Source organism: Nuphar pumila, chromosome 5, assembly GCF_984573655.1.
Source record: "Nuphar pumila chromosome 5, dmNupPumi1.hap1.1, whole genome shotgun sequence".
Lineage (NCBI taxonomy): Eukaryota > Viridiplantae > Streptophyta > Magnoliopsida > Nymphaeales > Nymphaeaceae > Nuphar > Nuphar pumila.
The window spans coordinates 42,123,733-42,267,911 of NC_143253.1; the positions used below are offsets into that span (position 1 = coordinate 42,123,733).

General features: G+C 36.3%; 1 protein-coding gene across 1 annotated transcript; it reads left to right on the top strand.

Annotated features, from left to right (window-relative positions):
* The first annotated feature begins 17,285 nt into the window (after positions 1-17,285).
* Positions 17,286-65,283, top strand: LOC149837450 (uncharacterized). The gene is made up of 3 exons (XM_090008040.1): positions 17,286-17,394; positions 63,497-64,919; positions 65,018-65,283. The coding sequence occupies exons 1-3, from the start codon at positions 17,286-17,288 to the stop codon at positions 65,160-65,162; spliced, it is 1,677 nt and encodes a 558-aa protein (XP_089864166.1). The 3' UTR covers positions 65,163-65,283.
* Positions 65,284-144,179: the final 78,896 nt, after the last annotated feature.

Genomic DNA, 144,179 nt, shown 5'->3' on the forward strand with positions numbered 1-144,179 from the left:
TGATCATTGAGATATTGTTACACAACTAGACTCGTAAGGGCTACAATATGTTGTCCACCTGAGAGAGGTAATGTGCTCGTGATGGTTATAGATGCCGAGAGCAGAGTGAAGCATGCATATGAATAAGACTTAAGGTCGCAAAACCCCGTAGTTTTTTACCATGTTAGGAGAATATTGAGTGGGGTCAGGTACATATGTCCTCAGTGCGGGAGGCACTGGCTCGCCCGAATGGCATGCGAATATCCGACAAGTAATGGTTAGACTGACAGACCCCTTTAAGACTATTGCTCACTATGACATATGGTGATGGTACAGCCGCAAGTGACATGTATTTGATTTTGAATCTGATAGAGTTCAAGGGGGGCTTCTGTCACTTAGAAGGTTTGGAGGTCGTGGTTATCTTTAAATATCTAAGGATTGAACCCAACTACTATAGTAGAGGATACATCCGAACCAGCCTGGTAGAGTTATCCCAGTATGAGTCATACCGCCCTACCATGGATAGGGTCAACAAGTCTCTGAGGTATATAAAATACATAGAATAATTAACCCCCAGAATATCGCGTTGATGCCTAAACAAAACTTCTTTCGTGTACCAGGGGGTTAACCACTAATATTGAAATAATGCATTAGCTCTATGTTCAACGATGTATGAATGTATGAGTGAATGTATATTATTTTGTCAAGTCTTGCATAACCTTGAGAAATGTGTCATGATCGGTATACTACTAGACCGATAGGGCAAAAATCCGTGTTGTATTCGCATGACTAAGATAAGCTTGAGGAGCTCGCGCTTGAATTTGTGGGATACGAATGTGCTAAGTCATGGTGACTTGAATTTGACATCCTAAATGAGGCCTTGAAGAGGTCTACGCTAAGTCATAGAGACTTGATCGAGATGTTCAAATCACAACTCTGAAGAGGCTCATGCCAAGTCGTGGAGACTTGAGCAAAAAGTTCAGCTCGTATCCTTGTGGAGGCTCTCGCGATATACGCTAAGTCATGAAGACTTGAGCATCGTTGTTGCGAACTGTGACCCTGAGTGGTCTATGTGTTTCCATATACTTGATGTGCATGTGTTGATAAATGTTTGTTTACCAGGCCAACAGTGGTTTTGACCCTGTTTAATGAGGATTTTAGGTGTCGAATTTGCAATGCAATATGCAGAGCAAGGTGGCATCGAGTTTCAGGGTTTCTTTATACAATATTGTACTGCCTCATTTATTAAAACTAAATATTATTTTTCCAAGCAGTGATGTTTGTAATAAACAAGTGGTTTTGATAAATGGAACATCTTGGTGGTCAATGAGTGCTTGACCACATACCTGTGACTTGCCTAGAGTTTTCTAAAACTGACGACTTATTATCGTGTATTTCTGCTGCTAAAACTTTTTCTAAGTTCTGCTGCAAAGAAAAAATATAAATTCATGAAAATTTTAACTTAGCTTTATTTTGGAAATCCGAGACGTTACAGAAATGATATCAGAGCCTATGTTTGAGAAACCTGGTTTGAGATCCGTCATGTTCGCGGTATCGCACTGTACGTATAATTCTATATTTTAAGACTATTAGTGACGATTGATGGGTCTATCTAAGGTTGTTTACGTCGATATGACAATGGAAGAAAGACCTGTAAAAATCGTAGACCGTCAAAAACAAGTGCTAAGGACCAAGATCATTCCACTTGTTAAAGTTAGATGACAACATCATGGAATTGATGATTACACTTGACAACCCTAGTCCAATATGCAGGATAAGTATCCTGAGCTATTCACTTAGTACTCTTAACAAAATTTCATAGACAAAATTCTTTTAAGGAGGTAATGATGTAATACCCATAATTTTTTAGCAAATTTCTGAATAAATTTATTAAACATTTCCATATAAAAATAAAATATGAACCCGAAATACAAATCAAATTGATTTCTATAAACCAGTTATATTAGGATATTCGTATCTTCGTGAATATATACTCAAATAGTAAGGGCATCATAACTTCCTCTCTAAAAAAAATCAGAAGATTTATACAAGCCAATTTTCTTAGTTACGTCAATACGAAGAGAATAGTGTACTCAAAATTTTTTGAAAAAAATTTGCCAAAAACCTAAAATTTTTGTGGGACCCACAAAAATGTTAGTGGGACCCATGATAATATTCTTCAAAAAATATCTTGTCGGACGCACAAAATATTCTATGAAATATTCTACGTGGGCCCCACATCAAAGGAACCTCTTAGATTTTTTTTAAAGCCAAGGGCAAAAAAAGGAAATCCCTTTCTAGAAAGTGCTAGAGAGGAGGTGGGTTTGGGCTATAAATAGCCCTCCCTTCTCCCACTCTTCTCATATTTTTGACCCTTTCTCTCTCTCTTGCTTTTCTTCTCTCTCTAAAACCTCTCCTACCTAGCCTACTTGATCTGAGCCTGCCTGACCTGGTCTGAGCCTACCTGACCTGGTTTGAACCTACCTAACCTGGTCCAAACCTAGTTGACTTAGCTTGAACCTAGTTGGGTTTAGTCAAAGTCAAAGTCCCTCTTGGTCCTAAACCTAGGTTTGTTTTACTTGACCCAAACATATCCTACTTGGGCTAAGTCTGAACCTGCCTAATCTAGTTGAGTTGGATAGAACCCAGTTTGGTTCAAACAACTTGGGTTTAGTAGCTTGACCTGCTCTACCTCGTTTTCAACTAGATCAAACTCATCTGACCTAGTTCAGCCTTTCGAAAGGAGGTTTGAACCTAGTTTAAAGCAGCAAGAGCATATCAGAGCCATTTTTCACCGATCAAAGGGTAAGTTTGATTCGTCGATCAGTATCTCTCAAGTATTTGTTTGGTTTGTGTTGTGCTATATACGGTATACGTTATAAAGTAGTATTGGACCCTAGTCCTTGGTTTATGTCCTTTAGGACACTTCTATGTTTACACGTATGCCTTGCGACTATCGTTGGATATTTTATGATAAAAGCTTCTACTTAAGGCAGTATATATGTATTTAAGATTACTGTCACGTCAAACGATGCCAAGGCTACTGAGTTCTGTAATTTAAATTATGCATTTAAGATTGCCATCACGTTGAACGATGCCAAGGCTCTTGCTTTCTATAATTTAAATTATGCTTTTAAGATTGTCATCGTGTCGAACGATGCCAAGACTCCTGCTTTCTATAATTTAAATTATGCATTTAAGATTGTCATTGCGTAGAACGATGCCAAGACTCCTGCTTTCTGCAAATATTTATGTATTTGCTTTCTGCAAGTTATTTAGTTTAGTTTCCTCCATCGAATATTAAATATGCACTCATTTACATTGCCGCATTATAAAGCACAGGCTCCTGCTTATATTACATATAGTGTGCATCAATGATCGTTCAAATGTAGATCAACTCCAAATCGCTAATGTGATTTCATTGTCGTTCATCGATCTAGACTCTGCTTAACGAATGAAGCCCCTATTGGAAAAGCTTTGCTTTTGCACAAAACCACTTTTTTTTATAAAAACCTAAGTCACTTGCGCATAGTGTGGCTATGACCCAAGGTTCCAACAAACCTCGATGGATGCGAAGTATGCACAATGGTGCACATCCATCCTTAAATTAAGCGTAGCGATTTTTTCATCAAATAGGGAAAATACTTTTGGAATTTATGAAAAGATGCTCATCGAGCTTAAAAGAAATTCATGTTTCCTCCGTCAAAGAGAAAAAATGTTACTGAAATTTTTAAAGGAGCTCAACCAACTTAGAAAGAGCGTAGCATGTTACTCTGTCATACAGAGGAGGTGCTGCTTAATTTCTATCAAGTACATTCTACAACGTAGAAAGAGTCATCACACTTCTGTTGTCAAAGCAGAAGAAGTGATGTTGAAATGGTTGGCAAAAGAATTGCCTAAAATGGTTGAATGGCACGATGATGCCCTGTTGTCGGGACGCTGCCATAATGGCTCGTTCCCATTTTCGCCTCTAAGGGCAATTTACTCATCAAGGCCAAAGAACTAGAGTAATTGTTACGTCTTGACTAGGCCAGGTGCTTGTTGTGGTAATATACACTGAGCAGTTGATCCGTTGAGATCGTGTCATATACATGCTCATTGAGATACTGTTACACAACTAGACTCGTAAGGGTCAGAGTGCTGAATTGCATTGTCCACCCAAAAGAGATGAGGTACTCATGATGGCCACAGATGCCGAGAGCAGAGTCAAGTATGCATATGATTAAGACTTAAGATCGCAGAACCCCATAATTTTTTATCGTGTTAGGAGAATACTAAATAGGGTCTGGTATATATGTCTTTGGTGTGAGAGGCACTGGCTTGCCCGAATGACATGTGAATATTCGACAAGTAATGGTTAGACTGACAAACCCCTTCAGACCTATTGCTCACTGTAGCATACGGTGATGATACAGCCGCGAGCAACATGTATTTAATTTTGAACCTGATAGAGTTCAATGGGGCCTCCTGTCACTTAGGAGGTTTGGAGGGCGTGGTTATCCTTAAATATCTAAGGATTGAATTCAACTACTATAGTAGAGGATGCATCCGAACCGGCCTGATAGGGTTACCTCAGTATGAGTTCTACCGCCCTACCATGAATAGGGTCAACAGGCCTCTGAGGTATATAAAATATATAAAATAATCAACCCCTAGAACATCGCATTGATGCATAAATAAAACTTCTTCCGTGTACTAGGGGGTGAACCGCTAATATCGAAATAATGCATTACCTCTAGCTTCAGCAATGTATAAATGTATGAGTGAATGAACGTTGTTCTGTCAATTCCTGCATAACCTTGAGAATTGTGCCATGATCGGTATACTATTGGACCGATAAGGCAAAGACCCGTGTTGTATTCACACGACTAAGATAAGCTCAAGGAGCTCGTGCTTAGATTTATGGGATACGGATGTGCCAAGTCATGGTGACTTGAGTTTGACATCCCAAATGAGGCTTTGAAGAGGTCTACGCTAAGTCATAGAGACTTGTGCGAGATGTTCAAATCACAGCCCTGAAGAAGCTCACACCAAGTCATAGAGACTTGAGTGAAATTTTTAGCTCGTAGCCCTGTGGAGGCTCTCACAATATACTTTAAGTCATGAATGTTTGAGCGTCGTTGTTATGAACTGTGACCCTAAGTGATGTATGTGTTTCCATATACTTGATATGCATCTGTTGATGAATGCTTGCGTACTAGACCAGCAGTGGTTCTGACCCCGTTTAATGGGGATTTCAGGTGTTGAACTTGCGATGTGATATACAAAGCAAGGTGGCATCAAGTTTCAGGGTTTCTCCAGACAATGTTGTATTGCTTCATTTATTAAAACTAAATATTGCTTTTCCAAACAGTGATGTTTGTAATAAATAAGTGGTTTTGATAAAATGAAACATCTTGGTGGTCAATGAGTGCTTGACCACATACCTGTGTCTTGCCCAGAGTTTTCTAAAACTGATAACTCATTATCGTCTATTTCTGCTGCTAAAACATTTTCTAAGTTCCGCTGCAAAGAAGAAAAAAAGAAATTCATGAAAATTTCAACTTAGCTTTGTTTTGAAAATCTGGGGTGTTACAAAGATTGTTGATCCCAGCTGCACGCACGCTTCCCCAATAAAGAAGAAGATGTTGCCGACGACGAGAAGGGTTAGAAGCAAAAAGAAAAAGAAGAAGGAGAAGAGGGAGAGGAAGAAATCGACAAAGAGAGAGAGCAAGGAAGAGAGAGAGAGAGAGAGGAGATAGAGAAGGAGAAAAGGGGGCATGAATTCCAACAAGGGAAAAATGTCCCCTCTTGCTGAAAATATACTATTTATAATGAGATAATTAGGTTAAAAACAAACTTTTCAAAAAGAGTACAAAGATTTTCAATAATTTTTAAAAAGGGGCTCTTATTAAAAATATGTTTCTCTAAAAATCAAAATTTCCTAAACTAATTAAAATTAGCTAATTACAACCTAATCTAACTAAACTATAATTAAGAAAATTCTAAAATGAATGAAAACATTAAAAACGTAGGAGTGGATCAGAAAATGCAGTGTTTTCTCAAAAAAAAAAATTAAAACAAAACCTCAAAAACAATGATAAAGATGGGTTTTTAATGCAATTTTGACATGGATCATGCATAAATATAGATGAATAAAGTGTAAGATATTATGCATGATCAAATACCCCCATGGTTTATCTTTTGCTAGTCCTCGAGCAAACTGAAGCAAAAAGAAATATTAAACTAATCAAAACAAAATTTTAACTCACTTTCGTAGGAATCGAGCTTGCATTTAGCACATGCAACAAGCTCTTTCAACCCTTGGGTTACCCCAGTGGATGAGTAAGATCTCATGAGGGTTTGCAGTGATGCTACCTATAAACATCTCTATCATGTATGCATAAAAATCTAACTTCAATAAGCATTAGGCAATTGAGGAGTTTGTTTTCAAAAATATTTTGTGCTATTACATTATCAAAACATAATTAGTCTTTTATAGGCCACCACAAAATAAAATATTTTCTTTCACTTTTCTAAATATCCTAATCATTTATGCTTTATTCTTAGAAAATCAAATATATACATGTCATTATTTACTTATCCTTACTCATATATTTTTTGCATAGGTTTTCTCAATATTTTCTTCTAAGCAGTGAACTTTTTCTTTTACGGTATTTTTTTTCTTGATTTTCAAAAAATTTATACTTTTTATTTCTTTCTTTTGTTGAGCGCTATTTCAAATCTCTAATTTTCGTGACTTGTGTAATGAGCTTTGGGTCAGTGACTCCCAAGCTAGATGACCTTAGGGCACCAAATATAGAGTACCCCTCAGACTTAATTGCTCAAGTCACTAGACCTTCATTTTTCATAGTTTTACGTATAGTCCGCTTCTCTATTGATGTCAAATTTTGTGAAACGATTTTAGAAATGATATTTTTATGTAAAAACAATGTGAAAGCCAGACACCAAAAATAAAAACTGGCTCGCACGAGTGGTGGAGTCCAGGTCGATCTAAGGGAATGAGGGATACTTTGTATTCAAATACACAACTAATCTAAGCTTTATTGCCAAAAATAGAAAAGTATGAGAAAATAAACTACATATCTATTACATCAATATTACCATGCGCAGAGGGTTTAAAATGGTTTTATTACAAACCCCAAAATTAAATAGAAATTAAGACTCCTAATCTAAAAGAAAAGAAAACATCTTTAGTGCTTGCATCTTCTTGTCCCATCTCAAGGCATGCTACCATGTATCACTCACTTGCCTCCACTCCACGCTTTCCTGCAAAACACAAAACAACGCACAACAACGAAGATGAATAGCACTACACAAGAATATACTAAAATGATTTGTGAAACAAAAGATGACAACTAACTACTAAAAAAAATTACTAACAAGAACTCGCAAAATAATAAAAACAATGCGCTAAATGAAGCTAAATGCAAAATGAAAAATAAAGAAAAGAATGCGGAATGGAACTATGCAAAATAAAGCTTTGAATGCAAATGCAAAAAAGAAAATGCTTATGCAATTACGTAAAAAGGAATTTCAGCAGCAAAAGAAACGGAAACATAATGCAACACAGGAAGGGAAAAATGCACAAGTGAGAAAATGCAGTAGGGAATAAATGAAAAACGCAGAATGAATAAAATGAAATGCAAATAGAATGAAAATACGTTGTAGGAATGAAAATACGAACAAAATTGTGAATTGAAATGCAAATGAGAAGTAGGAAATTATAGAAAATAAAAGAACAAATGCGATGAATGAGAATGCAAAGCAGTAGAGAGAAACACCCGAATTGAAATGAAGAAATGAGATTGAAACAAACGATTTGCAGAAATGAAAACAACAATGAGATGCGAATGAAACAGGAATAAAAACTCAACGATGAACATGAAAAACACATATGACATTATAGAACTAAAAACATGAACTAAAATAAAATGAACAATATAAATTGCACAAACATGATGACATGCGCAGGGAATGCAAGTGAATGCAGGGTGCTGATGATGGAAGGTGATCTACGATGCAGAGTGCAGATGAATAGGGAAACAACAAGAATAAAATGCGATGCAGGATGTGCAGAGTGAAATGTGATGCATTACAGGGATGATGACGCAGGTGAGATGCAAATTGAAATGCACAAATGAGAAATGTGGTGAACCGATAAACAAGAAATGCACAATCATGAATAGGATTGAAATGCACAGATGCGATGAAGAATTGAAAGCGAAATGCAGATGATGATGAAACAAAAACGATGCAGATGTACGGATGAAGTAAAAGGAATGCAATGAGATGAACAAAAATGAAATGCTAAAATGCACAAGTGCAATGAAAATGCAGATCAAAATTGCCTAATTGAAATGAAAATGAGATGCAATAAAATGAAAGAAACGCAGGGGAACAAATGTAGAGATGATCAGATTAGATGAAACATATGCAAAGCATGAAATGCAAATTGCATAATAAGTTAAAAACATAAAAATGCAGCAACAAAAATGCAGATTGAAGAGAAAGGGAAGGAGGGAAGCTTATCGCGATTTGGATTAGGTTGAGAAGAGAATGGCTGCTCCTTTGCCATCGTCGATCCCGTTGAGAGAGTCCACCGGTGAAAGAGAGATTGAGAGAAAGAGGAGGGGGAAAGAAAGGGCAAGAAGAACCGGTGGAGAGAGGGGTTGGGAAGAAGAAGGGAAGAGCTTGGTAATGGAGGACAACCCCCTTCTTCCTCTACGTGAGAATTTAAAGAGAGGAGGCTTAGCATTAAGTTTTTAACTAACTCCTACAAGTTCTAATAATTTCTAAAAAGGGGTTCTTAGCTAAAATGTTTTCCTAAAAACTCAAAATTCTACATTATTCAACCTAAACTACTTAAAATCTAACTACTAAAAGGAATACAAGTGACTAACTCTAAAAAAAAATATTAAATCACAAAATAAAACTTGCAATTCATGATTTTCTGATATTTTCCTTTTTCGCGTGGTTTCTCGAAACTAACAATAAATGTGGGATTTTAATGCAATTTCTTACTGGATCATGCATGGATTAAATGATTTAAATGCTAAAATAAATACATAATGAAATACCCCAATGCTTATCATTTGCTAGTCCTCGAGCAAACTGAAGCAAAAATGCAAGAATCAAAACTACTCAAACTAACTCACTTTCATAGGAATCACGGTTGCATTTAGCATATGCAACAAGCCCATTCAACCCCTGAGTTGCCCCAGTGCACGAGTCAGGTCTCGTGAGGGTTTACAGTGATGCTACCCACAAACATCTCTGTCATGTATGCATAAGAGTACTCATTTTTACAAGCAGTAGGTAGTTACAGACTCTGTTTTCACAAATATTTCCTGTTATTACATAATCAAAACATAATTAGAGTCTTTTATATACCACTACAGAATAAAAAGATTTTTTTTACTTTTCTAGATATCATAATTATTTATGTTTTATTCTCAAAAAATTAAATAAATGTATGTTATTATTTACTTATTCTCACTCATATGTTTTCTGCATAGGTTTTCTCAATCATACTTCTAAGCAGTGAACTTTTTCCTTTTTATGCTCTTCTATTTTTCTTGATTTTCAACTTTTCACACTTTTTTTGCACACTATTTTATTTTATGGCTTGTGTATGGTCTGTTTTTATGCCCTGTACAATGCCAATATCTTTAAGCTTTCTATAAGATCTGTGTAATGAGCTTTCTTCCTCGAACAATATAGGCTAATGATATTGATTAGGACACAAAAGTGACTTCCTTCATTCACCTTTTCGACATAAGACTCAAACACTTTAACTTGTGTCTGCTCCCAGCTACTAGGGATCACGAAGATTTTTACTTTCCTTTTTTATATGAAACTCAAACGCTTCAACTTGCATTTGAGCCCAACTACTAAGGATTGTGAAATATATCCAAACAACCTAACACATGCTCTTTTACACTTTTGAGCCCATTTTTGCAATTTTATTCATTTGCTTAGTTTTTCAAAAATAACACTATGCATATTTATATTTGTGATTCAAAATAAGCTCTAACATGCATCTATCATCATTTCTTTGAAATCCACATAAACAACCACAATTTCTAGATCCATGTCAGAAAAAAAATCGTGGGGCTTAAAAACCCTCTAAAAACATTAGATTTTGAATAACATTCATATGAGTTCAAACTCTTTCTTTAAATACCTAGTTTTCATGAAAGATGTGTAGACATGTGCAAGTACATAGACAAAAATATCAGAGTATGCAAACTACATTCTTCCCCATACTTGAATGACATTGTCCTAGTGGCACTCCCCTATGCTTATATGAAACTAAGTGAATGTGCATGAGACGTAATAAATGAGAAAAAAGAGTAGAAACAACCTGACATGAGATATAAATGCACGTCCTATGACTGCACTGAATGTAATGCACACATGACATGACATGAAACTCATGAACGAAAATAAAAACACAACCTAAGAAAATCTACAAATCCTAAAGGCAAATCTAATAATATACAACATATGGGCGGCCTCCCATAAAGTGTTAAGTTTCACGTCCCCAGCCAGACGGATCTCTAGAAAATCCTTCATCGTCCATGAGATCAATGGACATGAAGTCATGCTCAATCGGGCTATCTGAGAAAAAGAGTATCATTTGTGACACTGTGCACTGTGTTTTCGCCCAGTCTACCCCTAAAAGTGGTATCATGACTCTCGACACTGGATGGTAAGAGGTTAGTCTCCTTGTGAAAACTACGGTCAAAAGGACAGTCAAGAACTGATCGACTATCACTGTATGCAACATCAAGCAAGGGATGGTTGTGATCCTGCTTGACTAGGTCAAGCATCTTGTGCATGCACGCCTCTTGCTTGCTATAAGCAATCAGTTGCCCTAAGGCCTGGGAAACTGGGGCTCGAAAAATATATGATGAAAACTCAAGTTGTGGACCCTGCCCATTCTCCTGGGGCCTAGTGGAGGAGATCGACTGGTTAGTAGGTATAACAATGGGCTCATCAGTCGATTCTTGAATAGGGTGATATGCTTTCCCACTCTGAAGAGATATAACAAATCGGACCTGCTCATGGTGAGAATCTGAGGGATGCAGGCCAAATGGCATAGGATTATTTCCCTTTGGGTTGACAACAGGCTGACTAGGTAGGCTCTCCTCGTTGCGCCTGCTCAAGGCCTCAGCCAACTGTCTCATTTGAGTCTCTAGCTTGGCTATCAACTACGTATGAGAACAAAGAGTGACCTTAATGTCAGAAAAGGCCTCTAACATCTTTTTCTAAAACGATTTGCTCGATGTGGGCTCCTGAGGAGAAGGCAGACTAAATTGGGGGTAGACCTATGAAAATATGGGATACGAGTAACCTTGTGAAAAGTTACTTTGTCTATGTTGTGTATGGAAGGGCTGATGGGGTGGGTCAAAATTGAGGTGGTTTTGTCATCCTAGGTTATATGTAGGTGCAAAAGGATTGTCCATGGGTCTAGGTCGATCTCAGGGAACGGGGGATACTTCGTATTCAAACACAACTAATCTAAGCTTTATTGCCAAAAATAGAAAAGTACGAGAAAATAAACTACTTAGCAGAGGGTTTAAAAAAGTTTTATTACAAACCCCAAAATTAAATGGAAATTAAGACTCTTAATCTAAAAGAAAAGAAAACATCTTCAGTGCTTGCATCTTCTTGTACCGTCTCGAGGCGTGCTACCATGTATCGCTCACTTGCATCCACTCCACGCTTCCCTGCAAAATACAAAACAATGCACAATAGCAAAGATGAATAGCACTACACAAGATTATACTAAAATGCACTAAAACGATTTGTGAAACAAAAGATGAGAACAAACTATTAACAAGAACTCTCGCAAAATAATAAAAACATTGCGCTAAATAAAGCTAAATGCAAAACAAAAAATGAAAAAAAGTATGCATAATGAAACTATGCAAAATGAAGCTTTGAATGCAAATGCGAAAAAGAAAATGCTTATGCAATTACGTAAAGGGGAATTTCAGAAGCAAAAGAAATGGAAACACAATGCAACACAGGAAGGGAAAAATGCACAAGTGAGAAAATACAACAGGGAATAAATGAAAAACACAGAATGAATAAAATGAAATGCGAACAGAATGAAAATACGTTACAAGAATGAAAATGTAGACAAAATTGTGAATTGAAATGCAAATGAGAAGTACAAAATTGCAGAAAATAAAAGAACAAATGCGATGAATGAGAATGCAGAGCAACAAAGAGAAACACCCGAACTGAAATAAAGAAATGAAATGAGATTGAAACAAATGATTTGCAAAAATGAAAACAACGATGAGATGCGAATGAAACGGGAAGAAAAACTCAACGATGAACAAGAAAAACACATGAGATTATAGAACTAAAAACATGAACTAAAATAAATTGCACAAATAGAATGACATGCGCAGGGAATGCAAGTGAATGCAGGGTGTTGATGCTGGAAGGTGATCTACGATGCAGATGATGCAGAGTGCAGATGAACAAAGAAACAACAAGAATGAAATGTGATGTAGGATGTGCAGAGTGAAATGTGATGCGTTACAGGGATGCTGGTGCAGGTGAGATGCAAATTGAAATGCACAAATGAGAAATGTGGTGAACCGATGAACAAGAAATGCACAGTCATAAACATGATTGAAATGCATAGATGCGATGAAGAATTGAAAATGAAATGCAGATGATGATGATGAAACGAAAATGATGTATATGTACGGATGAAGTAAAAGGAATGGAATGAGATGAACAAAAATGAAATGCTAAAATGCACAAGTGCAATGAAAATGCAGATCAAAATTGCCTAATTGAAATGAAAATGAGATGCAATAAAATGAAAGAAACGCAGGGGAACAAATGTAGAGATGATCAGATTAGATGAAACATATGCAAAGCATGAAATGCAAATTGCATAATAAGTTAAAAACATAAAAATGCAGCAACAAAAATGCAGATTGAAGAGAAAGGGAAGAAGAAGGAGGGAAGCTTATCGCGATTTGGATTAGGTTGAGAAGAGAATGACTGCTCCTTTGTCGTCGTCGATCCCGTTGAGAGAGTCCACCGGTGAAAGAGAGGTTGAGAGAAAGAGGAGGGGGAAAGAAAGGGCAAGAAGAACCGGTGGAGAGAGGGGTTGGGAAGAAGAAGGGAAGAGCTTGGTAATGGAGGACAACCCCCTTCTTCCTCTACGTGAGAATTTAAAGAGAGGAGGCTTAGCATTAGGTTTTTAACTAACTCCTACAAGTTCTAATAATTTCTAAAAAGGGGTTCTTAGCTAAAATGTTTTCCTAAAAACTCAAAATTCTACATTATTCAACCTAAACTACTTAAAATCTAACTACTAAAAGGAATACAAGTGACTAACTCTAAAAAAAATATTAAATCACAAAATAAAACTTATAATTCATGCTTTTTCCAATATTTTCCTTTTTCGCATGGTTTCTCGAAACTAATGATAAACGTGGGATTTTAATGTAATTTCTTATTGGATCATGCATGAATTAAATGGTTTAAATGCTAAAATAAATGCATGATTATCTATCATGTGCAATGTCAACATCTATTAGGCTCTCTATGAAGTCCATGTAACCGGCTTTTGGGTCAGTGACTCCCGAGACAAGTGACTTTAGGGCACCAGGTGTAAACACCCCTCAGGCTCTACTTGTTCGAATAAAATAGGCCATATATATTAACTTAGACAAATAAGTGATTTCCTTCATTATCCTTTTCAACATGAAAGTCAAACACTTCAACTTGTGTCTGAGCCCAACTACTGAGAATTTGTTATCCTTGTGTTGGTGTAATGGGGCTAGGGTTCACTATGCACACATTAAAAGGGTTAAATTACACTATTGTGGTTGTAGGCTATCAATGATAGCGTCTGAAAGGGCTGAAGTACACTACCATAGGTTAGATTACACAAACTGAAAATCTATAGTGAGATCCAAAAATATTACATTTAAGGAATTTATGGCTTTCATGTTACGTGAAACCAAATATGTGGCTTTGAGCCTCCAGTATTTATTATCCAAATAACTAAGAAATATGAATAGATGTTGATGAGGATGTAAAATTGATGTTATTTAGTGGTGATATTTACTTGAAAATATGCAAAGTTAATGAAGGAGCAGTTAAACAAGTAGTAGTTGATCAATGGGTTGATATGAATTACGTGAAAAATGTGCATTTATCTCAGGCACCATCTATCGATCTAAGTCTTTTGCCGATTATCCAACTGCCCCAAACAGTAGACGATATTTATATTGTACATGATCAACAGATCAATGCAAAGGATATGAAACCACGTAAAAAAGTGTCAGTGATCTTCATTATAATAATTTGAATAACATGCAGCTTTCTCGATCACATGACAATGCTAGGTACAAGTTATAATTTTGATATAATTTATGGTTGAGATGTAGGTGTGATGATAAATGTGATATTTTGATGGTTAATCTTAAATATTGGAAATGCATGAATGATGCATGTATGAAAGCAAATGAAATGATAGATACAATGAATTTTAATATAGTTGATACAACCAAAAAGTCAATTAGTAATAGCAGCTATCATGTTGTCAGCGTAGAATCAGATGATATCGATGATAATGAGTATATCATGTTGATAGAAGACAATGAAGACATTAATGACATTGGACAAATAAGGGCAGGTGAAAGTGATACACCAATGGCATTGAACAATGTGAACCCTTGGTTCTCGTTCAATGGGTTCTCATACAATGAAGAGTACAATGAAGAGTAATTAAAAATCATTGAAGCATAGACATCTGATTTGTATAAGCAATTACGTAATGAAAGGCTTAAATATTGTGAACAATTATAATGGCTATCAACACACTTAAATGATGGAGACCTTGCTTTGGGGAAAAGGTTTAATGATCTCCAACATTGTCATGAGTTTTTAAAAGATCATGTGATCAGAAATAACTATAAAGTAAATATCTTATAAAGCTGCAATAACAAAGTCATTTCGTATGCACGAGGATGAACGCTCATATGATTTTTTATTGTCCCTGAAAGATCCATTGTACAAAGGTACGCAGAGTAGGTTTCTTTTAAGTGAAGAAGTATGATAGCAAGTATATATATGGTAGATCACTAGGCAACATTGTAGTGAAGAAAGTGTCTTCCAAGTGGATTTCAAGTGTTATTCATAAATGCATACACGATAACCCGAAGATAACTCCAAGAAAAATCATAAATGACATCAATCAAGAGGAAGTTGTAGAGGTTACTTACAAACAAGCATGGCGTGGACGCGAACATACTAAGGTTGTATTATATGATTCATTCAAACAACCCTTCAAAATGCTTCTCGCCTATTTGGATCTGGTGAATGTTAATCGAGGATCACTAGGGTATATTAAGACTGATCGAAAAGATCGATTTAAGCACATGTTCTTATCTTTTCGGCCAAGCATCGATGAGTTTTTGAAGGATACCCTCTAGTTCTTATGGTAGATGACACATTCCTAAAAAGAAGATATGCAGGTATATTATTGTATGTCCATAGTATTGAGTATTGATCCTTGTGGTGAGATGTTTTTTATAGCATTTGCAGTCATTGATAAGGAGTCCAAAAATTCATGAGCATGATTTTTAGAGGTATTAAAGTATGAATTCATACACTTCGATGAGTTTAGAGAGAGAGGAATATTGACAGTTATCTCAGATAGGCATCCAGGTTTAAAGTTTATTGTCTCGCACACGTAGCCTACATGTCATGTTGGATTTTGCATGAAGCATTTGACATAGATCTTTTCAAAGAAATTTTGCTCACCACTCAGTGCACTTTGGTAGAGTGCAGCTCGAGCAACCATGAAAAAATAATGCAATTGTTATCTTGACAAAGTTAAGAAATAAAGTGCATCATACAATTATATTGTCATAGACGTGGATCTGAAACATTGGGCTAACTGTCACTTTCAAGCAAAAAGATATGGTTGCTTAACATCTAATAAAGCGGAGAGTTTCAATTCATGGATTCTCGACATACGTGACAAGTTCTTAATTTCACTTATTGAAAAGCTTTGTTTCATGCTGATGAAGTTTTTTGAGAAAAGAAAGATTACGGAGGCCAATATATGACAGATGTTATGGTGTCAAAGGTCAAAGAAAAGCTAGAGGAACTGAACAAAAAAACATAACAAATATGTGTACAAGTAGTGCATTACCTCCAACAATAGTACGAAGCCCTCGACCGATCTCACAGTTACAGTGTTGATCTTTAGAAACATTTGTTCTCTTGTGAAGAATGATAGGTTAGCGAAATTCCTTGCAAACATGCGATCGCATGCATTTTTATGAAAGCAACCTACCAAAGGATTACTACAATAAGTGATTCAAAGTTGAATCGTATCACGCTTCATATAATCAATATACATTCTTTTGATGACGAATAATGATCCACAAATCGCTCCACCCACTCTTATAGTTGTTTATCCACCAAAAGTGGTTCGCAAAGCAAGGCGACCTAAGGTTAATAGATGAAGAACAAAACAAAGGGATGTTGTGTCATACAAGTGCAGTGCATGTGGTAAGGTTGTCTACAACAAGCAGATGAATCATCGCAACACCGCCACTCCAGATATAATGATCAAGAGTTTCTGGTTAGGTTGATCTCTCGTCATCGAAGGAGGAAAGGCTCTTTATCTTGAAGAATGTACCCATCTTCTCAAATTCAGATCTGATTTTTTGAACCCACATTTAAAACAATTTTCTGAAGATCCTATAAAAAAAGTGAGTATGGTGGTGGGAACCACCAAAACTCGAAAAAAATATAAGGCAAACAAAATACGATAAGTTAGACAATCCAAAACATAATCAAACAAATTAAATAACTTAAATAAATATTAAAACAAGAATCAAATCTTACCTTGAACTTAGGTAGCCCTTTCTATGGTTGACGAGCATGGAAAAGCGTAAATAATACTTTGGCTAGGCACAAGCTCCAAAAGATAGGTGAGATAGAGATCATGGTCCTAGGTTGGGATAGCTGACTAGGCTAGGTGGGTCGACTAAGCTAGGTTAGGTTATATCAGAATTCTGACAAAGTAATAAGGCTCAAGGACTTAAAGACCAGATGCTGAAATAGGGAGGGGTGAATCCCTATTTAAAGGTTTTTGATGTGGATCTCGATATATTTCCTGCGTATCTGGAATCCATTTAGATGAACAGTTGGTAGGAAGATAGAATTTGAATGGAGGGACGAGATCAAATCTGGATTTTATTGTATCAGATGAAAAATCTCATAAAGAAAAGATGAGGGGGGCAAAGATGGCCTTCCATTCTGGTTTAGGCAGGCTGAAAAGGCAAATCCCGCTCAAGAGGCACGCTGAAAAAGTGCAACGAAGCAGTTCAAGGGAGATCCCTCGTGTGAAACAAGGTACTAAGCTTAGTATATAGTCTAGCATCTTGGCCAGACCTCTTTGCCTATACAGACAGGTGCAATAGGGAGTCCCTCGTATTAAGTTGTGTACGCGTCTTTAGCATCTTTTGTCAAAGATCTCTTTTCGAAAATGCTTTGTTAGAGACAGTCTTTTTCTCTCTTTAAGCACCAGTATATCTACTTTCTTATGTTATCGATCGAGCTTCCCACGCTCAATAACAAAGAGGGGCATCTGTAGACACCCAATTTTTTACCGAGATATTTTTTTCATAAAAAACTATCTTACTATCTTTAATCTAATTTTAGCCCTCCAAATTTATCTTTTTAGATTTTTCACCAATATAAAAGTTCTAGAAAACATTCTTAGCTTTGCAACGCAATAAAAATCACTTTAATCTGACATCAGAGCGAACAGTTATGGCTGAAATACCATTCACTCTCCCTAACAATAATCTGAGTTATCATCAGCCCTTCAAGTATTGTCATCAAAGCTCAAGAATTATCGTCAACAGTTCCCAATTGTCACCACCGACCTTGAGTTGTCGTCAAAAAAAGCTTCTCTTTCTTAAAGGTGATGTCATCTGCCCCCAACAATAACTTGAGTTGTCATCAGTACCCATTTAGTTGTCACCATTGTCCGCTCAGCCTGACATTGTCGTTAGCACCTACCGCTAATGACAACCCAAGTTGTCGTCAACATTGAGTTATTGTTAATTCTAAGAAAGTGATTCAAAGAGCCCCAAGTTTCGAAGAGCAAGGAACAATCAATCGTATATGAGGTATATACAATATCTTGAATCATGTGTATATTTGATATTAATCGTATACAATTTTGGTTAATGAGAAAGGAAAAGCTATAGAAGAAAACACCCCAAAGCCAAAAGAGTGAGTTTATCAAAGAAATTCTCTTGGCAAGTGGCGTGAGTGTTAGTTTTGCATATAAATTTGTTTTTTTTTTGTTACGTTTGCACGTAATTTTGTTTGTTCTTTTGTTACCACATTGGATTTACTATATGGCATTTAGCAAGATTTGTATAAAGACTCCAAGTGATCAAGTGGCTCACAACGAGGACAGGGAAAGAGACTTGTCAAAGACCCTTTATCTTACCATATATTTCTGTGAGTTACAAAAACTATATTTATATTGTTTTACTACAAATTAATAAAAAACTAACTGATAAATTTTGTTTGTTCACAGCAAATTATCGCAACTAAAGGGCATCAAATTATCGCAACTAAAGGGCAGCGAAGTGGGACAACTGACTGCTTAGAGAGCAGCTACTTGCCGTATCATTTCCTTGATGCTAACAAGGTAGATTTTTACATAACTTTGCATGCTTATAAATAAATTTTTATATGCACGACGTTACACTAGATTTATGGTGCAGTTCTTAATTCTTTTCAAATGGAGCAACGAGCACTAGGTTATTTAGAAAATGAACATGAAGAAAAAGGACTTCAAGTTGTAGAATTTCAAGCCATATTTAGCAAATAAACTCAAAAAAAATAGTATGATAATATAACTTACTCAATAATATATTTTTCTATGTATGTTATATCCTTTTTTTATGTGTTTGTTATCTCATTTTTTTATATGTATGGTATCACTCTTTCGTGCATGCGTTGCAAGTTCATTTTTTAAACGCAATTTGGGTTTGACTATTATAAAGATTGGACGACGCAGATGATGAAGGGTATTTCTCAATAAGAAAACGAGTTATTACTTTGCATTTATTTGTTAACTCATTTTGTATATGTACATGTTTTTTGCTTATTTTATCATTTTACAAGTATGACCAGTATATTTGTCATACAATATATGTAATACTCGAGCAAAAACTAGAGATTAAACTTCATGCAGGTATGTGTTTAGACGTCAGTTCACTATTTTAAGATATTTATAATTAGTTGTTTGCTAATAAAAGGTTATTTCAAGCAACATGTCACGGATATAAAAAATTGTATGATCAAGTTCTACAAATACATATGAAAGAAAGAGCTTTCAAGGGTGCGAAAGACAATGAAAAAGCAAATACATCAATTAGAGAGGTGTCGAAAGAGTCTATCGAGCTAGCTGAGTTGTGAACAATTATGCACATTTGTAATATATTAACTTAAACTTACATTTGTAGTTGAATGGATCAAGTTAATCTTTGACTATAACTTTGTAATGAAGCCCATTTATTGAATGTAACTTTGTAATTGTTAACCTTAAGTTATCTAATTTCGTGCAAACCAACTGCATTTAATTCTAAGTTAATTATATTGACTTGTCTATACATGAAAAACAATTTTGCGAAACTCTCTAATTTTTGCCAATTAATAGAATTTTCAAAAATATATTTTAAGAGATTTCATAACATATATGTGAATAGACAAAAAAATACCCTAGATTATGTGAAAATAAGAAGGTTGGGAACCACAATGGGTTTATATATGATTCAAAAAATTTATAAAAAATAAAAAATATCGCATATTTGTCAAAAAATTGCAAATATTTAAGTAAGATATTTACAACATCTGAAGATTCGCAAATAACTTCATGCAAGAGCATGCAAAATATGTGAAAACACAAGCCATTTGTGAAATTAGTGGTAAGTGTTTCACACATATATTTATGTGATTTCAAGATACATGCAAAACAATTTGTTATTTGTGAATTTTTTTCGAAAATAACTTCATGTGCACAAATATATTTGTGAAAAATATTATGCAAAAGAGTATGATATTTACGACTTTAGTGGTTTTAATTTCACCAAAATTTTGCAAATAAATTTATGCAGGTTCGTGAGGTCTAAATTCACATAAAATACCTACGATTCTGGACTTAAGTGGGTGTTGTAGATAGCCGAGTGATACAATTTTATCACAAAAAGGCCTAAATTAGCAATTGTGAAGGGTAAAAGTGTCCAAACAATGTGAATATTTGTGATTTTGGACATCCAGAGAATATAAAAAATTATAGGATTTTTAAGTAATCGCATCAAATTACCCATACAATCATTTTCCGATTTTCCTATTCCATGTTAAACAGTCGAGAGGTCTGAAACAGGCAATTTTTGTGAAGCACATGCCAAAAAGTCCTGAATAATAATATGAATGTAATCAGGTCTGGAGGACCTCCCTTTGGGAAGTCTCTCATTGCTCTGTGCACACAAACCACCAAGTGGATAACAGCCTCCATCTGTCATTCCTACAGGGTGCAAATGATCCCAGCAGAAGCGCCCTTGTAGAACTCTCAGGGTGCAAATCTATAGCAATATCAGGCCAAGCTCTTCTGAAAAGGGCTTAACAAATGGACAGTGCCACATTAAGCTAGCTGTGGTTTCTTCCTGAGAATGTCAAAGATAGCAGCAGCTCAATTTTTGGACTCCTTTCATCCTTAAATAATCCTTGGTGTTGTTTTTCTCCAAAGCCACCAGCCACGTAAACAATTTGGATCTAGGCAAGGAACCAAAAGTATATGCTATGCTCTGAATGGCTCCACATGGTTCAAGCAAAGATCAATAAAACGATAAAGTGGAGAAATTTCCAGAACCATCATATGCAAACAACCAGTCTTCTTAAGTTTGAAATCCTTCAAACTATTCAGCACGCAGCCACTCCTCGATCTCCATTGTCAAGGTTTCTTCTGAACTCAACATACCACCCAGCAGTCCTTAACCATCAACTGGCTGTTCTGGACAAGGAAAAGTCCCAACCGCCTTTTTTGTACCGACCATTTATTTTGCCAGATAGTACCCTATCTCCCCTTCCAATCTTTAGTATCAGTCTATCAAAAAAATCTAAGAACACTAATACCAGTCATTCCATAGAGCAGAGCTCGATTTCTACTTACTGAATGGAGACTAATTTTGCAGTTCAGAATTCAGCCCATAGTTTGCTCCAAGCAGACTCTACATAATAGGGCATTATTGTGCAGACCAAACCTTCTAATGCCTAAACCACCAAAATCTTGTGGTAGGTCGCTTGCTGACATCTTAACCATATTCCGCCCATTCCATAGAAAATCCCACATCAACTTGGTCAATTTCTTTTCCTGCTTCCTTGGCAGTTTGAAAATCGCCATCAAATATCATGGTATGGACACAATTACATACCTGACCAGCATGATTCTTCACATTAAAGAAAGGTGTCCAGTGGTCCATGTCTGAATTTTCTTGGTAACCTTTTCTTATATTTCTTTCCATATTCCTTCTTTTTAGACTTTTTTGCGTTTTTCGCTGAGCGACATACCTAGATATTTTGTTAATAACTCTCATTGTTTGCACCGAAAAAGATCTGTCACTTGCTGGACATCAGGTTCTGCATTGAAGACAAAGACCACATTTCTCCTCATTCATTATCATAACTGAAAGTTTTGCACAGGACTCAAGGATTAGCACTGTCCTGAATGCCTAGGGATAGTAACCACACTGAAAACTAGTACGTGAATTGCAAATTATAGTAGAGTTAATGACTCCATTCTTGACACCAGAATCCAGAACTGAATCCTTCATAAGCTGCTTTGTGCATAAAGCAGCCAAACCCTTGCTATAGCTATATTGAATAACAATGGTAAAAGAGGACACCCTTGGCAGAGATCTCGAGATTTTTGAAAGGTTCCTCCTCTTTCCCATTTATCTTGACTGAAATAGAAGCATTTGTAATGTGGTGTCTGAACCAAGAGACTCACATCTTGCTGAAGTCCATACTCGTCGCAACATCAAACATGAAGCTCTAGTGGAGAGTGTAAAACGCTTTCATTAAATCAACCTTTTAGATGGAATGCTGACCACTTGGATGGAATAATGGAGTGGATTGTTCCATTTGCCATCATTCCAGATTTTGTACCTTCCTCCTTTGATGAATGCACATTGACTAGGGGAAATTAAATCTTGAAAAGTGGGCCTGAGTCTGTGCAAGGACTTTCACCAAACTCCCCAGCAAGGAGAGGGAAATATCATTTGCCTTCTAAAGTTTTGAGAACTAAAATATAGATGATCTGTTAAGCACCCTTGGCATGGATGCATTACTATGGAACTCAACTACTCAACAAAGGATAGAAGACCATCTTTATAAATCTGCTAGGGCCACTTAAGAAAGTCAATGGTAAACCCGTCCAGCCCCAGGGCTTAACCTTTAGCTAAAACCCAACCTGCACCTCTTAGCTCTTCCTCACTCAACACTTCCTCCAGTGACTGCACCTGATTATTGCCAATTTTCTTCATTATCACATTGCCTATGGTTCATCCACCACCATCAAATGGACTGAATAGCTGGATGAAATATTTTGATACTGCAATCGTCCTCACCATTAACCATTTGCTTATTATCCTCATGAATTGAATACTAGTAATTTTCCTCCCTGCAATCGTCCTCACCATTAATCATTTGCTTATTATCCTCATGAATTGAATACTAGTAATTTTCCTCCCGTGGAAGTAAACTAGTCAAAGAAACGCATATTCTAGTCCCCAATTTTAAGCTAAGATATTCTGCATCTTTGTTTCCATCTTAATTCCTCCCTTATGTGCCATTCATTTTCTTCTCTTTCAGCTTACTCATTTCCTCCAAGATAATTTGGTATAATGTTCCTCAGTACAGTTGTCTTCATTACAGCCTTGAAAGCTCATAACCCATGTGCCAATGTCTTTAAATTTGTCCATACCATCACATATTCACCATTTGACCATATGTTACGTAGTGAGCAACAATTTGCACCACAATTGATAGCCTAGCCGTCTCCCTTTGATCTCAACAGAGCACCATTGTGTCACCCAATTATGAAAACTTATTGTTATTAACCACCCAGATTCACAATTAAAAAGTCTCCATTGGGAAGGATGCCTTCCCGGCTCCAGCAAGCCAGTGTTTTGATCTTAGTTCTAAGAGAGATACAACTCAAGAGATCGTAGAATGCCTCCAAAGAAATCTTGGGAAACAATCGCTCTACCCAGTTTATGTAAGCACAGTCTTCTCTTTTGTTTAACCAAGAAAATTGTCCACCTTCCATTGGAAGATCTACCAACTTATTAACATTGAAGTTTCTAAATCTTCAAATACACGTGATGATCCTACTTGGAGTAATTGTGTCATCCAGATACAAAATGGCATTGAAATCCCTTGCCAAACATCGAGGATGGTCGATGCTTCCCTGCAGCTCAAACACCACCTCAAGAAAAGCTTATTTATATCACTTGAACCAACAATTAGGATGAAGGGATTGTCGTTAAATCCATTTGAAAATTGTAGACAAAATTCTTCCATGTTGGTGGACACTCCATTCCACATTTCCACTTATTCAACAACATGACCAAAATGCATCCAACTATACCTTTTGAGGGCATTAAAACATAGTCACAATTTCTATATATAGTTGAAATCCCCCAAGGTTTGACATTCCAATATGCATTCATGAATGATCCAAAATTGTCCTTAAGCCTCTTAGCGACCTAGCCACCCATCACCAGTAATATGCTTCACATCCAGGCCATGTACTGCTCTCACATGTTTATTCTTCTTCCCTAGGTAATATTTTAGCAACTTTGATTTCGCCTTGCAAGCCTCATAAATTGAATTGAATGAATTACAGCCCAATCTTATACCTAGGAGGTTCAACCCATCGATGACATGGCAAACCATGGGTTCCTCCTCATCAACCATCAAATTTGTGCCACAAGTGAGACTTCTCCACCATCCTATAACCTACTTGATTTGGCTATTATTACCTGCCTGCCTTGTTAACTTGTTGGGCCACACTCTTAATCACTTTTTTAACAAAGAATGGAATGATTCTCATCACAATCGGATGGGCCTCCACAATCTTGTGTCCTACTTCTTACCGCCTCTCTCGTGCAACCACCAGCCTCATTAGCTCACTAGGGACAAACTCTTCATCTCCCCCTCACTAAGGATGGTTGATTGCTTGACAGAGTCACAACTCCCATTTTGCAAGGCCGATGTCCTATGTTAAAACTGAAAAGAAGTCATCATTCACGATTGGGTTTGGACATCGGATCCAGACCCAACTCGAGTTTATTTAGTCACATGTTCATTAATGGTTCATTGTAAGTTAGCTTGTTGTGTAATGGGTATTTTCGTACCCTAATATTTGTACCAGCCTATACTTAACGATAAGCCAAATACCGCAGACCCTAATTGAGGTTTTTTGCAGCCACCAGTGTCTCTCTCTCTCTATTCCATGCTTCTTCTTGTGATTGAATGATAGAACACCATTTTCTAACATGATATCAGAGCATCATATCCAATCCTGAAGATCGTATCCTTCTCATGAGCCTCAAGTTTGTTTTCTTCTAAAGGTATCTCTCTATCGGGTCTCTATTCTTCCATTTTCTTTATTCCTTTTGAATCTATTCAAGCCAACGTGTCTTCTTCTTTCTAAAATCCGAATCTTGGATTTGTTCACGTCGACTTTTCCTCTCTCTTTATCTTTCTTGTTCCTTTTTTCATATTGTTGGACGTGATCTCACCCAACAACAATTTTAATAATCATGCAAGATCAAATTTGATCTTTTGCATGATTTCATAAGTTGATATCACATCAATCTTGTTCTTTCGCTGTTTTCAGATTAACGTCAAATCAGATTCAGATCTGAATAAAATATCAGATATGTTTTTTGATTAATTGATATTATCTCTAAATTATTTTCTTTTCTTCTCTTCTCCTTTGTATTTTCGAAAAGAAAAACACGTTACTTTCAAATAACGTGTCTCTTATTGGTTGACCTTCATTCAGAGCAGTTTACTGCATAGTCTAGTTTTTTGTCTCGGGTCTGCAGATTGTAAAAAAAAAAAAAGGCAACCGAGTTCTCTAAAATTAAAATATCTATTCTGGATTTTATTTGTTGAATCTAAAGTGAACCTTCTAGTCTTTTACTCTTTCTTGTTTTTAGTTTTCTCTTGTTTCTTATTCTATCTTGTTTTCGCCTTCAATCGACTATGGATTCATTTCTCTCTTCTCAATATGGTCTTTCTTCCAACTTTCTTAGTCAACTTGTATATGAGAAACTGAACAATTCTAATTTCCTAACCTGAAAGTGACAAATCATTCCATTCATAAGAAGTCAGGATCTTTCTGGACATTCCAGAGTTCATATTACACGAAGGAAAGAATGGGGAGGGTGACACTTCTATTACTTTTATTAGAAATCCAGAGTACATATCCTGGATGAAGCAAGATCAGGCTTTGGTTGCCTACATCACTTTCACTCTCTCACAGGAGGTGCTTGTGGCAATCCCAGATGATTGCTCAGCCATGCAGTTATGGCACCGACTTGTTCAGACGTATTCTGAAGTTTCACAGGCCAGAGTTCTATTTTTAAAAAAAGAGTTTCAAACGCTGAGAAAGGATTCCATGACTATCATGGAGTACTTAAACAAAATAAAGACTATCACAGATCAGTTGACCATCGTGAGTTATGTGGTCAGTGACAAAGATATGGTACAACAAACTTTGAGCAGGCTGTGACCCGATTATCATATGATGGTTACTTCCTTATTGTGTTTGCCAGACTTACCTACGTTTGAAGATCTTCGTGCTAAACTCTTATAAAATGAGATGACTTTGAAGGGATTCTCTGAAGATACTCACACTTACATTGGAGCACAAGACGTTCTTGTCACAGGAGTTACTTATGGTCGAGGACATGGCAAGTATGAATCTCGAAAAATGGGACGTCAAGAGAGGCATGAACAAGGAGCTCGTGGAATATTGCCTACACCCAATATTCCTCCTAATTTGCAGAGGCAAAGAACAATACTCGCTTTCTACAACAACAACAACAACTACGCCTTCATCCCAAAACAATTGGGGTCGGCGATATGAATAAAAAAAGAAAATCATTTTGGGTCTTCCACACGAATCCTTCTCCTCCAATCATTTCTATCCAATGTCATGTCCTCAGTGAGGTTCAAAGCATTCATATCCTTTTCTATCATCTCCATCCAAGTCTTCTTAGGCCTACCCCGACCTCTTTTAACTAATATATTTTCCCATTTCTCCATCCTTCTAACTGGAGCATCATTAGGCCTTCACCGAATATGTCCAAACCACCGTAAACGATTCTCACTCATCTTATTTTCAATGGATGTAACGCCCACCTTCTTACATATCTCCTCGTTTCGAATCCTATCTTTTATTGTATTTTCACACATCCATCTAAGCATACGCATCTCAGCTACACTCATTTTTTGAATATGATGTCTCTTGGCAGCCCAACATTATGTACCATATAGTAAAGCGGGTCTAATTATCGTCCTATAAAACTTTCCCTTCAACTGCAATGACATTCTACGATCGCACAATACTCCAGTTGCACTTTTTCATTTCATTCACCCAACCTTTATCCTATGATTTACATCTTCAGCAATTTCTCCATACTTTTGAATGATAGATCTCAAATATTTGAAACAGTCATCCACCGGTATTTCTTACTCACCAAGCTTCACTACACTCCCATCACTACTTCGTTGCTTACTAAACCGACATTCCATATATTATGTCTTACTGTTACTCAACTTAAAACCTCTTGCTTCCAATGTCTGTCTCCATAATTCTAACTTAGCATTAACCCCAGCTCTAGACTCATCAATCAAAACAATATCATCAGCAAACAACATACACCACGACACATTTTCTTGAATTGATCTCGTAAGCTCATCCATCACTATATCAAATAGGAAAGAGTTTAATGCAGATCCTTGATGTAACCCAACCGTTATAGGAAAATTGGTTGTCACCCTCCACAAGTGCGGACATTGGTTACTACTCCTTCGTACATATCTTAAATTATACTAATGTACTTGAGAGAAACACCTTTCTTCATCATTGTCCACCAGAGAACATCCCTAGGAACTCTATCGTATGCCTTCTCCAAATTAATAAAAACAATATGCAAATTTTTGTTCCTCTCTCTATATCTAAGAAGATGTATAGCTTTCATAGTTGATCTTCCAGGCATAAAACCAAATTGATTCTCCGGTATTATGACAATCTTCCTCAACCTATACTCAATCACCCTCTCCCAAAGTTTCATAGTATGACTCATGAGTTTTATACCACGATAGTTTGTGCAATCTTGTATATCACCCTTATTCTTATATAGAGGCACCAAAGTACTCTTCCTCCACTCGATAGTATATCACACACTTAGTTTCTATGCAACAAAAAGGAGCACAACAAAGCTAATTGTTGGTTTAATCCTCAAAATGAAAGAAAGCAAACAGAGACAAGAAAGGGAACAAATAAATTGAATAATAGTACAAAAATCAAAGAGTTGTTATTATCTGTCTTGGCTGAATTGAACCTGAAACAGAATGATCAAAGCACTTGGTATGTTGATTTTGGAGCAGCTACTCATGTTATTGGTGATGCTGGTAAGCTCCTAAATCTTGTTCCTTATGTTGGTAGAAATAGTATAGTCACTGGAGATGGGTCTCATCACCATATTTCTCACATTGAAAACTCTGTCATCCCTATGTCCAACTCTTCTCTTGCTCTTTCAAATGTCATTCATATTCCTAATATCAAGAAAAATATTGTTTATGTCTCTAAGCTCGTAGATGACATTAATGTTTCAGTTGAGTTTACTCATTTTTATGTTCATATCAAGGACCTTCACACGAGGGAAACATTCACTGAAGGAAAATGACAAGAGAATATGTATGTGTTCCAAGAGAATCTTTTCACTCGTGTTCAGCCTATTGATTCCATCTTAAAGCTCACATCATCATCTTCTTCAGTTCCTCTTGAGAGTGTTTTTAGTCTTTCTGAATGTATTGAGCTGAATCCTTGGCATGGTCGTTGGGGTCATTGTAGTAGTCGTTTTATTGAAAAGCTTGTTTCAAACAGTCTTATTCCCAAGTCAAGTTTAAGTGTCAATAATAAAAAATGTTCTAGTTGTCTTCAGTGTAAGAGTCATGTTCTTCCATTTCATTCTATTAATAAAACAGCTTCAAGACCGTTTGAAATTATTTATTTTGATGTTTAGGGTCCGACTCCAGTTCCTTCCATGTCTGGAATCAGATATTATCTCATTTTTGTTGATAGTTATTCTCGGTATACATGGATCTTCTTTATGAAATGTAAATCTGAAACCTTCAAGTTATTTCAGAATTTACATTCTTTTGTTCAAAATCAATTCTCTGATAATATCCTTTGTTTTCAATGTGATTTTCTTTAGACAAATGGAATAAGTAGGCATGTGTCTTGCCCTCATACACCTCAACAGAATAGGATTGTTGAACGAAAGCATCGTCATATTGTCGAGAGTGCAATGAGCATGATGCATGATAGTAACCTTCCAGTTGCCTTCTGGGCAGAGACTTTTCATTCATTGGTTCATATCATAAACCGATTGCCCATGAATATCTTGGAAAACAAATCACCCTATTTTTCTTTGCACGGTGTTCATCCAAATTATCATGATTTGCGTGTATTCGGGTGTGTATGTTATGTTCATGTTGACAGTTCAATGCGGCACAAGTTTCAGGATAAGGCCTTGAAGTGTAGATTTATGGGTTACGTGGATGATTATAAAGTGTACAGATGCTACGATCCCGTGAGTAAGCGTATCAAAATATCCAAGAATGTTGTATTTGATGAATTAAATTTTGACCACAATGCTAACACTTCGCCTGAAATTAAAGTTTATCACCCCTGGTTGAACTCTGATCTCTTTTCTAGTTTTGATGATGTTTGTCCTTCATAATGTAATCAAAGAGATGAGGGGAACATGTCAGATGTTGCACAAAAGATTCAGGAAAGTGTAATTTCAGAACCACTTCGGGCTCCTGAAAGATATAAAGGCAATGTTTACTCTCGACGTAAGAAAAAGACCCTCTCCAACTCTGATCAAGAGATGAATTCTTCTTTTGTTTCTGTTTCATCCTCTTATCCCAGAAGATCTACTCGCCCTCGACATCCTATTGATAGGTGGGTTAGTTATGAGAATTTCATGATGGATTTTCAACTCTTTTTAACCCCTTTAGGTAAGGAAGATCAACCCACAACATTTTATCAAGCAGCAAATTCTAAAAGATGAATTGAAGCTATAAATGAAGAAATTAAAGCTCTTCATGAATGTGGCACTTGAGATATTGTTCCCAGACCACACGATCGAAATGTGGTTGGGTCAAAGTGGGTGTATAAAATAAAGTATAAGTCGGATGGTATTATTGAGCGATATAAGGCTAGATTGGTTGTCAAGGGCTTCACACAGGAGCAAGGACAAGACTATGATGAGACCTTTAGTCCGGTTGTAAAAATGGGCACTATCTGAATCATACTATCATTGGCTATTGAGCATCAGTTAGACTATCAGTCAACTAGATGTAAAAAATGTATTTTTACATGAAACTCTGAAGGAGGAAGTGTACATGGCGCAGCCCACTGGGTACACAGAAGGGAACTCCAAAGAATATGTGTGGAAGTTAAAGAGAGCTATATATGGTTTGAAGCAGGCATCTCAATCTTGGTTTGACAGTTTTTCTCTTGAAGTAGAAAAATATGGCTTTAGTCAGTCTCCTCTTGATCATTCTCTTTTTATATTCAAATGCAAAGATATTGTTACCCTGTTATTGATATATGTAGATGACATTATCATTACAGGTAACTCTAATGAACATATTGAGCAGGTCAAAGAACTCCTGAACCACAGGTTCAAGACGAAGGATCTTGATAAACTGCGATATTTTCTTGGAGTTGAAGTTGATAGGACTACTGAAAGCATGACACTTACCCAACATAAGTATACCATTGATGTTCTTAGCAAGGCAGGTATGAAAGATTGCAAGCCTCTAAACACACCCAGTGCACTTCATCAGAAACTCAATTCTGAAGATGTAGATTTGTATGAGAACCCTACAAGATATCGTAGGATGCTAAGGATGCTTTAATATCTTACCTTCACTCGCCCTGATATTGTCTATTCAGTCAATCAGGTATCTCAGTTCATGCATGAACTGCATATTGGGCATATAGAAGTTGTTAAACGCATTCTTTGATATTTGAAGAGAACTATTGGGGATGGACTTCTGTACAAAAAGAGTATAAATGGACATCACATGCATGAACTTCTTGCTTACACAGATGCAGACTGGGCAAAAGATCCAGATGAGCGCAAGTCAGTCTCAAGATATTGTGTTTTCATTGGCCTAAATCTTGTCTCTTGGAGCAGTAGAAAACAAAGGGTCGCTACAAGGTCGAGCACAGAAGTTGAATATAGATCAATGGCAGTTGTTACAGCAAAAATAACATGAATTAGACACCTGTTAACAGAAGTAAGAGAATCGATATCTAGATGTATTCTCTAAGGTGACAATCAAAGTGCCATCAATATGCCATTTAATCCTATCTACCACAATCGTGCCAAGCATATTGAAATTGATCAACAATTTGTAAGACAGAAGGTCGAAGAGAAGGAAATTGAACCCGAATTCATTCAGACTGCTGATTAAGTTGTTGACTTGTTTACAAAAGGGCTTATCAAGGATAGATTTTGGATGTTAAAAGGCAAGTTGTTCATGGTTTAAAACCATGTACAACTTGAGGGAGGATAAAAAGAAGTCGTCATTCACGATTGGGTTTGGACCTCGAATCCAAACCCAACTCGAGTTTATTTAGTCTGATGTTCATTAATGGTCCATTGTAATTTAGCTTGTTGTGTAATGGGTATTTTCATACCCTAATATTTGTACCAGCCTATACTTAATGATAAGCCAAATACGACAGACCCTAATTGAGGTTTTCTGCCGCCACCAACGTCTCTCTCTCTATTCCATGCTTCTTCTTGTGATTGAATGATAGAACACCATTTTCTAACAAAAACCCTCAAACAACTCTCCATTGCATGTAAAGCCAAATGAAATAGGGGCAATTAACAAATATTGGACGAAGAAGACTATAGTTGACATCCCCTCAAGATGTCTAGATCCCTACTTGCCAAAGAAAAGAAACCCAAGATCCACAAATCTGTTGACCAAGGTTGGAACCAACCTAAGAGTTCAGATCCAAGAATTTGACCGAAAACCATAGTTAATGTGAATTTAAATGACTCTCATGGTCTATTAGTACTCACAGCTGATAGTTGCCATTTGTAGGCCTCACTGCATCTACAACCCACACCACTCTAGGAGAGGGAACCATTAGAATGCTTGCTATATCTATTGTTTTAGTTTTGTGTTAATCATGTATTGGCTTGTATTCTTTATTTCCTTTTGTACTATTTTGTAACATGAGTGGTATTTGTGTATTTTCTGCCCCACTTGTACTAAGTGGTGGCATCCCTGCAATTTTTATAACCCATACCAACATATAAAAAAAAGACTGCACGACCCACATTGGGAAACGTGCCTTCATCCTTAACAACCTCCACCTTCTTCATATTTTGTAGATGAAATCCTTAGGTGGCAGCAAAGCAATTGTATGGTCAAAGAGATTGACCTCTTTCTTGCCTCTTTCAAATCCATCTTTCATTTCTTTTCTCTCTTCTTTGTCTCAAAACTTATTCATGCATTATCTTCATTTCTCGGTTTCAAAATACCTTCTTGAGAAACAAGTTTGCCTTCTTTTCTCGTCAGCTTTCAATGTCTTCCTATTGTAATATACTTTTCTTTCGAACCACATTCTAAACTTGTTTCTTGGACTAAAAGTTTTTCTCTCTCAAAAATCTCTCCGATATTTTCTTTTTGGTCTTTATATCCCGACATTTCCTTTGATTCCAACTTTTACTAAGCATTGGCATGCTAATTTGCCCGGTATTGTCCTGTATTGCGTTGTACGATACGGTACAATTCGTATCGTTACCTTTGGGTTTTGTGATACGAGTGTGTATCATACCCGTATTGGGTGTATCGTACGATATACCCTTGTATCGTGTTGATTTCAGTGCACTTTAAAAAGGCTAAAAGGTACTTTTTCATTTTGGGTTTTATATAAAATGCCTTCATATCATCGTTTGAGAGGAAAAAATTTAGATACTAATGTGAAAGAAATGAAGGCATATTCTGATAAGACGAGGCAGTCATGAAGAGAAACTGAGTGTACCATTATGACAGATGGTGGATAGACAGAAAGTCAAGGACCTAGATAAATTTTCTTGTCAATGACCTAAATGAATTATGTTTTTGAAGTCAATTGATATGTTTGATACGCCCAAGACAGCACATGTATTGCTCAGAGTTTTTGATCAGGTTGTTAAAGAGGTTCAACATCAAAATATTGTTTAATTTATTACTGATAATACAGCAAATTATAGAACAATAAATAAAGAATTGGCAAAAAAAATTGAGTCATTCTTTTGGACCCTCTGTGGTGCCCATTGCATAGACCTCATTCTTGAGAACATCGATAGCATGGATTGTAATGAATCAATGGTACACGAATATAACGTCAACAAAGGGCTACACAAGTGCAAAAAACGTGGTCTCTAATGGACTAATTACAATCTAATAAAAGAGATAAGAAATATGAACTACAAAATAGCACGAAGGCACAAAAAATCTTTAAGAATAAAAAAAAATTTATAAACTTCTCATAAAATGTTTCTAAGAGCATTGCCTTACAAGAGTAGAGTGAGGCTCTATTTATAGAGCCTCACTTGCAGTGTGGGAGGCAGTCCAACGGTCATATTTATGACCGTTGGGGGGTAGTCCAACGACTAGTTGGACGGCCTCCCAACAGTCATATTATGATTAATACAAAAAAAAAGTAAAAATAAAGATAAAAATGTACATTTCACTCCCTAATGGACTGCACTAAATACATGTTTATAAAAAGACTAAAATACCCTTGATAGGTATACATATTTATATAGTATTTTAACACTCCCCCTCAAACTTACGGTGAAATCACTGAAAGTTGGTTAAGAAGATACAAAAATCTGGGTAGAGGAAGAGCTTTGGTTAAGAAGTCCGCAATCTAAAACTCAGACTGAATATATGGCAAAGTAATTGTTCCCTTCAAATATTCTTCGCGAACATAGTGACAATTCATCTCAATATGTTTCATTCGCTCATGAAATGTGTGATTGCTGGCTATATATGGCATTTCTGTTATCGCAGCACAGTTTTGAAGGTCCTGAGACATCAGCACCCATATCAAAAAACAGTGCTTTCATCCACATGACCTCGGTAGTTGTTGTAGTCCCCTGTACTCAATTTTTGTGTAAGATAAAGACACTTTCTATTGTTTTTTGCATCGCCAAGAGACAAAGAAATCACCTACAAACACATAAAAACCTGTAATTGAGTGACGGTTATTGGGATTTTCTCCCTAGTCAGAATCAGTATAAACAATAAGATTTAAAGAGGATGAAGAGGATAAGAATAGCCCTTTAGATATAGTATCGAACTATTTTTAATATTGCACTCAAGTGAACCAATGTGGGCGCATGTTGAAATTGACTTGCAGTGTGTACGGCATGCATTATATCTGATCTTGTAATGGACAGGTACATTAATGATCCAATAAATTGTCTATAAGGAGTTGGATCATCTAATAACACTTCATCTTCCGCTCCCATTTTTGCATTTATCATTTCAAGAGTATAGGCATATTTTGTATCAGTGGTTTCCGAATGCGCAATAATATGAGCTGCAAACTTGATTTGAGACAAAATGTACCCTCTTGGCGAATAGGCTAGTTAAATTCCTAAAAAATATTTTAAAAAAACAAGGTCAGTCATATCAAAAGATTTTTTAAGCATAATTTTAATATCCTCAATTTCCTTCTGATCATTCCTAGTGATGATCATATCAGATCTAACAAAAAGAGCATTGTCAGTGTAACACGATTTAAATTCAAGTTTCAATGTAATACCACTAAATTGATCGTGTCATGCTTTAGGGCTTGTTTAAGCCCATATAAAGTTTTTTAAAGACGAAGAACCATGTCATTTTCAATAGTCAAACCAGGGAGAGGATCCATGTATACTTCTTTATTAAGGTTTCCATTTAAGAATGTATTATTAACATCTAATTGATATATAGGCTATTTTTTAATGGATGCTACTGCAACTAGAGCCCTAACTATGGTCATACAAGCCACCGGGACAAATGTTTTTTCATAATCTACTCCATATTCCTGAGAGTATCATTTTGCAACTAACCTTGCTTTATATCTTTCCAGGGACCCATCACTTTTTCTTTTGATTTTAAAAACCCATTTGCACCCTATTGTCTTTTTTCCTATAAGAAGATGTTGAATTGTCCAAGTATGAGCCTTGTGTAACGCATCTAATTCTATTTTCATGAATTCAACCCATTCTTTTATGTTTTTAACTTCGTTGTAGTTAAATGGTTCGTAATATGAATGAATGGCTAGAAGACAAGCCCTATAGTTTGGAGAAAATGATTCATAAGAGACAAACCTATTTGGAGGCCTATGTATTCGTTCTGATCTTCTAACACTAGTTTTTTCAACATTTGTTAGTTGATTATATCTTTCAAGGGCACATGGATGCTCCCAATTATCTCGTTTAGAATATTGTACGAGATTTTGATATGGTTCCCTTTCTTCACTTGAGTCATTAATAGACTCAAAATTTTCAATATCATTATCAACAATTTCGTTATTTGACTTAGGTAGCAAATCAAATAAAAAGGCATACTCGGATTATTCTTTAGTTTTTTTCAAAATCAAATCCATTATCATTTTTTAGAAAAGTAACATTTCTAGAAACATAAAGCTTATCATTTGTTTGATCATAATATCGATATCCTTTTTTATTTTTGGCATGTCCAAGAAAGACACATTTTATAGCCTTAATAGAGAGTTTGTTATATTTTTCAAGAAGCACAAAGCATTTACAACCAAATACCCTTAGCATTTTCAAGTCAGGAGAAATTTTAAAAAGTTTTTCAATACGAGATTTGTTTTTCAATGTTTGAGAAGGCATTCTATTTATTAGATATACTGCGGTTAGGGAGGCTTCGGCCCAAAATTGTTTTGAAATTTCTTTTGAAATAAGTAGAGTTCTAGTGGTTTCAATAATGTGATGATGTTTTCTTTCGGAAATGCCATTTTGTTGAGGGGTCCTAGGACAAGATTTTTGATGAACAATTCTATGATTTTTTAGATATAGTTGAAATTCATTTGAAAGAAACTCTCCCTTAGAGTCGGAGCGGAAGACTTTAATATTTGTTTTAATTTGATTTTTAACAAGATTATGAAAGTTTTTAAAACATAAAAAAAAACTTCGGATTTGAGTTTTAGAAAGTAAATCCAAGTATATCGACTAAAATCATCTATTAATGTAACATAATATGAATAACCACATTTTGACATAACAAGAGCGGAACCCCATACATCCGAATACACTAATTCAAAAATTTTCATTTAACACCAAGGTTCTAGATCCAAAAAGTGTCATTTGCATTTTTCCAAGTATATAATCTTCACATACAAAATCTTTATCTTTACATACAAAAGAGCAGTGTCAGTGTAACACAATTTAAATTCAAGTTTCAACATAGTACCACTAAATCAATCATGTCATGCTTTAGGGGCTTGTTTAAGCCCATATAAAGTTTTTTAAAGACGAAGAACCATGTCATTTTCAATAGTCAAACTAGGGAAAGGATCCATGTATACTTTATTTAGGTTTTCATTTAAGAATGCATTCTTAACATCTAACTGACATATAGGCTATTTTCTAATGGCTACTATAGCAACTAGAGCCCTAACTATGGTCATACAAGCCACTGAGGCGAATGTTTTCCCATAATCTACTCCATATTATTGAGAGTATCCTTTTGCAACTAACCTTGCTTTATATCTTCCAAGGGACCCATTACTTTTTGTTTTGATTTTAAAAATCCATCTACACCCTATTGTCTTCTTTCTTATGAGAAGATGTTGAATTGTCCAAGTATGAGCCTTGTGTACAACAACAACAACAACAACTACGCCTTCATCCCAAAACAATTGGGGTCAGCGATATGAACCAAAAAAGAAATTCATTTTGGGTCTTCCACATGAATCCTTTTCCTCCAATCATTTCTATCCAACGCCATGTCCTCGGTGAGGTTCAAAGCATTCATATCCTTTCCTATCATCTCCATCCAAGTCTTCCTAGGCCTACCCCGACCTCTTTTAACTAATATATTTTCCCATTTCTCCAACCTTCTAACTGGAGCATCATTAGGCCTTCGCCGAATATGTCCAAACCACCGTAAACGATTCTCTCGCATCTTATTTTCAATGGGTGCAACACCTACCTTCTTACGTATCTCTTCGTTCCGAATCTTATCTTTTATTGTATTTCCACACATCCATCTAAGCATCCGCATCTCAGCTACACTCATTTTTTGAATATGATGTCTCTTGGCAGCCCAACATTCCGTACCATATAGTAAAGCGGGTCTAATAGTCGTCCTATAAAACTTTCCCTTCAACCGCAATGGCATTCTACGATCGCACAGCACTCCAGTAGCACTTTTCCATTTCATCCACCCAACCTTTATCCTATGATTTACATCTCCATCAATTTCTCCATACTTTTGAATGATGGATCCCAAATATTTGAAATAATCATTCACCGGTATATCTTGCTCACCAAGTTTCACTACACTCCCATCACTACTTCGTTGCTTACTAAACCGACATTCCATATATTCAGTCTTACTCTTACTCAACTTAAAACCTATAGCTTCCAATGTCTGTCTCCATAATTCTAACTTAGCATTAACCCCAGCTTTAGACTCATCAATCAAAACAATATCATCAGCAAACAACATACACCACGGTACATTTTCTTGAATTGATCTCGTAAGCTCATCCATCACTATCGCAAATAGGAAAGGGCTTAAAGCAGATCCTTGATGTAACCCAACCGTTATTGGAAAATTGGTTGTCACCCCTCCACAAGTGCGGACATTGGTTACTACTCCTTCATACATATCTTTAATTATACTAATGTACTTGAGAGAAACACCTTTCTTCATCATTGTCCACCAGAGAACGTCCCTAGGTACTCTATCGTATGCCTTCTCTAAATCAATAAAAACCATATGCAAATCTTTGTTCCTCTCTCTATATCTTTCAATAAGTTGTCTAAGAAGATGTATAGCTTCCATAGTTGATCTTCCAGGCATAAAACCAAATTGATTCTCCGATATCATGACAACCTTCCTCAACCTAGACTCAATCACCCTCTCCCAAAGTTTCATAGTATGACTCATGAGTTTTATACCACGATAGTTTGTGCAATCTTGTATATCACCCTTATTCTTATATAAAGGCACCAAAGTACTCTTCCTCCACTCATTAGGCATCTTATTTGTTCGGCAAATCAAGTTAAAAAGATTTGTCAACCATTCTAAACCTTTCTCTCCCAAGCATTTCCAAGCCTCGATAGGTATATCATCTGGGCCAACTGCCCTTCTTGATTTCATTTTCTTCAAAGCCTCTGCAATTTCTTTCTTTTGAATCTTGCGCATGAAGTCACGATTTATCTCATGAAAAGGAATGGAGAAGTCTCCAAGATCTTGAGCATGACTATCATTAAATAGCTTATCAAAATAATCTTTCCATCTCTCCTTAATCTCCTCATCTTTGACTAAAACCCTTTGCGTTTCATCTTTGATACATCTAACCATACCCAAATCCTTCGATTTCCTATCTCTCATCTTTGCAAGCCTATAAATATCCTTCTCGCCTTCTTTGGTATCCAACTTGTCATAAACCTCCTTATATACCTTAGCCCTCGCGTTTCGAACAACTTTTTTAGCTTCCTTCTTTGCTATCATATACTTCTCCAAATTCTCATTATCACGACTCTTACTTAGATTTCTATAACACTCTCTTTTAACCTTAATAGCTAATTTGACATCATCGTTCCACCATGATGTATCCTTACCTAGTGGTGCACCGCCTTTAGACTCACCCAATACCTCCTTAGCTACTTTTCTCATACCACCCGCTATCTTATTCCACATTGATTCTGAATCCTCCTCGAGACACCAATCAACTTCCTTAACTACCTGCTCTACAAACATTCCTTGTTTAGCTCCTTTCAGTGCCCACCACTTAATTCTAGGATCTATCCTATGTCTATCCCTTTTGCGGCATTGTCTAATTCTAAGATCTAAAATTAAGACTCTATGTTGTGTAGCTACACTTTCTCCCGGTATAACCTTACAATCGATGCAACAACCCCTATCTCTCTTTCTAAGTAGGAAAAAATCTATCTGACTCGTATTAACCCCACTTTTAAATGTTACTAGGTGAGACTCCCTCTTCCTAAACCAAGTGTTTGCTAAGATCATATCATAGGACAAACAAAAATCTAAAATCCTTTCTCCACTTTCATTTCTTTTTCCTATACCATAGCCTCCATGGATATTCTCAAATCCATCCCTACTAATGTCTACATGTCCATTAAGGTCACCGCCGATGAAAAGCTTTTCTCCATAAGTATGAGCCTTGTGTAACGCATCTAATTCTATTTTCATGGCTTCAACCCATTCTTTTATGTTTTTAACTTCGTTTTAGTTAAATGGTTCGTGATATGAATGAATGGCTACAAGACAAACCCTATAGTTTAGAGAAAATGATTCATAAGAGACAAACCTATTTGGAGGCCTATGTATTTGTTTCAATCTTCTAACACTAGTTTCTTCAACATTTGTTAGTTGATTATATCTTTAAGGACACAAGGATGCTCCTCATTATCTCGTCTAGAGTATTGTATGAGATTATGATATGATTCCCTTTCTTCACTTGAGTCATTAATAGTCTCGAAATTTTCAATATTGTTATCAACAATTTCATTATTTGATTCTTAGTTTTTTCAAAATCAAATCCATTATCATTTTTCAGAAAAGTAACATTTCTAGAAACATAAAACTTATCATTTGTTTGATCATAACATCGATATCCTTTTTTATTTTCGACATATCCAAGAAAGACACATTTTATAGCTTTAGGAGAGAGTTTGTTATATTTTTCAAGAAGCACAAAGTATTTACAACCAAATACCCTTAGCCTTTTCAAGTCAGGAGGAATTTTAAAAAGTTTTTCAATACGAGATTTGTTTTTCAATGTTTGAGAAGGCATTCTATTTATTATATATACTTCGGTTAGGGCAGCTTCGGCCCAAAATTGTTTTGGAATTTCTTTTGAAATAAGTAGGGTTCTAGTGATTTCAGTAACGTGATAATGTTTTCTTTCGAAAATGTCATTTTGTTGAGGGGTCCTAGGACAAGATTTTTGATGAACAATTCTATGATTTTTTAGAAATAGTTGAAATTCATTTAAAAGAAACTCTCCCTCAGAGTCGGAAGGAAAGACTTTAATATTTGCTTTAAATTGATTTTTAACAAGATTATGAAAAACTTTAAAACATGAAAAAACTTCGGATTTGAGTTTTAGAAAGTAAATCTAAGTATATCGGCTAAAATCATCTATGAATGTAATATAATACGAATAACCACATTTTGACATACCAGGAGTGGGATCTCATACATCCGAATGCACTAATTCAAAATTTTCATTTAACACCAAGGTTCTAAATCCAAAAGGTGTCATTTGCATTTTTTCAAGTATACAATCTTTACATACAAAATCTTTATCTTTACAAAAAAATTTCAAAAATAGAAAATGAGATAATTTGAATATACTTGGGTGTCGTAATCTTTTATGCCAAAGGTTTAAACTAATGTCTTTGACATGATTATAAAATGAGTTTTTTGGTAAACATAGAAAATCCATATAGTAAATATCTCATCTTCTATGGCCTTGCCCAATCAGCTTCCCTGACCGAAGATCCTACACCCAACAAGCCTTAGATGAGAAAAATACATCTGTAGTCAGAAATTTGAGAGACTGAAAAAAGATTCAAATCCAATTTGAGAATAACCCTCACTTTTTGAACAAAGATTTTTTGAGATATTGTTGAGGTTTCCTATGCTTTTAACTTTAATGAGGTACCGTCGGCAGTTGACACGTATGAAAAAAAATGATTTAGTGCAATTGGATAAAAGAAACTCATTATGAGTTATGTGGAAAGAGACACCTGAATCTAAAATCCAAGAAGATTTACCTGGAGGAGAAGAGGAGGAGATGGCGGCCCCAGATGTAAAAGGAGTGGCTTTAAGAATTTGTAAGATGGTCTCTGCTATTTAAGCAATGTTCAATTCATTGAAGTTGCTTCCTTTCTTTGATTCTTGAGGTTCTTCATTTAAGGCAACCACTTTTTAAAATTTAGGACAATTCGGCCTTATATGCCCTAGTTCCTTAAAATGATGACATGATTTTACCTCTATCTATATCCTCTTCCATTATGTCCTTCCCCATTGAATTTCCTCTCAAAGTGAGGTGGTTTATATGTTTTCACAAAATTTCAGGGTCTTGTCATGGCAAGGACCTCATCATTAGATTTGTGCATTCCAAGTCTTGTTTCCTCTTGGCAAATTTGAGCAAGAACCTCACTTATAGGAGTTGTGGTCTTGTGAAATGAAAAGAACTTAACTTACTCAAATTCCAATCGGAGGCCATAAAGGAAAGAAAAAAGATTTTCTATTTTAATTTGAGATCTTCTCATTTCAATAGCCGAACCTTCTCATTTTGGTTCCAACATGGCTAGTTCATCCCAAATAAGAAATAAAATACCGTAAAAGTTTCTTACACTTTTATCTCCTTGTTTTGCATTACGTGCATTGTCATGAAGATAATATAGCCTAGCCATGTCTTTTTGAATAAGAAAGCTCCATGCATCACATGCCTTCTTGTGGTGGCGATTTTAAATTCCATGATATTCATAAACTATGAGAGTATTTGCGTATTGCTCGCTTCCCAATCTTCCATTTTGTTTTGATATTCTTGCAAAGTTTTTTCCTTTTCTTCTTCGGAAAAAGCTTTGACTTGATATCCTTCTCTTGTCAATTTGAGTTGTGGTTCATTAGTGGTACCACTAACAAAACCTGTATTTTTTACCTTTGATGTGATTCTCTATTGTCATCGCCCACATCAAATATTTTTTTTTATTGAGCTTGTAGGAGATTACGGTGGCGGAATCTCTTTCTCTCATAATGATTACAAGAATTTTTTAGTAGAGGAGTTGGAAGAGGACCAAGGATTGGAGAGCACTCCCACGAGTGGAATAATCACGAGATTCACCTTCTTCAAGAGCCAAGCTTTTATACCATGTAATGAATCAATTGTGCTAGAATATAATGCCAGCAAAGGGCTACACAAGTGCAAAAACCTTGGTCTCTAATGAACCGATTACAATCTCATAAAAGAGATAAGAAATATGAATTGCAAAATATCACAAAGGCAAAAAAGCCTTTAAGAATAAAAGAAACTTTATAAACTTCACATAAAATGCTTCTAAGAACATTGCCTTACAAGAGTAGAGTGAGGCTTTATTTATAGAGCCTCACTTGAAGTGTGGGAGGCATTCGACTGCATTCCAACGGTCATATTTATGACCATTGGGGGGCAGTCCAACGATGATTAATACAAAAAAAGGTAAAAATAAAGATAAAAAAATAAATTTCAGTCCCTAATGGACTGGACTAAATACATGTTTATAAAAAGACTAAAACACCCTTGACAGGTATATATATATATATTTACACAGTATTTTAACATGTGATGCAACTTTTCTTGAAAGTATTTTTAAGAGGGATTTTTCATTAAAAATTGTTTGTGTAAACCGTGCATCAAATCTTAAATTACCGGTTCACACTAGTGGTAAAGTTCAGGTCGAATACAGGAAACGTGTTTAAAACTTTCGTATTCCACGTAATAACAAGCTTTATTGCCTTTAAATTAAATCTAATGAAATCATTCCACCCTATTATAAAAAGTTGAGCAAAAATTAGAAGTTATTATAACCCCAAATAAATTGAATTGGCCAGTGGCCCTAAAAAATAAAAATAAAGAAAACAAAAATTGGCAGGGCTTTTGCTCGCATTCTAGCTTCCTTCATTCACATGGGCATGGCCCTCGATATCGCGCTTTCATCAACGAGCGTGAACCCACCTGCAAAACATAAGAACACAAAACACACGAACCAACTAGATTTTCTAATCTAGCTAATGTTAGTGCAGGAACTAAAAATTAAATCTAAAAAACCCAAAAAAAATATCTTTGTATATTTAATTCTGAAGACACAAGAAATCTAGACTAAACAGTACAATAACTCCATAATCTAATATCAAACTGACACAAAAAAAAATAAAGCAGTTAAAGCTCTTGAATTTGTGCCCACCTTTTAAATCAGATCAACTAACAAAAAAAATATAACTGGGCTAGTAGATGGTTCAGCCGAGTAGATTGCTGGTTGTTCTAGTTAAAATCATGCAACTAGTCACTGATTCGGCTGGCTGGGCTCGTAGACAAAAAGGAAACACAGATCGGGATCTGGGCACACCGACGGCACGCTAGGCTGGTAGATAGCCAACTAACGGCTGATCAGGTCTGTTGGTAGGCCTGTTGGCAGATTTGGTTGGCAGCCCTCCTAACAGATCTGGTTGCTGATATGGCTTGGTTAGTAGCTGATCAGATCGGTCTGACTCGACCGCAAAACTGACAGGTTTGCTGGTCGAGTTAGATCAAGTATTCGGCTGGCTGTCAGCAAGTTAGATCAGGGCTGAATGGGCAGCTGAATTGATGACCGATTAGAACTGGTCAGATTTGATCCAAAGATCAGATCGACCGGTCAGGGAAAAATAGTAGCCTGATCCTTTTTTTGTGTTTTCAATTTAATCAAAATAAAAAGAACTAACCTAATCTGGGCAAATGAATTAATAAGATACTTTTATTATGCATCAAACTAACAAAAAGAATTAATGCATGCAGCAAAAAAACAGTACGTAAAGAGAAGAGGGAGAAGAGACGTACTTGGGGACGCCTCCAATGGAGTAGGAAGAACAGAGCGGTCTCTCACAATGTACGCACGTCACACTACCCTCCGACGAGAGAGGAAGAAGAGGCCGGCGAAGACAAGGGGAAGAAAGGAAGAATAAGAGGGAAAAAGGAAAGAGAAGAGAGGAGAGAGAGAGAGAGAGAGAGAGAGAGAGAACCTCCTGGGAGAGAGAGAAAAGAGATTAGAGGGGAGGGGGCTTGAATTCCAAGAGGGAGAAGACGCCCCCCCCCCTCCTCTTATAATCTCTATTATTTATAGACTTTTAATTAGGTTTTGGAAGGATTTCAAAAAAATTCTAAAACACTTTTCAAGTTTTCAATGAATTCAAAAAGCCTCCATTTTCAAAACTATTTTCTAAAAAACTTGTTAATAAAAACTTAATTTTCCTAAAACACTCAAATGGGTTCAACTTATTCATTTTTTTTTCTCTTTTTGAAATTAAAAAATGCCCCGTAGGATCATGCCAAATATCGATTAAGCAAGGATTATTAATACTCATTTCACATGTAATCATGCATATAGAATGTATATATTATGCATAAAATTATGCATGATCAACATGGATGAAATAAAGCAAACAGTTGAATGTTACTAAGAAATTACTAATTTTATTGACAATCATGATGGGTTTTGAGCCTAATGAGAAAGTACACTACTGGTGTTGAGTTGATTTGTAATGCAGTTACTAGATTTGCTACAAATTTTTTTACCAGTGTAAAGTCTAGTAAAGAATAGAGTTGCACTAAAAAAATGTTTTCATTAAATAAGTGAAATGCATATCCCCATGCACAAAAAAGAAAGCCTAGATAAATTGTAAATATTGTATTCAAAAGTAAATTCTAGGATTCATACACGAAGCAGTTGAGAATAACTATACCTTTGGTGAAGGTACTTCAATTGGTTGACAGTGAAGACAAATCAGCTATAGGTTATTTCGTATGTCACAAGGACTCGCCAAATAGATCGCCGCACTCACGTCGACGCGATGCAAGGCAAGCGCAGGTGTTGCACCCGGTGTGGTCAATAAACCCTAGGTACGGTCAACCTGCACCCAGGGTATCTTTTTCCAAAATGGACTCGATCACGAGTCGGGTTCGAGCTCAACCCGAGCCTGGACCGACCTTGCTTAAACCCGACTCGTGTTGGGTACCGAGTCTGACACAGCCCAGCTTGTTAGCTTGTAAGGGCTCCTCACAACGAACCAAACTGAGCTTGGGCTCAGTCCGGGCTCAGCAGGCACATTGAGAGAAAAAGAGAGAGAGACTTTCCCTCGTAAGGAAATGAGTTCCTCTAAAGATGTTCACTAAATCACTAAAAGTGAACACTCAAAAGAGTTCCACCAAAATACCAAAATGAACACACAAAGAACCACAAATGGGTTCACTCAGAAACACCCACTAAAGGGGACAAAAACAAGAAATAAAAATAATAATTTTATTGATATCAACCCACGAAAGAAGCTTACAGTTGAGAAGGGGTTTCACCCCTACTTATACACAACGAAGGGTCAATATATAAAAAATTAAAAAAAACACAATAAGAAACATGTATACAATATGAAATCAATCAATAATAAGCAATATTCAAATAATATGTCGTTGAACATCGTAAAACAATTATATTACATAACCTTAACTCGCTCAAACAAATTAAGAATAAATTAACAATTGAATAAACAAACCATACAACTAACAATGTGAATGAACATTAAACAAAAAAATAAAATCATGTATACAAAAAAATTAACAACAATAGACAAATAATGTCTTCTTCTTAACAATAAACATAATACAAGCAATAGACAAATAATATATCTCCTTATTCTTCTCAACAATAAACATAATACAAGCAATAGACAAATAACATGTCTCATCTTTCTTCTTCTTCTTCTTCTTCTTCTCGAAGAAGAAAACAAATGATATGCTTTAAAAAAAAACTACAAAAAAAAAAGCCTAAGCTTTAAAAAAAGCTTATGCGGTGACAGCCTAGGCGACAATATAGGGCCCCACCGCCAAGACCTAGTCGCCCAAGCGGTGGGGATGTGCCTAGACCGCCTAGGCACCACCTTTATCAACTAAGGTTGGGACAGGTCCCAACGACTCTATTGGAATCGTTGGGCTCTCTCTCCAATGGCTATCTAGCTAAAAAACAACAAAAAAGAAAAAGATAAAAAGTAAAAAAAACTAACCTAGTTAAACACTAACCTAGTTACCATTTACTAGATAGGTATTAATCCTAGTTTCTATTTACATATATATATATATATATATATATACATACATATGTATGTATACGTACATACATTTACATTTTTAACACTCCCCCTCAAACTTTCAGTAGAATAATTGAAAGTTTATCTAAGAGAAAGTAGAATCTAAGAGAAGCGAGAGGTTTGGTAAAGAAGTCCACCAATTAATATTCTGCAGTAATGTAAAAAAGATCAATAGTTTCATGTAGGTATTTCTCTCGTACATAGTGACAGTCTATCTCAATGTGTTTGGTTCGTTCATGGAAGGTCTGGTTGTTGGCAATGTAGGGAAACTCTTGTTATCACAGCACAGTCGTAATGTTTATGTACTCTAAATGCCTATGTTAGCCAACAATCTCCTTAGCCAGACCACCTCCATAGTGGTTGTAGCAATGGCTTGATATTATGCTTCAATTGAAGAAAGAGAAACTTCATGTTGCTTCTTACACCTCCATGAAATCAACGAATTACCTAATAATACACAAAAACCAGTGGTTGAGTGTCAATTATTTGGATCACCTCCTCAATCAACAACAGTATAAGCAATTAAATCTAAGGACGAAGAAGCAAACAAGAGAAGTCCTTTAACGATAGAAGTTTTGATATATCTATTAATACGCAAAATTACTCCAAGACAGTGATGAGAGCATGCTAAAATTGGCTTGTTATGTGAACTACATGTGCAATTTCAAGTCTCGTAATGAAGAGATATGAAAGTTTTCAGATAAGTTGTTTCTATGGTGTTAGATTTTCAAGTGGTTTTCCATCATCAATCTTCATTTTAGCATTGACAACTTCAGAAATGTCAACCTTCTTATCATCTGAGAAACCAGACCTGACAACAATATCTAAAGCAAATTTAGATTGAGTCAGCAGATAACTTCTAGAAGAATAAGCAACTTTTATACCAAGAAAATATTTCAAAAACCCCAAATCAATCATTTCAAAATGTGTTTTGAGAATCTTTTTAATGTGTTCAACTCCCTGTTTATCACTTCTTATGATTATCATGTCATCCACGTAAAGGAGAAGAATAATGATACTTTCATCAGAAATCTTAACAAACAAAGTTGTGACAGTCAAACAAGATTGAAATTCAACATCAAGCATAACTTACTAAACTTGTCAAACCAAGCCTTTGGTGCTTGTTTAAGGTCATACAAGGTCATATCTAAACGAAGAGCCTTTTCTTTAGAAATAATTATATCAAGTAATGTTTTCATATAGACTTCTTCAACTAAGTTTACGTTAAGAAATGCATTCTTAACATTCATTTGATGTATAGGTCATTTCTTCACAGAGGCAAGAGCTACTAAGGTCCTAACACTGACCATTCTAGCAACTAGTGCAAAGATTTCCTCATAATCTATTTCATAGTCGTGAGAGTATCACTTGGCAACTAATCTGGCATTGTACCTTTTCATAGTTTCATTGCTCTTGGTTTTAATCGTATAAATCCATCGAAACCCTATAGGTTTCTTTCATGAAGAATATCTTGGACAGTCCAAGTATTTGCCTTTTGTAGGGCATCTAATTTTACTTTCATTACTTCTACCCATTCATGATATTCTTTTGCTTCAGCATAGTTGAAAGGTTCTATATAGGAATGTATCAACGTAATGTAGGCTTGATACTTAGGTGAAAAGGACTTATAAGACAAATTTTCCAAGGGCTTTTCATATCCTAGATGATCTTCTAATTTATATTTCTACATGTTTATTATTGGTATATTTTTCAAGAGCACATGGATGTTGATCCTTATGAAATAGTTCTTCACTCATATCATGAGGTTCTTCTTCATCAATATCACAATCACCAATCTTCGGAATTAGAACCAACAAAAAATAATACTCAATTATTTCTTTAGTTTTCTCAATTTCAAAAAAAAACTTTTTTTTTCTAAAAAAGTCATTTCTTGAAACATATAACCATTTATTTTTAATGTTAAAACATCTATAGCCTTTTTTATTATTTGCATACCCTAAAAAAAGATAAGAAATAGCACGGAGAGAGAGTTTATTATTTTTATTGATAAAAACAAAACATTTACACCCAAAGACTCTTAATCTAGAATAATATGGGACTTGTTTGAAAAAAAAATCAATAGAAGATACATTTTTCAAAGAAGAGGATGGTGTTATGTTAATAAGATAACCCACAGTTAATGTGGCTTCAGACGAAAATTCTTTAGGTAATTGGTTTGTAATAAACAAAGTTCTTGTTGTTTCTATAATATGCTTATGTTTTCTTTCAACTAAACAATTTTGTTGAGGGGTATAAGGACAAGATTTTTTATGTGTGATAACATTTAAGTTTAGGTAGTCTTTAAATTCTTTTAATAAAAACTCTCTCTCGAATCAGTGTAAAAGATGAAAATATCATTCTTGAATTGGTTTTTGACCAAATTGTGAAATATTTGAAAATGTCAGAAAACTTCTACTTGTGTTTAAGGAAATTAGTCTAAACGTGTCTCGTGAAATCATACACAAAATTTACCTAATACACAAAACCACCCTTAGATATAACAGGTGTTGAGCCCTGTATGTTCGAATGTATTAACTAAGTGGTCGGGAAGAAACAAAAGTTCTTTCTTGAAATGGCAATCTCTTCATTTTGCCAAGAATACAATTTTTGCATGTAAAATTTTCATAATTACAAAAAAAAATCTTTGGAAGAAACTGAATCTTGGATATACTATGGTGGCCAAGGTTCTTATGCCACAAATCCAAATTTAATTTCTGAAAATTGCAACAAAATATATTCTTGGGTATTTCTGAAAAATCCATATAGTACAAGCCTCCTTCTCTATGGCCTTCACCAATCAGCTTTTCTGACTGACGATCATGTACTCGACAACCATGAGAGAAGAAGAAAACATTATACGCATGCTCAGATAATTGAGAAACAGATAAAAGATTCAAATTTAATTTAAGAATATATCTAAATTTTGGAATAAAAAATCTTTTTGAGTTTTAAAAAATGTTTTCAAAATTTTTTATTCCTTTTATCTCAAGAGATGTTCCAACAACAATAAATACATTTAATAAACTTGAGTTGTGACATTTGGATAACATATTAACATTTATTGACATATGAAAAGAAGCACCTAAGTCAAGAAGCTAAAGAGATTTATCGGAATCGGAGAAAGAAATCATAGCTCCAATTGATGAGGACATTCCTTTGAGTAGAGGTTGAAGAGCCTCCACTAATTGTGTCAAGGACAAGATTCCAATGGATGGATCTTGTGTGATTTTTATATCACTTGACTCTTGTGGAGATCCAACAGAAGCAATGTTCTTCTCATAAGGTTTCTTCAATTTAGGACAATATGCTTTCACATGTCCCGGTTCACAACTATAGTAGCAAATAACTTTCTTTTTCTCATACTCATTATCTTGTTTTCCATAATGCTCATCGTTTAGCCTCCCATAGAGTTATGGCTTGTAGGTACAAACATAGTTTTTAGATCTAGATATGAATAGAACTGAGTCATCATCACTTTTAGAGGTTCACTTTTTAAGCCTATTTTCTTCCATACTCAATTCTTTTCTAGTGTCTTCTATTGAGAGAACTTTCCCTCGATAAAGAAAAGCAGATTTAGTGGATTCAGAATCTTATCTCAAACCATTGATAAATTGGTAAAAATATTTCATGTTTATTTGATTTTGGCGAAGTTCAATATTCTCAGAACAATGCCACTTAGGTTCAAGAAGAGCCAACTCTTCTCATAATTCGGACAACACATGTGCAATATTTTTAAGAGAATACATTCTCTTAAGGTAATCTCATGCATTGTTTGCATGTTCAAATTTTGCAAGAGTAGAACACTTTTTAATGTCTACACTACTAATTAGCCGATACACAATCTTGGCATGCCTCGTTCTCTATTCCTTCCACTTCTTCTCGTAAGTGGTCATTGCCTTATTTTCTCACCCTCCGTAAGAGGCACCTCTTTCTTACCTTCTACTTTGGTGAGTATTAGCTTGGGTTTCGGATCGGTCCCATCTACTAGTCCCCACAACCCCTTTTCCCCATAAGAAGTGCTTCATAATTGAAGCTCATGTTACATAGTTTGAACCATTGAGCTTAATGGGTTTTATGGTGACATTTTCAATGTCATAGATTTTTACCAAAGTATAAACAAAAAAAATAGAGTAGAGAAAGAGGAAAGGAAAGAACAAGAGTAGAGATGAAAGTTACGAGCACTCCACCACCAAGCAATTGCCACCAATCATGAGCACTTTGAGTGGGGATTGCAAAAGAGCCTCAATACTTTCAAATTTGGAGTGGCATGCTTCCCAATGTACCAAAACCAATTTCAACTTGATCACAAAACTCTGATACCATGTAAGGAAATGAGTTCCTTAGAAGATGTTCACTAAATCACCAAAAGTGGACACTCAAAAGAGTTCTACCAAAATACCAAAACGAACCCACAAAGAGCCACAAATGGATTCACTCACAAACACCCACTAAAGGAGACAAGAACAAGAAATAAAAATAATAATTTTATTGATCTCAACCCATGAAAGAAGCTTACAATTGAGAGGGGGTTTCACCCCTATTTATACACAAAGAAGGGTCTCCAAGAGAGACGGTGGGAGAGGTCCCAATGGCTCCAATGAAGACGTGGCTCTCTCTCCAATGTTTCTCTAGCTAAAAGACAACCAAAAAGAAAAGGAAAAAAAAGATCAAAAGTAAAAAAAAAACTAACATAGTTACTATTTACTAGTTAGGTACTAATCCTAGTTTATATATATATATATATATGTCGTATACACATTTACATTTTTAACACCCCTCTCTGTCCCCTCCATTAGAAAGAACGAGAAAGAGAGAGGGGAAGAACAAGAGAGAGAGAGAGTCTTCCCCTCTCTCCCCTCAATCGGGAAGAATAAGAGAGGGGAAGAGAGAAAAATAGTCTTCCCCTCTCTCCCCTCAATCGTGAAGAACGAGAAAGAGAGAGAGAAAGAAAGGGGAAAGGGCTCATGGCTCGAGAAGGGGCAGGTCGGGCCCACCGAGCCTTTATATATACCAAGTTTTTTTAAAGTGCTACGTCATCGCACCCATACCCGCATCTGCACCCGCACCTATGTAACATAGGTTATCTCTATGAGGCCATCGATAAGGCAAAAGAGGTCATTAGACATAATTTAAAAGAAAAGAAAAAATTATACATACCTATATAAAACATCATTGATCATTGATCATATGTGGACTAGGTTGTAAGAAGATGGAATCCTCAAGCAAACTTTAAATGCTTCTTCACGAATAAGCTCTCTCAAGAACCATAAAGGTTTATACACAAAGCAAACACTTAAGAACCACTAGGGTTCACACACAAAATACTCAAAAGAGAGATTCCAAATGAAAAACCGAAGAATATATTTCATTCAAGTGGGACAAAACCCACACAAAAAGTATTAGAATACAATGGGACAACACCCCATATTTATACATGAAATGAGATGGCAAGGGAGAGTAGAGTCGTTGGAGTGTCCAACTACTCTCTATAGCTTTTGCTTTTTGACTTAGTCAAAAAGCAAAAGGTCTATGCTATGTCCAAAACTGAAAAATAAACTAAAAGTAAAAAAACTAACTAACCTATGTTATTGTAACTAAACTGAAAAAAAAGATTACATATTATGGGATATTTATATATGAGATTCTCTATGAGATTACAGCTTTTAACACTCTCCCTCAAACTTATGGTTGAACAATCGAAAGTTTGTCCATGAAAAAGTGAAACCGAGGAGAAGCGAGTCGTTTGGTAAAGAAATCTGCCAGTTGAAATTCTGAGGAGACATACAAAAGATCAATGGTGCCTTATAGGAATTTCTCACGTACATAGTGGCAGCCCATTTCGATATGATTGGTTCGTTCGTAAAATGTCTGATTGCTGGCAATGTAAATAGAATTTTTGTTGTCACAATATAGTCGTGACGCACTTGTACTTGCAACACTCATATCATGAAGTAGTCGTCTCAACCAAACCACTTTCATGATGGTGGTAGTCATGGCTCTGTACTCGGCTTCAGTAGACGAAAGAGATACCTTATGTTGCTTCTTACACCTCCATGAGATCAATGACTCTCTAAGGAACACACAGTTCAGTAGTTGAGTATCGATCATTTGGATCTCCTCCCCAGTCTGTATCAGTATAAGCAGTTAATTCTAGTGTGGAAGAAGCCGACAAAAACAATCATCTAAAAATGAAAGTTTTAATATATCTAATATTGCATAACACAACTCCCAACTCCCATATGAACAGAAGTGAGAGCATACTAGAATTGACTTGTTGTGTGAACAGCATGTGCACTGTCAGGTCTTGTGATCAGAGAGGTAAGACAACGCCCCCAACAAGTTGTCTATAAGGTGTTGGGTTCTCAAGAGGTTTTCCATTGTCAATTGTCAATTGTCAATTTTCATTTTGATGTTCTCAACTTCAGGAGTATCAACAAGTTTGTCATCTGTGATTATTGACCTGTCAATAATATCAAGAGCAAATTTATATTGAGTTAGTAAATAACCTCTAGGAGAATAAGCTAATTCAATACCAAGAAAAAATTTAAAAAAAACTAAATCACTCATTTCAAAGTTGTTTTGAGAAATTTTTTGATATTGTCAACTCCTTGTTTATCACTTCCTATGATGATCATGTCGTCCACATAGAGAAGAAGAATGATGATCCCTGCATTAGATTTCTTAATAAACAAAGTTGTGTCAGTAAGACAAAATTGAAAGCCAAAATCAAGCATAACCTTACCGAATTTATCATACCAAGCCTTTGGGACTTGCTTAAGACCATATAATGCTTTATGTAACCGAAGAGCTATTCTTGAGGAACTTCAATGCCAGGAGGTGGTTTCATATAAACCTCTTCAGCTATACTTCCATTGAGAAATGCATTATTGACATCCATTTGAAAGATATGTCATTTCTTTATGGAGGCAAGGGCTATTAGAGTTCTTACGGTGGTCATTCTAGCGACTGGTGCAAAGGTCTTCGTAGTCTATTCCATATTCTTGTGAATAGCCTTTGTCGACTAGTCGAGCTTTAAAACGTTCAAGGTACCATCACTCTTAGTTTTAACTTTGTATATTCATCGACATCCTATGGGATTTTTCCCAGGTGGAATATCTTGAATAGTCCACGTGTTTGCCTTTTCCAAGGCATCTAACTCGGTTGTCATAGCTTCGACCCATTCTGAATGTTCTTTTGTTGTATTATAGTTTGAATGTTCTATATAGGAGTGCAATAGGGCAATATATGCTTGATGTTTTGGTGAAAAAGATTCATAGGATACAAATTTTTCGGGCACTCTTGTGAACACCCCAAATTTTTCAAAAATTTGCCAAATGACTCTTTTGCCCCTAACCCCGTTTTCTGAGAAAACCAAAGCGATGTCAAAACTAAATTTCAGTCATTCTTCAGATTTTCTGAATTAAATTCCATATTGATGTATTCAAATTCAATTCCGGATTCGAATCCAGTGTTTTAAATCCGTATTTCCTCAAAAACCCGGATCCTAAAGCATTTTTTGAAGAAATTTTCTCAAAATAGCTTTTAATTCTCAGAAAAATTCCCTTTTGTAAATATTTTACAAAAACACCAAAAAATTAGTTTTAACCTTTGATTTCTCGTAAAACTTTAGGATTTTATTCTAAAAATAAAAAAAATAGGAAAATAACATGAAAAACCAAAAAATTTGAGAAAAGCTACAAGGAAAACGGATGGTTTTTCAAGCTTTGAAGCCATTTTACCCAAAACCTCATTTCTTAACCATTTTTCAAAAATTCCTTTTTTAAGGGAGACCTCCTTTTTGCAAAAGGGAAAACTTTCAACAGCCCTCTTCGCCTCTCCTCTCTTCATCGCAGATCTTCAAACGGCCTCCTCCTCTCTCAGCCTTCGATCCTCAACGACCTCCCTCTCGAATCCTCCACGGCTCCTTTAAGAAGGGGACCTCCACCGTTCCTCGGGGGATCCATCAACTTCGTCCACGATCGCTCCTCCATCTTTCGCTTCTCTTGCATCAGAAAACCCCATCGTCACCGAGTTCTCTCTGCAAGAACCCATTTATCCATCCATTATCTGTCGATTATCAACATCATCCACCGGAGTCTCTCCACTGCTTTCCGACCTCTCTCCCTGCCTTCTGTAGAGCTACCGAAGAGGAATCTCCTCCCTGTTTCGATCAATAAGCCCATCACTCTTCCCTTGGCACCTCCTCCTGAAGGAATATCAACCCCCACCTTCCTCAGCATTCTCTGGCATCGACCCCTCCTTCAAAATAGCCGAAGATCGAAAGCACCTGCGAACTCGGAGGGCATCCCCGCAGCAAGTGGCTGCCATCAATTCTTCTTCGCAGTGCCTCTTCTGCAGGAATCGAGAGATCAGCCATATCCCTCTGCAACCATATCTCTACCAAATAAAAATAACCAGTAAAGAGTTTCATCCGAAAGGCCAGAGAAGATTCCCTCTCAGTTAGCCGAGGTAAAGCCTCCTTCCCTCTCTAATTACTGATGTTTTCTCGTCTTTCCCCTGTTCATTGCCCCCCCCCCCTTGAGAGCACCTCTCGTGATACTGCTTTGCTCATAGCAATGTTGGATCACCTATGTGCGAAATCAAATGGAATAATTTGTATTCCAACATTTTTTCGTTTTATCGAGCACCTTGTTTCGCTTTGATGGTAGTGTAATTTTTTTTTATCGTCTTCTTTTAATATTTATCTAGATCTTGATAACGAGTCAATCTTGACTGAAAGGTTAACACTAAATCCTGATGGGGGCAGGGTTTTCTTCTCTTTCTTTTTTTTCTTTTCTTCTTCTCCTTCTCTCTTTTAATTTATGCTCAGTCCTAGATTCTGCAATGCGTGATATAAGCATTTTTTTTCATATTACGAAGGTCTTCATATCTTCTATATCTGGATCTCCATGTTCGTTTGTTTCTCAGTTATTGTTAGCTCCATCGACTTGTAAAAAAAAAATGGTGCCAACGAAAGGATTTGGTTCACAAAAACTCAGTGGTGTTGCATGGAGAGAAAGGGGTGACGAATAGAAAATGGAGCATGACCAATAGATCAGTGGTTATTTCTGAAGGAAAAGATGACCCTAATAAGCCCGACTCTCACTTTCAAAGGGGTCTTCCTGGACAAAAGCTCTATAGGAGAGTCATTTTCTCTTCAGCTGGTCATCCTTGCATCGTCGAGCGACAAAGATACTGTCAGAAATGTCCATTCCTGATGGCCAGTATCTGTCATAGCTATGATCAAGAAGGAGAGACTCCTGAATTGGTTGTTATCAATACACAGACGACCTTATGAAAGAATTCCCCTCATTGCTATGTTGTTACAATATACATCTGAGATTGAGGCTTCACCTATAAAACCCTTCAGCAGATAAGGCAGGGAAAGTTAGATATATTGATGAACAAAAGAAACCTGTTAAGAATTCATTAATCAGGTAAACATCCAGTTGGGGAGTAGAAAATAGCAGTGAGCTCTTTATTTTTTTTAGATATAGCAAGGTCCTTAAGTGATACTTTTTCTTCTACGGCTGTCATACTGTTAGAGATGTTTTGCTCACTTACATACACCAACTCTTTGGGTAAGTCACAAATCACGACTGATGCTCTGGTAGATAACCCATTCTCGCATAGAGGGAATCCACAGCCATTGCAACTGAGCTTATGACTACGATTAATGATAGCCTATATTTCTAGGAGCGGGAATTGTGTGCTAAAGCAATAGGATGATGCTTAAAAGCATGTTCTGTTTTAGAGGTGGAACACGAAGATTCTGAACCTTATGGCCTTATTTCTGGATCACTGTCATCAGAGCTGGATAATGCTGTCTCCAGTGGGAGTGATGAATTACAGGTAGTATAATGCTAAAAGGGGGGGGATAAATAAAACAAGCCTCATTCACATAACCAATGTTTTGTTTTCCTGATAATTTTAAGATCCATAATGTTTAACTGTAATATACATGATATTATGTTTGAAAATTCATCAGATAACTCGGTTGGTCTAGTCCACCGTGATTGTATCCACATCACCTGCTGTCACCATCGACAGCACTGCATTTCCAGCCCTCCCCTCTGAGTAGCATTACAAAGTTAAAATTTCTTTCCTTAGCAATTTACAAATAGGCACTATAGCATGTTCCTTGTATATAGACCTGCTACAGACTGTGAATCCTCACAAGTGGTTCACAAAAAGCCACTAGGACCTTCCATTTTCATAATAGCTCCCCACAAACAGCTATGGCTGTCACATCTTAGGACGGTCCACCTTGGACTATCCTGGTTCTTGCCTTCATCCATTGTATATACCCTCCCATATAGGACTTCATTAGCCTTAGGCAGATAAATACCTCTTTTTTTTCATTTAGCTTAAGGTGTTGCATATGCCTTTTCCATATAAATCTCCATCATATTCACATACATATTTTTCCCTTAACGTAAAGCTTTCCATATGAATTTTAGATTTGAAAATAGCATTTTGTGTGTATATCTTCCATTAGAATAGGCATAAGCATGTGCATTTGCATTTTCAATGAAATATCTTCCATTTCCTTGTATATTTACATGGTGCTAATATAGTTGTTTTGCAGGAAAATATATGAAAAATATCATCACTTGGAGTTATAAATTCGATTTTATATGTTGTAATAGTTAGATTTTGAATAAGAATTTATATTTCCAGTTTTAGATAGAATGAATCAGCATTATAAATATCATGAATCACTTGTTCTCATATTTTCTCCTTTGTTTTTCTAAAAATCTCACGAATGGTGAAACACGAATGGCACGTGCACCATTTCGTAAGAGGTAAATTAATCCTAAGTTGATGATTTACATCAACGGCCATAGTCGGGATGTAAACAAGACTTAGGATTTTTATCTTTTACGAAATAATACTGGATCCACGCTGGATCCGTTTTCAAAATTCATTATATTTTCCTTAAATATTTTTCTTTTATCAGAATTTAACTTAAAATTAACTCAAAATATATACCAATGGCCATAGTCAGGGTATATTGAGAGTTCATTTCATTTTAAATTCTATAAAAGCACCAAATGTATTTCATTCTTCTCTTGAATTTAAATACAGATTGTTATATAATACGTTCAATGACCATAGTCAAGGATGTATTATATCTTCAATCTTATTTTAATTCATCTAAAGAATGGAATAGTTTTTCAAAAATCCAAATTCAAATTCTTCAAATTCATCCATCATTTAGGATAGAACTGCATCATGTCTTCAAAATTCCTTTTTTCAAAACTCCAAGTGATGTAAATATCTTCTTCAATCAATCTTCAATTCTTGTAAAAAAACCAATTCATCTCTTCATTTTCAATTCTATTTCATTTTCAATCTCAAAAGTTCAATTTAACTTTGAGATTTCAAATGTATTTTATATTCAAAAATTTCAATTCAAAACAGATTTCAAAGTTCCATTTGATTTTGAAAATTCCAAATTCAATTTATATTCAAAACTCCAAATCAAATCCAAAGTTCAATTTAACTTTGAGATTTCAAATGTATTTTATATTCAAAAATTCCAATTCAAAACAGATTTCAAAGTTCCATTTGATTTTGAAAATTCCAAATTCAATTTATATTCAAAACTCCAAATCAAATCCAAAGTTCAATTTAACTTTGAGATTTCAAATGTATTTTATATTCAAAAATTCCAATTCAAAACAGATTTCAAAGTTCCATTTGATTTTGAAAATTCCAAATTCAATTTATATTCAAAACTCCAAATCAAATCCAAAGTTCAATTTAACTTTGAGATTCTCTTCATCTTCTAAATTTCAAATTCAAAGTCTAACTTGACTTTGAAATTCATTTGTGTATTCAAGATTCAATTCCTAAATTTCATTTTCCAAATTTAATTCAAATTTGAAAATTTGGATTCATCTTCTAAATTCCAGATTCAAGCTTCAAATTCAAAGTCCAATTTGATTTTGAAATTCATTTTCAATTCAAATTCTCAAATCAATTTTGGAAATTCCAAATCCAAAATCAGATCAACTTGGATCCAGTTTTCTAAACACAATTCTACTTTTGGATCTCAGACTTCAGATCCAAAACCCATCTTAGGATCCAGAGTCCAATTCTACATTGGATTCCAGACCTCAGATCCAGTTCCATTTTAGGATCCAGAATTCGAATTCTACATTTGGATCTCAGACTTCAGATCCAAATCCATCTTAGGATCCAGAATCCAACTCTCCATTTAGATCTCAGACTTCAGATCCAAATCCATCTTAGGATCCAGAATCCAACTCTCCATTTAGATCTCAGACTTCAGATCCAAATTCATCTTAAGATCCAGACTTCGAATTCGAAATTCCAGATTTCAAATCAAATCCTATTCTCACTCTTAAATCCAATTTTCAGATTTCAAATTCAATTCCATCTACGGATCACATCTGAATTTCTTAAATTCATCTCTATTTTTAAAATATCATCTGGATTTCTCAGATCCATTCTAAATTTCCAATTTCAAAAACCTAAATTCAATTCTGTCTCAAGTATTCATTTCCTTTCCTAAATTCAAGTTCAAATTCAAAGTCCATTTCTGACTTTGAAACTTCATTTCCTTTCATTTCAAAGCTTCAAGTCATCCTTTCTCATTTATTTTCCCAACTCTGATTTACTTCAAAGACTTAGAACTTCTCTGATCTATCTCAAGTTCTAAAGTTAGATTCAATCATTTCTTCACTCCCTTATCAAGTTCATCCCAGAATAACTTGGAGATTTTCAAAATATCTTTCAAAAGGAGCATACATTATTGCATTGCACAAGCATGATTCTTTATGCATTTAGATCTTTTAAAATAAATTCTTAGATTATATTTAGGCAAAGCAAAAGGCATATATTCGATCCTTGGTTCGATTACCCCTGGTAAAGGCGTCAGGAACGGTCAAACCTCGTACCGACGAGCGAATCCCGTCTCTCCATTTTCCCGCAAATAAATTTCAAAACGGAGGCGAGTTATTTGCTAAATATTTTCAAATCAAGGTCAAGTGAGACCGCGCGAAATAGTTCATCTTCTCTCTTTCTTTCTTTCTTTTCTCTTCTCTCTTTCTTTTCTGTCTTTTATTTCTCTCCCTTCAAAAAGGAGGAAAATAGAGGCTGGAAAAGGAAAAGAGAAGGAAGAGAGAGAAACCACAAGAGAGGAAAAATTTTGCGATGATCACAACTCTTGACACCCTAGATGATTTTCTGGTTTCTATTTGATCATGTGCTTTAATATATTTTTCTACAGCACAAGGTTGCTCTGGATTTCCTTGCCTGAAGTATTGAATGCAATCTGGATCAGATGTTTCAACATTGATTATACTATTTTGATCTTCTTGATCAACTTCTTCATTAATTTCCGAAACTAAGTCCAACAAGGAGTATTCATCAACCTCTTTAGGGTTTTTAGTTTCAAAGAAACTTTCGTTTTCTAAGAAAGATACATTTTGTGACACATAACTTTCTAGTTCTGAGATCAAGGCATCTATAGCCTTTCTGATTGCTTGCATAACCAAGTAATGCACAAGGAATGACCCGAGGGGAAAGCTTGGCATTTTTGTTGGAGAAAACAAAACATTTGCAATCAAATACTCTTAATCGCGAATAATATGGAGTTTGTTTAAAAAGTTTTTCAACAGGTGATACATTTTTTAACAAAAATAATGGCATTCTATTAATGAAATATATTGTGGTTAGCGTAGCTTCGGCCCAAAAATTTTTAGAACTTGATGAGTAATGAGCAGAGTTCTTGTTGTTTCTATAATGTGTCTATGTTTTCGTTCAGCTAAACTATTTTGCTGTGGAGTATACGGGCATGACTTTTGATGTAAAATTTCATGTAGATTTAAATAATCGCTAAATTCTTTTGATAAATACTCTCCCCCTGAATCAGTGTGAAATATAGAGATATCATTCTTAAATTGGTTCTTAACCAATTTATGAAATATTTGAAAATGTAAAAATACTTCGAATTTATGTTTGAGAAAATAAATCCAGGTATGTCTTGTAAAATCATCTACAAAAATGACGTAGTATGAAAACCCTCCTTCTGATATGACAGGTGCAGGACCCCATACATCCGAATGTACTAACTCAAGAGGTCGAGATGAGATAAAATTTATTTCTTGAAAGGGTAATCTCTTCATTTTTCCAATAATACATTTTTCACATTTAAATGTCTCAGAATTACAAAAGTATTCCATATTTGAAAAAAACTGAATTTTGGATATATTAGGATGACCAAGTCTCTTGTGCCATAAATCCAAGTCCATTTTCTGAACATTACAAGAAAAACGTATTCTTGAGAATTTCCAAAAAATCCATATAGTATAGGCCTCCTTCTCTATGGCCTTCCCCAATCAGCTTTTCTGACTGGTGATCATGCACTTGGCAACTACGAGAAGATAAGGAAACGTTATATCCATGGTCAGATAATTGAAAAACGGATAAGAGATTGAGGTTCAATTTTGAAATATATCTAATTTGAAGAATATGAATTTTAAGTTTTGAGAAGTTTTTTTAAAAGTTCCTATTGCTTTAATTTTTAGTGATGTTCCATCAGCAGTAAAAACATTGAACTCATTTGAATTATGACATTCGAATAACATTTCAATATTTGGAGTCATATGAAAAGAAGCACCTGAATCAAGAAGTCATAGAGTTTTACCTGAATCGAAAGTGCTAACTGAAGAGACTGTAGCTCCTGTAGATGAAGATGCTCCCTTGAGTAGAAGTCCAAGAGCTTCCACAAATTGTGTCAGAGACATGCTTTCAATAGAAGATTCGCTTGATTCTTGTGGTGGTTTGACGACGACGTCCTTTTTCTCATAGGGCCTTCTTAATTTTGGGCAATGGGTTTTTACATGTCCCGGTTCACGATAATAGTAACAAATGATTTTTCTTCTTTTAAAATCATTTCCTTGTTTTTCATCATTTTCTCTTCCATAGTTAGGAAATTTGTATGTCCTAACATAGTTTTCGGGTTTTGAAATGGCTAGAACTGAGTCGTCATCATTCTGGGAGATCCTACTTTTGAGTCTATTTTCTTCAATACTTAACTCCTCTATTGTGTCTTCTATTGAAGGCACTTTTTCACAATGAAAGAGAATAGACTTAGTGGATTCAAATTCCGATCTTAATCAACTAATAAAATGGAAAAAGTACTCTGCATTGATTTGGTTTTGGCGGAGTTCAATATCTTGTGGACAATGTCACTTTGGTTCAAGAATAGCTAATTCTTCCCACAATTCCGACAAGCCATCGTAATACTCCCTAATGCTCTTGTCTCCTTGAACCATATTTCTTACTTTTGTTTGAAGATTGCATATATATGTGCAATATCCTTAAGAGAATGCATTCTCTTAAGATAGTCTCAAGCTTCATTTGCATGCTCAAATTTTGCTAAACTTGAGCATTTCTTTATATCAAAACTCGAAATAAGCCAAGACATGATCTTGGCATGTCCCATACGCCATTCTTTCCACTTTTTCTCGTAAGGAGATATGGCCTTAACTCTTTCTACCTCTGTGAGAGGTATTTCCTTTTCTCCTTCATCCTTTGTAAGAATTAGAGTAGGTTCTTCATCAGTTTCATCTATTGTTCCCCATAAACCCTTGCCCTGTATAAGATGCTTCATAATCGAAGCCCCATGTGACAGTTGGAATTATTTAGTTTGATGGGCTTAATGGTGACATTATCATTGTCATCCAAAAGATAAATGAAAGAATACTCTACCACAAATGGTGAGTACGAATATCCTTCAAGCTTTTTACGCCTCTACACGATCACCACTTGTAAGAACCTCGTGTGACACGTTTCCCAATGCACAAAAAGACTTATCTTGATTGCTTGAACCTTAGCTCGGATACCATGTAAGAAAATAGAGTCCTCAAACAAACTTAAAATGCTTCTTCACGAATAAGCTCTCTCAAGAACCATAAAGGTTCATACATAAAGTAAACACTTAAGAACCACTAGGGTTCACACACAAAATATTCAAAAGAGAGATTCCAAATGAAAAAACTGAAGAATATATTTCATTCAAGTGGGACAAAACCCACGCAAAAAGTATTAAAATACAATGGGGTAACACCCCATATTTATACATGAAATGAGATGGCAAGGGAGAGTCGTTGGAGTGTCCAACGACTCTCTATAGCTTTTTCTTTTTGACTTAGTCAAAAAGAAAAAGGTCTATGCTATGTCCAAAACTGAAAAATAAACTAAAAGTAAAAAATCTAACGAACCTATGCTATTGTAACTAAACTGAAAAAAAAAATACATATTATGAGCTATGTCACAGGGACTCGGCAAAACAGGTGCCGCACCCGCGTCGACGCGACGCGACGCGACGCGGGATCGCGTGCGGGTGCGGCACCGGGTGCGGTCAACACCCCGATGAAAAGGAGGAGGATTAGGGCAAAAAAAAATTTTTGCCCTAATCTCTCCTCTCTCTCCCCCTGAGCTCGAGCTCTCCCATCGCCGCCCCAGCTCCGCCGCCCCCAGCTCCGCCTCCCAGACTCCTCCTCTCGGCTCGCAGGTATGTCTCTCGTCTTCTTGGGTCGGCTGGGGAGGGGCCGAGCACCCCCCCCCCCCCTCTCTCGGTCTCTTGTTGGGTCGGCAGGGGAGGGGCTGAGCCTCCCCTGCTCCCTCATTTTTCGGCACAGGAGGGGCCGAGCCCCTCCCCCATCCTTTTTTTTTTGGGGTCGACAGGGGAGGGGCCGAGCCCCTCCCCCATCTTTTTTTTTTGTTTGGGTCGACAGGGGAGGGGCCGAGCCCCTCCCCCATCTTTTTTTTTTTGGGGTCGACAGGGGAGGGGCTGAGCCCCTCCCCCATCAGTTTTTTTTTTTTTTGGGTCGACAGGGGAAGGGTCGAGCCCCTCCCCCATCAGTTTTTTTTTTTTGGGTCGACAGGGGAGGGGCCGAGCCCCTCCCCCATCTTTTTTTTTTTGGGTCGACAGGGGAGGGGCCGAGCCCCTCCCCCATCAGTTTTTTTTTTGGGTCGACAGGGGAGGGGCCGAGCCCCTCCCCCATCTTTTTTTTTTTTTGGGTCGACAGGGGAGGGGCCGAGCCCCTCCCCCATCAGCTTTTTTTTTTTGGGTTGACAGGGGAGGGGCCGAGCCCCTCCCCCCATCTGTTTTTTTTTTTTTTTTGGGTCGACAGGGGAGGGGTTGAGCCCCTCCCCCATCTTTTTTTTTTTGGGGTCGACAGGGGAGGGGCCGAGCGCCTCCCCCATCAGTTTTTTTTTTTTTTTGGGTCGATAGGGGAGGGGCTGAGCCCCTCCCCCATATGTTTTTTTTTTTTGAATTGAATTGGAAATTGTAATGTATTTTTTTTTTGTGTTTTCATGATAAAAATGACGGATAAAGGGAAAGGACTTGCGTCATCCTCATCCCAACATGTGAGTTCTGCTGCTAGTTTTGCTGATAGTTGCAGTGGGATTGATGATGTGGGGCCACTATGGATACATGTAGATAAACTTGCAAAAACTAGAGAAGGAGGTGGTGGGAACAAAAGATTTCGATGCAAGCTCTGCGAAAAAGATTTTGTTGGGTCTTACACAAGAGTGAAGGCTCATTTGTTGAAGATACCAGGACATGGCATTTCAGCTTGCAGAAAAGTTGATGAGTCAATGCGAAGGCAATACAAGAAAATACAAGAAGAATATGAGAAGAGAAAGGCAATGGCCGATTCTTCTGCAGTCAGTGTGCCATTTGCAAGCCATCAAGAAGATGCTGAAAAAAAAAGAAAAGTCAATCTAGGAGGTAGAGGAACGATACAAGCAGCATTCAATACATATGGAAGAGAAGAATTGGATAGAAAAGTTGGGAGGTATTTTTATTCTGGTTCACTCCCATTTAATGCGGCTAGAAATCCTTATTGGAAGGATTTAGTAACATCCTTGGCAAATTGTAATTTGAGTGGTTATGTGCCTCTAAGTTCAGAAAAAATACGAACCACACTTTTTGCAGAAGAGAGGGCCAACGTGGAGAGGTTGCTAGAAATTAAAAAATATTCATGGGAGCAAAATGGAGTTTCCATTGTGTCTGATGGATGGACAGATATTCAAAGGCGTCCATTAATCAATTTCATTGCTTGTTCGCTTAGTGGCCCAATATTCTTGAAAGCAGTTGATGCATCTGGGGAATATAAAAATGCAGAGTATTTGAAGGGATTGTTTATAGAAGTGATAAAAGAAGTGGGTGATCAGAAAGTGGTACAAATCATTACAGACAACGCTCCGGTTTGTAAAAGTGCAACGTTGAGTTTGGAGAGTGAGTACCCTCATATTTTTTGGACTCCCTGTGTAGCACACAGCTTAAATCTAGCCCTAAAGAGCATATGCAACCCCAAAGAAGAAGAAAATTCACAAGCATATGCTTTATGTTCATGGATTGAAGATTTAGAAAGAAATGTCAAAAGCATTAGGAATTTTGTTGTTAACCACCATCGTGCTAATGCTATATTTAATAGGCATTCTGATTTGAAATTGTTGAAGGTCGCTGAAACACGTTTTGCGTCCATCATTGTAATGATGAAGAGGATTAAAAGAGTGAAGAATGCTTTGATTAACATGGTGACTGATGAAAATTGGACATTCTATCGTGTTGATGATGATATGAAGGCTCAAGAAATTAAGAAATTCATTCTTGATGATGAGTTTTGGGACAGAGTGGTATACTTCCTTCAATTTACGCAACCTATTTGGGAAATGTTAAGAGAAGTTGATAAGGATGAGCCCATGCTTCACAGAGTTTATGAAATGTGGGATAATATGATTGAAAAAATACAAGCTATAGTTTTCATGCATGAAGGAAAAAATCCTGCATTGGATGATTCAGATTTTTTTAATCATATTCATTCAATTTTAGTCAGAAGATGGGATAAGAGCAACACTCCTTTGCATTGCATGGCACATTCTCTTAATCCAAAATATTATGCAAATAAGTGGCGGGCTGGTGGTATTGGTCGTGTCCCTCCAAATTTAGACCCAGAGCTATCAAGACATAGAAATATGTGTATGACAAGACTTTTTCTAGAAGCACATCTTCTACATCAAGTCACACAAGAGTTTGGAAAATTTTCATCTTCGAGATTATATGCACCGGCATTATTCGCGAGAGAAGAAGATAATATAGATCCTATCACATGGTGGTCAACATTTGGATCGGAAACACCTCTTCTGCAACGTCTTGCATTAAGATTGCTATCGCAGCCTGCTAGTTCATCTTGTTGTGAAAGAAATTGGAGCACATATTCTCAAATCCACAACATGAAGAGAAATAAACTCACCAGCAAGCATGCAGAGGATTTAGTATATGTTCATTCAAATCTTCGATTACTTTCGCGAAGCAATGATGAATACAGGTACTAATTTGCTCTCTTAGTTATTTGATTATTTCTTAGTTTTCATTTAAATATACTTGTATTGTATTTATCATTTTCAAATTGGGTTTATAATGCAGACAAGGAACATCCAAATTTTGGGATGTAAACCCAGAAGAGTGTGACTTCGAGGGAGAACATGAATTCAACGTAACAAACATGGATTTAGCTGAGCCCAGTATTCCTTCTAATGATGCATTTGATGATGAAGAAGAAAATTATTAGCATCCATTACTTCATCAGGATATACTTTGGTATGTAATTTAGTTCTTTTATGCATACTTATTTGATTGATATTTAGGTCGATTTATGTAATTGCTTTACTTATTTGATTGATAATTTGATATTTAGGTAATTTGATATTTAGGTTGGTATACTACATGCATGATAAATCATATTATGAGTTTATGACAATGTTTACTGTTAAATGTTAAAACTGTTAAAACTTCAAAATTATATATATATATATAAAAAAAAATTTTACATTTTTGCCCCTGCCGCACCCCCGCACCCGGGTTTTTTGGAAGTGCCGAATCCCCGCACCCGCACCCGCACCCGCTCCCGCACCCGCACCCATGTGACATAGATTATGAGATACTTACATATGAGATTCTCTATGAGATTACAATTTTTAACATAGGTAACTTCATCAACCTCTCCACGTTACAACATATTCTTTAAAATTTTTATTTAGATACTCTCCTATGTTCAAAATGGACAAGGAAGTCAACAAAGACTTTTGGATTGCATCGAAAGGTTGAACCCTGAGTATAGCGTTCAATATCAAATTCATAAGGAAATGAAAACTTATGATACTGCATTGTATGATATGGGGAGGCCTGTAGCAGTGTGAAACCGTGTCACGATGCATCCATGTAATTTATTTTGTCTATTTCAATTTTAATTTCATATTATTATTTAGTTATGATGTTTTATATGATTGTATATATTATTGTCTCACTGATTTCTCATTTTTTTGTTTTTTTTAGACATGTGGTGGGTCAAGTTTGGAAGTGATATTTCAAATTTCAGATCTTTTGTCATTCGCATTCTTAGTCAAACGTGTAGTGCAAGTGGATGCGAGAAAAACTGGAGTGTCTTCGAGCAAATTCATACAAAAAGAAAAAAGAGATTGAAGCACAAAGGGCTCAATAACCTCGTCTACATTCATTACAACTTATGACTAAGGCAAAGGTATATAAAATTATAAAGTTTATTTAGCATTTTCATGTATTTATTTAAAGTTTTTTTATATTATTCAAAACCCAACTAATTTTAATTTTTTACGACATCTTTTTAGGCAAATCAAAAAGTTATCATCAAGGAAGCACAAAGAGCAATTCGATATCATTAGTTTAGAACATTTTGATAAATTGGATGCATGGGTTGAAGAAGAAGCAAGGACTTTTTTTAATGAAGAGGGCATTCAGTGAATCGATGTAGAAGGAGCACAGAAGGTAGATGATGAAGACCCCACGTATCTTGGAGACGACGTGGATGTCGAATAAAGAGAAGAAGAAGAAAATGATAATGAAGATGATTATGATTATTGAGGTTTTATATAATATGTTTTAAAAAAACTTTGTTATTTAACACTTAATTGTTCATAAACTTGGTTGTTTTGTTTTTGTTGATGTAATATGAAAGTATGAGTCTTGTGGCATGTTCTTAATTGCAAGATATTTAATATTTTGCATTCTTTTCGTGAGATATGCATGCAATATTATCTATGATTATATATTAATTGATGTTTGATTATGTCTTATGCAACTCACAGAGACATAAATGCTTCATACGTGATTTTATAGTTGTATTTTGTGAAATTCATCATTGTTTCATGTGATATGATTTTTAAAAAAAAATTCTAACTTTTGTTATTTTTCTTGATTTTTTTGAATTTTTTTTAAAAAAATATTAAAAAAATTATGCTATTTTACTATACGATACAGTCTTAATTTGTGCCCAATCGATACATTACTTACAACCTTGAATTTATAGATTATAATCAATACAAAAGGAAACAATATGTTTGCACAAGCCATGTAAAACCTGTAATTTTTTAATAAAAAATTTCAATGAAATCACGAGGCGCATATGAACACGAAATGTGAATCAAATCGATTTCAACGAACCAGTTATACTTAAGATATATGTATCTTCGCAAATATATGCTCAAACAGTCAGAGAGCCATAACTTTCTCACTGAGTAAAATTAAGAGATTTGTACGAGCCAACTTTCTTAGTTTCGTTGATACAAAGAGAATGACGTACTCAGCATTTTTCAGAAAAAAAATTGCCGAAAACCCAAAAATTTTGCGGGACCCACAAAAATGTTGATAGGACCCACGAAAATATTCTTCAAAAAATATTAGGTGGGACCCACAAAATATTCCATGAAATTTTCACGTGAGCCCCACACCAAAGGAACCTCTTGAAATTTATTTTAAAACTAGGGTTAAAATTGTAAATGAACAAACTTTATCCGTTTAAAAGGATAAGGCTTATCCATTAGAAGGCTAAGAAAGTTTTGCTTCCTTAACCTATAAATAGAGGCACACCCCTCTCTCTAAAAATCGTCATTTCCTCACTCTCTAATCCTTTCTTCTCTCACTAAAATCTCCCTTGCCTAGCCTAGCCCTTCCGATCCTACCAGACCTGGTCTGAACCCACTTAACCTGGCTTGTCAAAGTCTCTTTTGGTCCTAACCTAGGTTTGGTTTACCTAACCTGAACCTAGCCTACTTGAGCTAAGTCTGAACCTACCTGACCCAATTGACTTACACAAAACCCAGTTTTGTCCAAACCACTTAGGTTTAGCAGCTTGACCTGCTCTTCCTCTTTCTCAACTAAGTCGAACTCATTTTACCTAATTTAGCCTTTCAAAAGGAGGTTTGAACCCAATTCAAAGCAGACTAAGCAGCAGAAGTCGTTCTTCACCGATCAGAGGGTAAGTTTGATTCGACGATCACTTTCTCTCAAGTATTTGTTGATTTGTGTTGTGATATATATCATATATATTCCGAAGTAGTATATGACCCTAGTCCTTTGTTTATGCCTTCTGAGATATTTTAGTGTTCACGTGCATCTCCTTGCGACTATCGTTAGATATTTACGATAAAAGCTCCTCCATATTTCAGTATATATGTATTTGAGATTGTCATCGCGTCAAACGATATCAATGCTCCTGCTTTCGGCATATTATATATATATATATATGTATATATATGTATTTGATTATACTTTTAAGATTGTCGTTGCGTCGAACGATGACAATGCTTCTGCTTTTTGTAATTTAAATTATGGATTTAAAATTGTCGTCGTGTCAAACGATGCCAAGGCTACTCTTTCTGCAAATATATATGTATTTGCTTTCTGCAAATTATTTAGTTTGGTTTTCCCCGCCGAACATTAAATATGTCTTCATTTACGTCGCTGCACTGTAAAGTACAGGCTCCTGCTTATATTACATATAGTTGCGCATAAATGAGCGTTCAAATGGAGATCAACTATAAATCGCCAATGTGATTTCATTACCGCTCCTCGATCAGGATTCTGCTTTACGAATGAAGGTTCTTTTGAAAAAGCTTTGCTTTTGAACAAAATCGTTTTTTCATAAAAACCTAAGTCACTTGCGCATGGTTTGGCTAAGGCCCAAGGTTCCAACGAACCTCGATGGATGCGAAGTACGCACAACGATGCGCATCCATCCCCAAGTTAAGCATAATGATTTCTCTGTCAAAGCAAAAAAATGCTACTGAAATTTCTAAAAACATGCTCACCTATGTCACAGGGACTCGGCAAAACATATGCCGCACCCGCGTCGACGCGACGCGACGTGGGTGCGCGTGCGGGTGCGGCACCGGGTGCGGTCAACACGACCCTGGGTGCGGTCAACGCACCCAGGGTCATTTTTGTCCATGATTTGGGCATAAAAAAAATCCCCGATGAAAAGGAGGATTAGGGCAAAAAAAAATTTTTGCCCTAATCTCTCCTCTCTCTCCCCCTGAGCTCGAGCTCTCTCCCAGCTCCGTCGCCCCAGCTCCTCCGCCGCCGCCCCAGCTCCTCCTCTCGACTCATCGTCTCAGCTCATCCTCTACTTTCGCAGGTACCCTCTCTCACTCTCTTCTTGGGTCGGCAGGGGAGGGGCCGAGCACCCCCCCCCCCTCTCTCAGTCTTTTGTTGGGTCGGCAGGGGAGGGGCTGAGCCCCCCCTTGCTCCCTCATTTTTCGGCACAGGAGGGGTTTTTTTGGGGTCGACAGGGGAGGGGCCGAGCCCCTCCCCCATGTGTTGTTTTTTTTGGGTCGACAGGGGAGGGGCTCGGCCCCTCCCCCATGTGTTGTTTATTTTGGGTCGACAGGGGAGGGGCTCGGCCCCTCCCCCATGTGTTGTTTTTTTTGGGTCGACAGGGGAGGGGTCGAGCCCCTCCCCCATGTGCTGTTTATTTTGGGTCGACAGGGGAGGGGCCGAGCCCCTCTCCCATGTGTTGTTTATTTTGGGTCGACAGGGGAGGGGCTCGGCCCCTCCCCCATGTGTTGTTTTTTTTGGGTCGATAGGGGAGGGGCCCATGTGTTGTTTATTTTGGGTCGACAGGGGAGGGGCTCAGTCCCTCCCCCATGTGTTGTTTTTTTTGGGTCGACAGGGGAGGGGCCGAGCCCCTCCCCCATGTGTTGTTTTTTTTGGGTCGACAGGGGAGGGTCGAGCCCCTCCCCCATGTGTTGTTTTTTTTGGGTCGACAAGGGAGGGGCCGAGCCCCTCCCCCATATGTTGTTTTTTTTGGGTCGACAGGGGAGGGGCCGAGCCCCTCCCCCATCTGTTGTTTTTTTTGGGTCGACAGGGGAGGGGTCGAGCCCCTCCTCCATCTGTTTTTTTTTTGGGGTCGACAGGGGAGGGGCTCGGCCCCTCCCCCATATGTTTTTTTTTTTTTTGGGTCGACAGGGGAGGGGCCGAGCCCCTCCCCCATCTGTTTTTTTTTTTTGGGTCGGCAGGGTAGGGGCTAAGCCCCCCCCCCCCCCTGCTCCCTCTGTTTTCAGCAGGGGAGGGGCCGAGCCCCCCTCGCTCTCGCTCTCTTGTTGGGTTGGCAGGGGAGGGGCTGAGCCCCCCCTTCTCCCTGTGTTTTCGAATTGATTTGAAAATTGTAATGTATTTTTTTTTTGTGTTTTCAGGATAAAAATGACGGACAAAGGGAAAGGACTTGCGTCATCCTCATCCCAACATGCGAGTTCTGCTGCTAGTTTTGCTGATAGTTGCAGTGGGATTGATGATGTGGGGCCACTATGGGTACATGTAGATAAACTCGCAAAAACTGGAGAAGGAGGTGGTGGAAACAAGAGATTTCGATGCAAGCTCTGCGAAAGAGATTTTGTTGGGTCTTACACAAGAGTGAAGGCTCATTTGTTGAAGATACCAGGACATGGCATTTCAGCTTGCAGAAAAGTTGATGAGGCAATGCGAAGACAATACAAGAAAATACAAGAAGAATATGAGAAGAGAAAGGCAATGGCCGATTCTTCTGCAGTCAGTGTGCCATTTGCAAGCCACCAAGAAGATGCTGAAAAAAAAAAAGAAAAGTCAATGTAGGAGGTAGAGGAACGATACAAGCAGCATTCAATACATATGGAAGAGAAGAATTGGATAGAAAAGTTGGGAGGTATTTTTATTCTGGTTCACTCCCATTTAATGCGGCTAGAAATCCTTATTGGAAGGATTTAGTAACATCCTTGGCAAATTGTAATTTGAGTGGTTATGTGCCTCCAAGTTCAGAAAAAATACGAACCACACTTCTTGCAGAAGAGAGGGCAAATGTGGAGAGGTTGCTAGAAATTAAAAAATATTCATGGGAGCAAAATGGAGTTTCCATTGTGTCTGATGGATGGACAGATATTCAAAGGCGTCCATTAATCAATTTCATTGCTTGTTCGCTTAGTGACCCAATATTCTTGAAAGCAGTTGATGCATCTGGGGAATATAAAAATGCAGAGTATTTGAAGGGATTGTTTATAGAAGTGATAAAAGAAGTGGGTGATCAGAAAGTGGTACAAATCATTACAGACAACGCTCCAGTTTGTAAAAGTGCAGCGTTGAGTTTGGAGAGTGAGTACCCTCATATTTTTTGGACTCCCTGTGTAGCACACAGCTTAAATCTAGCCCTAAAGAGCATATGCAACCCCAAAGAAGAAGAAAATTCACAAGAATATGCTTTATGTTCATAGATTGAAGATCTAGAAAGAAATGTCAAAAGCATTAGGAATTTTGTTGTTAACCACCATCGTGCTAATGCTATATTTAATAGGCATTCTGATTTGAAATTGTTGAAGGTCGCAACCTATTTGGGAAATGTTAAGAGAAGTTGATAAGGATGAGCCCATGCTTCACAGAGTTTATGAAATGTGGGATAATATGATTGAAAAAATACAAGTTATAGTTTTCATGCATGAAGGAAAAAATCCTGCATTGGATGATTCAGATTTTTTTAATCATATTCATTCAATTTTAGTCAGAAGATGGGATAAGAGCAACACTCCTTTGCATTGCATGGCACATTCTCTTAATCCAAAATATTATGCAAATAAGTGGCGGGCTGGTGGTATTGGTCGTGTCCCTCCAAATTTAGACCCAGAGCTATCAAGACATAGAAATATGTGTATGACGACTTTTTCTAGAAGCATATCTTCTACATCAAGTCACACAAGAGTTTGGAAAATTTTCATCTTCGAGATTATATGCACCAGCATTATTCGCGAGAGAAGAAGATAATATAGATCCTATCACATGGTGGTCAACATTTGGATCAGAAACACCTCTTCTGCAACGTCTTGCATTAAGATTGCTATCGCAGCCTGCTAGTTCATCTTGTTGTGAAAGAAATTGGAGCACATATTCTCAAATCCACAACATGAAGAGAAACAAACTCACCAGCAAGCTTGCAGAGGATTTAGTATATGTTCATTCAAATCTTCGATTACTTTCGCGAAGCAATGATGAATACAGGTACTAATTTGCTCTCTTAGTTATTTGATTATTTCTTAGTTTTCATTTAAATATACTTGTATTGTATTTATCATTTTCAAATTGGGTTTATAATGCAGACAAGAAACATCCAAATTTTGGGATGTAAACCCAGAAGAGTGTGACTTCGAGGGAGAACATGAATTCAACGTAACAAACATGGATTTAGCTGAGCCCAGTATTCCTTCTAATGATGCATTTGATGATGAAGAAGAAAATTATTAGCATCCATTACTTCATCAGGATATACTTTGGTATGTAATTTAGTTCTTTTATGCAATACTTATTTGATTGATATTTAGGTCGATTTATGTAATTGCTTTACTTATTTGATTGATAATTTGATATTTAGGTTGATATATTGCATGCATGATGAATCATATTATGAGTTTATGACAATGTTTACTGTTAAATGTTAAACTGTTAAAACTTCAAAATCATATATATATATATATAAAAAAAATTTTTACATTTTTGCCCCTGCCGCACCCCCGCACCCGGGTTTTTTGGAAGTGCCGAATCCCCGCACCCGCACCCGCACCCGCACCCGCACCCATGTGACATAGATGCCCACTGAGCTGGAAAAAATGCACGCTTTCTCCGTCAAAGAGATGAAGTGCTACCGAAATTTCTGTAGAAGCTTAACCAATCTCAGAAAGAATATAGCATGTTACTTCGTCATACATAGGAGGTGTTGCCGAAATTCTATCTAATACTTTCTACAAAGTAGAAAGGGTTGTTACACTTTTATCGTCAAAACAGGGAAAGTGTTGTCGAAATGGTTGACAAAAAAATTGTCTGAACCGGTTGAATGGCACAAAGATGCTTTGTTGTCGAAACGCTGCTAGAATGACTCATTCTCATGTTCGCCTGTAAGGGTACTTTACTCGTAAGAATCGTATTGCGTCTTGACTAGGCCAAGTGCTCGTTGTGATGATATACGTCGAGCAATCAATCCGTTGAGATCGTGTCATATGCATGCTCATGAAAAAATATTATTGCACAACTAGACTCGTAAAGGCCGGAGAGTCAGAGTTCTATGTCCATCCGAAAGAGGTGAGGTGCTCGTAATGGTCGTAGATGCCGAGAGCAGAGTCAAGCATGCATATAAATAAAACTTAAGGTCGCAGGACCCCACGGTTGGACCGTACTGAAAAATACTGAATGTAGTCGGGTATATATTTTCTCAATGCGGGATGCATTGGCTTGCCCGAATAGCATTCAAATATCCGACGAGTAATGGTTAGACCGATGAACCCCTTCAGGACTGTTGCTCATCATGGAAGATGGTGATGGTACAGCCGCGAGCGACACGTATTTGATTATGAACCAAAGAGTTCAAGAGGTCTCCTGTCACTCAAGATGTTTGGAGGTCGTGGTTATCCTTAAATATCTAAGAATTGAATTCAGCTACTGCAGTAGATGATGCATCTAAATCATCCTGATAGGGTTATCCTGGTATGAGTTTTACCGCCCTACCATGGACAGGGTCAACAGGCTTCTGGGTATCTAAAATACATAGAATAATAAACCCCCATAATATCGAGTTGATGCCGGAGTTCAAGCTTCACCCACGTACCATGGGGCGAACGTTAATATCAAAATAATGCATTAGATTCAGGCTCGACGATGTATGAATGTATGAGTAAATTAACGTTGTTCTGTCAAAGTCCTGCATAACCTTGAGAAAAGTGTCATGATCGGTATACAACTAAACTGATAGGACAAAGACCCGTGTTGTATCTGCACGACTAAACTAAGCTTGAGGAACTCTTGATTGGATTTGTGGGATACGAATGTGTCAAGTCTTGAAAACTTGATTTTGGCATCCCAAATGAGGTCCTAAAGAGGTCTATGCTAAGTCGTGGAGACTTGAGCGAGATGTACAACTCGTAGCCTTGATGAGGCTCTCGCGATATACGCTAAATTGTGGAGACTTGAGCGTCGTTGTTGCGAACTGTGACCCTGAGTGGTCTGTGCATTCCATATGCTTGATTGAATGTATGGATGAATGTTTTCTAGACAGACCAGCAATGATTCTGAACCCGTTTAATGAAGATTACAGGTATTGAACCTACGATGTGATATGCGGAGCAAGGCGACATCGAGTTTCAAGGTTTCTTTAAACAGTGTTGGACCGCTTCTTTTATAAAACCAGATTTATAGAATATTGTTTTTCCAATCAGTGATGTAATAAATAACTCATTTTGATAAATAGAACACATTGGTGGTCAGTGAGTGTTTGGCCACGTACTTGTGACTTGCCTGGTGTTTTCTAAAATTGACGACTCATTATCGTCCATTTTTGCTGCTAAAACCTTTTCTAAGTTTCGCTGCAAAGAAAAAAAAATCATAAAATTTTAAACTTAGCTTGTTTTGAAAATCCGGAGCGTTACAACCCACATTAAGAATCATGCCTTCAGCACTAATGGCCTCTCACCTTCCTCTTCATGTTTTCTAGATCAAAACCTTAGAGAACCCACTGGCCTCATGTCATAAGAGAGCCCCTGATGCATGCATTGCTGAATGCCGATTGTTCAGCCATCCCCCTATTGCTGAAGACAGTCAAACCAAATGTCCTCCAACTTATGGGATTTTTTCTGGCAAGGAGCTATGGACCCCAAAGACACCGTGACCTTCCACATGATGGCAGGGTTCTCGTACTTTATGACCCCTCTTGAAGACTGGAGAAGCCAATGTTGATGCTAGATAGCAATAGGAATCGATCCAATGGAGAGGGGTTGTAGCAAGCTTGGTAGAAGTACTATCCTCTACAAACCACTAGGATTTTCCTGTGAATGCCCAGCTCTCTCCTTTGTGTTATTGTGAACACTAACGCTGCCTGGTCCCTTCCAAGTCAAGCTAGTTGCAGATGAATAGGTTAAAGTTGTTGAGGGTTCTTTTGATTCCATAGAAAAGGCACCTTGTGCACTACCTTCCAATTCGAAGCAACTCGTGCCTGTTTGGATACTGGGGAAGGGGGGCCTGAAGCTCATCCTTTGATTAGAAACAAAACAGGCAAACGAGAGAGGAAGAACAAGATGAAAGGACCACAGTTGAGAAAAATGGAAGGGCAGGAGGGTCATCGCCATCTTTTTCTAACTAAGCTCATCAGCAGAAAGCCAGAGCTGGCTTTCGTCTTTTTGGTCCGTCTTTTTTCCCAATTTTCTTATCACATATTAATGCTTATGTTACAAGTCAAATGGCTGCACCGTCAACACACATCCAGTGGATTGAGGGTCCCCATTCCAGATACAAGAAAGAGCCGCGTCAATGTTCAGCAGAAAGACATGGCGCTCGGTATACCCTCCTAGGGGTTCCTCTGGACTCTTCCTCCTTCCCCAATCTAACGATGATCAAGCAAATTTGGAGGCAGACGGAGGGGATTTCCTCTAGACTCTTCCTCTTCCCCCAATCTCTCGATGACCAAGACAGGAAATTCTCATAACGATATATGTTTAACCAAGAAAGAGGGGCAGCTGCTGAACAAACCCCGTCCATGCAACCGCCAAACCAAACCCCTCCCCCCGTCCTTCCAACTTCCTCCCCTTCTTTGTATTCCCCCTCAAAATGCATGATAAAGAATCGATCGTCAATGGCTCGCAATTCCATAACTTCTAGAGGATGGAAGCGACCAATTAACCTAATTTTGCGCACCCACGCACGCATAGAGAGAGAGAGAGAGAGAACTGGCACACACAAGATCGACTATGGTTTCTGTTTACGAAATCACATATCACAAAGATGGTCTATGGTTTCAGTTTACGAAATCACATATCACACATGCACACGGGAAAGTCAAATATCGCAATGACAGAAAAAAAACAAATACAGATTTTACTCAATGACGAAGGACAGAGCTTTTATTTAGTTCTCAACCCCCAGCAGGGTGTATGCTCGTCGTACCTTGGCGGCAGCCCGTCAAGCGGGGGAAGCAGCGACGGAGACGGTGGGGACAGCAGTCCTGAGCAGAGGCGCCTGCATATCCCTCTCTGCTGCTCCTCCGGCCGTTGTCGGCTTGTGCCTGGAATCCCGAAGGCCGAACTTCCAGTAGAGGACGCAGATGGCGAGGGATCCGGCGGTGATGGTGGACATGAAGACCCAAGACATCCACATCATGTCCGGCGGCAGCATCGACCACAGGCGGACGCCATAGTTGTAGGTGAGGAGGATGGCCACGACGAGGCTGACGCTCCTCAGCGCCTCCGACTCCGCCGATTTTTCCGGCAGGAACGACATCACCGACACTGATCCCGCGAGCATGATATAGAGCAGGAAGAGGGTGAGCAGGATGAGCGTGCTCCACGGCTCCGCTACCGGCGCTTCCATTCTCGGCGATCTTCTTCTTCTTCTTCAAAGACCTAAACTCTCAGACGCACATACAAGCTTTTCGCGAGTTCTTTAAAATAAAAAAGCGTTTCGCAAATAGGGATGGAAGTGGATCCAGGGAAAGCGGGGCCCCGCCTCGCCCCATTTGGACCGGGGATGAAGGGTATGAAACGGGGATGGAGGCGGGGATGAAGGTTAAAATTAATTCTCGTTGGGGGATTGTTCTCTTGCGACTTACAGTGTACAGTTGCGCTTAGAGTCTGATTTGCTTTTGTTGAGTCTGATGTAAGTTGCCCGGTTCAGGTGAATCAATACCCCGAAGGAGCAGCCCGTATAATTGAACTGTAATAGCCTGCGCGCAAAATTATGAATGAAGTAAAGGTGTTGAGCTTTCTTTTGTTCACCCTCGTTGTGATTGCTTCTTGTGATTGCAATTTCTCTCCATCTATTCTCTCTTGCTTTCTTGTACTCTGATTACAAGCTTCTGCGATCGGCAAGCGAGCTGACGAGTAGGCTTGCGGCGGTGAGGAAGGACTGTCGCGTCGCGCTGGCCCATTGAAGGAAATAGGCTCGTGACAAGTGGTATCAGAACCTGTTCTCATGTTGGGGAAGGGACTCCGGAGTCGGTGTCGACAGACACGCCGACAGGTTGCGATTTGTGAGCAAGACATCGTGGCGCCTTATTAAAACTTGCACAACAACAAAGGCAAGGCAGTTGCTGAAGCTGAGGAGATGGGTTCACCTCGAGGCCAAGAAGAGTTGGCTGCAACTGTTAACAAACTGGTGGAAGAGGTGACTTCGCATGAGGAAGCGATTTCACGCGCATGTGAATCATTCAATGGACTGAATGATGTGGTGGCGAGTTTGCAAGAGCAGGTAACCTTATTAATGGGGCAGGTCACTTCGTTGACGACTACAGTGGCCGACTTGCAGTCTGAAGTAGGGGAGCTTCAGCTGAAGAATCGCACGTTGCAGCGGACGGTGACCCTAAATGGCGAAAATGGTGAGATATCATCAATGATTGATGTACCAAAACCCGCAAAATTCAATGGTTCTCGCGACAGCAAGGCCATTGAGAACTTCTTGTTCTAAGTAGAAGACTACTTGGATATCCAGAATGTGACCCTCGAAGATCTGAGGATTAAGGCTGCAGCGGCCTTACTTAATGGGGATGCTATCGCTTGGTTGAGGCGGAAGCGCAATGACATAGAGAGGGGTCAATGTGTGATAGACACCTTTGATGACTTCAAAATGGAGTTGCGCAACTACTTCATGTCAAGAAATGCGCAGAGGCAGGCTTACCGGATGGTTCGTGAGCTCAAATAAACTGGTTTGTTGCAAGACTATGTCAGAACGTTTCAGAAGCTTATGCTGGAGATACCTAACATGCTAGAAGACGACATGCTCAACTGGTTCATTGTGGGGCTTCAGACATGGGCATAGTCTGAGGTGGAAATGAGCAACCCCCGTATTTTTGAAGATGCATATGTGCCGGCTGAGCACTTAGTTGACACTCAGCGTAAGCCTTTCAGCTCATCAACCAAAGTTGGGAAAAAAACTGACCACGGAGGCAAGAAGGATGAGCAGCGCAATGATAAAGGTGAGGCGTCGACTCGCCATCAATCCGAAAAGAAACAGAACTTTACAAAGCATAACAACAGCAACAAGGGTGCGGTTGTGACATGTTGGTTCTGCGGCGATAGACATATCGTCAGACAGTGCCCAAAGCGCCTTATAAAGGACGACGGGCAAGCCAATGCTGCACGAAAATAATGCAGCGATACCGAATGCAGTGACACTGAGACCATGCAACCAAGGATGGAGGTCATGCGATCGATTAACGCAGCTAGAAGTTGCGCAGCTAAGAACATGCAGGTTAGTAAGGAACTTATGTATGTAGAAGTCATTATGAATGGAAAGTCTACTTCAGCAATGGTAGACTCTGGGGCCACACACAATTTTGTCTCACGGAAAGAGGCAGAGCGGTTAGGCTTGAAAACTAGGTCAAAGCAGAGGACTATCAAAACAGTAAACTCTGAGGCCAAACCCATCCTTGGTGAAGCAAGATATGTGGCTACTCAAGTGGGGAGTTGAGTCGGCAAAGTCAACTTCTCTGTGGTGCCCCTCGACAATTTCAAGGTGATTCTGGGTATAAAGTTTCTACGAAGCCAGAATGTTATGATGTTGTCAAAGTTTAACACGTTGACGATCATGGGGTCTGACCTGTCTCACACAGTGCAGTGACTTACGCAGAAAGGCAAGTCTTCGGTGTTATCGGCAATGCAACTGAAGAAGGGTGTAAAGCATGGGGAGCAGACATTCTTAGTTGCAGTGGGTGCAGATGAAGGGAAGGTAGAAGCAGCAGTGCCGTCGACCCTAGCCTCACTATTGGAGGAGTTTCGGGAGGTGATGCCTCCGGAATTGCCAAAGCGTCTTCCGCCAAGACGTGAGGTCGACCACAAGATTTAGTTGACCCTGGGAGCGAAGCCTCCCGCAATGGTTTCATACCGTATGGGGCCAGCTGAACTGAAGGAGCTGCGCAGGCAGCTAGACGAGATGTTGGACGCAGATATTGTTTGTCCATCAAAAGCCTCATTTGGTACCAGTCCTTTTTCAGATGAAACATGATGGCTCCAAACGGTTATGTATAGATTACCGTGCTCTAAATAAGGTCACGATGAAGAACAAGTACACATTGCCATTGATAGTGGACTTGTTTGATCAGCTAGACAGTGCCCATACCTTTTTCAAGCTAAATCTGCGATCGGGTTACTGGCAGGTGAGGATTGCCGAAGGTGATGAGCCGAAAACAACTTGCGTCACCCGCTATGGTGCTTACGAATTTCTAGTTATGCCATTCAGGTTGACAAATGCTCCAGCCACGTTCACGACTTTAATGAACCAGATCTTCTACCTTTACTTAAACAAGTTTGTGGTAGTCTACCTGGATGATATCGTGATCTACAGCAGTAACATGGAAGAACATGTCGGGCACTTGCGAACAGTGTTTCAGGTGCTGAAGGAGAATGACCTCTGTGTCAAACGAGAGAAGTGTCTCTTCGGGCAGGAAGAGATCAGCTTCCTTGGCTAGGTTGTGGGGCGTGGTGTGCTGCGTATGGATGGGCAGAAGATAAGGGCCATCCAGAAATGGGTTCTGCCAAGCAAAGTGCCAGAATTACGGTCATTTCTCGGTTTGGCAAACTATTATCGACGTTTCATCGAAGGTTATTCCCTCATTGTTGCGCCCCTCACAAATTTGTTAAAGAAGAATCGGGTATGGCTCTGGACAAGAGCGTGCCAAGATGTCTTCGATGGCTTGAAGAAAGCCTTAGTGAGGGAGCCAGTGTTGCGACTGCCTGATCATTCGAGACCCTTTGAAGTCCACACACATGCCTCAGACTTTGCCATTGGCAGAGTTATTATGCAAGATGGTCATCCGATCGCATATGAGAGTCGCAAGCTGAAAGATGCAAAGAGGCGTTACACAGTGCATGAACATGAGATGACCGCTATTGTGTATTGCCTCAGGACCTAGCGGCACTACCTTTTGGGTGCTGAGTTCATCGTCAAGACGGACAATGTGGCCACAAGCTATTTTCTGACGCAGAAGAAGTTAACGCCTAAACAAGCTCGATGGCAGATGTTTTTTACTGAGTTTGACTTTGCCTCGGAGTACAAGGTTGGAAAGACCAATGTTGTGGCAGATGCTTTGAGTCGTAGGGCTAAACTGGCAGCTGTGCGCGTGGAGCCTTCTGAAGTGCACTTGGAGGGTGCATTGCTGAGCCGCATCCGTGAAGGTACGCAGCAGGATCCGACCGCACAACACCTTGTTTCTCTAGCGCAGACAGGGAAGACTCGGCGATTTTGGCTACAGGATGGCCTCCTCGTAACAAAAGGGGGACGCATCTTCGTGTCGCGGTGGGGAAGCCTCCGCCGAGAATTGCTTAAGGAGTGTCATGATACACTATGGTCCGGCCATTCTGGTCAGGAGAGGACCTTAGCACTCCTTGAGCACGACTACTATTGGTCGCAGATGAGGGACGATGTTGAGGGGTATGTGCGAACATGCCTCATCTGTCAGCAAGATAAGGGGACAAACCAGAAGGCTGCCGGTCTTCTTGAACCTCTACCAATTCCAGAACGTCCTTGGAAAAGCATCTCTATGGACTTTATTGTTAGTCTGCCAAAGGTAGAGGGTCTCAGTTCTATTTTGGTCGTGGTGGATCGTTTCTCAAAGTATGCCACCTTCATCCCAGCTTCCAAGGAGTGCCCTGTAGAGAAGACTGCAGAGTTGTTCGTAAAGCATGTGGTGAAGCACTGGGGCATACCAAAGAGTATTGTGAGTAATCGTGATGCCCGCTTCACGGGCAAGTTCTGGCGTGAAGTGTTTTGGCTACTTGGCTCTGATTTGTTGTTTTCAACAAGCTTTTATCCGTAGACAGATGGACAGACAAAGCGCATCAATGAGATACTGGAGCAGTACCTTAGGCACTTTGTTAGTGTCAATCAGAAAAATTAGGTGAAGTTCCTTGATGTGGCACAGTTTTGTTATAATTTGCAGAAGAGCGAGTCTTCAGGCCACAGCCCGTTTGAGATAGCCACGGGGCAGCAGCCACTGACCCCACACACTTTTGCCGCACAAGAAAAGGGAAGACCATCTTTTGCCTATCAGTTTGTTCGCGCCTGGCACGAGCAAAATGAGTTGGTGACGGCATTCTTACACAAAGCGGCAAAGAGAATAAAGAAGTGAGCAGACAAGCACCATCAGCCCACAGAGTTCCAAGTTGGGGACCAAGTGTTGGTGAAGCTATATCCTGGTTGCACAGGCATCTTCCGCGGGCGGCACCACGAACTAGTCAGAAAGTATGAGGGACCCTTCACCATCACAAAGAAGGTGGGCAAGCTGGCATACAAGCTGGAGTTGCCCCCAGACTTCAAGGTGCACCCATTGTTCCACGTGTGCAACCTCAAGCAGTTCTATCCAGATGATAGAGACCCATAACGTAGTGTGCCACAACGCGCTCCCATCATGCAGAGGGCTCCGACAGCACAACGGGCCGAGAAGCACCTCAGTCAGATCCTTTGCCACAAGGTCAACTACTTGGGACAAGCGAAGAAATACTTGGTGCAGTAGGAGGAAACAGTGGAACCAACGTGGGAGCCTGCATTTCGAATGAACAACCGCTACCTGGCTGAAGTCAGGGCTTACCACGAAACACATGGCGCCAAGGACGGTGCATGATTTGAAGGGGGGAGCATGTTCCCTTGCGACTTACAGTGTACAGTTGCGCTTAGAGTATGTTTTGCTTTTGTTGAGTCTGATGTAAGCTGCCCGGTTCAGGTGAATCAATACCCTGAAGGGGCAACCGTATACTTGAACTGTAATAGCCTGCGGGCAAAATTGTGAATGAAGTAAAGGCGTTGAGCTTTCTTTTGTTCACCCTCATTGTGATTGCAATTTCTCTCCCTCTATTCTCTCTTGCTCTCTCATTACAAGCTTCCGCGATCGGCAAGCGAGCTGACGAGTAGGCTTGCGGCGATGAGGAAGGACCGTCGCGCCGCGTTGGCCCATTGAAGGAAATAGGCCTGTGACAGGGATGTACGCACACTTTTCCCCACCCTGCCCTGTCCTCGCCAAGACACGATCCCCACCCCATCCCCACCACTTTTTTCCGCAATAACCCCACCTCACCTCATCCCCGTTTGAACCCAGGATGAAGGACATGAAACAGGGATGAAGGCGGGGTGGAGGTTAAAATCCATCCCCATGTCTGGATGGAGGTTCTAATCTTGAGGCGGGGCGGGGGTGGAGACCTTGTCCCCCGCCCCACTGCCATCGCTATTCACAAAGAGGAAAAAAAATTTGAAGACTGACTTCTCACTTCTCCCACAAGGTTTTGTGTGTGTAGGGTAAGCCCACGAAGGTTCTCCTCATCTGACAAGGCCGACTCCACTAGAGAACCTCACCCACTTGACGTAATCTAAATGGAATCGACTTGGGTATAGTGGATCTTTCATCGATTTTTTCTATAATCGGTCTGAATCAGCTTTTGTTTGTTTTTATTTTTATAAGTATAATATTTATGGGTTATCATATTATTCAAGCATTAAATGCATATTTTAGAATTTGATTGGATCTTATAAATCATTATTTACTTTAGTTTTGTATCTTTTTTGTTTAGATGTATTTTTTTTATTTTTTATTACTTTATTTTTAAAACCAAAATTGTAAATCGACGGATTTCAAATGATTTGATTTGATTTAAACAAAAAACAGTTTTTGTGGGTTATAATCAAGACATATCCCTGGTTATACTGTAGTAATGGAGTCCTTTCAAGGGTAAACCGGGTCAGTAGGGATTGGTGTTATATCAAGTCACCTCCCCTTTGCATCCAATTTTTAAGATAGCTGGAAGCTTCTACTACACGGACAAACTTGTTTCCTCGAAGGTGGGAAACTCTTCGGTTTTTTGAAAGGAAAGGAAGCTTTGAGATGCCCTCTTTAGAAATATGGGAAACTTGATTCTCTTTAGTGGAACGCTTGCTTTCTTTTGGTTTCTCAAATTGATTCTCTTTGGTATTCATAATATTTCTCTCTCATTTCTTGTCTCTTCTCACTCTCATCCTCCTCACTTCCTAAGCTTTTCATATTAGAAAATTATAAATTTTTTATAACAAACTTGTATGTTAGTTTTATATCATCTATATTTCTATTTACTGTTATTTCTTAATTGCTTCTTCCGCCCATACTTTATATTACTTTCTATGAGTTCTTTGCTTTATACCATTTTTTAACCTTTGTTTTCTCGCTTCCACTTCACGCATCACTTTTCATATCCATTTTGTTTCCTGTTAACTATGAGATAGATGTCTTTTAGGGCTCATCTGTGTTGTATGACCTGATTTGTCCTTCTCCTCAATCTGTTAAAAAACCATTAAGATAGCCTTGAGACATATTTATAATGATGGGTTTTTTTTGTTTATATTCATTTTAAATGTTTATTTTGTCATATTGTTTGCTTTGGCTTTCTCTAGTTTTTTTAAGAGAGAAAAACAATGAGAGCTTCCAAAGATGACCAATGACTTATCCATTAGGGTAACACCCTTCTTTGTATTGGCTTTCTTTGTTAAAAAAAAACTAATAATATAACTAAGGTTTAGGTGATACTTGTACTCGTTGCCTTGTGTTAGGTATCTTTTCTTGTGAGCCCCATCATTACATGTGGTTTGCTTGTTGTGCCACACACAAGTTTTGGTTTCTTGTTGGTATATATTATTTTATTATTTTATTTTTGAATTTCACCTGTTTCGATGAAACTTTTTTTAGTGTTTAGTAACGTTTGTTCCTTTTTGGTTGTCCTGCATTCGAGGATATACATGTCATCTTTCTTTTTATTTTTTTCTTTTGCAGAAGGTATTTTTTAAAGGTTTAGTCTTTTGCCTAAGGTACTTTTTAAGGTTTAGATTATATGTGTGCTTGTTGTCTTATGCTAGGTATCCTTTCTTGCGGAAACACTTATTTCGATGAAGTTCTTTTGCGTCCAGCAACATCTCTTATGTTTTTGTCATACTACATTCGAGGGTATAATTGTTTTCTTTTCTTTTCTTCTTTTCTTTTGAAGATGTTGTTTTTTAAGGTTTAGATGATACATATGTTCATTGTCTTGTGTTAGGTATCACTTCTTATGAAAACATCATCACATATCATCTTTACACTTTGAATGTACCAGTTGGGAAGGAGAAGGAAACACACGATGTTTTGGATGTGTTTCATGTGCTAATATATACATAGATGGTAGAAGAATGATACACATAGTCAATGGTGTGATGTATTAGTGGAAATGAGAATGTTAAGTAATGTGGTGATGTAATGTACATGATATGTTAGATATGTTAATGAAGACGTATAAAATAGATGGGTACATGGGCAGCTCATGTGTATGGATGTATAATGAATACATGGATGGTGATGTCATGTGTGTGAATGTGAGTGTTGTCATAATCCATTAGGAAGGAGAAGAGAACATATGTTAACCTAAACTATCACCATATTGTATTTCTTCAAACACAAATTTATCATCGCTTAATCTTAGACAACTCCTTGTTATAACAAAGGTTGCACTGATTAATCTGAGTTACCCACTTGTTACAACAAAGGTTGCATGCAATTTCATCATTTGAGAAACACTATAAGAAGAAAGAACAAACAGATTTGAATTGATGCTTCTTCTTCTTTTGGCTTACAAAGGTTAACGAAAAAGGAAGAGTCCAGGAGGGAAAACATTGAAAAACTTCTACAATTTCGTTGTTTGGTATTTGTTTTCTTTCATTTATAGTTATTGTTTGTTGTATTGGATCTGTTTTGTTTTTGGGATCTGCTCGACTTCTATTCATTGGTTGTTTGTTGTTTCTTTTGATTTGGATTTAATGTAGGCTTCATTCTTTTTTTTTCAGTATTGCATTTGTTACTGAAGTTAATATGTTGTTGTTTCTTTCGTTTGGAGTTAATGTAGTGTTTATTGTTTATGCTTTGGTTTGCGGCCCCTGATTATTGTCTGTTGTGTTGTTTATGGTTCTGTTTCTTCATCTGTTGGTGTTTTGTTCGTGTGTTGCTTGGGTTATGCATTTTCTTCCCTTTTTATCATGTTATCAATGTCAAAATGTTGCTTTTTTATGATAGTTGTTTGCAATATATATATATATATATATTAAATAAGTAAATAAATAATTTAAATACATGTGCAAGTGTGTCAAAATTATCAAAAATAACTCATTTACACATGATAAGATAAATACGTATGTTACGATAAACCTCCCTTATTGTGCTTGTTAGTTACGGTAAAGAAGGGTAACGTGTGTTGGTTATGGTAAATTTTCCTTATTATGCTTGTTAGTTAGGATAAATAGGGATAACCTATACTAGTTACGATAAACCTCTCTTACCATACTTGTTGGTTACGATAAAAAAAGGTAATTGATGCTAGTTAAAGTAAACCACCTTTACCATGCTTGTTGTTTACGATAAAAGAGAGTAACATGTGCTGGTTACAGAAAACCTCATTTACCATGTTTGTTGATGACAGTAAAGAAGGGTAACTTGTATTGGTCACAATAAATCTTATTTACCATACTTGTTGGTTATGGTAAAAGAAGGTAACATGTGCCTGTTACGGTAAGCCTCTCTTACCACCCTTGCAGGTTATAGTAAAGAAAGGTAACTGGTATTGATTGCGATAAATCAATCACGTATCATCCTAACTCTCAAGCATCCACCCATGTTGTGGCCAGTACCCATAAAATAGGAAAGCACATCCACTCATGCCATGACTGGTACCCATAAAGTAGTAAGGCAAGGAGCATGAAGGTGGTTACAGGTACAAATGACATCCATCAAGCAAAAACAACATCCAAGATGAAATAACTTTCATCATGGTATGTCAAACTTAAGGGAGCAACTATATAAAAGAGAGAAGCTACATAACTTCAAGAAGGATAGAGAAAAGAAAAAAAGAAAAGAAAAAAAATAAAGTTGACAAAGTGATAATGCATTCAAGGGAGCTCAAGAAGACAAGGATTCAATCAACTCTCAAGCCTTCATCTTTTTCTCTTTTTATCTCTCTCTTCTCTTCTTCTTCTCACCTGTAATCCAACCTCTAAGAATTAGAGGCTATTGTAAAGGCGAAGAGATCCTGAAATAAAGTTTTTATATCTTGATTTGAGTGTTAAAAAATCAATGCTCTAATTTGGCATGCCCAATGGGACCTTCGCCTGCTTCTCATCTTCCTCTAAGAACTGCAATAATTGTGAGAAAAAACAAGAAACTAAAAATCAAGTTGGTGCTTGCGAGCTAATTAAATGGCACCAACACTTTGCCTACTTCTGCATACAGGGACCCTTTCACTAGAAGCAAAGTTAGAGCCACCTCAACATCATTTGATAGCTTGGAAAGCTTAGCTTTGAAATTTGATGCATCTCCAAAAAGAAAAATGATGAAAAGTGTTTCTACTGCAATGAAAAATTATATAGTGAAAGGCTCTCCAACACAAAGAAAGCCGAATGACTCATCTTTTTCATCAAAAAATAAGATGTCAAAAGGCTCTTCTGTGTAAAGTATGCAGAAAGACTCCTCTATTTCACCAAAAATGAGATGTTGAAAGGCTCTTTTATGGAAAGGATGCCAAAAGACTCCTCTCTTTTATCAAAAAGTGAGATGTTGAAAAACTCTCCTATAAAGTAGATGCCAAAGGGCTCCTACATATTTTCAAAGAAAGGGATATCAAAAGGTTTTCCTTACATTCAAGAAAAGATACAAAAAAGTTTTTTCCTTAACATGAAAGAAGAAAATGGTTGGAGTTTGGTGGTTCCTAAAAAATTATGTTCATTAAGAAAGAGATTTTAAAAATGCATTTGGTGTTATATCTCCTATGATGATGCAAGAAGTGAAATCAACATTCATGCTAGCCAAACCCCTTTAACACCACAGGTTAGAAAGATGATAACACCAATCAACCAGAACTTACCCGTACAAAAAAAGATAATGTCATAGGCTAAAAAGGTGGCATCACCAACTAGCCAAAACTCTTTCCCAACAAAGTTCACATCACCTACCAGCCAAGGCTCTGGCCACATGTATGTGGCCAATCACTCATTCGCCATCAAAATATTTCATTTAAGCAAACCAAAATGAGTTATTCATTACAAACAATAATGTTTAGTATAATACTAGATAATTTGGGTTTATAAACGAAATATCTAACAAAGTCTGAAGAAACTCTGGATCTTGATGTTACCTTGTTTTGTATCACATATCGCAGGTTCAGTAGTTGTATCTCCTATGAAACAGGGTCAGAACCATTTCTGGATTTATAATGCCCCAATTTTTTAAACCAAAAATTTAGGAAAAAAAATTATTTTTCTTTTAAATTCCTTTACATGATTTTCAAGAAACACAACAAAAACTCTTTTTTAATACGGTTCAAGCCTTGGACGGGTTACAAACACAACACACATGCATAAGACTAGAATAACTAAATCAAACCATAGTATGCATTTAATTAAATCAAATACTAGTCTCAAACTTTATCAGAGTTAATAGGATTTAATCAAATAAGCAAATAACAAAATATCAAGTCTCGTTCAAACTGTAAAGAACTGTGACCCTCTTGGTACCACCCCGAGCCTACGGTCATCACCCATCAGCCTATTCGTTACCTGAAATATTATAAGTAGAAGCATAAGTCCACAGCCTCAGTAGGCAATCACCAAAACATTTGAACATAATTATTTCAATCATATAAATAAACTTTGGCATATTTTCAGATAACATCTACATCATGCATCACAATATCAGAATTAAGCATAATTCATAATTATACAACTAATCATGCTCGTATTCATATTTCAAAAATAACATGCTGCAATGTATCATGCCAATGAAATAACAATTTATGCACGAATTGAAATATTATAATGACTTCATTTTGATTTCTTATGTGCCACTTTTTCTCGTGTTCGAAAATACACTCTCGAGTTCCTAATTTTGATTCATCCAATCCAATGAGAGGTATATTATGCCATGTATTTTATTAACCTCATTGAACTGAAAGAATCTGCAACCTCTTTTCGAGGTCCCACTAGAGTGATCCGTAACCGAGAGAACTCTCAGTAGTCCCGTGCAAAATCAATTTCTACTCTACAAATATTTTGGACCTACCACCTAGAACACATGGTAGTTCATTCTCCCTACGATCGAAGACAGGGAACCAGGAAACGCCGCCGCTCTCCGAAACAAAACAACGGTTACCCGATCGTGTGTACCCACACTCTCTCCAAAGTGAGCTCCAGTCCAAAAGACCTGTTTCGAATGGGTTATGAGTGTTATTTAATTATTAGGCTCATAAATTAAATTACATGTGCACACCGCAAATGCACCCGAGCTCACCAGCCCAATCTTCTCACTGGAGATTCCATAAGCAAGTCTGTTTTTTACTCATCCAGATCTTACAGTTAACACTGTGAGTCCGACCGCCATGAGGCAATTATATGATTATGTATATGGATATCTTTTCTATCTCTCATGCACCACATGCACCCATAGGTTCTACCAAACCTTGACTCACACAAGTCCACACACACACATACTCATATCACACATCATTATCACCATGTCATATGCTTACATGCATAAATAAATGTTGCAACCACATGCAATTCATGATCATGCTTAAATAAGAAATACCATATGTAATAATTCACTTTACACTGATCATCTTTTATGATATTCAATGTTCATTAACATGCATATCATATGAATTGTTATAAATCAAAAATAACATAGAATACATTCAGTTTGCATGCATATTAGCTCAAATTTTAAGATAAACATCTATAAACATACTACATAATGTAAAATCCACTTAAGCCTTTATACATGTCATAATACGTAAATTCAGATCCCTATTAACCGATTTTTAGAAAACTTACCAAAAATCACAAAAATTAAATTACACTTTCTCAATTTTACTGAAAATGCCTTTATGTCTCAGAAAACAGTCCAAGAAACAAAACCAAAAAATTAATTGTACATAAATAATGAAAATTCCTGGACTAAACTATGTTCAAGAAAAGTATAAGCCAGATCCTGTCATTTGCAAAAATCTATCTTTGGTTGGGGGAATTTTTTCAGACATACATAAAAATCTTTTTACAAAACCCTTTTTATAGTATCTTCTTATACTTATTTTATTTCACCCAGATTTTTATTAATTTATTTGGATCAATTTTGATTAAGTATTTAAAACCAACAAAATCATGGGTCAGAATAGTCATGCAGATAGGGCAGAAAACTATTGCTCTGTTGCAAGGAATGTTTTGCCCTTAATACTGCTCCAAATGAAGTGATTCAAGATTCTAAATTCAAGCCTTTGATGTATTGAACACGTTAGTATTTTTATTTTAATTTATTGACTTTGTTTTCAAGGAGTTATCAATTTTTGTCTAAAATAGGTCAAGATAAAAAATAAGGACAGAAAAACCAAAATTCAAACCCATGCAAGATTAATCAAGAAAGAACAAGATTCAAGGTAAATATCCATGAAATCATGATTTTTGATGCTCTGAACATGTTTACATTATCATACAATAAATATTTGCTCAGATGCATGCTAATCTTGCTAAAACAATAACATATAATATCCAAGAATAGTAAAATCATCAAGAAATAACTCAAATAAAATTACATCTATGCAAGACTCATAATAAACCCTAAACAAACCATAGAAATATGAATTATTTATACATTAACATGCTATTTAATCATGCTAAATATGAAATAATCTATCATACATGCTCATATCAACTTTCTTTATCAAAAACAAAAAACCCTAAAAATGTTTTTATCGAAACCTTCTTTAAATCGATCTTTCGCATACAAGAACATGGATTCAGGCATATAACTAAATTTTAGAACTTATAAAACCTATATCTCATCAATATAAACTATGATTAATATATTAATCATGTTGGTATAATAAGTTCTAACAAAGAACAATAAAAAAGGTTTTCTCAAATTGTTTTTTTTCTTTAAAGGCCCATAAATTATTTTGTTTCAAAAACCATTTTTTTATTCTTTAATAATATAGATCCATTAAAATATATTCTATAAATTAAAAATCAATCTTAAATAGGTGTTTCAAGGTCGGATCCATCATTAGTTCAAATCTGAAAATCATCCTACGCATATTTCATGCGTTTAAAAAAATTGATGTCTATGTGAGATGTACCTACCTTAATCGAGTTCACAATCATAGATCGGCCTTCGTTTCTCTTCTTAGAACCTTGGAAAATCTCCAATGGCTGTTGAAAAAGTTTCAAGAAAGAAAAAAGATAGAAGAGGAAGAAGGAGAAGAAATTAATAGGAAAGAAGAATAAGAGAGAACTCTCTCTTTTTCTTTTTTTTCTTTTTATAATTGGAAACCTAACAAGGGTGGGGGCACCCCCCTCCTTGGAGTTTCATTCCATATGGTACTCTCTAGGGCTGATTTCTATGAGTTCTAATCCAAAAATATCCTAACTAATCTCCTTAATTAGTTAAGTAATTAATTTAATTTACTCTTATTTTAATTTTGATTAATTACTAATTAAATTAAATCAATTATAGCTCTATTAGGGAGGGGCATTCCACCCTCTCTAGAGCCTTCTTGGATTTTAAAAACTCTCTAGGTGCTGGAGTGGATCTCACTTGGGTTCAAATTAAAAAATGAACTAAATCCAAAAACCTGATCCAGATCCAAAACCCGATCCAAATTCAAGAACCTAGTTTGGTTGGATCTAAGAACCAAATAAAAAGATCCAAAACCAAAACCCCATTAATGATTCATATTCAAACATGAGATCCAAATCAACATTGGATCCAAATGCAAGTTTGAATCCGAACCTAACCCAATCTAAGATCCATAATCGTATTTATATATATATATATAAATTGTTTATTCTCTTTTTTAATCCTCATATTTTAAATTTTACAATTATTCTTATAATTTTCTTCATAACTTGAGTCTTAATTTCATAATAACTTGAAATCAAGAAAATCAAAGATGTTACATTCTACCCCCCTTGAAGAAATTTCGTTCACAAAATTTGTACTTACTCGAATAGGTAAGGGTATTTCTCCTTTATATCGGCCTCAGGCTCCCACGTACACTCCTCAATACCGTGGTGTTGTCAATGCACCTTCACTAAGAGAATGGTTTTTTATCTCAACACTTTCTCCTTACAATCCATGATCTCTACTTGGTGCTCCTCTATAGTCAAGTCTTTTCGTATCTCAACATCCTCATACTAAATCATATGTGATGGGTTGGGTATGTACTTCCTTAACATTGACACATGAAACACATAATGGATCTTCTAGTACTGGGATGGTAACTTCAACCTATATGCAACTGCGACTACCTTCTCCAAAACCTTAAATGGTCCCACAAATATGAGACTAAGTTTCCCTTTCTTTCCAAAGCTGAACACACTCTTAGTACGAGAAACTCGCAAAAAAACAAAATCTTCAACATTGAATGTGAGCTCTCGGCATCGACGATCCACATAACTCTTTTGTCTACTTTGAGTTGTTTGAAGTCTGTTACGAAACTTGCACACTTGCTTAGTGTAGTGATCTATCACTGCTGGTGTGTCTAGAACACTCGCACCGACTTCATCCCAATATACGGGTGACCTGCACAGTTGTCCATACAATGACTCGTACGGTGCCATGCCAATACTCGCATGATAGCTGTTGTTGTAGAAAAACTCTGCCAACACAACATGTTTATCCCACTCACCTCTGCAATCCAAGGCACACACTCTCAGCATATCCTCCAGAGTCGGAATCATCCTCTCTGACTAACCATCTATCTAAGGATGAAAGGCCATACTGAACTTCATTTGAGTCCCCAAAGCCTTTTGTAATTGTCCCTAGAACTTTGATGTAAAACTCGGGTCTCGATCCGAGATGATCGATAAAGGTACCTCGTGAAATCGTACGATCTCCTACACATACAAATCTGTCAGACTCTCTAAAGACTAATTGGTCTTGATCGAAAGAAAATAGACTGACTTAGTAAGTCTATCCATAATCATCTAAATCACGTCCTTACCCCTGTGAGTTCTAGGTAGACCAACAACAAAATCCATCGTGATAGCTTCTCACTTCCATTGAGGGGTCTTAATCTGCTGTAATAAACCACCGGGTCCTTGATGTTTTAACTTCACTTGCTGACAGGTCAAGTATTTTGAAACATATTCTGCTATGTCCCTCTTCATTCTGCTTCACCCATAATTCATCTGCAAGTCCTTAAACACCTTTATACTATAAGGGTGTATAGTAAACTTACTCTTATGCGCATCACCAAGCACTTCTTTCCTGATCTGAAGGTCGCTAGGTACCCATAGCCTCTTCTCAAACTAGATGCTTCCATCTTCCTGAAGGTGCAAAGCTGACTTGTCCTCCTGACATGTAGCTATCATCTAAGAAAACTTGGCATCATCCTTTTGCTTCTCTATAATCCTCTACATAATCTCTGTCATCATAGCCATACTGGCGATACTGACCCTGCCGTCCTCAGCACTAAAGGGTCTCCAATCTATGAGATCCTGAGTCAAACTCCATAATCCTGCTAAAACTCCTACTTTTCATCTAAGAGCATCCGCTATGATGTTTGCCTTCCATGGATGATAAGCAATCCTAAACTCATAATCCTTAATAAACTCAAGCCACCTCCTCTGTCTCATGTTCAATTCTTTCTGCACAAAGAGGTACTTGAGGCTCTTATGGTCTGTGAAAACCTCAAACTTCTCACCATACAAGTAATGCCTCCAAATCTTCAATGCAAAGACCACAACCACCAACTCTAGGTCATGAGTAGGGTAGTTTTTCTCATGAACCTTCAACTGACGAGATACATACACGATAACGTTTTTGTGTTACATCAGAGCACACCCGAGAACTGTGCCTAAGACATCTGTGTACACGACAAAGCCACATTGCCCTGATGGCAACATCAACACTGGCGCAGTAGTAAGCTTTTGCTTCAAGATCTGAAAGCTATCCTCACACTGGGCATGCCATACAAACTTCACTCCCTTACGAAGAAGCTTCATCATCGGTAAAGCAATCCATGAGAAATTATGTATAAAACACTTGTAATATTTGGCTAGTCCAAGAAAACTCCTAATATCTCCAACATTCTTGGGCTGCTCCCACTTTAATACTACCTCCACCTAATAGAATACCCAAAACGTTCAAGAATTTTCTGAAATTTCATGCTAATACTTATAAGAAAAAAATCAGTTACCTTAGCAGGGTTCACCGAAATACCATCCTTAGAGATGACATGACCCAAAAACATAACCTAATCAAGCCAAAACCCACACTTAGAGAATTTCGCATATAGTTGATGTTCTCTAAAAGTGCTTAAAATGATCCTTAGGTGCTTCTTATGCTCTCCCTTGCTCTCAGAATAAATCAAAATATCATCAATAAAGACAATCACAAATGCATCCAAATACAATTGGAATATCCTATTCATAAGATCCAAGAATGTTGTTGGGGCATTTGTGAGTCCAAAGAGCATAACCAATAACTCATAATACCCATAATGGGTTCTGAATGCTGTCTTAAAGACATCCTCATCCATAATCCTGAGTTTGTGATAACCTAATCTCAAGTCGATCTTAGAAAATACCTACAATCCATCAGCAACCATATCAAAGGTTATGTCTTTACGATCCTTCACAACCCCAAATTACAAGTTAGGATTTACCTTAGCCTTATGAAGCTAATCAAATAAATCCTCAATCCGCGGCAAAGGATATTTGTTCTTGATCGTCACTTGGTTCAACATCCTATAATCAATACATAACCGCAAGGAACTATCATTCATCTTAACAAACAACACTAGTGCTCCCCACAGTGATACACTCGGTCAAATGAAGCCCTTATCTGTCAACTCATGCAACTGCTTCTTGAGCTCATCAAGCTTAGCTGACACTATCCTAAATGAAGCGTTCGAGATTGGGGCGCTTCCAGGCACCAACTCAATAGCAAAGTTCATCTCTCTCCTTGGAGGTAATCTAGGTAACTCCTCAGAAAAAACATTCACAAACTCCCTCATGACGTCCAGCTCTTTTATCGTGGTCGGTGTGGGCTTGACCAAAGACACACTGGCAAGAAAAGCCTCACAACCACAACCAACCAGATGCTGGGCCTTCAACGCTGAAAGCAACTTCGCCTTCTTCATTAGTTTACCTGCTTTATACTTGAAAACAGGTTTTTCTGGGTGAATAAAATATATTCACTTCCTGCGATACTCCATACAAGTATAGTGTTCGTGCAATCAATTCATCCCTAAAATCATGTCATAACCGATCATATCTAGAATGATCAGATTGGCAGATAAGTTCTGCCTCAAAATCAACACCTCTACCTCTGATAAATACTCATAAGTGATAGTCCTACCGCTCGAAGGTGTAACTGTCTCTAGGATGTAATCCAACGTAATAGACGAAATGTCCAACAATAAAGCAAAACGTGTGGCAACAAAAATGTGAGTTGCTCCAGTGTCGAACAACACTCAAGCACTAAAACCAGCTATAGGAATAGTACCTTTGATGACATCAATATTGTGCTCCAATTCTGCTGTTGTAGTAGTATACACTCTCCTCGTGGCCTTCTTCTGCTGCCCTTCATGCTGTTGTTGTTGCCACTGCTGCTGTTGAGGCCGAGGCTGGCCTCCCGCTGCTTGTCTTTCACCATCATTCCTTTGCTGGGGACACTCCTTCATGAAGTGACCCATTTGTTTGCACTGAAGGCATGCATCTGTGTCAAAAGGATGCGGCTTTTGTAGATGACCACGACAACACTTAGGGCATACAACTTCTTGCCCTTTTTGGCAAGTGGTACAGATCCCTTTCCACCAAAACGATTCCACTAGCTACCTGAATGTTGCTCATACTGCTTTCCCTAGGACTTCAACATCTCAACCCAGTCGTCTTCCAACAGAATGGCCACCTTAATGGCCTCATCTAGTGACCTCGATCCTCATGTAAAGACCTTGGTCCTCAAGGCTGGCTTCAGACCTCAGGCAAACTTTATGGCTCGATCCTGGTCTTTAGTGTATAAATTAGGGCAAAAAGCGCTTTAAACTGTGGAACTTCATCATGTACTCCACCAGAGTACCGGTTTGCCTCAAGTCAAGGAACTTCTGCATCTTCTTGTCCCTTGTGTGCTTTGTCATAAGCCCATTCTGGAAACGAATTGCATGGGTGGTCTCCCACCACCTCTCTGCATCATCTGTTAGCCTATAGGTCCCAAATCCGACCTTTTGGACTTCTAAAACCTCAAGAACCCAGAAGATACACTCAATCTCCCTAATTCAATTATTTGCTGCTTCCGAATCCGTCTTTCTCGTAAATGAAGGTGGAGCCATGTCTATAAACTTTTTATAAGACATGCTGCCACCTATCCTAAGCCACCTGTTGCAAGTTATCTCCCATGGCCTGCATGTCTTCAGCCTGCTGGTACGCAACCCCTACAAGGTTATTCAGGGTGTCCATGATATTGTTGCATTGACTAGCCCACGCCATCTAAACCAACAATAAAACTCAGTAAATTTCTAACCAAATTCCTAAGTAGTATCCCAAACACATGTCTAGGTTCTCACATTACATTACAGTTTACCAAGCATCAACAATAAAAAAAACAAAAATTTAAACTGGATCATACTTACAGTGAAGACTGGATACTCAACGGGCCAAGAGTCATAAATTGTTTAACTTAGCTCTAATACCAAGACTATGATGCCTCAATTTTTTAAACAAAAAATTTAAGATTTTTTCCCTTTACACTACTTTTCAAGAAACATAACCGAAACTCTTTTTTAATACAGTTCAAGCCTTGGGCGGGTTACAGATAAAATACACACACATAAGACTAGAATAACTAAATCACAATTACACAACTAATCATGCTCGCATTCATATTTCATAAATAACATGCTACAATGCATCATGCCAATGAAATAACAATTTATGCACAAACTAAAATATTATAATGACTTCATTCTGATTTCTTATGTGCCACTTTTTTTCGTGCTCAAAAGTACACTCTTGGGTTCCTAACTTTGATTCATCCAATCCAATGAGGGGTATATTATGCCATGTATTTTATTAACCTCATTGAACTGAAAGAATCTGCAACCTCACCTCGAGGTCCCACTGGAGTGGTCTGTAACTGAGAGAACTCTTAGTGGTTTCGTGCAAAATTGATTCCTACTCTACAGAGATTTTGGACCTACCATCTAAGACACATGGTAGTTCGAGCCCCCTACAATCGGAGACAGAGAACCACGAAATACCACCGCTCTCCAAAACAAAACAACGGTTACCCGGTCGTGTGTACCCCCACTCTCTTCAAAGTAGGCTCCAGTCCAAAGGACCTGTTCTGAATAGGTCATGAGTGTTATTTAATTATTAGGCTCATAAATTAAATTATATGTGCACACCACACACGCACCTGGGCTCACCAGCCCAATCTACCCATAGAAGATTTCATAAGCAAGTCTATTTTGACCCATCTAGATCTTACAATTAACACTGTGAGCCCGACCTCCATGAGGCAATTATATGATTGTGTATGGATATCTTTTCTATTTCTCGTGCACCATAGGCACCCATAGGTTCTAACAAACATTGGCTCATGCAAAGCCACACATACATACTCATATCACACATCATTATCACCATGTCATATGCTTACATGCATAAATAAAGGCTGTAATCATATGAAATTCATGATCATGCTTAAATAAACAACATGTGTAATAATTTACTTTACACTAATCATACCTTATGATATTCAATGTTCATTAACATGCATGCCATATGAATGATTATAAATCAAGAATAATATGGAATACATTTAGTTTGCATGTATATTAGCTCAAATTTTAAGATAAACATCCATAACCATATTGTATAATATAAAATATACTTAAGCCTTCATACATGTCATAATGTGTAAATTCAGATCCTTGTTAACCCATTGGAAAATCTATCAAAAATCAAAGAAATTAAATTATACTTTTCCAATTTTATTGGCAATACCCTTATGTCTCATGAAAACTGTTCAAGAAACAGAACCAAAAAATTTAATGTACATAAATCATGAAATTTTTTGGACTAAACCCTGTTAAGGAAAAATATAAGCCAGTTCCTATCATCTACAAAAATTTATCGCGGTTTGGGGAATTTCTCTAAGCCTACATAATTTTTTTTTTACAAAACCATTTTTACAAGATCTTCTTATACCTATTTCCTTTCACCCAGATTTTTCTCAATTTATTTGGATCAATCTTGATTAAGTATCTAAATCCAACGAAATTGTGAGTCAAAATAGTCCTGCAGACAGGATAAAAAACCAATGCTCTGTTATAAGGGACGTTTCAGCTTCAATATTGCTCCAATCGAAATTCAAGATTCTAAATTCAAGCCCTAGTTGTGTAGAATACTCCAGTATTTTTATTTCAATTTATTGACTTCATTTTCAAGGAGTTATTGATTTTTGTTTGGAACAAGCCAGGATAAAAAATGAGGATAGAAAAACCAAGATTCAAACTCATGCAAGATTCATAAAAAAAAGAACAAGATTCAAGGTAAATATCTATGAAATTATAATTTTTTATGATGTAAACATGTTTACATCTTCATACAACAAATATTTGCTCAAATACATGCTAATCTTGCTAAAACAATAACATATAACATCTAAAAATCGTAAAACTATCAAGAAATAACTCAAATAAGATTACATCTATGCAAGAATCATAATAAATCCTGAACAAATCATGGAAATAGAGATTCTTTATACATTAACATGTTGTTTAATCATGCTAAACATGAAATAATCTATCATACATGCTCAAATCAACTTTCTTTATAAAAAATAACAAAGCTCTAAAAATATTTTTATCGAAACCTTTTTTAAATCGATCTTTATCACACAAGAACATGAATTTAAGCATATAACAAATTTTCAGAACTTATAAAACCTATATCTCATCAATATAAACTAAGATTAACATATTAATCATTCTGGAATATTAAGATCTAACAAAGAACAATAAACAAAGTTTTTCTAAATCATTTTTTTCTTTAAAGGCTCGTAAATCGTTCTGTTTCAAAAACTATGATTATTTGATAACATATATCCATAAAAATGTGTTCTCTAAATTGAAAATCAATCCTAAAGAGGTGTTTCAGGGTCTGATCTATCATTGGTTTAGATCTAAAAGTCATCCCATGCATATTTCATGCGTTTAAAAAAATTAATGTCTACACGATTGATGTACTTACCTTAATCGAGTTCCCAACTATTGCTTGGCCTTTGTCTCCTTTCTTAGGACCTTGGAAAAACTCCAATGGCTGTTAAAAAAGTTCTAAGAAAGAATAGAAAGAAGAAGGAGAATAAAATAATAAGAAAGAAGAATAAGAAAGAACTCTCTCCTTTTCTTTTCTTTTTGTTTTTATAATGGAAAACCTAACAAGGGGGGGCGGGGGCATCCCCCTCCTTGGAGTATCATTCCATATGGTACTCTTTAGGGATGATCCCTATGAGTCCTAATCCAAGAATATTCTAACTAATCCCTTTAATTAATTAAGTAATTAATTTAATTTGCTCTTATTTTAATCTTGATTAATTACTAATTAATTTAAATCAATTACGACTCTACTAGGAAGGGGTGTCCCACCCTCTATAGAGCCTTTTAGGGTTTTAAAAACTCTCTAGAGGCAGGAATGAATCTCACTTGGGTCCAAATCCAAAAAATGAACTAAATCCAAAAGCCCGATCTAGATCCAAGCCATGATCCATATCCAAAACCTGATCCAAATCCGAAAACCTAGTTGGGTTGGATCTAAGAACCAAATAAAAAGATCCAAAACCATAACCTCATTAAAGATTCTTATCCAAACATGAGAGCCAAGTCATTATTGGATCTAAACCCAAGTTTGAATCTAAGCCTAACCCTATCCAAGATCCATGACCGCAAAAATATATATATAAATCATTTATTCTCTTATTTAATCCTCATATTTTAAATTTCACAATTATTCTTGTAATTTTCTTCATAACTTGAGTCTTAATTTCATAATAACTTGAAATCAAGAAAATAAAAAAATCGTAGATGTTACAGGTTTGGTAGGAAATCATTTTAATTCTAACAAGTATAATATGTTGAAGATATAAAGGGCCACTCCAAGGCCGTAGTTGAAAACATCGTAACTCAAATCTCTATGATTTAGCGTATAAGTATCCCATAGACCGAACCAGGAGCTCTTCGAGCCTAGCTTAGCCGTACAGATACAATTAAGGTCCTTCACCCGATCGATCCAATAGTGTATCGAGATTAGTACCTTACATAAGGTGATACATGAGTAGTACTAATGTATATTCATTCATTCATTTGTAAGTGTATCTATGACTAATGCATTATTTCAATAATTATAAATTCACCCCTGGTATGCGAGAGAACCTAACTTTAGCATCAAACAAAACCATCTGAGTGTCTTTTATGCTATGCATTTTTATACCCAGACACCTGAATGACCATATCCATAGCGGGGTGACAAATTTTTGTTGGGATAACCCCCGATAGGCCAGTTTAGATGCATCCTACTACTGTAGTAGTAGGTCAACTTCTAGGACTTAGGGAAAACCTGATCTCTAAACCTTCGAGTGACTAAGAGACCACATGAACTCTTTAGTTCATAAGATATGGTCAATAAGATTTTGATATACCTTTCTTATGCAATTATATCTAAGGTGATATATTGATTTAAGTGGTGAAATAATGTATATATGACTTTCATTTGTGTGCATAACTCAAACTATGTAGGTGTTACGTATGTTGAGGTTTACTTACTTTGTATTATGAAATATGTTCACGTATGCATGCATAGAACTTGTGTTTTATTTATGCATGCTTCAAGATTCAATTTACGAAAATACAATATTCTTTATGGCGATGATTGATGTATATGATAACATTCTTCTGGATGATATGATTTAAGTGCCACATGATGTGAAATTATGAATCCATGTGATAAATGTTTAAGTTCAATAGTGAACTATGGTTTATGGAACCTTATTTGGTTAAATGTGTGATTTTATGATTTTAATATCATATGAAGTGATATATGATATGATGCTTATTGATTGTATACATGCTTGTGCCTGTGTTGGTGGCTATCGACCCAAAGAGTAGTCAGTTATATTAATGCATGTATGCCAATAGTTTTCGCTGAATATGATACCCATTGAGGAACTGTTCCCAAAGGTTTCTCTATGAGGGTGTGTATGATTGTAAACACCCCAAATTTTCACCCTCATTCATAAACACTTGCCTCCTGCCACTGGGACTCACTCTTTGCAGTCTTCAGGGAACCAACCGGTCGGCCTCTAAGCCAGGCTTATTCATAGCCCAAATTTTACAATAAATTTCAATAGTTTATCCTATAATCAAGATTCAATCCTTATTTTAGCTCAATTTCAACTATCAGTTTTTATCCTCAGATGAGAGTTTCCAAGTTCTTTGTCTCTGCAAGGGGTTCAGGATTTCAAGTCCCTCATCCAGGGTTTACATTTCATGTGTCATTGCATGTCACTGTATGCATTTGGCATATCATTTCATGGCATTGCAAGTCATTGCATCTCATTATCGAGATCCATAACTCCTGTTTCAAAATATTGAATCCAGATTCAAGTTTTGAAACTTTTCTTTCGAACCAAATTCAAATACCTGGGGTTTTAAATTGATATTTTGCCATTTGCCAACCCCCAGGGCTTTGTATTTCTTATTTCAAAAATATTTTCTCCATAAAAACAATCTGGATTCATTTTAAACTCAATTTCAACTGATTTCAATCCTCATATGAGACCCATTTAGGTGGTGTCGCTTCTGGATTTCTTCACTTATCAGATTCTTTAAAAATTTTAGAGTCCTAGTTGGATCAGGACTCTGTCTTTTCATTTTTTTAAACATTTTTAAAACTTTATTTTGATTTTAAACCATATATGGTCTTATTCTCTATCCATTTATGTCATTTTGACCAAAATCTCAGAGTCCTAGTTGGAACAGAACTTTTTTTTCAGAGCCCAGTTAGACCAGGACTGCCTTTTACCACCATTTTCATCTATTTTTGAGAAAGCCTTTCAAAATCTTTCATTTTAGCATAAAGTTCTAGAGTTCCAATTGGATTAAAACTCTTTTTCAGAATCCCAGTTGGATCAAGACTCTGACCCTGATTTCAATTTTAAGAGAATCTTTCAAAAATCTCTTCATTTACCTCTTGAGAGACCAAAATTGTTACACCTTCATCACAAAGTTTCGAAATTTCAAGATTCTGTCCCAGAGTTCTGATTGAATTAGGACTCTATCCTAATTTCATTTTCTACTTCATTATCACCTGTTTTCAAAAGTCCTTTTTAAAATCTCATCATTTGTTTTCTAGAAAATAAAAAATTTCCAGAGTTTTAGTCGAATTAGGACTCCTTAGAGTCCTAGTCAGATCAGGACTCTGAACCGAACTTCAATTTTTGCTTTATTTTCACTTATTTTTCAAAATCCTCTCGTTATTTTTCTCAAAAATCCAAAATTTTAAGAGTCCTATTCAAATTAGGACTTTGTCCCCAGAGTCCCAATTGGATCAGAACTCTGTTCTGATTTCATTGCTTGTTGCCATTTTCACTGGATTTCACAAATTCTTTCATCTGTTTTTGAGACAAAACCCCAAAAAACTAGAGTTTTAGTCTGATCAGGACTCTGTTTCAGAGTCCTAATCTGATTAGGACTCTATTCTGGATTTTGTTTTTACCTCCATTTTCATTTTCTCTATTTGTTTTTCAAAAATTAGTCTATTTTGCAGAGTTTCAGTTGGTTCAGGACTCTATTTTAGAGCTTCAGTTGAGTTAGGACTCTAACCCTGACTGTGTTTTCTGATGTATTTTCACCAGTTTTGATAAAATCTTTCAAAAACTCCTTCATTTGGCTTTCAAAAACCTAAATCTCAGAGTCCTAGTTGGTTCAAGATTCTGGTCCAGAGTTTTAGTTTGCTTAGAACTCTTTTTTCAAAACTTTTGAATTCTATCTATTGAATCTAACTCCTTTTTAAAACCTTTTTTAGTCTTCATTTAAAAATTTTCAAAACCCTAATATGGGGCTCACTCAGTTGGCACCATATCCGGAGAAGTTTTGACCTAGTCAGGACTCTGTGTCAGTTTAAAACTTTCAATTTTGAGTCTACTTTTGAATCTCTTTTGAAAAACCTTTTATTGTCAAGTTTTAAAATTGTTTTTTGAAAAATCAAACGGGGCCCACTCGGGGTGGTGCCACATTTATAAAAGTCAGGGTTAGACTAGAGTTAGTCAGTGTCCTAGTTAGATTAGTGGTTTAGAAGAGTCAAAATTAATTTTTGAAAATCCATTTTAACTTTGGTTTTTAACTATTGTTTTTCTAAGTTTTAAATTAGAGTTTTAAAAACCCAATGTGGGCCCACACTAGGTGGAGCCACATTTGGAGGTCTTTTAGGTCAATTAGGTGTTTAATTAGAGGTTAATTAAGTTAGTTAGGGTTAGGGGTAGTTTAGTAATCCTATATGAAAATCTCCCCCCCCCCCTAAGAAGTCAATTAGGAAAAGAGTTTGGATTTTTTCAAACTCTTTAATTAGAAAACCTAATTTATTTCTATAAATAGATGCCCATAGGGGGGTCAACCACTATTCCCCTCCTTTTGAGTTCTTGGAGCTTCTCTCTCCTCCCAGCACCCTCTTCTTCCACCTTGTAGATGCATCCCTCAAGGTAAATCCTTCCAACCTTATTTTATAATTTTTATTAAATTTTTTTAGTATATTTCATCTATTTTATCATTGTCGCCCCCTTGTTCATGATTTTTAACCACAGATCTCATCCAAGAACCTCAAGTTTGCTCCAAGAAAATTATCTAACTCTGTTTAACGCTATTTTTTGGGATTCTAATCCATTAGAATTGTTTAGATTGCTATTTTTTTTGTTCTTAACCAATGAAAGATGCGATTTTTCCGTTAAATGGGCTAAAACCATATTTTTAAAGGGCAAATCAAATTCAACCATGGATTCACTGTATTTTTTATTTTCTTGTCATATTGATGTTTTTTTTATATGTTACAACATTAAATTAAATTTTGTTGTATTATTTGCCTATTTTTCCATTATTTTTCATGTTTGAATTAGGGTTTTTAGGGTTTTATCGAATGTTCATGTGTTTCAAATCCGGGCACTAAAAAATTGTATTGATTCATGCTTAAATCTTCATTAGAAAAATATAATTTTTTTAGGGTTCGTTCAAGGATTTGTCAGTAACTCACTATAAAAAAATCAAATAGTTTTGAGTTAGAAAACTCTATCCGAAAAATACAAAGTTGAATCGTGATTCCTGTTTCTTAAAATCGCTATTGATATTTAGGTGTAACTTGCAGATGTGATATTTCTGTTGTCCAAGGTCAGATTTGCAATCCATAAACTTCAGCAGCTTTATATTGATGTATATTATTTTCAGTAATTTTATCATAATTTTCTATCTCTGTATGTTATTTTTCCTCTGTCAGAACATAGGATTGACTTCTTAAAACTCGCTATGCTTCTTTTAAACCCTAAGATGACTTATGACAATCGTATCTCCCTAATCGAGGATTCAATTAACAATCTGTAAAAATGGAAAAACTTTATATGAGTGTTTGCTATTCACTAATAAAAGTTCATAATTTTTGAATGAAATTTGCTATTTTTCTCTATACCCGAAACGGGAAGCACCTGTTTTAGTATTTTTGTATTCGTTAATTCAAGCATGGATTGCCGAAATGATATCTCCCTAACAAAAGATGATTTTTATAATCTGTAAAAAGAAAAATCTTTGCTTAATGTTCAGTAGTTCTATGTAAAATTTTATAAATTTCCATGTTGATTTGACTTCTGATTCGGGTTTGACACTATGATAGGTACGTGCCTGCGGGTAAAAATAGCATATTTTAAGGGGTTTGTGCAATTTTCGTATTGGAACAATATCAAAAATAGATTTTTATGGTTCCAGTTTAATTTTAAGGTTATCAGCAGTGCAAGTGTTGATTTTTATTAATTTTGGAACCCATTTGATGCTTGAATCAATTATATTCTAAAATAGGGTGCCCATAGGATCCTGAAACACTGGCAAAATCGTGTTTTTTGTGTTATTTTTTATTTTTTCATAAAAGTTTATGTTTTTAGGGTTTGTTCATATTTAGAATCATGCTAGGAAATTGCATATTCGTTTTGGCTTTGATTTGAGTCTTTTTAAACCCTAAATCAAAAGTTTTACCAAAATATTTTCTAAAAAACCCTGATTTCAAGGCCATAGTCTTGTTTTCAGGGGTATTTGTGTCAATTTTCCTTAAATTCTGAATTTCAAAGTTGTTAATATTTATCATTTCTTCAATCTTATATTATTTTTTATTATGTTTATATCAGGGAAAATATGAAAAAAGGCTTATATTTAGATAAATCCAGAAATTTTTAGATATTACTGGATAAATATAGAAAAGCCGACATATCTTCACTAACAAGTTTTATAGTTTTACAGGGATGCTCAAGGCTGTATTCTCCTTTATTTTCCTTTATTTAAATTCAATTAGTGATGTAATTATAAATAAATTTAGAATAAGAATTTAAATTCCTCCTTAGATTAGGGTTTGCATTTGCATATAGTTTACTTTTTTATATAAATGCTAATGTGTGATGAATGATGATTCATGCATATTCAAATTTACTATGGTCTACACAAATGACACGTGCACTAGTTTCTAGGAAGTTGATAAACTTGATGAAGTTTGTATTTATAGTCATAGTCAGAATACGAACAAAATCCACATTTATCATCTTTCTTTAAGCCACAATCAGCCTGCACTCTTAGGCTATCTTCAAAAACCATTGCATATTTTAATCTTTTATAAATGTTTTTATCCTTTAAGAATCAAGTGGGTTATATTCAATCCATGTTTGTGGCCATAGTCAGGAATGTGTAGAGAATTTGATTCATGGAAATTCTATAGGCACAAAAATTTCTTTTCAAACAATTTTCTTAGAAATATGCAAAAATATTTTCTCAAAATCATATTAATGCATCATCCAGGTTTAGATTGCATCATGAAAATATTTCATAGGGCCACACGCCCACCCTTTTGATGTATTTTCCAAATTTAATCTCATAAAATTGATTTTCTTAAATTTGCCTTGATTTTCCTCAAAATTGATTTCCTCAAGAACCAATGGATTTTCAAAGATTTTTTAAGCATTTCCCAAGCTCAAATTCATGATTTTCCAAGTTATATTCTCAATTTCATAGTTCATATTCAGAGAAATCAACTTTTTCTAAGTCATTTTGAGTTTTACCATAAATCAATTTCTTCAAAATTTCAAGATTTCTTCATAAATCCATCTTCTTTTTCTTCAGGAATATTCTCTCAACAAGGCTCATGATTTTTAAAGTATTATCTTTTTCAAGGATTTCCTAAGTATTTCAAATCTTTAAGGCAAACATCATGTTTTCAAACCTGCATTTTTAGAAATTCATAGCACATGCCTGATTCTTTGTGCATTTATGAAATAAACCACGATTTAGATAAGTTGAGCAAAGCAAAACACCAGATTGATCCTTGGTTCAATTACTTTTGGTAAAGGTGTCATGAACGATTGGACCTTATACCGACAAACGAGTCCCATTCTTCGGAATTATCCTGCATTTCAAAACGGAGGCGAGTTTATTTTCGAAAACTTTTTTAAAGGTCAGTTTGACTTGCAAAAGTAAAATTTTGCAATGATAACAGGTTTGGCGACTGTGATGGGACCTGTCTTTGCCTGATCAATCTAGTGCTTTGCTCTAGTCAACTTCTCAAAATCGTGTTCTACAAATGTCAGCTTTTATTTCATGATGTCATGTGAACCTAGGAGCCTAGACTCAAACCCAGCTGACATGGATCTCATGTAGACTTAGGCATGGTTTTGTAGGACCAATTGAGGAGGCATTATTCATGATCACTTAGACTTAGGTCTAATACAATTCTCCTCAATCTAAGATCTAATTGAAAATAATGTTTGCTTCTTAAAGTTTTTCAAAACTCTACTTCTTTAGGTCATTAGCGATTTATGTTTTCTTGCATGTTGATCATATTTCTAAAACAACCCTACCTATCTTTACCCGGTCTTTATGTTGCTGGGCTTTCTTTCAGAATCATAGTTTGGGACAAAGCCTCACAACTGGGCTACCGATATAGGCTGACGCCCCCCTGCCACGTACCAAGGGCCCTAGTTCAAAGTATATCGGCAACCACTCAATAATGTTGGAAAACATGAGCCTAGAACTAGAGAAATTGAATTTTTATGCCACGTACATCGAGCCTCGGCTCGAGTATATCGGTATAACATGATTGGACACAGCTGATCTAAGCCTAGAGTCAGGATTAGGGTCTTACAACCATTTCAAATTGATGCATTTAGGTCGGATTTTTAAGGAATGTTGTATGTGCATAATTGTTTGTACATGATGTGATGTATTGTAATAATTTTTCCTTTGTTTTCCCATATTTCCCCATTTTTTTCAAAATTCTCGATGATTTTCCCAAATTATCTACTTTTTCTTCAAAACTCCAGGTGGTTTTCCATCCGTTCGTTCCTCTAGATCTCGAATTTCCAACCTTATTGTTATCCTGCCTGCAATTTTTCAAACATTCAAATCTTGTCATCTATTTTCAAATTCCTCTTCTCCATATATGTCTTCCAAATTCTATTCAAAATTTCCATTTCTTTCATCATCCTTAGATATCTCATTCATCATCTCTCTTTCTCTAAAAAAAAATCTTCAGTCTAAACCATTCATTCATTCTGCAAAAAGCATTGGCATTTCATCATGGTTCAAACAAGGTCAGGAAAGAGAACAACGCCAAGCAGTGTCGAAGAGATGAGTTTCCCGAGACGAGTCAAGAAGCAGGACCAAACAAGTGAAGATGCCATTGATCTAGTCATGTACAGGATGTTTCAAAAGATGATGACAAAGATACTATTGTAGCTACCCAAGTCAAGCACCAGAAAGAAGAAAGCCAAGCAGAATGACCGACCTCTCTAATCCAACCCTAAGCAAAAAACGAGCAGTCAGGGAAAACCAAAACACAAAGACTAGAGCATTGATCGAAAGTTCACCCCTCTGGACCAGAAACTCGAGACTGTTCTAGAATGTTTGCTAACAAAAGGTAGAGTTTATTTACCAAAAGTCGTTGATCCCCCAACAATCATGGGTAGATTCAAACAATAATTTTGCAAGTTTCATCGTGCAATAGGACACGACACAGAAAATTATTTCATTCTCAAGAACATCGTCCAAGATCGCATTGATAAGAATATTCTAGGAGAAAACAAAATAGCAAATCAGCTGGCTGTCCTAGCCAAACCCCTTCAATCTTGCTCGTAGCATAAAGCAAGCACTCGAAAGAAGCCAAAACATGAAGGTTGGGGTCACGACCACAAGTTCACTCCTCTGAATCTGCCTCTCGAAGCGATCCTCGAAGGCATGTTGAGCAAAGGAATGGTTAAACTTTCAAGAATTGCAAATTCTCCAGTTGCCCTAGGGAAATGAAAATATCGCTTCTGCAAATTCCACCAAGCTATGGGGCACGATACTGAGCGATGCTTCATCTTCAAAAATATCGTTCAAGACTGTGTTGACAAGAATCTCCCCGTTGAAGAAGAAGATCAGTCGACCGTTCTGACTAAACCTTTCCGTGATAATTCATGAAAATGCCAATGCTTTCTTATTTCTATCATTTCTGCTTTTTGCTTCTTTGTCGTAAGAATAATATAGTCCTCAATTGTTTTCCTTAAATTTGTCATCCTTTCACCAAGACATCAATGAAATCATCAAATCTTCCTTATATTTGAGTATCACTTTCTTTATAATATTATTTTCTGAACTCTCATGCAGTATGTCTTTTGTGATGAATATTTTTTCCTAAAAAATTCTTCTTGCCTTCCTTCTCAGATAATCTCCCAAGTTCACAGGGAAGCTCATTGCCAATTATGCATTACTTTGTTATATTCCTGCAAAAATGTTCTTTTCTTCGTGGTTGACGACCTCTCTTAGGTAACAAGGCATATCTCGGTTGTTTATTCTCCCTCACGAAATAACAACGCAATTGTTGCGATCCCAGCGATGACCAAATCCCTGGTAAAGGGATATCCTTCAACCTAAGCTCAAATCTCCATCCATTAGTTTCCTTCTATTCTCAAAGTTATTGCCTTCAATAAATTTTCCATCACTCTGATCATCCCTTTGTCCTACAGAAAATTTTGGCGTTATGGAGTGATTCAGACCAGATCCAGGAAGAAAACAACATAATCTCACTACCCTAGGAGTAGCAGCGAGCAAGAGATGGATTCTTCACAATCTGTCAGGAACCAGAACCAACAAGCCAATGATAATGTTGATCCACAAATGTACTCATTATTTCAGAAAATGATGAGTAAGATGATGGCAGAGCAAGCAGGGGCTAGTTCAGAAAAGATTTATAGCAAGAAGAAGGTCAAAAGCCGGATAATCAAGAAGCCGATAAAAATATCCAAGAAGCGCACTCAACATGAAGATACTTTCGATGAAGTCGAGTCAGAGGGTGACACCGACGAAGAGTGTGAAGCTCGACTAACTTTTCAGAAGATGGCTCAGAAATAGGGGTCAACCATTAAGTCCAAGGATCAGTCTGTTAATGACCCTGACTAGCCACAACTCAGAGACATGGTCAAAGATCTGCAAGCTTGCGATAATAGCAAGAAGGTCTTCACGAGCGAAGACTTCTACGATGGTTTAGACGGGGATGACAGCCTAGAGGATCTCCTCCGTAAATTTGTCAAGTTTGACGGGACTGGCGACCCCAAGGTTGACCTCGCTATGTTCTTTGCGGAATGCAACTCATTTTATTGCAAGTGCCCCTCCATCTGCGGATGAAGTTTTTGGCTTTCTCATTATCTCTTTGCTTTGTATTGTAAAGATGGTTCAACGTTGGCAGCGCTTCGATGTTGAAAAAAAATTGCTCAATGAACAAATTGACCACCTTATCGAACTCTCGTAGCTCGATTGGATTAATATGCTCGAAGTACCACTTGGCGGTGGTGCCCTCCAGACTGCGAGGAAAACATCTAAACAAAGCTCGATTGTCTCTCTTGAATCGATTAAGAAATGACTTTGAAGTTTAGAAATCGATTTTGCATTAAGAAATCAGAATTTGAAATGAATTTGAATTGAAAGTTTGAAATTAAAAATTTTGAAATTGAATTCATAGTTAAGTTTTGAAATTTAAAATCTGAATTGATTTGAAATAGAAAATCGAAATTGGAGTTTGATATTTGAATTGAGAATTTAATTCAGAAATCAAACTTGGATTTTTGAAATTATATTTCGAATTTTAGGATTTGAAGATGAAAATGAGAATTGGGTTTGAAATTGAAGTTCAACTTTGATTTAAAATTGAAGAATTTGAAATTTGAAATTTGAAATTTGAAATTGAAAATGTAATTGAATTTGAGAAATAATTTGAAAATAAAAAATTAAAATTGAAATTTTGGAAATGAAATTGGAATTTAGAATTGGAAATTCAAAATGAAATTCGAATTTTAATTTAAAATAAAAATCGAGAATTTGGAATGAAATTAAGAGTTGAAATTTTGAAATAGAAAATTTGAAATTGACATTCAAATTTGAAATGAAAATAGAATTCAAAATTTGAAAAAAATTGAAACTGAGTTTTAAAATTGAAATAGAAAAATAGGTTTTAAGAATTGAAAATTGCTTTGAAAATACTTGAAAATATTTGGAATTTGAAAACAATTTTAAAAAGGTCTTGAATTTATAAATGGTTTTGAATTTTCGAAAATGAATTTGGAAAAACAACTTTGAATTTGAGAATAGAAATCGAAAATGACTTTGAATTTTGAAATGAAAATAGTTTTTGAAAATCATTTCAAAAATCACTTGAAAATTTGAAAATGACTTGAATAATTAAAAAAAATGATGCAATTCTATTTTAAATGATGAATATGCTATTTTTTTTTAAATCATTTGGATTTTAAGGAAAGTTTTATACTTTATAGAATTAAAACAAGATTATTTTTCACATATTCTTGACTAGGGCCATAAATATACTTTACATTAATCTTTATTTAAGATTCTAATAAAGAAAAGGATTTTGTGCCTTTATAAAATTAAAACAAAATTAATTTTTAACATATTCATGACTAGGGTCGCAAATACATTTTGAATTAATTTTTATTATAATTCAAAAAAAGAAAGAAAAGAGAATAATTTCTGAAAGAAAAGATGATTTTCAAAAATAACCTAAAGAATAATAACTCTAAGTATTATTCATATTCTGACTAGGTCCGAAAATACAAAATTTACTTTGTTTTATTTATCCTTTATTAAATGGCGTATGTGCCATTCATATTTTTTATAATGTATTTTAAAATAAAAGACAAAAATATAACAATTAATTATGAGAAATTAATCTATATACTCGTTCGTTCTTAACTAAGCATAAATACAAATTCTCATTAATGTAATTATTACAACCCTTGAATGAATTACAATAATTGAAAATAAAAGAAAGGAAAAAATCTGCAAATTAAGCAAGCATGTTAAAAATAAATATAAGCATTTATGCATTTTCTTCAATTATTGAAAAATTAAAGAAAATCTATAATTTAGCCTTTTTATGGCCCACAAAATAAAGAAAGTAGAAGAAAATTAAAAGAAATGCAAATGATGTATGGCCTTTGCAAAAGTATTTCAAAATATGTTTTTAGAGTTTTATATTTTCTAAATTGGGGTTTAAAACATATAAATTCATTTTAAAACTTGAATTCAAAATGAATTCAACCTTGAATTTGAAGTTTTAATGAAAATATAGTAAAAATAATTAAAATATCTAAAATTTAATTAAAATGAAGTTAAGGCATTCTAACTTGATAAAAATCATTTTCAATACATGAAATACACACATTGTGTTTGAAATTTGAATTTAAAAGTATTAAAATTCCCAATTTAACTTCATTTTAACAAAGAAGATGTCTTTTGTAAAATCAGTTTTGGAAAATGAAATAAATGAAGGGTCAAATGACCATAGAATTTTATAAAATTTGAAATGAATAAACTAGACTTAAAATGAAAGAAAAAATCTTTTTACATATTTTGAAAATGAATTTTCATTAGAGAGGACTGTTACCATCGCAAAATTTTACTTTTGCAAGTCAAACCGACCTTTGAAAAAGTTTTTAAAAAAAACTTGCCTCCGTTTTAAAATGCAGGTTAATTTCGAAGAATGAGACTCGCCTGTCGGTACAAGGTTCAACCATTCTTGGCGCCTTTACCAGAGGTAATCGAACCAAGGATCAAAAGTGTGCTTAGTTTTGCTCAACTTGTCTAAATCGTGTTCTATTTCCTAAACACACAAAGAATCAAGCATGTGCTATGAATTTTCTGAAAAATGTAGATTTGAAAATATGATGTTTGCTTCTGAGATTTGAAATACTTGAAAAATTCTTGAAAAAGTTGTTACTTGGAAAATCGTGAATCATGGTGAAAGAATATTTCTGAGGAAAATGAAAATCGATTTCTAAAGAATCCAAGTGTTTTGTGAAAATGGATTTCTGAGGAATTTCAAGTAACTTTGGAAAACTTTATTTTTCTAAATTTAAACTTTGAAATTGAATATATAACTTGAAAAATCGAATTTTGAACTTTGAAAAATACTTGAAATACCATTCGAAAGCTCAGAGTTTTGATAAAATCAATTTCTGAGAAAGACTTGAGAAATTTTGAGAAAATTGATTTCTTTGGATTGGAATTGGAATTGGAATTTGCAAATTGAATGAAATGAATGGATATGGATTTGAAAGATATTTTTTTGAGGAATTGAGAAAATCTTTTTGTATTTTGAGAAATGCGGTGCATTTTGAAGTTAGCCTAAGAGTGTAGGCTGAATGTGGCTAATACAAAGATCACAAATCTGGGTCTCATTCGTATTCTGACTATGGTCATAAATACGAATTCCACTGAGTTTGTCAACTCCCTAGGAGCTTGTGCACATGTCATTCATGTAGACCATGGTAAATTTGAAATATGTGCATGAATGATGCATTCATCAAATATTAAAATTTGCAAAATCAAACTATATGCAATGCATCCTATTCTATTGCAGGAATTAAAATTCTTATTCCAAATTTAATTACAATTTACATCACTAATTGAATTTAAATAAATGAACATAAAGTCTTTAATATTTCTGCAAAACTAGCAAACTTGTTAGTAAAGAAATGTCGACCTTTCTAGATTTATCCAGTAATATCTAGAAATTACTGGATTTCTCTAGATATAAACCTTTTTCCATTATAAACCTTTTTCGATGATTCCCCATAATAAAATAAGAAATAAAATTGAAGAAATATGAAAATAGAATTTGAAAATTTTGAAATTGGGGTCAAAATGATCAAAATACCCCTAATAGCAAGACTATGGCCTTGAAATTAGGGTTTTCAGAAAGATATTTTGTAAAATGAAAGTTTTGAAATTTAAATGAGGATAAATCAAACATAAGATGACATGAAATGATTAAAAATATGAAAATTAGGGTTTAAAATTTCAAAATTGAGGTCAAATGACCAAAATACCCCTGATAGCAAGACTATGGCCTTGAAATCATGGTTTTTTTGAAATAAATTTTGGTAAAACTTTGGATTTAGGATTAAAATAAATATAAAATCGATCATGAAGCATTCTAATATGATTATAAACATGAAAAAACCCTAAAAATATGAACTTATACATAGAAATCAAGAAATATCATAAAAATCATGTTGTTTGCAGTGTTTCGGGATCCTGTAGGCACCCTTTTTTGCAATTTGGCTCATCTAAGCATCAAATGGATTCTAAAATTGATACAAATCGGTACCTGCACTTGTTATCAACCTAAAATCAGATTGAAACCATGAAAATATATTTTTGACATTATTCCATTTCTAAAATTGCATTAAAATCCTAAAATATGTTATTTTTACCCATGGTCACGTACCAGTTTCAGTGTTAGACCTGAATCAGGGGTCAATTCACCATGGAAATTTCTGAAACTTTACAGAGACTAACTAGACAAAAAAATACAGAATCTCCTTTTTACAGATTGGAAAAATCATCTCCGGTTAGGAAGATATCATTCCGGCAATCTGTACTTAAATTTAATTAATATAAAATTGATAAAAACAGGTGTTTTCGATTGAAAATGAATAAACAAATAGCATACTTCATCAAAAATTTCTGCAATTTTAGAAGTGAATATTAGACAAAAAAATAATAAACTTCTGTTTTTACAGATCATGAATCAAATCTACGGTTTGGGATCTATGATCAGCACAAGTCGGATTAGGGTTTTAATGAATCATAACAAGTTTTAAAAGATGGATCCGACTTTCTGACAGAGGAAAAATATGAAACAGAGGCAAAAAATTATAAACGTTTTACAGTAAATAGCATACATCAACACAAAACCACTGCATTTTACAGATTTTAAATCGGATATCGGGTGAAATAAATAACACATCTGCAAGTTATGCTTGAATTTAAACAACGATTTTAATCAACAAAAATATTGATTTGACTTTGTATTTTATTAATAAGGTTTCCAAATCCCAAAATGTCTGATTTTTTTACAGTAGTTCACTGACATATTTGTGAACAACATATAAAAAAATTAAGAATTTCTGATCAAGATTTTAATACGAACTAACATGCTTTCTACTGATCTAAAATTAAAATATGCAGAAATTTAAGAAACACTAAAAAAAATATGATTTAACCATGAAAAACCATAAAAATTATCTAAACAAAAAAAAAATTTAATTTTGATGATGAAACACATGTAATAAACATTAATATGATAAAAAAATAAATAAAACACAGGGAATCTATGGCTGGAATTGCTTTTACTCTTGAAACCATGGATCTAATCCATTTAATCAGATAAATCTCATGTTTTCTTGGTTAAGAATATAAAAAACAATGTAATAAACGATTCTAATGGATTAGAATCATGGAAAACAACATGAAATAGGGTTAGATCATCTTCTTGAATTGAACTTGAGGTTCTTGAGGTTGAATCCATGGTTTAATCCATGAAAGGGGAGGTGTCAATAGTGAAATATAATATAAAATCATAAAAAACTAATAAAAAATAATAAAATAATGCTAAAAAAAACTCACCTTGGGGTTGCAGCTTCAATGGAGGAAGAAGAGGTACTGGAGAGTGGAGGGAGACCATGAAAATTTGAGAGAAAAATAGCCTCTTTTGACCTCTTGAAGTCCCTCTTTTATAGGTTTTCAAAAAGTCACTTAATTAGGGTTAATTAAGAGGTTTTTCTTTTTTTAAGGACTCTTTCTAATAAATCCACTAAGGACCAATGATTTTCCTAGAGGATTCCAACCTAAATGGACTCTAATTAATAACTAATTAACACCTAATTAAACCCTAGAAAGTTCAAATGTGGTGCCATCTAGTGTGGGCCCACATTTGTTTTTTTTTAAATTTGAAGTTAAAATCTTTAAAAAACAAATGGTTTAAAACTTAAATAAAATGAATTTTAAAAACTGCTTTTGACTCCTCTAAACCCCTAACCTAACTAGGACAATGACCAACCCTAGTCTAACCTTGATTTCTTCAAATGTGGTGCCACCCCGAGTGGGCCCACTTGAATTTTCAAAAATGATTTTAAAACTTGAAATTGAGAGAATTTTCAAAAGATATTCAAAAGTAAACTTGGAATTAAAAGTTTTGAAATGACACAGAGTTCCAACTGGGTCAAAACTCTTCTGGATATGGCGCCAACTGAGTGGGCCCCACATCAAACTTTTGAAAAATTAAAATAAAGACTGAAACTATCTTTGAAAAGAGGTTAAATTCAATAAATGAGATTCAAAGACTTGGAAATAGAGTCCTAATCGAACTGGAACTCCGGGCTAGAGTCCTAAATTTTTAGGACTCTGTGATTTTAGGATTTTAAAAGCTAAATAAAGAAGTTTTTGAAAGATTTTATTAGAAATGGTAAAATAAGTCAGAAAACGCAGTCAGGGTTATAATCCTAACTCAATCAGAACTTTGAAATAGAGTCTCAAATTAAATGGACTCTGTAAAATGACCTAGTTTTTATAAACAAATGGAAAAGAATAAAAATGGAAGTAAAAACAGACTCTAGAAAAGACTTCTGACTGGATTAGAACTCTGGGATAGAGTCCTGATCGGACTGAAACTCTAGATTTTTTTTTTGGTATTTTCTGAAAAACAGATGAAAGAACTTGTGAAAACAGTGAAAACAATAACAAATATTGAAATCAAAACAGAGTCCTGATCCAACTGGGACTCTAGGGACAGGGTCCTAATTGAATTAGGACTCTTAGTTTTTTGGATTTTCTGAGAAAACAAATGAGAGAATTTTGAAAAACAGTTAAAAACATGATAAAATTGAAGTTTTGTTTCAGAGTCCTGATCTGATTAGGACTCTGAGAAAGAGTCTTAATTCGATCAGAACTCTAAGATTTTTTTGGTTTTCTAATAAGCAATCGATGAAATTTAAACAGAAAATTTGAAAATCAGTGAAAATGGAGTGAGAAAACAAACTTTGTATAGAGTCCTGATTCTATCAGGACTCTAGGATAAAATCCCAGAATTTTGAAATTCTTTGATAAAAGTGTAATAGTTTTGATAGATGGAAAGATTTTTGAAAGATTCTCTCAAAATTGAAATCAGGATTAGAGTCCTGATCTAACTAGGACTCTCTGAACAGAGTCCTGTTTTGACTGAAACTCTGAGTTTTGACTCATTTTGAAAGATTTGGTTAAAAACATGTAAAAATATTGACAAAAGTCAGAGTCCTAGTCCGACTGAAACTCTGAAGAAGAGCCCTAATTCGACTGGGATTCTTGAAGAAGAGTTCTAATCAAACTAGGACTCTGGGATTTTGGCCAAAACGGAAGATTTTGAAAAGTTTTCTCCAAAACAGGTAGAAAATATAGTAAAAAGTAGAGTTTTGATCCGATTGGGACTTTGGAAATAGATTCCTGATCCCACTAGGACTCTAAGATTTTGGCCAAAATGGAAGAAATGGACAAAGGATATGACCATAATTGGTTTAAAATCAGATTGGTGTTTTAAAAAGGTTCAAAAAGATTCAAACAGATGAAAATACAGAGTCCTGATCCAACTAGGACTCTAAATTTTTTTAGATTTTTGATAAATGAAGGAATCTAGAAGTGACACCACCTAAATGGGTCTCATCTGAGAATTGAAATCAGTTGAAAATTGAGTTTAAAATGAATCCAGATTGTTTTCTGAGAAAACATTTCAAAATATAAGATCCTGGGGGTTGGCAAATGACAGAATGCTGATTAAAAGCCCAAGGTTTAAAATTGATTTTGAAAGAAAAGTTTTAAAACACGAATCTGGATTAAATATTTTGAAAACAGGATTGTTGGATCTCGAAAATGAGATGTAATGACATACAATGCTATGCAATGCAATGAAATGGTATGCCGAATGCATGCAATGATACATGAAATATATGAACACTGGATGAGGATGAAAATTTGGGGTGTTTACAAGGACACATCCAAACACGTTAAAATAAAATTTAAAAAATGCTTAATCAGGCAAAATGACAGGGTTCCGACTTTTGATCAGAATCAGATAAGAAACCTTTATAAAAATTTCTGAGCATTTATGTAGATAAACTCTACATTCAAATAAGGAATCTCTAATTTACAGATCAAGAAAATGATCTCCCACTGAGGAGATACAATCTGATCAAGTTGGCCAAAAACCTGTAAAGTCTGTGAAAGAAAATCGATAGAGCTTTGGTTTTTTATCTAAATGAGAGATAAAAAATTGATGAACATTTATGAAAATTGGCATGCATAAACTAGACATTCTAAGGAGAAAACTCTTATTTACATATTTAAAAAATGATTTCCCATTAGGGAGATATGAATGCAAGAAGTTGGTCTTGAACCTGAGCAATGCCTGGGATTGCAAACAGAAAGGGTTCTGACTTAAAATGCAAATGTAATAAAAATACTTCATAGAAATAGATAAAATTTTATTGAGATAAACTAGACATTTAGATAAATAAAATCCTATTTACAGATCTTAAAAATGATCTCCCATTACGGAGATATGACTCTGACAAAATGGGTTATAAACTAGACCCTAAAAGTGACACAATATAATAGAGTTGCAGTTTTTAACCAAAATAGGGATGAAAACACCATAGAAATTGATGAAAATTGGCATGAACAAACTATACTTAATGTTGAAGACTTCCCTTTTTACCGATTTAAGAAATCAAGTATGGTTAAAAAGAAATCACTCCAACAAGATGGTCTAATTTCGGGTCAAATTTGTGCAAGGCCAAATAACAAGGTCTGAATCCCAATTTTTTTGAGGAATCAAAACAACTCATATTGATCTGATTTTTGGTGGATATCTCGAAAACATATTAATGAAGATGAAATAAAAAAATTATATCAAAAGTAAACCTAATTATTTGCAAAATGATGAGATAAAAAATAGACCAGAATTGAAAATATCATCTAAACATGATTGAGTAGAATAACATCTCATTAGTGAATTGATCCAATGACCAAAATGTGAAAGCTATCATTTTCAACCATGGATGATGATGAAAATGATATAAAAACAGAAATAAATCATCTAAACATGAAATCAAAAGCATTGGCTCATAAATTAGAATCAATTTTGCCTATTGAATGTGAGATTTGATCTATCAAAGATCAAATCTCAATTCTAAATGGCTAAAATAAGAATACACAAAATAAATTGCAAATTGAATAGATAAAATCATAGAAAATAGAAATTTACATGGAATTAAGATAGATGTACATTGCTATTACATGATGTTGAAAAAAAATTGCAAGAAAGAAGAGAGGAAGGGGGGGGGGGGGAGGGGGATTTTGAGAAATAGAAAAATTAGAAAAGAGGAGAGAGAGGGCCTACCTTGGGCTTTCTCCTTCTTCACTTTAGCCACCAAAAGTGGAAAAGATGAGTGGTTGAGAGAGAGAGAGGGGGTTCTCACTTATTTTTCTTGTTGAAAAACTCGCCCCCATGGGGGGCTTTTTATACTTCAAAATAGGGACATAGTGGAAAATAGAATTGAGATATTTTTGGGGCCCTTAGGACTGATGTGGAAAGGCTCGCTTGGGGAAGGGGTTGGCGCCAACCCCATGTGAGATTTGTTGTTTCTTAAAGGGGCAAAAGTGTTTTTTTGTAAAATACTTTGACACATGGCACCCTCCTGCAAGAGGGCACACATGTGTGTCATTTTTTAATTTTGTAGATGGGCAAAGTAGACCTTTTTTTGAAAATTTGACACATGGCATCACCTTGTGAGTGATGCTCATGTGGGTTTTTAAAAGCAAAAAGGTTTTTAAGGGTTTTGTCAAAAATGATTTTGATTTTGAATCTTGAAAATGCCAACTAACGCCCCTCTTTGAAAACAAATTTTTCCTTTTTGATTTTGAAATTAAGATAAAAAGAGAAATAAAATATGAGAAATGAAAAGAGGAATTAAAAAATAATTGGATTTCAAAAATCCAAATTGGGCAAAAAATGATCCAGATTGAGTTTTGAGAAATTTTGCAAAAATACTGATTTTGGATTTTGAAATTCAAAGATTATTTTTGAAATTGGGGAGAAAAATTGGATTTTTTATTTTGAATTTGAAATCCTTAAATTGATTTTGAATAAAAATTGGATTTTAATAATGGATCTGGATCTATTTTGATATTTTGAAATCCATATTGAATTTTGAACTGGATCCAGGGTATTTTTCAAAGGATTTTTATAAAATGATGGATTTGAATTTGAAAATTCAAAGATTGATTTGGAAATTAGAATAAAAATTGAAATTTGGAAAGGATCTGGATCCAAAGTTTTGAAAAGATTGGATTTGGTTCTCGATTTGAAGGAAATTGGTTCAAAATGGGAATTGAACCCTGAGTATGGATTTCTGAAGAATTGAAAATGGAAAAACCCCAAATTCTTAATGAAAACTAGGATTTTGATTTTGGATCTTGGATCCAGTTCAGAGAATGGAATTGAATCTTGGATCTGAATCAGAATCCAAGAAGTGGAAATTGGATCTCAGATGTTAGATAAATCTGAGTTCATAAATTGATTCGATTAAACTCCTGAATGAATTAGAAGGTGGATCTAGACCGAAATAGATCCTAAATGGTTTAATTGGATTCTGGAAATTTGATGAGATATTCCAGGCTTTCATAAAATAAATTGGACTCTGGATATGGATTTATGAATGAATGAGATGAAAAATCTAGGTCTGGGAAGAAATTAGACACTAGATCCAGCAATGGATCCGATATCTGAATTAAAATGGATCGGATCTTGGATATTGATAAGATATTAGATGAAGAAATTGATTTGAGTCTGAATTGGGACTTGTCCCAGTTCAGAAAAATGTCAAAAATAGTGTTATCAAGAATTTTGTATTTTTTATTTTTGTCATGCAGGGTAGAAACACGATACAGAACTGGTCTGAACTAATTTGAACTGGATTGGATTGGAATGAACTGAATTTGAAGCTAGTTATACTCAGATGAACTAAATTTAGAGTCAGAACACTAGCTTAACCGACTGGAGTCAGCCTGATTTGAACTGAATTGAGCTCAAATGAGCTGAAACAAAGGTTTGAGTAACTTTGAACTAGAACTAAGTTATTCGAACTTCTAATGAACTTAGATTAGACTCACTATGATAGGATCTAATAGATTTAACTGACTCGGGGACAATTTGGTTAGAATTCAGGCTAAAATAAGATTATTTCACCTGAAACAAGCTAAATTAGCTGAAATGGTCAGGATTCGCTCCTCGCGAGCTCAGGAGAGCTAGAAATGATAGATATTCTAACTTATTTAAACTTAAGATGAGTTTGGTTAAATCTAACTGGCAAAAGGTCTAACAGTGACCTAGGGGTAAAATGGTAATTTTATTAGCCTAATGAGGTAGACTAACCTCTAGACTGTTGTAGACCTAGGGGTGAGACTCGACACTGCCCTGCAAAAGACTGGCATCTGTGAAATGAGGGTATTTACAAACGGCTTCAGTAGAGTGTAACCATATTAGATTATATTTGTTCTCCAACTTAAGGTAGTTTGAATACTCATGTGCATTTTAGCTTTGGTTAGAATTAATTCCATGATTCCTCAAAGTAACTTAGGTTGTATTTTATTTTGTTATAGATTTTTAGCTTAATTAAATATTGTTTATGGTGTTTATTAGAGGATCATGACTGATTAGCCTGTTATTGCATGTGCTTAAGATAAACAGTGCATGGATTGAATGTTCTATGTGAATAGTAAATTGAATTTCCAATTTGATTTTCCAGCATATTGCACTCATTATTTTATGTGCATTTTTTCTAAGTTTTTCTAAAAAGATCATTCAATTCTATTCATCTGTGTCTTGATTGGCAGCAGACCAAAAATCAGCTCAATTGAAGTTGATTTGGTTTGGTTTTAAATCATTTTTCAAAACAGGTTTTTTGAGTTTTTAAATTTCGGGATAGGCAATTTTCAAAATTTTATTGGATTTAAAACGCATATATCCAGAGCTTTCGGATAAATTTTTCAACTCTTTAAAATTTGACAGATTCTTGAATGTGTCAAAAATAGAACATGATAAATTTCAGCAATTTTGGACTTCGTTTGCTCTTCCAAACAGTCTATTTTCAAAAACCTGTTAGAATTGAATTTTGCACTACATTGAGGGCAAAACAAACATTTTGCTAATTAGTTTGTTTTTGGTAGTTTTTATGCATAATAGTGAGTGTATTTACAGTAGTTAGCTTAGTTAGATTTAATATAATTAGTTAGATTAATTAGATATTGCATTTTAGGTTATTTTTATTTTAATTTACTTTTAGTAATTAATTTTAGAATTAGTTTTAGTATAATTTTTGAATTAATTATCATAGTGTTGCTCACTGACTTGTTATTTTCTGTGATTTAGGTTGACAAACAGCTATAGGTTAAAGGTTAATTTTGTCAGGCATGAGAAAGCTTGCATTGGTGAAATGACAGAAATGCCTCTGCGATCTGGAGAAGCTTGAGCAACTTAGTTTAGAATTTGTTTTAGTTAATTTTTAATTGTTTATTAGTGTGTAAACTAATTATAGTTGTTTTAATTTATTATAAACACTTAATATATTAATAAAGTGATTTTTTTAGAGATAATTACGAATATTGTCCTATTCCCTGAGGATTAGACTCGTACTTGCTACGAAAGTGGAAAGTCGGTTTTTATACTTTTGGTTGATGATTTTTTAAAGCTTTTTATTGGAAAATGTGTTTTAAAAATATCATTGCAAATAAATCAACCAAATTTTGGCACCATTGTCGGGGAACAGTGATTGATATTCTGTTATTTCTAATATTTCAGTTTATTAATATTTGTTTATTGTCTTTTTTTTTAGTTAGTAGGATTAGTAAGTAAATATAGGTTTTCACTTAGTTAGTACATATAGGATTCACATACTGCTTTTCTAGGATTCACTGAATTGCAAGCTTACCGGAGCGAATAGACATGTGGGTTTTAGAAAACATAGTTTATGATTTTCTATTTTGTGCTAATTTTGTGATTTAGAGTAGATTTTTGTTATTTTAATTTTGTAGAATAGTTAAATTTTCTGACATATTTAAGATTAGTTTTACTCTTTTTACTTTGTGTTTTTATGTTTTTATTTTGTGTTTAGTTTAGTTTACATAGTTTAGGTTTGTTTTCATACATCTGGTCTTGGCATCAGTGTATGCAGAGATAAAGAGCTTTAGGTACTTCATTGTATCCTTTTATCGATGACTCAGAGAGAATTTTATATTTTCCTCAAAGTCCTAGAGAAATAGGTGACATGGATCCTCTAGCTCCAGCTCCTACTCACGCTCTGAGGGAGTACTTCGTTCCTACAGAGTACATCTAGGCATCCTGCATTCGAAGACCTGATGTAGGGGTGCCCCATTTCGAGATTAAGGCCAGTGTCATTCAGATGCTCCCATCTTTTTATGACCTTAGTCACGAGGATCCCTATATGCACCTTGACGAGTTCCTCAAAATCTGTTCTACAGTGAAGATATAGAATTTTGGGGATGATGCTGTGAGAATGTCCATTTTTCCATTCTCATTGAAGGACAAAGCCAAATATTGGTTGAAGTCCTTAGATACTATAGAAATAGGGTCCTAGGATCAAATGCAGAATGAGTTTCTTAAGAAGTACTTTTCCATCGATATGACAAACCAGTTTAGGCGAGTCATCACTAGCTTCTCAGAGCTAGAGGGTGAGCAATTTCATGAGACCCAGGAGAGGATGAAGGATCTTCTTAGGAAATATCTCCATCATCAGGTGTCGAGATGACAACTGGTGCAGAGTTTTTATGATGGATTGTCTGACAGGAATCATCAGATGATCGATTCTTCGTGCAGTGAGACATTCATGTTAAAGAGCGAGGAAGAGGCATGGAGATTGTTTGAAACTTTGGCAGAAAATTCCTTACATCGTGCCTCTAGCTCTCATACCGAGAGACCCACACCCAGCATTCCCAAGAAAGGTGGTGTTCTAGAGATTGGTCTGACTGTTGCGTTGCAAAGCAAAGTGGATATGCTTTCGCAGAAGCTAGATCAACTTTTCGTGGGCCCATCTCCTATTCATCATGTATGTGTTCTTTGTGTCAGTCTGGCACATTTTGTCACTGAGTGCCCTTCGGCAGCTCAGTACCCTAAATTTGTTCATGAACAAGTTCAGGCTGCTTAGGGGTTCGTCAATTCCCCAAATGACCCATTTTCATCTTCATACAATCCAGGTTAGCGAAACCACCTTAATTTTTCTTGGAAGAACCAACAAGTCCCAATCTCTACCCCTCTGTCCCACCAGGTTAGGCCTAGTACATTCACTCAGTCATTTCAGAGGCCAAATTACCCCCCAGCCCTCTCCTACCTTTCCCATAGTTACCCCTTAGGAGACAACTTTAAGTTGTCTTTTGAGGAGTAGATTCTTCAAGCATTGCAGGAGGTGAGAACCTCCAGTCATAATGCTATGGAGAAGTGTAACCAAATGCTCAACTCCCATACTCAGTCTATAGCCAAGCTAAAAACGCAGATGGGCCAGTTAGTAGATACTTTGACAAGGAGAACCGAGGGTAGTCGGCCGAGCCAACCTGTGATGAATCCCAAAGGCAAGGAACTGATGGCTTCTGAGCTAAATATGACAGAATTCCATTAAGGAATAAGACAGAATTTGAGCAGAGACAATATATCATATGTACATAGTAGGAATAGGATTTTATTTATTTTGATTTCATTTTGACTTGGATTTTATTGTTGTCATGCAGGTATGCCTTATAATTTGATGCTTTAGTGTATGAGTTTCAGGTTACCAAACACAGAACATGACTTCAGGAGCATATCATTGGCCAGACCAGTAGAAAACTATGCATTCGTATATGCATAGTGGTGGTGCAAAGTCAAGCCAATTATAGCTCAAGAGGCCTGCACGTAATCAGGTTGTATTTTTTCTTTCTCCCATATTTATTTTATTGCTCTTTAGTGTGCATTTGCATTTGCATGTTTATAATTTTTGTATGCCACTAGGCACAATGTCATTCAAGCATGGAGGGATGGTTTAGATGCACATTCAAAAAAATTTTGTTCACGTAGCTAAAACTCATAAAATTAGGCTTTAAAGAAACAAGTTTGTAGCATATACGAATGTTTTTGCATAATCTGACATTTTTAGAATTTTGAAGCCCCATGTGAATTTTTTTTTCTGAACTAAGCTAAAAAGAGTAGTTATTTATGTAAATTTCAAAGAAAATATAGTATTTGAATGTTAGAATTGTTTTGAATCACTAAAGTATAAGTATGCACAATATGTTTTTGAAAAACTAAGCAAATGAAAAATATTTAAAAATATGAGCTTAAAAGAAAAAGAGCTTACATTTAGTCATTGATGTCTTCGAGATTTCCAGTAACTGAGCTCAGACACAAGTTAAAGTGTTTGAGTCTCATGACGAAAGGATAATGAAGAAAATCACCTTTTTTCCTAGTCGATATTTGTAGCCTATTTGGTTTGAGCAAGTAGAGTCTGAAGGGTGTTTTACACCTGATGCCCTAAAGCCGTCTGGTTTGGGAGCCACCGGCTTGAAGGCTCGTTACATGGACTTTATAGAAATTCTAATAGATATAGACATTACACATGATAAAGAAGAAGACTATACGTAAACTATTAAAATGGAAGGTCTAGTGACTCGAGCAATTAAGTTCGAGGGATACTCTATATCTGGTGTCCTAAGGTCATCTGGCCTGAGAGTCACTGATTCGAAGCTCGCTACATGAGTCATGAAACTGGATATTCGAAATAGTGCTCAAGAAAAAAATAAAAACGTGAAAATTGAAAAAAAGAAAGAAAGAATGAGCATAAGGAAAAATTTATTGCTTAGAAGTAATTATGAAATACTGTGCAGAAAATATACAAGTGATGATAAATGAGAAATAACATGATAATACTTGATTTTTTGAGAAAAAACCATAGATAATTTTAGAAAAGTGAAAGGAAAGAGTTTTTACTGTGAAGGCATAAAAATTCTAAATATGTTATGAGAGTGTTAATTACATGAAATATTTTCTTAAACTAATTTCTTAATTGTCTAATATTTTTGAAAAAAAATTGTTATTTTCTGCATGACATTGATGTTTGTCGGTAGCATCACTGCAAACCCTCACGCGACCTTACTTGTCCAATGAGGTAACCCAGGGGCTTAAACGGCTTGTTGCATGAGCTAAATGCAATCATGATTCCTACGAAAGTGAGTTAGGAATTTTATTTTAATTGTTTATTACATGTATTGATTATTGTTAGTTCGTAGCATATTAACTTTGTTTAGTTTAGTTTGTTAAGGGACTAACAAACATTCAAGCATGTGGGTATTTGATGATGCATGAAATGCACATCATTTCTATAGAATATTCATGCATTTTTACGTGTTTTAAAGGTTTAGAACCCATGTATTGATGTATTTAGATATAAAGAGGTCTTGGTTCGAATTTCACTCGAATCAGAGTTAAATTGAGAAAAATAATGCATTTTTAGGGTTTTGAATCAATTTTTGAGGCAGAACGGATCCAGATCCGACCCAAGAGCTCAAGTTTGGATCTTGGACTGGACCCAAACCTTAAATATCCCAAACCCACATGATCTAAAGTATTTTCAGTAAAGATTTTTTGAAAACCACCTCTTTCTAATTCAATTAGGTAGTTAGTTGTAAATAAGACAGTTTAGCATTTAACTAAAAACTAATTTTTACTTATGTGGATTTTAGAATTAGGAATAAGTTTAGAAGCATAAATAGTATAATTTTTCAAGGGGTCAACATTTTTGGAATGTTTGGAGTTGACGCCCAACCTTTCTCTCTCCTCCTTTCTCCTCTTCCCCCCTCTCTCTCTCTCCTTTCTTCTCTCTCACACGCCCTCCTTTGCGTGTCTTCTTTCTTTTGTTTCTTTTTTTTCTTTTTTACTCTTTGCTGTGTTTTTTTTCTTGTTGTTTGGGTTGTGTTTTTGCAGGTGTTGCAGACCTAAGAAGGTTTTCTCTGTCGGTGTGCCGTCTACATCCATGGGGAGGACCGATCCTCTCCCCAATGCGGTCTTCTTCTTCTTTTCCTAACCCTCTTGAATTAACCTCCAAATGGGTACACCATCGAAGAACCACTTTACAGACCTTCAAGGACGTGTTGGGTGCGACTTGAACCTCCATTGACCGCTCTTCTTCCTCCCTCCATCGTCAGACATCCCTCTGAGGTTGACAAGCAGCTACAGGTTAAAGGTTAATTTTTTCAAGCACGAGAAAACTTGAATTGGTGAAACAACAGAAATGCCCCTACGATTTGGAAAAGCTTGAGCAACCTAGTTTAGAATTTGTTTTAGTTAATTTTTATTTGTTTATTAGTGTGTAAACTAATTGTAGTTGTTTTAATTTATTGTAAACAATTGTTATATTAATAAAGTGAAATTTTTAGAGATAATTATGAATATTGTCCCGTACCCTAAGGATTCGACCCGTACTCGCCACGAAAGCGGAAAGTCAGTTTTTATACTTTTGGTTGACAATTTTCTAAAGTTTTTTATTGAAAAATATGTTTTAAAAATATCATTGCAAAAAGATCAACCAGTATGCATATGACATGATCTCAACGGATCGGCTGCTCGGTGTATATCATCGCAACGAGCACTTGGCCTAGTCAAGGCACAACAACTACTCTGGCTCTTCGGCCCATACGAGTAAAATGCCCTTATAGGCAAACATAGAAATGAGTCATTCTGGCAGTATTCCGACAATAGGGCATCATCGTACCATTCAACTGGTTCAGGCAATTCTTTTGCCAACCATTTCGACAGGACTTCCCCTACTTTGACGACAGAAGTGTGATGACCCTTTCTACTTTGTAGAAAGTACTTGATAGAATTTTGATAGCACCTCCTCTGCATGACAGAGTAACATGCTACATTCTTTCTAAGCTTTGTTGAGCTTCTTCAAAAGTTTTGGCAGTACTTCCTCTCTTTGACGGAGAAAGTGTATGTTTCTTTTAAGCTCGGTGAGCATCTTTTCAGAAATTTCAGCAACACTTCCTCTCTTTAACGAAGGAATGCTATTGATCATGCTTACATTTTTGCGTTTAATTCATATTAAACGATGCATGATTCGATATAAAATTGCATTAAAATCTTGAGTTTAGGGTTAGTCCCAAGAAAATGTGCGAAACAACTAAAATTTGGAAAATGTATGAATAGTTAGTTTATGTTTGCGATTTATTTAGAAATTAGTCACTTGTAATTATTCTAGTAGAATAGGTTAGAAAAATAAAAAGGAAAATTTTAAAAATAGATATAGCTTTAGTTTTTGTTAATTGGATTAGGATTTAGCACATTAGCGTAAATAGTTTTCGTAGGGAGACTCATGTCGAATTTTTGGGAATAATGTACGGTTTTGAAATTTTTATAAAGAATACCCTAACAACCCCCTTTAAAGTCTCACGTAAAGGAATGAGAGAAGGGTCTCCACCCATGCTTCGTAGCCCTCTCATCTTCCCCTTCACTCCCATCCGGATTTCCTTGCCTCTCCTCTTCCTTCTCTCTTTTCCAATTCTTCTTCTTCTTTTCCTTCTACCCTTTCACTCTTCTCCGGTGGAGCAACTCAGTCCGGCGGCAGTGCACACGGTGGAGTCCAACCTTCACTTCTCAACCCAAACCAAATCAGTAAGTCATCTTCCTCTTCTTCCCCTTCTTTATTTTCATTTGTTCCTCTCCTCCTTCCTTCTCTTTGCACGATTTTCTTCTATTGATTATGTGTTTTGTTTTCAATCTGTGTTTCATTTTGATTTGCATCATTAGCATTTTAGTTTACTGCATAGCCTTTCAATTTACTGCATCTCACGATTTGCATAACCTGTCAATCTGTGTTTTGTTTTGTTTTGTTTTCAATCCCTTTCATTTTACTGCATCATCTGATTTCATTTCACTTCCAGTGCATCGAGTCATCTGCATTTTAGCATTTGCATCATTTTGTTTATCCCATGTTCCCTCCATTTCCCCTTTATCCATCCTTTGCATCCACGGTGAAATCAATATTTGCGGGGAGCCGATTTGATTTTTATGGTGAATCTCTGATTCACCGTGAAAATCTCTTATTAGCTACTGAGAGATCCTTCTTCGGAGTTGCTGAACATTCCTATCGAATTCAATATGAAATCCTGCATCTGCTGGAACTTACCGTGAATACCTTATTCATTCCAGCTTTGTCGTGAGACCCATTTCACAACACTGATTCCAGTCTCCATTTTTATTCCACGACAACTGTTATTTCACTGTGAATTGGGTCTAATTCACAGTGAAATCGGCTGAGCCTATTTTGCATTTCTGACTGAGCATTTGCCTTGAATCTTCTTACATTTCACGACAGACACTTCATCAACTAAACTTCATCCATTTCTACTTCACGGCTGGTCCTGATTCACGTTTCACAGCATCTAAGCCTTCATTGCATCACCGACTGATCTTCACGACTGTTCCTCTTTTCACCTCACGGCAAGGTCCGACTTCCACATCCGGCCGCAATCCCCTTTCTTCAGCCAAAATCCTCATTTTTTCGCCGTAGTTGATTGTAGTGGCTGTTGGAATCGTTTCTCTCTGCAGCTTTGAACTGCATTGCCGATTGCTGGAATCATTCCCTGTTGCTGGAATTTGCCGGCACTCTCCGGCAGCCCACCGTGGAAACTCACATTCTCTAATTCATCTATTAAAAATCATTTTTTTTCACGAGCGTTGTTTCAATTTCACGACAGATGATTGTCACATTGAAATTCTTTTTCATGACAGTTGATTTTCATGGCTGAGATTCATTTCAAATAGTATTTTATTTTCTTAATTTTTTTTTTATTTTCATTTTAGATTTCACAAGCATTTCATTTTCACCGCATATCACTTTTATTTTTACGGCATCTCATTCATTGCATTAGTGTTGTTTTTCTTTTCTTTTTCTTTTTCTTTTTTTTTTGTTTTTGTAAATTTTGCATTTTAGTTTTCATGCTTCCTTTTACTTTGTGCAATGTGCTTTTAGTCATTTTATTTTGTGAATTTACATTTATAATGTCATTCTCGCATTGTTAGCTAGCGTTAATTACATTTCCGTGTTTTACATTTTTTTTGCATAGTTTTTGTTGTTCGTCTTTTCGCTGCTTGTGTGTTCGTGTTTCGCATAATAGCGCGGAGTGAAGGCAAGCGAGTGAGGCACGTAGTGGCATGCCTTCGATACGAGACACAAGATGCAAGGAAAACAGAGATTTGAGTTTTTTTTTTAGGAATTTGAATTTCATTTAAATTTTGGGTATGTAATAAAACCATTTATTTATTTTGTTTAAGCCCTCTGCGTAGGGTCGTACTTCCTTAGTTAGTTAATTATTTAATTAACTCTTTTTATTTTGGCAATAAAGAGTAGTTTAGCTTGTGTGTTTGAATACAAGTATTTTCCTTTCCCTGAGTTCGACCCGGTCTCTACCACTAGTGAGAATCGGTTTTTATTATTCGATGTCTGGTTTTCACATGCTTTTCATATAAAAATCTTTTCAAAACTACAACGATCTTCAAATAAGGACATCAAATTTTTGGCACCGTTGCTAGGGAACGACACAATACGAGTATTCACTTTATTGCCTTGTGTTTGTTCTCGTATTTTAAGTTGTTAGTTTAATTCAGTTCTTTAATTAGGATTGTTTAGTTTGCTTTTTGTACTTAGGATTAGAACCACATGTTTGCACAACGTAGAAAACAATTTACTTTTCTTACACAACCCACCCATAGGATACCCTTAGAGGTAACTGTGTATGATTGGTACCGTGCACATAGATTTCATTTTTTTTTTGCATAATCTCTACTGTGTGCAACTGCGTGGTGTTTGTTTATTTCTCGCTTTTTAGCTTTGTTTTTGTTTACTCGCTTTGTGGTTTGCGTGGTTTGGTCGCTTAGTGCATTAGTTAGGTAGAAAACCCAAATTTAGGACGTTTGCTGCACCGATCTACTCTGTTGGTGCATGCAAGGGAGACAATCGCTCGACCCTGAGCTAGTTAAGTCTTTTGAGGATCCTGAGTCTCTTGTTAGGAGAATCCATCGACCTATCAACATGGTCGATGGTCAGCCTTTGATTCATCCTCTTAGTGAGTATTTCATGCCAAATCAGTACACTCCCACCTCCTGCATCATGAGACCTGATGTAGGAGCGAATCACTTTGAGATTAAGGTCAGTGTAATCCAGATGCTACCTTCATTTTATGGCCTCAGCAACGAAGACCCTTACCATCATCTCGATGAATTCCTTGAGATTTTCTTGACTATGCGAATCAACAACTTTGGAGATGATGTATTAAGGTTAACGTTGTTTCCATTTTCCCTCAAAGATAAAGCCAAGCACTGGCTGAAGGCTCTTGAGACGGTTCAGATTACCACTTGGGAAGGAATGCAACATGAATTTCTTAAAAAGTACTTCCCAATTGGTAAGACGAATCAGTTTCTCAAAGCCATCACCAATTTTTCTCAGATAGAGGGAGAACGGTTTCACGAAACTTGGGAGAGGATGAGCGATCTTTTCCGCAAGTGTCCCCACCACCAGGTGCTCCGTTGGCAACTGGTACAATATTTTTATGATGGCCTGACTGAGAAGGATAAGAAAATGGTGGATTCATCGTGTGGGGGCATTTTCATGCTCAAGAGTGAGGACGAGGCTTGGTCTCTATTTGAGACCTTGAGTGAAAACACGATGCATCATGCCTTGTCTTCACGGCTCGATAGGACCACATTTGGGCCTAGTGGTCCTAGGAAAGTTGGGATTTCCGAAGTAGGGTCTGAGTTAGATTTGCGTACCAAAGTTGACCTGTTGACTAGGAAATTAGATCAATTCCTATCAAATTCTTCGCGAAGTCCAGTAGGAAGAGTGTGCGAGCTATACGCTAACCCTGCATACTGTGTTTCTGAGTGTCCAACAACACCATTATATCCTGAATTCGTTCAAGCACAGGTGAATGTTGCCCAAGGTTTCGCAAGACCCATGCATGATCCATTAGCACCCACATATAACCTGGAATGGCGAAACCACCCCAATTTTGACCCACCCCACCAGCCCTCTCAGACACAGCATAGACAGGGTAACCTTCCACAAGGTTACTCGCGTCCCACATTGCCACCGTCCCACCCTACGCTTAGCTTGCCTTCTCTTTAGGAGCCCACATCGAGCTCATCTTTTCAGGAGAAGTTGTTAGAAGCCTTTTCTGACATTAAGGCCACACTTTGTTCCCACACGCATTCAATAGCCAAGCTAGAGACTCAAATGGGACAGTTGGCTCAGGCCTTCAGCAGGCAAAGCGAGGGGAGCTTATCTAGTCAGTCTGTTGTCAATCCAAAGGAAAAGGATCCCATGTCATTTGACCTGCACCCCACAGATTCACATCCTGCGCAGGTCAAATCTGTTACATCCCTTAGGAATGGTAAGGCGTGTCACCCCATTCAAGAATCGATTCATGAACCCAATGTCATACTCATTGATGAGTCGATCTCCTCCATTAGGCCCCAGGAGAAGGGGCAAGGCCCACAACTTCTACAATCATCATATATTCACCAAGCCCCAGTCTCCCAGGCATTCAGATCGCTGATTGCTTTTAGCAAGCAAGAGGTGCAGATGCAAAAGATGCTTGACCTAGTCAAGCAGGATCATGACCACCACTTGTTTGAGGTTGCATATATCGATAGTCGATCGGTCCTAGACTCTCATTTTGAGAGTAGTCTCCCAGAGGAGACTAACCTCTGTTCTTTCTGTAGCGAGAGTCATGATATTACTTTTAAGGGTCGAGTGGGCGGGAACAGAGTGCGTAGTGTCACAGATGACACTCTTTTTCATAGAGAGCCCGATTGAGCCTGACTTCATGTCCATTGATCTCATGGACGATTAAGGGTTTCCAGAGATCCGTCTGGCTGGGGACGTAAAACTTAGTGCTTAATGGGAGGCAACCCATATTTGTGATGTACCATTAGTAGCTTTAGTATTTTTTTCTGTTTTTAGGTAGTTTTTCTTTATGAGTGTCAAGCCTAGATCATGTATGTATTGCATTCTTTTGCATATTTCTATGAGTTGTGAACTGTGAGACAGGTGGCACATATTCAAAGTTGTTCGCATGTCGTATCAGACAAGGTTCCACAGTATGGATCAGGTGACCTCTATACTTTTTTCCCATTCATTTCGTTCTCATATGCATTCACTTAGTTTCATAAAAGCATGGGGTGTGCCACTGAGGACAGTGTCACTCAAGCATGGGGGTGGTGCAGTTTGCACACCTAAACTTTTTATGTCTTTGTACTTGCATTTTTTATGTCAACTCATAAAAAATGGGCTTTTAAGGATTGTGTTTGAACTTATATGAATGCATTACATAATCTAATATTTTTAGAGAATTTTTAGGCCCCACAAAAAACTTATTCTGACACGGATCTAGAAAACCATGGTTGTTTATATGGGTTTCAAAGAAATGACGGTAGATGCATGTTAGAGTTTATTTTGAATCACAAGTATGGATATGCACAGTTTTACTTTTTGGAAAACAAGCAAATGAACAATATTGCATTTATGAGGTCAAAAAGTCAAAAAGAGCATATGTTTAGTTGTTTGATATCTTCGTACTCCATAGTAGCTGGGCTTAGACACAAGTTGAAGTGTTTGAGTTCCATGTCGAAAAGGTTAACGAAGAAAGTCAACTCTTTGTCTACGTTGATATCTATGGCCTATTTTGTTCGAGCAAGTAGAGCCTGAGGGGTGTTTACACCTGATGCCCTAAAACCATCTGGTTTGGGAGCCACCGGCCCGAAAGCCCGTTACATGGACTTTATAGAGAGCCTAATAGATATTGACATTGCACATGATAGAGAAGTAAACTATACATAAACTATAAAAAAATTGAAGGTCTAGTGACTCGAGCAATTAAGTCTGAGGGATACTTTGTATCTGGTGACCTAAGGTCGTTTGGTCTGGGATTCACTGACCCAAAGCTCGTTACACGGGTCACGAAAACTGGAAATTTGATATAGTGCTCAATAAAAAAAAGAAAAAAATTTGTGAAAAAATAAAAATCAAGAAAAATAAAAAGAAAAAAACGTAAAAGAGAAAAGTTCACTGCTTAGAAGCAAATATTGAGAAAACATGTGCAGAACACATATGAGTGAGGATAAGTAAATAATAACATGTATGAATTTGAATTTGAGAGAATGAAACATAAATGATTATGCTATTTAGAAAAGTGAAAGAAAATATTTTATTCTGTGGTGGCAGGTAAAATACTCTAGTCATGTTTTGATAATGTAATGACATGAAATATTTGTGAAAACAAACTCCTTGACTGCCTAATGATTTTTAAAGTTGAATTTTATGTATACATGACAGAGATGTTTGTGGGTAGCATCACTGCAAACCCTCACGAGACCTTACTCGTCCACTGGGGTAACCCAGGGGTTGAAAGGGCTTGTTGCATGTGCTAAATGCAACCGTGATTCCTATGAAAGTGAGTTAGTTGATAGTTCGTGAATTTGTCTAGTTTGCTCGAAGACTAGCAAAAGATAAGCATGGGGTATTTGATCATGCATACACTTTTGCGTTTAATTCATATTAAACTATGCATGATTCAGTATAAAATTGCATTAAAATCCTGAGTTTAGGGTTAGTCTCGAGAAAATGTGTGAAACAGCTAAAATTTGGAAAATGCATGAATAGTTAGTTTATGTTTGCGATTTATTTAGGAATTAGTCACTTGTAATTATTCTAGTAGAATATGTTAGAAAAATAAAAAGGAAAATTTTAAAAATAGATATAGCTTTAGTTTTTGTTAATTGGATTCGGATTTAGCATATTAGCGTAAATAGTTTTCGTAGGGAGACTCGTGTCGAATTTTTGTAAATAATGTAGGGTTTTGAAAATTTTATAAAGAATACCCTAACAACCCCCTTTAAAGTCTCACGCAAGGGAATGAGAGAGGGGTCTCTGTGAACACCCCAAATTTTCCAAAAAATCCAAAATTCCCTTGTTGCCTCTGGGTCCCTTCCTTTGAATAATCGAGTCAATTTTAAATCAAAATTTCCATTCATTTATTGGATTCACTGGAATATAGACTCAATTTTCATTTTTTTGACCCAGTTTCTGATCCAAATCAGATATCCAGATCCAATTCTGATCCTGGATCTCTTATTGTTCAAAAATCAAAAAAATCAAATCTTTGGATTTTCTCGGATGCTTTATCTGGATCCGATCTCAATACGAGATCCAAACCCAATATTTTCTGAAAATCTTGGATCTAGATCCATTATGAGATTCATTTTATAAACTGCATTTTTCATAAAAACCTCATTTTAGAAAAATCTTAAAATCTTAAAACAAAAATTTTGAAAATACTTCAAAAAATCACTTTGGATCCCCTATTTTCTAATGTCTTCGTGTTGTCCTCATATTTTCTTTTGAAATATAAAAGAAAAGAAAAAAAAGGTTTTTAAAAAATAACCTAAGGCACCCTTTTTGAAATTTTTGCAAAAAGAGACACCACCTTTTTGAAAAATACCAAAGCTAAAGGATTCCTTTCAAAAAAATTCTAACGGCATGCCGTTATAAAATGAGTCGAAGGGGTCGACTCTTCCTCACCCGTTCTCACCCCAGCACCTTCTTCTCGCAAGCCTTCTTCCTCTCTTTTGCTCTTCCCCGATTCCCCTTTTTTTTTTCCTTTCCCCTCTTCTTTCGGTTTTCCCCAATTAGCAGAAAGGATTGACCCCCCCCCCCCCCCTTGCGAAGCTACAGGTGAGTGACTCATCTTCTTCTATTTTTTTTCTTTAGTATTGCTTTCTCCCCCTGCTTCTGTATCATCGTGCTCTTTCTAATTTTCTATCAGTTTTCTTTTCCTTCTTCAAACTGATGACCGACGATGCCTCGCAATGGCATCGTCGATTCATCCGATCTTTGATGTTATCTCTGCACTCGTTTTACTCTTTCCCCTTTACTTCCTATGTTTTACTCTTGACTTTCTGGTTTTTCCCCCATTTATGCACCGTCGATGATGTTGAGTTGCCTATGCAATCTCAACTCATCTCCGTGCAACAAGAACAGAATGATCAATTCCAACATCTGTCTTATTGTATTCTATTTTATTTTATGGTTCATTTTTGTTGAATTTCTGCAGTTTATATAAATGTAATATCAGCTTATGGTCGATATTTCCTTCATCGTTTTACTCTCTGTATCTCTCATTCTTTTTTACGTTTCACATTTGCATACGTTATTTTTGGTTAGGCTATTTCCTGTTTTGATACAACCACCACTTTCTGCTCTTTACATTTTTGTAACCTGTAATTTAACTCATTCTATCGATCCATATTTCTTGAGATTATCTTCCTATCTCATATGTTTGCAATGTTCGTTAGCTTTTCATTTTCACTTATTAATTATTTTTTTTCTTTTTTTCTCATTTCCTTGAATCGTCAATTTACTGTTTGTCGTTGAGAATCCCTTTCTATTTGTTCTGTTCATCATCGTCATTTTTCGGTAGTCCTGCTCATTTGCTTGATCGATTAGGTAAGTGCAATGATTCCTAACATTTTCTCTTTGTTGCATTAAATACATTGACATCCATTTTCGTTTTATCCATTTCATTGTAATCCTCTGACAATGTTCTATTCCATTTACATTTTTGTTTTAATCTGTGCTGAATTTGTCCCTTAGTCGTTAGAGAAGCCTTTCCTTCACGGAAGACACATTTGCATCATTTACTGATTCGTATTATGAATTCCCCTTTAAGATTGTTGAAAATGAAAGATAAATGTATCAATGCATCTCTGAAGAGACTGGTCGATGAGGTAATTGACATTATGTTCAAACACAGGGTTGTTACGTCTTGTAGAAGTCCATAAAACATCCTTTTACCCAGAGGATGTGTATTTACTTTCCAGTTTTATGTTATCTCCTGAATTATTCAAGATATTTGAAATTTCTTTCTCTTTTTTTTTAGTTTATCAATCTGCTTGAATACAATCCAACGGTATTTGTTGTTGGTATATCTTATATTGTTTACTGATGGCTTAAAGCCTATCTTAATGGATAATTGTCTTATTGTTGGAAGGATTCGTTACATTGATGATATCATACCCGGTATATTGAGCAGGTGAGAGATTCTTTCATTGGGAAATCTAAGTTTTAGATAAATTGCATATCCAGACTCCAGCTGATGTGGGGCTCACTTTTATATTGTCATGGTGGCACTGGCAATGCTATCTTTGGTCCCTAAGCATGATGATCCGATGAATTCTCAGAAATTAGATCAGAATCTGGAGTCTCGGTGGATCCACCTATACCACCATGGTGGGAATGCTTTCAGAAACAAACAGGGGGTATTCAAATCTTTAAAATGCAGCAACCCAAGATATCCCTTGATCTTGGGCATAACAATTCCCCTCTATGTATCTCTTCATAAGTGGAATTCATACATTCCGATTAGTGAATGTGTTACAGCATTCTTGGAACCTTTCTGAATGACACTGGAGTATTGAAAGATAGTGTAAGTCACGAAGGATGAACTGAGGTACCATACCATTGTTATCCCATGCTACAATACTTATCTGTAGTATGACAGGCATAACCTTAGACCACTAAATTTTTACTACTGTCGTCACTAAGCATCATCATTACCATTTCATCTAGCATTTGTTACACAACATTTTCCAACACTGCATGCCCATTTGATATCTATTCACAACCATGTCCATTTTAGCTTCTTTTGAATCACCTGCAAACGACATTGTTCATCCCCCATTCATGGTTTTTTTTTATTTTACCCCACTCCAGCAGCATCTACATCCTCTGTATAGAACATACATCTGCAAACATATGTCTTCCTACTTCATTACCTGCATGACACCACCAGTTATGCCATCAGCCCATCTTCCATCTCTTTCACCTGTAGCTTCACCCCACCCTGCAACAGTAATATTATCACTGTCATTACATTTGCAAATCCCCATTGCCTTCCATTTTCGCCACTTAATGCACCTATCACCTATACTATTTAGCTTCAACATTTTCTTCCCTTCAGCCCACCTTACCAACAACACTATCCCCTTGAAACCTCCCAGTTCTCTTCATATCCCATCTTGTTCCCTACAGTCACTACTTTCACCCTTCAACACCGGCTGGACCTGTTGCTCTTACAGTAGCAATATACATCCCCTGTTCCACATGCTGCACTCACCTGTAACACCAACAAACACATTCACCTTTTCCACCGATAGCGTCTGTTAGTCATCCCTTCATACTCAGCAACATTGTTTAATCCCTTTGCACTAGTGAGTATGTATCCTAATCACCACTTCCATCACCCGTCATAAACAGTAATATCCCATCACTATCAACTGCCCCTTTATTTACACACTTACATGCCATATACTAAATATCATATCCTAACTTCTTACTTACTGCCTCCACACTTGTCACTACCTTCCTCACACCCCCACAGCTCCAGCCACTTGCATTCATAGCCAACTGCTACATCATACCATCCATTTTTCATCACATTACTTACCCAACCTTCATCACATCTTTGCATTTTGTATTTGCGTTATACGTGCTCATTATTGTACTCATTTGTTCTCCCGCATATCTGTTATATCATTCCAAATATTACTCTTCATCACAACAGCATGTATATACTTCACATATAGCACATTTCCTGCATTCCTTCATTTATATATGAATAATATATGCATTTCTTTACTTAGCCATATGCATACTATGATATCTTCCATTTGTCTCTATATTTTGCAATGTTGTTCCATGTTAACTTGGTTTTGCGGGAATATGCAGAAATTGTTGAATTCCTACTTAGATTAGGAATTTTCATTTCAAATTCAATTCAAAACTTGTAATAATTAGACCATAATGAAAATTTTACATTTTCTGTACTAGATTAGAATGTATGAGCATTATCTTTTCTTAGAGATTTGCTTGTTTCATGTCATTTTCTCTTTCCTTTCAAAAATTCACGAATGGAAACACGAATGACACGTGCACCATTCTAATAAAAGGTAATTAAATCCTAAGTTGATGATTTGCATCAATGGTCATAGTCAGAGTGTGAACAAAACTTATGATTTTTATCTTTTATGGAATAACATTGGATCAACACTGGATCCCTTTTCAAAATCATCATATTTTCAAATATTTTCTTCCTTTATTAGAGTTTAAATTAAAATTAACTCAAGATATATATCAATGGCCATAGCCAGAATATATTGAGAGTTAATTTCATTTTAAACTCTATAAAGGCACCAAAAATGTGTTTTATTCTTCACTTGAACTTAAATATGATTATTATATAATACATTTTATGACCATAGTCGGAAATGTATTATATCTTCAATCTTATTTCAATTCATTTAAAGAATGAAATATGCTTTTTAAAACTCCATTTTTTTAAATTATTTGATTCATTTCATCATTTAGGATAGAATTTCATCATATTTTCTAGATTCTTTTTCAAAATCCAAAGTGATTTTGAGACAATTCTTCAAATATCTTCTTCAAATTCATAAATTTAAATTCATCTTCATATTCTCAATTCTATTTTACTTCAAAATTCAAAAATTCAATATCCCAATTTCAAAGTTCAATTTAACTTTGAAATTTCAAATACAAAAATTCAATTTCCAACTCAAATCAAATTTCAGAGTTCAATTGAACTTTGAAATTCCAAATTCATTTCCAGGATCAGAATTCAATTTCAAATTTAATTTAATCAAATCTCAAAGTTCAATTCAACTTTGAAACGTCCATATTCATCTCCCGACTTCAATATTTGAAAATCAAGTTTCATTCTTTATCCTTCCAGTCAAATTTCAAAAGTAAATTTAGGGTCTCTCAGATCCAATTCCAGGTTTCATCTGGATTTCCGAAATCCAATTCTATCTTTAAATTCCATATGGATTTCCAAAATCCATCTTCTAAATCTCATCTTGGATTCCAGACTCCGGATCCAACTCCATTTAGGATTCCAAATTTCGGATTCAACTCCATCTTGGATTCCAAATGTCGGATCCAATTCTATTTAGGATTCCAGATTTCAGATTCAACTCCATCTTGAATTTCAGACTTCGGATCTAATGCCATTTAGGATTCCAGATTTTAGACTCAAATCCATCTTGAAATCCAGACCTAAAAATCCAATTCTGTTTTCAAATTCCATCTAGACCCAAGATCCATTCTGATTTCAAACTTTAAATCTAGAATTCTACTCCATTTCTCAAATACCATCTTGACTTTCAATCCATTTTTTTTCCATATTCAACTTTTAATTCTTATTTTTTAAACTCCCTTCTTCTAATTCAGGTTCATCTCAATCTTTGATTATTTCAAAAACTCAAGATCTATTCTAAATCTTAAGTTAGAAAATCTAACTTCTCCAAGCCCATCTTCAACTTTCAAAAATCATTTTTCTCATCATATTCTTTATAATTTTAAAACCACTTGGATAAAATTTCCAAAATCTTCTCAAAAGAGCATACATCTTTTGCATTTAAACAAGCATGATTCTTTGCGCATTATAGGCATAGAATAAAATCTTAGACAATAATAAGACAAAAGGAAAAAGGCATAAATTCGATCCTTGGTTCGATTACCCCTGGTAAAGGCGCCAGGAACGGTCGAACCTCGTACCGACGAGCGAGCCCCGTCTCCCAATTTTTTCCACAAATATTTCAAAACGGAGGCGAGTAATCTTTTAAATCTTTTCAAAAATTAAGGTCAAATGAGACCTTTGCAAAAGAATTCCTCTCTTCTTCTCTTTCTTTTCTCTTCTCTCTTCTTTTCTGTCTTTTATTTTTCCCTTTCAAAAAGGGGGAAATAGAGAATAAAAAGGAAAAGAGGAGGAAGAGAGAGAAAACCAAGAGGAAAAATTGTGATGATCACAGTCTCCACCCATGCTTCATAGCCCTCTCTTCTTCCCCTTCACTCCCATCCAAATTTCCTTGCCTCTCCTCTTCCTTCTCTCTTTTCCCATTCTTCTTCTTCTTTTCCTTCTAACCTTTCCCTCTTCTCCGGTGGAGCAACTCAGTCCGGCGGCAGTGCACACGGTGGAGTCCAACCTTCACTTCTCAACCCAAACCAAATCAGTAAGTCATCTTCCTCTTCTTCCCCTTCTTTATTTTCATTTGTTCCTCTCCTCCTTCCTTCTCTTTGCACGATTTTCTTCTATTGATTATGTGTTTTGTTTTCAATCTGTGTTTCATTTTGATTTGCATCATTAGCATTTTAGTTTACTGCATAGCCTTTCATTTTACTGCATCTCACGATTTGCATAACCTGTTAATCTATGTTTTGTTTTGTTTTCAATCCCTTTCATTTTATTGCATCATCTGATTTTATTTCACTTCTAGTGCATTGAGTCATCTGCACTTTAGCATTTGCATCATTTTGTTTATCCCCTCTTCCCTCCATTTCCCCTTTATCCATCCTCTGCATCTACGGTGAAATCAATATTTGTCGGGAGCCGATTTGATTTTTATGGTGAATCTCTGATTCACCGTGAAAATCTCTTATTAGCTACCAAGAGATCTTTCTTCGGAGTTGCTAGACATTCCTATCGGATTCAATGTGAAATTCTGCATCTGCTGGAACTTACCATGAATCCCTTTTTCATTCCAGCTTTGTCGTGAGACCCATTTCACATCACTAATTCCAGTCTCCATTTTCATTCCACGACAACTGTTATTTCACTGTGAATTGGGTCTGATTCACAGTGAAATCGGCTGAGCCTATTTTGCATTTCTAACTGAGCATTTGCCCTGAATCTTCTTACATTTCACGGCAGACACTTCATCCATTTCCACTTCACGACTGGTCCCGATTCATGTTTCACAGCACCTAAGCCTTCATTGCATCTCCGGCTGATCTTCACGGTTGTTCCTCTTTTCACCTCACAGCAGGGTCTGACTTCCACATCCTGCCGCAATCCCATTTCTTCAGCCAGAATCCTCATTTTTTCACCGGAGTTGATTCTAGTGGCTGCTAGAATTATTTCTCTTTGCTGTCGTGAACTGCATTGCCGGTTGCTGGAATCATTCCCTGTTGCTGGAATCCGCCGGCACTCTCCGGCAGCCCACCGTGAAAACTCACATTCTCTGATTCAGCTGTTAAAAATCATTTTTTTTCATGGGCTCTATTTCAATTTCACGACAGTTGATTGTCATATTGAAATTCTTTCTCACGGCAGTTGATTTTCACGGTTGAGATTCATTTCACATAGTATTTTATTTTATTTTATTTTATTTTTCATTTTATATTTCACAAGCATTTCATTTTCACCGCATATCGCTTTTATTTTTACGGCATCTCATTCATTGCATTAGTGTTGTTTTTCTTTTTGTAAATTTTGCATTTTAGTTTTCGTGTTTCCTTTTACTTTGTGCAATGTGCTTTTAGTCATTTTCTTTTGTGAATTTACATTTATAATGTTATTCTCGCATTGATAGCTAACGTTAATTATATTTTCATGTTTTACATTTTTTTTCGCATAGTTTTTGTTGTTCGTCTTTTCACTGCTTGTGTGTTCATGTTTCGCAGGATAGCGCGGAGTGAAGGCAAGCGAGTGAGACATGTAGTGGCACGCCTTCGATACGAGACACGGGCACACCTCCTCTGTATGACAGAGTAACATGCTACATTCTTTCTAAGCTTTGTTGAGCTTCTTCACAAATTTTGGCAGTACTTCCTCTCTTTGATGGAGAAAGCGTGTGTTTCTTTTAAGCTTGGTGAGCATTTTTTAAGAAATTTCAGCAACACTTCCTCTCTTTAACGAACGAATGCTATGCTCAACTCGATGATGGATGCGCACCATTATGCATACTTCGCATCCATCGAGGTTTATTGGAACCTTGGGCCTTAGTCAGGCCATGCGCAAGTGACTTAGATTTTTATGAAAAAGAGATTTTGCGCAAAAGCAAAGCCTTTCCAATAAGGGCATCTTTCGTCAAGCAGAATCTTAATCAAGAAGCAGCATATGGAATAACATCGGCGATTTGGAGTTGATGTCCATTTGAACACTCATTAATGCACAGCTATATATAATATAAGCAGGAGTCTGTGCTTTATAGTGTGACGACGTAAATGAAGACATATATAATGTTCGATAGAGAAAACTGAACTAAATAACTTGCAGAAAGCAAACACATATATATTTGCAGAAAGTATGAGCCTTGACATCGTTTGACGCGATGGCAATCTTAAATGCATAATATAAATTGCAGAAAGCAGGAGCTTTGACATTATTCAACACGACGGCAATCTTAAAAGCATAATGTAAATTGCAGAAAGCAGGAGCCTTGACATCGTTCGATGTGACGACAATCTAAAATACATATATCTTATAATACGCAAAAGCTTTTATCATAATATATCCAACGATAGTCGCAAGGAGACACGCATGAATATTGAAGTATCCCAAAGGGCGTAAACAAAGAACTAGGGTCAGATACTACTTTAGAACGTATATGATATATATCATAACACAAATCAATAAATACTTGAGAGAGAGTGATCGGTGAATCAAACTTACATTCTGATCGGTGAAAAACGACTTCTACTGCTTAGCCTGCTTTGAACTGGGTTTGAACCTTCCTTCAAGAGGTCAAACTGGGTCAAATAAGTGTGACCTAATTGAGAAAGAGGAAAAGCAGGTCAAGCTGCTAAACTCAAGTGGTTTGAACCAAATTGTATTCGATCTAAGTCAACTGAATCAGGTGGGTTCAGACTTATCCCAAGTAGGCTAGGTCTAGATTAGGTAAACCAAACCTGGGTTAGGATAAAAAAGGGGTTTGACTTTGACTAGACCCAGCTAAGCTCAGGCCAAGTCAAGTGGGTTCAGACTAGGTCAGGCAAGCTCAGATCAGGTCGGGCAGGCTCAGACTAGGTCAGGTAGGCTCTGAATTGCTAGGCTAGGTAGGAAAAGTTTTAAAGAGAGAAGGGGGATTCATGATTTTTAGAGAGAGGGGGCTCTCCCCTATTTATAGCCCAAGGAAGCCAAAGCTTCCTTGGCTTTTTAAAGGATAAGGATTTCTCCTTTTACTAAATTGCGATAAGGAAAAGAACCTATTGTCTTTATTTTAAAGAATATTTTCATGGAGCCCGCCAACATTTTTATGGGTCCCACAAAAATTTTGAGCTTTTAGCGGTTATTTTTCAAAAAATTCTGAGTATGCTATTCTTTTCATATCGACGAAACTAAGAAAGTTGACTCATACAAATCTCTTGATTTTTCTTTGAGAGAAAGTTATGACTCCTTGACTGATTAAGCATATATTTGTGAGGATACGTATATCCTAAGTATAATTGGTTTGTTGAAATTTATTTATTTTGTATTTCAGGTTGATATGCTAATTTTATATAAAAATGCCTCGTAAATTTATTCAGAACTTTTGCTAAAAAATTATGGGTCTTACAAGTTTAATCAGGTAATTATAAACTTTAGATTCACTGAAAACATTGTTGATCAGTGCATATACCTTAAGGCTAGTGGGAGTAAGTTCATAATTTTGGTTTTATATATTGATGATATTCTTCTTGCAACTAATGATTTGAGCCTACTACATGAGACAAAAGAGTTTTTTTCCTCTCATTTTGACATGGACATAGGTGAGGCCACATATGTCCTTGGATTTGAGATCCGTCATGATATAACTAAGGGTGACCTTGGCCTCTCTCAAAAATCTCATATCCTTAAGGTTCTTAAAAGATATGGGATGGAGAATTGTTCTCTTAGTTTGGCATCTATAGTGAAAGGAGATAAATTAAACCTACTATCCTCTGGATGATAATGAAAAGACTTAGATGGAAAATGTCTCATATGCTTCAGTGGTTAAGAGTTTACAGTATGTGCAGACATGCACATGACCTGATGTCGTATTTGTTGTGAAAATGCTTGGAAGATACCTATCAAATCCAGGCATTGCACATTGGAAGACAGCGAAAAAGGTCATGTGATATTTGTAAGGAACGAAGGACTATATGTTGACGTACAAAAAAATTGACCACTTAGAGGTCATTGGATACTCTGATGCAGACTTGGGAGGATGTCTTGACAGTAGAAAGTCTACTACTAGATACAGCTTCTTATTAGCAGGTGGTGTCATCTCATTGAGAAGCAAAAAAGTAGTCTACAACTGTTGCTCATACTACGGAGGCAGAATTTATTGCTCTATACGAGACTTTATCTCAGACCATTTGGATAAGAAACTTCATTATGGGTCTTGAGATTGTGGACTCTATTGAGAGACCACTGAAGATTTTTTGTGATAATGAAGTAGTTGTGTCTTTCTCAAATAACAATAAGAGTTCAACCTCGTGTCGACACATAGAGTTAAAGTACTTTGTTGTTAAAGAAAGGACTGAGAATCATATGATATGTATTGATACAATCGGTACGAAGAAAATGACTATGGATCCCTATACTAAAGGGCTAGCATCGGGATTATATTCTCAATATGTAATGGGGATGAATCTGTTTGACTCCTTTTGATGTATGACAATACATTATGGTTA

Bases quoted from the DNA above. Each gene is read 5' to 3' on its own strand.
- LOC149837450 (XM_090008040.1), top strand. From the start codon at position 17,286: ATGGCCTTCCATTCTGGTTTAGGCAGGCTGAAAAGGCAAATCCCGCTC. The intron at 17,395-63,496 runs GTACTAAGCTTA...CTCTAAGTTCAG, and splicing joins GATCCCTCGTGTGAAACAAG to AAAAAATACGAACCACACTT. The intron at 64,920-65,017 runs GTACTAATTTGC...TTTATAATGCAG, and splicing joins CGAAGCAATGATGAATACAG to ACAAGGAACATCCAAATTTT.